Source organism: Lutra lutra, chromosome 3, assembly GCF_902655055.1.
Source record: "Lutra lutra chromosome 3, mLutLut1.2, whole genome shotgun sequence".
NCBI classification, from domain to species: domain Eukaryota; kingdom Metazoa; phylum Chordata; class Mammalia; order Carnivora; family Mustelidae; genus Lutra; species Lutra lutra.
Genome location: NC_062280.1, coordinates 170,898,252 through 171,042,430, shown reverse-complemented (window position 1 = coordinate 171,042,430; position 144,179 = coordinate 170,898,252). Strand labels below are relative to the sequence as shown.

Genomic DNA, 144,179 nt, shown 5'->3' with positions numbered 1-144,179 from the left:
TTCTTGTATAATCAATCCACTGTTGAAAATTACTTGCTTGGGTGTGGAAATCTCATTAGAGCTATTTAATATTTTGAGCCATCCAGGTGATTCGATCAACTTCGCCAAAATTAAATCACTGTTTACATGAGATTAGATGAAGTGTCAGTTCAGGCTCACAGTTAAAGGTTCCACTTTCCCTAAACTAGGGCAGGAATAAGCAACCATTCGTAAGTGGAATACCAAGTGGTTGCCCCCAATGGCTCAGATCTGCCAGGAGGTGGTAGAAAAGAGTGTAACACAGACATTTGTTATAATATAGTCTCCATTGCACAAGCAAATAATGCATTAACATTAATAACTCTTCAAATTAAAATACAATTCCCAAGATTCCCTACCCCAGATACAATGATCTATGCCAGGGCTACTAGCCTTTTCTGAGTTTCATAAACAGTCAAACTTTATGATTACACACATAACCAGTATCAGAGTTAGAGTCTTTGCACTCCTGATAGTTGCCAGAAGTTGTGTGTGTGTGTGTGTGTGTGTGTGTTCCATCCTCCTTCCATCAAATGCTGATCAGCCTGGTTAGAAAACAGTATTAATGACTTGACATAAACCTGATACTTCCAACATGGCCCAAAGCATATCCTTTGTTTTAAGCCATCCAGCACTGAGCTGGACACCCCAACAACATTATTTTGGGGGTCCCTATAGAATTGCTTTTAGGGTCCTGAAAGGATTATTTTCTTTCCTCAGTTAGGCTTTGAAAATTTTGGTTATATCTACCATATGGATGCTGTAAGAATATCATTCCTTACATAACACAATGTCTTCATTATGAGAAAAACCAAGGACACTTCTCTGGGGTCTCAAAATTCTTCTGCTTTTGAATCACCCATTAATTTTTGCTTACAAGAACACTGAAGAATGTAGTTGTTCTTTCTCCTCTGGACAATGTAAAGCCAAAGTTGTGAATGACCCTTTCAACATGCACCCGATTCTGATGAGCATTTTAGGTACTGATCTCATTCCTGGCTTCACCCTACATTTTTAATCTCCTCTACTTTAGGGATGTTTTTCCTCTTTCACTTATCTGACCATGGATAGTATCTTGCTTCAGGGCATGTGTTTCTGAGCCACCTGAAATTTTACTGGAGCATATCAGAGCATAAATGAATAAATGAATAAATATACTAGGGGGAAGCACATCAGTTATTCACTCTCTAAGGTGATTCTTGTGATGCTATGACAAGGGCAAAGATGAGAAGAAGGATACCTTTTTTGATGCTGATGAAAATCTGAAAAATTCAGTGACATAGAAAATTCCATTTGTTGGCTCTGCATCATCAAGGAAATTACTTAACTTCTCTGACTCCCAGTTTCTTTATTTTTTCAATGAGATAATATTTCATATAATTGTTATAAATATTTGATGAGATCATTCATTTATTCAACCAACAGAGCAGCTGCTATACCATATTTGGTATATAGAAACAGTACCGCACAGACTACAAACTGTTCTGCATGTTGAGGATGGAGGAGAAAACAAGTTAGGCAAGTTTCCTTCTCTTTGGAAGTGTATAGTTTCAGGAGAAGCAGAAAATCAGTATGTAAGCCGATAAACAAGATCATTTCAGATGATGATGCATACTATAAATGTCACAGAGAAGTTCATCATCCAAGTCTTCTTGAGAAGGTAACAGTGAACTGAAACCTGAGTGATGGGTAGCATCAGGTACATGAAGCAGAGGGAAGAGCATCTCAAAAGTGTCCAGGCAAAGTCATGGACAAATTCAAAGACTGTGAGATGGAAACCCACCTGTTGCCAGCAAAAAACAGAAAGGTCACAAGGCTGAGCACAGAGCATGAGGACAGAGGGGTCAATAAGGAAATAGGATACATATGGCACTCGCTCTGTGCTTGGTATATAGTCAGCTTTCTTCCAAGGCAGCTCTTACTTACTATGCTACAATATTTGTAAGCAAATGCTAGAAAACAGTGATTCCTTCAGGTTATTTTTGCCACTCTTGAAAGAAAAAATAAATCCTCCATTTATTCCCACGTGAGCCAAGACATGAAACAGAAAGGAAGAAAGGTGACAAAGTGTGGCAATGTGAGCTTCCTAAAGAGACAGCCAGGGTTGGTTCTCTGAGTACAAACGTAAAACAGGAGCTGTGCTAAAAAGGCCCAAAAGCATCACCAATACACTCCCAGAGTCCACGCAAAGTCCTGGATCTTGATAAGGGTACAGAACTAGGAGTGAGAGCTAAGGAGGGTTCGTCCTCAGCCCCACAACCTCAGTAGTAACCAAATCCCCCGTATGGAGCCAACCGAGCTCTGTTTCCCCTTCTGAAAGAGGTAATAAAAAAGAACCATAATACAGCTTCTGCTTTTCCTGATAACTACTGAGACAAGATAAAGGCACAGAAAAAAATGAGAAATTACTACAGTGCAATAGGCATGCTTACTATTCTGCAAAAGCTGAATAATATGCAGCATATGCCATGTTTTACTAAAACCCTAACTTGGGGGGATATACAGGGAAAATGTCTGGAAAATTCTATGTAAAATAATCCTTTAGGATAGTAATAGCTATTTATTCCATCAATTAACAATTATAAAGGAGCTTTGGGAGAACAGGAAGCCTTTTGATCATTTTAATCTATTTCAACTACAGCCAGCATCCTGAATAGCCTCAAATTCTCCAGAGGCTTCTCATTGTTAAGTGAGAGAAGTCCAGCATCCAAACCTGTGTGACTAAACTTTCAGAGGCATTTAGAATTATGTTGGATTCTTTCTTTCTGCCAGCAACAGGGTGGGCTTACCCAATGATGAATATGCTCTGTGTCAGAACATTTCTGACCTCAACCCAGAAAATTGAAGCAACAATTAAAATGTTGCTCCTCACATATGGTTCTACTTCAGGTCACAGAAGCTTGTATCTCCCTGAGATCCCAGAGAAGTTCATCATAGAGAACACTCTGAACACTGCTTCCTCAACAGTGTCTCAGGGGCCAAAATCAGCATTTGCTGCTGGTGTTTAGTAGAATTTGATGCCCTGAAATGGAGTGTTTTCATCAGCCTTCACATTTCATAGTCGCAGGGGGAAAAAATGGCAGAATTCCTCTCAATTCCTAGAGTAGATACAAATGTGGAAGGAAGGATCCTATTTATTTCCCACTCTACAGAAAATTTATAGTTAAGATAACAAGTGATAGAAACAGGACAAAGAACAAAAACCAACAGGCCTGTCTACTGAGGTGACTTCTTGAGATCTCTGTGAGTTTTTATGAGATAAGAACCATCTGGCAGTTGTTAGACAGTTGGGTTTGAGATTTTGGTCTTATTTCTCTGTTGTTGTTACTGAAGTTCATTTTATGTAGAAAAGTAGCAGCCAAAGTGACCCTTAAAATCTTGCTTTTAACATTCTCCTTTAAAATTTTAGGACTTTTCAGGAAATGACAGATGCTGGCGAGGATGCGGAGAAAGGGGAACCCTCCTACACTGTTGGTGGGAATGCAAGCTGGTGCAACCACTCTGGAAAACAGCATGGAGGTTCCTCAAAATGTTGAAAATAGAACTACCCTATGTCCCAGCAATTGCACTGCTGGGTATTTACCCTAAAGATACAAACGTAGTGATCCGAAGGGGCACGTGCACCCGAATGTTTATAGCAGCAATGTCTACAATAGCCAAACTATGGAAAGAACCTAGATGTCCATCAACAGACGAATGGATAAAGAAGATGTGGTATATATACACAATGGAATACTATGCAGCCATCAAAAGAAATGAAATTTTGCCATTTGCGACGACGTGGATGGAACTAGAGGGTATCATGCTTAGCGAAATAAGTCAATCGGAGAAAGACAACTATCATATGATCTCCCTGATATGAGGGAGAGGAGATGCAACATGGGGGGTTAAGGGGGTAGGAGAAGAATAAATGTAACAAGATGGGATTGGGAGGGAGACAAACCATAAATGACTCTTAATCTCACAAAACAAACTGAGGGTTGATGGGGGGAGGGGGGTTGGGAGAGGGGGGTGGGGTTATGGATATTGGGGAGGGTATGTGCTATGGTGAGTGCTGTGAAGTGTGTAAACCTGGCGATTCGCAGACCTGTACCCCTGGGGATAAAAATATATGTTTATAAAAAATAAAATTTAAAAAAAAGATTGATATGAAAGAAAAAAAATAATAAAAAAAATAAAATTTTAGGACTTTTGTATGGAGGACACGAAGTTGATTTATCATGGAGTTCTGAAAACAGGCAAGCCTTTGTTGATTAGCATACCATAAAGAGTTGGGTAGATTTGCTTTGGATCCTTAAAATTATTGGTATTACCTTAAAAACACCAAACCTAGTTTTCAAGTACTTCATCTGACCCAGTGATACACCTAGGAAAATAAATACATTTGTTTGTCTCTGCTACAAAATATTAAGAGGCTGATACCATCAGGGTCATGTTTGTCAAAGGATGTAACTTTTTAAAAAATTCAAAATATTTCCTAATTTGTTGTGGTAATAAAAAAAATAAAGTTATTTCCTCCAAAAAATATAACTCATCTTGCAGAAATGGGGCTTTCTGATAAAACTTGGTGGAAATCATGAAGTCAAGCGTTTGCCACTTGGATTTCCCTCACCATTCAATCTGATGAGAGCTCCAGGATCTAGTAATGTGGATGGGTTTCCATGGCTGATACCACAGATACTTCATTTTGAAGCTTAAATGAATAATGACATGAAGATTTTTCAGAGTTCACAAGTTTCTCCCAGCCAAATCTGCTCCATACCCAAGAATTTCAACACTGAGTATCTGTTTCTAGAACTTCATATTTCCTTCATTTAAAAACAACTCAGAGCAATTACACATCATCCTACATCGTGTGGTTTTCAAGCGGTCTTCTGATAGGTAAACTCACAATTTCTCCCATAGACTAAACCAAAAGTGTGCTGCACAAACTTGGGCAAGATTCAAAATACAAATCACAGGTGCCTGTCAAGTTTATATAAGCACTGAAAAGCTCCCTGGGAACAAATGCACGGAAAACCTGTTTGGCTCCAAAAAGCAGTCCAGCTCTAGTCAATGTGCAGGTCCCTTTTCCTCCTGTACCTCTGAATCAGTCCTGAGCAAAGTCAGTCTCCTTCCTCTTTACAGAGCGGCAGCTGAGTGGGACAAACACAACTTCAGCAAAAACAGGGGCTTGTAAACTTGTTCAAGGGACATCTAGTAACACATTTTGTCTCTCAGATTCATTTACCTCCATGAAACAATAAACAAAAGAGGCAGGCCAACCCACAACTCTCTTAGGAGAGGAATTGCTTCCCCAAGTGCTCCAGGACTCAGCTTCCTGAAAACTGAGTCATTTGTCATCATTCTCCACCAGGCACAGAAGTCTTCTTTCTGCCTCCTGGGCAATGACTCTGAAGGAGCCGTACTGGGCAGAAGGGTTGGCTCCTGGGAAGCGTCTGGGAGCTGGGTATGGAGGACTAACACAGCTGAATGACCCCCCCTGGTCAATCAGGCAAGAGGGGTAGGACTCCATAAGCAGTTTATGACTCCAATTCCCTAATTACATAGACACCATGCAAAAAGAAAAATGTGCTAGGGGAAAGGGATGTGTCTGAAGTATATCATGAAGTTAAGATCCATAGACGTTTCCATGGGCGTCCTTTATCATGCTTAGTCACTCTCTGCCACATGAGAACAAGAATGAGTTCCCCTTGCCCTCAACATCATGAAAGCGGAGCAGCCAGAGGAGAGTCAAGAAGTCGCCTGTTGGGAAATTCCTAGGGAAAGATTACCTGGCACTGCCATCACTGGTTAAAACCATCTCCTTAAGAATTAAAAAGTATCTCCTTTTCCCCCAAAATAAATAAGTGTTATTTGTAAAATCAGAAAATAAAACAAAATAGAATACAGGAAGAAGAAAATAGAAAGGTACAGAAGGACCAAGAGAAGGATGAGAGAAAGAGAGAGGAAGGGAAGGAGAGAGGCAGAGGTTGCTTCTCTTCAAAAAGGAAACAGAATAGCTCCCTCCAGGAAAGAGTTTGAGCACAGTAACGATCAGCTTTACCCACACTTGGATGAAGCTGGAGCTGTCTTTTTTTAAATTGAGCTATTCTTATTTCTCTTTTTTAAAATTGAACTATTTTTATTTCTCTAAGATAAAAGAAATCCAAGGAAATAGAGGCCCTTTGGTGTGAACTTCAGCATTCAATGACATAGAATGTTCATGAGACTTTTCAGCAAGTCCTTAGAGAAGGAAACTAAGTAACTGTGCTACTAATCCCATTGCATATGTTATTCCAGTTAATTCTTACAGCCATTTCTTGATGTAGTTAATATCATTCCTACTTTGTATAAAGAACCCAAAACTCAAGAGGTCCATTGAGGGAAGGTTGTGCAGCTGGAAGAGCTAGGATTTGAATTCAGATCATGAGGTTCTGCGAACTGCGTACAATCTCTTTATCCCACCCTGTCTGTGCACCTGAGCACCCATATCTCAAGAACCCTTCTCCTGTGTTCATTAACTTTATGAACTCAAGTTTCACTCACCCTATCAAAGACCTTGAACTCTGACAACCTTGGCTATTCAAGTGTTTACATCAGAATATTGCTAAATGTAAGAAGACTATTGGGTTTCGTGGAGGCTTTTTCACTCAATGTATTTCTTAGTCAGCTCTAACTTGCTAAATAATATCAACTGGCTCAGTTTAACCCCAACACTACACCTAGGTTACTCTTGTCAAGGTAAATACTCAGTGGTTCCATCTTACCAACACCAGTTGTCAGGACACTCTTCTCACTTGATATGGTCCACAGCATTTGGCACTACTGATTATTTCTTCCATTCTGGAAGTGTTTATTCAGTTGGTTTCTAGCGCATTACACAGTCCAGTTTTCCTTCTGCCTCAGCTGATAGTCTTCTACAGTCTCCCATGCAGACTGTTTCTCTTCTTCTGCCCTCTTCTTTAGCCACATCAGCTCTCTAGTGGATTTTATCCACTGCCTCAGCTCAAATACCATCCAGATACCCCACTTGAAAAGTTTCCCATAAGCTCCAGATTTACATTTTGAATTGCCAAGTCATTTCCAATGGACATCTTTATCTAAAAGGCAGTTCAAACCCCACGTATCCAAAACAAAACTCTGCCATCTCTTCAAATCATGACCCTCCCTCAGTCTTCCCAATTTTAGTAAATGGAACTTTCATTTACACAGTCGCCTGGCTAAAAATTCAGAAGTCATCCTTAAGATCTTGTTCCTTTTACACTATCAAATCCAATAGTAATACTTTTCACTCAACCTTTAAATTTTATTTCCAGAATTCAAATAATTTTCCAGAATCTATAGTTTTTTTTTTCTAATCCAAGATCCTGTTATCCCTCACCCATACAACTGCAACAATACCCACATGTATCTCCTCCCATTGGCTTCCTTTCTTACAATTTTAGAGTCTATTCCAAATCAAGACTACAAGTTCTTACATGATCTTGCCCTACCTGTCTTTATGATCTCATCCCCTGTGATCCCCTCCCTCATTCCTCTCCACTAACATTCCTCTTCCTGTTGTCCATCAAACTCACACACTAATTTCTACCTCAGGACGTTTGCATTTGCTATTTCCTCGGCCCAGAATGCTTTTCTACCAAATCTCATGACTCATTCTCTCATTTCATTGATGTTTTTCCAAGATGTTATCTCCTTAAAGAGGTCTCCCTTAACCAGCAAGACAAAGATATCTTCTTCCATCTTTGCCCTGCAGTACCTATTGTATTTGGTTTCACTGGATGTATCTCTGATATATTGCATATTATTTTGTGTATTATCTCTCCTCCACTGAAGTACTGATCCCATATGGGCAATACCTTTTCTCAGTGGTATTTACAGTGTATAGAACAATGCCTAACACAGATTAGGTCCTCCAAAAATAATTGCCCAAGTGAATAAATAAATCAACGAGTCAATGTAAAAGAATGTAGTAAGCAAAGAGAAATCAGTGAAAGATAACATTGCAGAGGTGATCTAGAGTCAGATGATACTGGGTTTTAAAGGCCAAAAGAGCAGTTTAGATTCTCTTTTAAATACAATAGAAAACATACATAAGATTTTAAAGGGAGGGGCGCCTGGGTGGCTCAGTGGGTTAAGCCGCTGCCTTCGGCTCAGGTCATGATCTCAGGGTCCTGGGATCGAGTCCCGCATCGGGCTCTCTGCTCGGCAGGGAGCCTGCTTCCCTCTCTCTCTCTCTCTGCCTGCCTCTCTGTCTACTTGTGATCTCTCTCTGTCAAATAAATAAATAAATAAATCTTAAAAAAAAAAAAAGATTTTAAAGGGAGACAAGAATCATCTAATGTTTTAAAAGATGACCACTTTGTGGAGAATGATATGCATGATTTCACACCATTTCTTAAAACGCTGTGTACAAATAAGATTTTGGTAAATCAAGTAATATTCTTAAGGCATTATAGTAATCATCAGTTGTATAAAAAGTCTTGAGGGCAGTGGAACTGCTACCTGATTTATGGGCATAGATTTTCCCTTGAGGTGGGATAAGAGCAGAAACAATTCCAGGTATGAACGAAGTAGCTTTAAAAAAAAAAAAAAATTCTTGGGCACCTGGGTGGCTCAGTAAGTGAAGTGTCTGCCTTCAGCTCAGGATGTGATCCCAGAGTCCCAGGATCTAGCCCTGTATTAAGCCCTGCATCGAGCTCCCTGCTCAGCAAAGAGCCTGCTTCTCCCTCTGCCCTTCATGCTGCTTGTGCTCTCTCTCTCTTTCAAATCAATAAATAAAATCTTTAAAAATAATAAATAAATAAATAAATAAATAAATAAATAAATAAATGAAAAAGTCTTAATATAGAAAGAGTTACCCCTCATTTTTATCCCTTGAAATTTAGGGATCTAAGTATTTTTTATTATTTGTTGGAACAAGGAGAAAAACTTCACTGTCAACTTTGGAAAGTTACTTTCCCTGTGAGCAGGTAGAAGGAATATTTATATATCCATATATATAGATATATGGATACAGAAACAAAGCCCTGATGTAAAAGGAACAAGAGAAGAAATCATAAGGCATGGGAAGTTATCTCCACAAGTTGGACTTGTTTAAGTTTATTTTATCTCATCAGAGTAATATAACCTCCCTCCAGAATGAGAATGGAGGCACAAAGCTGATAAATGAATTCAAAACAAACACTGAACTACACTGAGCATGAAACATTGCATCTTCCTGCTCTGTAACATGGCAGCAGGGAACCATATTTCATGACATTGCACAGCCTCAAAAGCAGATGAAACCTAGATGGCAACTTTGCATGCCTAGATGTGTAGTCTTTTCTTCTCTCCAACGTCCATGAAATAAACAGAGCCATTACTTGACCCAATTTGGGAAACTGAGGCAAAAGCATGCCTGAGTACCTGGGATACCCAGCCAATTAAAAGTAAAATGAGAGGGGCGCCTGGATGGCTCAGTGGGTTAAGCGTCTGCTTTCGGCTCTGGTCATGATCTCAGGGTCCTGGGATTGAGGCCCAAATCGGGCTCTCTGCTCAGCAGGGAGCCTGCTTTCCTCTCTCTCTCTCTGCCTGCCTCTCTGCCTATTTGAGATCTCTGTCTGTCAAATAAATAAAATCTTTTTTAAAAATTTTTTAAAAAATAAATAAAAGTAAAATGAGGCCTGGGGTGCCTGAGTGGATCAGTCAGTTAAGCATTAGATCTCGGTCTTTGGCTCAGGTGGTGATCTCGGGGTCATGGGATCCAGCTCCCCCTTGGGAATCCATGCCCAGTGGGGAGCCTGTTCAAGATTCTTTCTCCATCTCCCTTTTCTTCTGCCCCTCCCACCCTCAAATAAAAAAATATATATATCTTTTAAAAATAATAAAAATAAACAGTCTTCACACTCAAAGTCCTTCCTTACCTTCCCTTGCACAATCCACATTTTCCTTCAAAACGTTTACGTGCAGAAGATGGATTCAATGAAGGTAATGGATGAAACCAACTCTACCCCCTGGAGTGGTGCACACAGAAATATAAAACAGATGAGACGTTCACTTGCAGTCAGCTGTATTCCAGGCGAAAGGAAAAGGAATGTTCTCCACAAAAAAAGAATGGGTGGGTTTGAAGCAGACTTCCAAATTAAGGACGAAGAAACTCAACCCAAGGATGACACATCCCTCTGTGAACAATTAAAGGGGGATTGGACAAATGTGGGTGGCATGTGAGATGTAAAAAATAAATTTGGAGGACTTGTGTATGATGACGACAATGTTTTTTTTTTTAAGATTTTTAAAATTTATTTGTTTGAGAGAGAAAGAACATCAGGGGAAGGGGTCGAGGGAGAGAGAGAGGGAGAAGCGAACTCCCCACTGAGTTGGACCCACTGAGCAAGGGAGCTGGACGTGGGGCTTGATCCCAGAACCCTGGGATCATGACCTGAGCCAAAGGTAGACACATAAACTTAACCATCTGAGCCACCCAGCTGCCCCGATGACAATATTTTTGCCCAGAGACAAAGTGGAAAAGAGCACAGAGGGTACAATTCTAAATGCAGAGGAAGGTGAAAAGTGAAAGTCTGGGCCTTTTTGAAACATTTTCTCCTCTCACCTAAATAACAGCCTCTGAGTAAATGTTATTGTATTGACTATAAGCTCCTTGAAGAGAGGAACTATGTCTTATCACTTTTTTAAAAAATATCAAATATCAAGGACTCAATGTATGAACATTAATAGTTGAAGAGGATGGGGAGCCTGGGTGGCTCAGTGAGTTAAAGCCTCTGCCTTCAGCTCGGGTCATGATCTCAGGGTCCTGGAATCAACCCCCACATCAGGCTCCCTGCTCATCGGGGAGCCTGCTTCCTCCTCTCTCTCTGCCTACTTGTGATCTCTGTCTGTCAAATAAATAAATAAAATCTTTTAAAAAAAATAGTTGAAGAGGAGAAGCAGGAAGAAACAAAAAAAGTGAAGGAAGAGAGGGAGGTATTATTATTATAAGTTTATCCCTATCTTGCAATAAGAAGTAAACCCACAAAGACAGGAATCCACAGAATTTGGGGCATTTCTTCATTTAAGTATTTGCCTGAATTGCTCAATCTAAACCACTCTCTTTATAGTGAAGACAACAGTCTAAACCAAAGCAGAGATGTTAAAGTGTATATTCAAAGTGTATATTGGCACAGGATCACAATTCCTTTCGGATGTCAACAGAATTGGGATTGGGTTTGCAGCTTGCAGACCTAAGCAAAGGTAGGAGACAGGAGACTTGCTCTGCTCTCTTGGGCCCTGCAAGACTTCCCAGGGTCCTTACTGGTGCCCTGGATGCATCTTTTCCTGGCCTTCCCTCTCCACCAAACCCCTGCAAGGTGATAGAGGGGAGCTGTCCCCTTCACCTCTGATGACCGTCTTCACATCTTCACTGCCTTCACCAAAGATGCTTTACACACCCCTAAGAAAACAACCAGAAGGAATTTTTGATCCCTGTGAGCCAAAGACGGTCCCCTTTCGCCGAACTGCAAACATACATGAGAGCAAACAGTGTAACTGCCTGTTTTGTTTAAGCGGGATTTGGCAGTGTAACCTTCCAGAAGGTCGAATTAGTCTGGCTTCTGCGTTTAAACGCAGATAAGTGTAGTCTTCTGTAGTGCATGTTGATGCTTTGATGGTAATAATCACTCAGAGGGTTTGGTTAGGCTGGAATAATAATTCTATCCAATGAAGCATTACTCGTGTCAGGAGAGACAGGACTGATCAAAAGATTCTGAAAGTAGGAATCCAGTTCAACGGGTGAGCCTGGCAGATACCACAAGTCCAGCCCACCATGGCTCATGATACGCAGCCAGCTCATTTATGTGAGGGAGGAAGGTTGATCCGTGTAAGACGGCTGAAATGAGTTCTGTGAAAACAAGGAATACGGCGATCTGGGCTAACATCCTCAGGCAGAGATTTCCAGCTGAAGGGACAGGGTTAAACAAGTGCATTTATCTCTAGCACCCACTAAGCCCTAAAATTTAGAATGAAGGATAAAAATGTTATCAATTAATTACAACAAAAAGAATCGTAAATGAAATGATAGGAAACAACATATGTTAATAACATTTTGGAAGGTGGCAATCCCAAGGACTAATTACAATGGACCCGGCAGAGCCCAGATAACACTTCTCTCTGACTGAAAACAATCCCCACCAGACTGGTGGGGATACCGGAGGGGGCTGGTCAAACAGGATCCATTGAAATCCAGGTAAGAAAAGGTCAGACTTCCAAATCTACTTCCCAGCTCTTACAGCTGGCTGAGGTTTCCCTCCAAAACAATGTGAAACAGGCTTATTCTCTGGTAGTGTTGGACTAGAAAGTCTCTGCCAGGGGCAAAAGTGAAGCACCTCACTGAAAACAAGTGGATTGTATTAATTTTGTATATTGAATGTTTTCATCTTTTTCCCTGTGAGTGAACAAAGGTTCCCAGGCCTGAGCTTGCAACCTGGGGCCTGGGAGAAGAATAATTTATGGAGACCAGTAGATATAAATTATCATATAGGCAGAGGGCTCTGTTCTCCTGGAGATCATACAATGAAGCAATTATACCTCATTTTTCATAGTCAATTATAAAATAAAATAAGGAAAACCAAAATGTAACATCCAAAACTGTTTAGCAGGCAATTTTGCAATAAACATTTTATTATGGAGAATTTCAAACACGGAGAAAAGTAGAGAAAATAATATAATAAACCCATTACGCACATTTAAGAATAACAAACTTCATCTTTTATTAACTATGGTCTATTGTTTCATGTTTTCTCCCTTCTTTTTTTTTTTTAAAGATTTTATTTATTTATTTGACAGAGAGAGATCACAAGTAGACGGAGAGGCAGGCAGAGAGAGAGAGAGAGGGAAGCAGGCTTCCTGCTGAGCAGAGAGCCCGACATGGGACTCGATCCCAGGACCCTGAGATCATGACCTGAGCCGAAGGCAGCGGCCTAACCCACTGAGCCACCCAGGCGCCCCTGTTTTCTCCCTTCTTTTCCTGGAGCTTCCTTCTCTCCCTTATTATTTTGAAGCAAATCCCACATATCATGGCATTTGATCCTCAAAGAGTTCAGTGCATGTCTCTAAAAAGTAAGATGTATTTTAAAACTTCACAGATTAAGAGCCAGCATATAAATAGTCACACTTATCAAAGACAGTGTTTGGTTGCATTTTCTATGCTCTCCTCTCTTAAATTAAAAAAAAAATAAGAAAAAGGTAAATCTTAGAGTCGGGACATCATGGTGTTGGAAAGCCACTTAGAGATACGAGCTCAATGCCCTTAATTAGCCAATGTAGTATCTTAAGGTCAAGGTGGTTGAGTGACCTCCAAAAGAGAAAGTGGGGTCAAAGGTGAAGCCCTGAATAGTACCCAGCTCTTATCTGGAATCAATGAGCTTCAAAGAAATACATATTTTTGTCTGTGTGGATTATATATAGAGCTTAGTAAAATCTACGGCCTAGAGTGGTGACTTAGTATTGCATATAATCAGCTAAGCCAGAACTGTTTTCCAGCATGGTTTGAGTTAGGCCTGGCCAAAAGAAATTTACTCAAGACTTAGAAGGTGGAAGAGAGGCACCAGCCATGTTTACAGGAAGGGTTGGTTGAGGATAAGGCATTGTCTCGGCTCACATCATACACATCGTCACGGGTCTTCTGGGTCACCTCCTTGGCATGGAGCAATATCTAGGCTTTAATTCTTCCAGCCCCTTCTAGATTTCTCCATGGCCAAGCACACCAGCTCTTTTCCAGTCACCTACAGCATCAAAGTCGGAAGTTTGGAAGCAGTCAGGGACCACCCTGAGTTCCAGTGAGAGATGACACAAGTTCCAGCTCATCCTCCTGGTTTCCCTCCGTCTGTGGCCTTCCGTGTCCCTTGCTCTTCTTCCCATTCTGACTTCCCAGCCAACTTGGCCCCAGCACTCAGCTGCAAGGACAGCATCCTCACGGAGCAGCTTCCCCAGCTCCCATTGCCACACAACCTTAAATCCCTACAAGAAATCCTTTTTAATCATTCAGTGGGGTTCTCCACTGATCACACCCTTCCTGACACACCTGCACAACTAATTACACTGAAATCAATTAAAAATGTATGATTTACATACATTTGAAAAATTGTTATTGACTACCATTTTGTATCTTCCTAACCTCTTTTAAAGTAGCACAATTCTCAAAATCAATAAAAAAAGATGTCTCTCAAACCCACATGTGATCTTAACTTGCCCAGTACTTTAAACTTTTCATGGGCTGCTCGCTTCCATTTTTCAATTTGATGCATCTGCAAGGATATGCAAGCATTTAGCAAAGAAAATTTTGGAGGCTCCTCATTAGTAATTGTGGAAACCTTAATGGTATGGAAGTTTCTGTTAGCACTTTAGAATAATAGGACTATTGAGTTGAGTTTTCTGTTTGTAGAGATGTGGTAGATCTTGACGCCAAAGTCAATTTAGGGGGTTTTCTGGAACGTGTAATGTGAAATCTGAGGCTGGACTGCAAGGATGAATTCAGGAGCACATGGAGATAAAAAACGGATGGAAGAAGTAGGGAGAAAACTAGCCGTTGCCTCATTATTCAATCAATACTTTACCCAGAAGTATTTATTGAAAACATATCTCTATTGTCTGAACATGAAGCAGTGAAGACAAATGTTAAGTTCGCTTCCATGGAACTTCCTCTCATTGGAAAGTGGATGTGAATAAATACATGAGTAAATTATAAGTAAATAAACAAATAAAATGGCATAAATGGTATAAATCACATACATTCAAAGAGTAGTAAGTGCTATGGAGACAATAAAATAGGGAAATTGGGGAAAGAGAATGAGCAGTCCTTGGGGATATCTATTTCAGCTAGGGTGGTCAAGGAAGACTTCTCTGAGGAGGCCTCATTTGTGCTAAGACATGGCTGATGAAATCGAGGCAGCCGCACAAATATCTTGAGGAAGAGCTTTCCAAGGATGAGCAACTGCCAAGATCCTGAAGTAGAAATGAACGTAGAAGTCCAATGGGGCTAAAACACGGGGAGCGCAGAGTGTGCAGAAGGAGGCGGAAGTCAGATTTCACAGGGTCTCATGAACTCTAGTTATTGCTATAGGGAAGTAGGAGAGATTTTAGTGAGGGAGGAAATACAATCTGAGTTATACATTGAGGGACCTGTCTGGCCGGAGCGACAAGAGTGGAAAAAGTGAGACCAAGGACAAAAATGGAGCATCTTCTGGGAGACATTCTTCATGGTGTGGTGAATCTTTACAAGAATGATAGGGAACGAGGGTAGTTTTTCCTCAAGGTTGTTCAAACCAAAAGCGTGGTAACAATCTGCGGGCATCCTTAACGTCTTAGGAGCAGCTGCTGGGTCAGCCCCACCTCCATGTAACACCGTAGAAGAATCGCGCAGCGCCGCCGCGTTTCTCGGAACTGATTGGACAGTGCAAGCGGGCGTTCCCCCATTTGAGGATCTTGACAAGAGCCGGTCAGGTCTGAGTTTCGACACAAGCCACGTTCTCCACCGAGTAGAGGAGTCACTGTTGTGGGGAATGATTAATCTCTGATCACTGTACACTAAGAGCGTTCACAGCTCTTAGCATGTCCTCTGTGCTGTTAGGAACTCCAGGAGGAACTGGGATAACAGCAGCAAGATGCTTCATTCTTTGAGAAATGTTGTATCTGTGACTGATTTATCTCATAAAGTGGTGTGTTCTGTTACCCTGCTTATTTCAGATATTTGAAGCTCATATTTTACTGCTCAGGAAGACTGCAGGCAAAACGTTTCTGCTTTGGGGGAGCCTGGGTGGCTCAGTGGGTTAAGGCCTCTGCCTTCGGCTCAGGTCATAATCCCAGGGTTCTGGGATCGAGCCCCGCATCAGGCTCTCTGCTCAGCAGGGAACCTGCTTCCCCCCACCCCTGCCTGCCGCTCTGCCTATTGGGGTCTCTGTCTTTAAATAAATTTAAAAAACAAAAACAAACGAACAAACAAAAACCCAAAAAAACCCCTTCTGCTCTTATTTGCAAGGCAAGCTAGGGACCCAAAATGGACGGTCAGAGGAATGGAATTGAGCGTGGATCTGAAAAGAATGTGCTAGAGGCTAAACTAGCTATGAGGTTAAGTCTTGCTGGAATGTTTCTGTGTGCAGAATGGCTGGGGGAGAGACACCATACAATTAGAACAGGATATTTGCACGTATAAGGTCATGCCTCCCAGTTACAAAGTAGCCTCAACCCTAGCTTAGTAGATTGTGGTTGAAGCTTTATCCCAAAGGGGCAGCAGAGAACAAATCTGGACCCCAGGCAGACCAGATCCTAAAATTACTCCAGAAACTTCCTGTTGGTGGGGTTGAGGCCACATTGGTCAGGACTGACTAAGGGCAACTAGCAAGCCTGAGCTCACAGCTGAAATTCAGAACGTCCTGCTGCTCAGTAGATTGGAAGGGGTGTGCAAGAGAGCCGCATCTCAGGCAGGTAGAAGCAGGCTGGCTTTTACAGAAAGTATCCTTTTTTGTTCATTATTGTACATTTCCCTTTAGTTTCTCTGAGCTGATTCTTCAGCCAGTTCATCATGACCTATTTTACAAAAATAGGTTGCTAAGGTGCAGGATTTCAGGCAATGGCATATCAAGCACTAACTAAAAAGTTGATTCATGATCATTGAGATGAGACAGTGGGTTCTATCCACTTCTAGGCAGTGCAGTGATCGAATACCAATTTATTTTTTTATTTTTTTATTTTTATTTTTTTTAAGATTTTATTTATTTATTTGACAGATAGAGATCACAAGCAGGCAGAGAGGTAGGCAGGGAGAGGGGGGGAAGCAGGCTCCCTGCTGAGCAGAGAACCTGATGAGGGGTTCAATCCCAGAACCCTGGGATCATGACCTGAGCTGAAGGCAGAGGCTTTAACCCACTGAGCCACCCAGGCGCCCCCGAATACCAATTTATATTTAAGGTCAAAGTTTTGTTTCAAAACTTAATCGTCTACTTCTGCTTCGTGGTAAATCTGAGGTTGGCAAACTTTTTCTGTACAAATGACATGGAAAACATTTTAGGTTTTGTGTGCCGTATGGCCTGTGATGCAACTACTCAGCTCAGCTGTAGACAATGTGAAAGCAAATGAGCATGGCTGTGTTTCATTAAAATTTACACAATCACATGATGGGTCAGATTTGATCCACAGGCTGTAACTCCCAAACTCTGGCTTGTATCAGCACTCTCCAAACATTTTAAGCATGTATCTCATACATGCACAAACACACAAGCACACACATCATATATCTATACATGTATTATATATGATATAAATAATGTATGTAATATAGTAAATGTACTACAATATATATCCAAAGTGGTAATTTTAAAAAGCTGAGATAAAAGTACAAATGGAGGTTCTCATGTTTTCTTCCCATACTCTCAATTGATCAGCCTGTGTACCCCTTAGGGAACATGCAGCCCATTTGGGAAATCTCTTGTGTAAACAAAAATGAAAACACGTAAGTGAATGTTGTTTGTGCACGTGGATGCTCTCATCTGTGTTATAATCCACTTTATGGTCCAAACGTTCGATAGTAGAATAAACATAGCTTGGAACTCAAGTACAAACCTAGATTTAAATTCTACCTCCCCCATTCACTAAATATATGACTTTAGGGAAGGAAATCTCTCCAAGTCTGGTTTTCTCCTCTAAAAAAATTACCGTAATAATATACAATCACATGTCTGACAAGTACATTTAAAAAAAAATTTTTTTAAAGGATTTGTTTACTTTAGAGAGAGAAAGAGAGCCAGGGGTGGGGTAGGGGCAGAAGGAGAAGGAGTCAAAGAAGCTCAAGCAGACTCCACATTGAGCACAGAGCCCGATATGTGATTCAATCCCACAACCTGAGGTCAGGACCCCTGACGAAGTCAAGAGTAGGATTCTCGGGGCACCTGGGTAGCTCAGTGGGTTAAGCCTCTGCCTTCAGCTCAGGTCATGATCCCAGGTTCCTGGGATCGAGCCCCAAGTCAGGCTCTCTGCTCAGCAGGAAGCCTGCTTCCCTCTCTCTCTCTGCCTGCCTCTCTGTCTACTTGTGATCTCTGTCAAATAAATAAAAATCTTTTAAAAAAAAAAAAAAGTAGGATTCTCAGCTGACTGAGCCGCTCCGGCACCCTAAAACTTTTTTTTTTTTAATATTTTGTTTATTTGACAGAGATCGCAAGTAGGCAGAGAGGCAGGCAGAGAGAGAGGAGGAAGTAGGCTTGCCACTGAGCAGAGAGCCCGGTGCGTGATCCCAGGACCCTGGGATCATGGCCTGAGCCAAAGGCAGAGGCTTAACCCACTGAGCCACCCAGGCACCCCAGCCCTAAAACTTATTTTTAAATAGTCAAGTGCCAAGAGATCATGAGAGCTCACAAACAAAGTCACTTTCTCTTTCCTCTCAATGAATATCAGAAGTCAAGTCTGACGAATGTCACATCTGGAGGCATGAGTGACAGTGGACATCTCCCATTTTCTTCCCTCCTGGTCCCTGCCCACCAGGCCACCTGGCAACCCCATCCCTTAGCTCAGAAACCTCACATGGTCCTGCCACTACAAGGGCTCTGGGGTTCCACTCTTCATTTCTTCCTCCTTTGCCCCCACTCTGTCCCCACAGAGATAATTTCCCACCACCCACAAAGAGATGGATGAATTTAATTTCTCTGCATTCTTTAGAATCATTATTTTCTTAATGAGGTAGCAGGGCCTACAGTGTAACCCACATCTGCCTGACCACCATCACCAGCCTCAACAAGCTTGACAACTTGCATTATAATACCCAGGGTGTTTTTCTTTATCCTTTGGGAAAAAATCAAGCCATGCACTATGAATCAAAAGATAGTTATCAGAAATGAGGCAGAGAATGCAGAGTACACAGACAGCACGGGGGTCCTCTCTGGCTCTCTCATTTAATAGCTAATCTGGGCTATAAGTACTTAACTCTAAGGAGGCAGTGCTGAACTGGATGGAGCCTTGCTTCCCCTGCCCGGAAAGAATGAGTACCATGGGCCTGATGAGCCCAGCTTTCTAGTTTCCCTGAATCAGCCTGAGGCCACTCTTCTTCCATCTTTCACGCAGAGAACCCTCAAAACCCCGGCTTACGGACAGCAACGATGAAAACCCTCAGAAACCTGACGGCAGGCCCGGAGAGAAAACGTGCTAAGCTCTGTCACAGTCAGAAGTAGCCAGTGCCAGTTTTATTCCGATAAAATTCAACCGAGAAACACACAGTCATTGTTCCCGGACGTTCATCTGTCCAGTAAGGGGATAAACCCAATGCAATCCAGAGTAACGGATCTTGGCAGGGCTTTCCAGGTCATCTTTCTTGGTCCAAAACCCTTCTGCTTCCACACTGAATAGGAGAAGACCACGGTGACTCCACAGAGTGGTGCGGGTCCTAGGATCGGAAACCGACTCCCAGGACCCTATGGAAGCGACGTGAGGAAGTGCATCCAGTCGGTATGAACCTGCTTCAGAGCCCCGCGGAGGAACCATATAACTGATTTTTTAGTGGCCTTTTTGTCCCTGGCGCTCGGCTGGATGTGCCCCGATTGGTACAGGAAGATCGAAGGCTGTCCTTCCGTTGGAGAGTTCCCATCTGGGGGGAAATAGAACACCTGCTGGTGGCCAGACTCGCATTGCCTAGGTCCTGCAGCCTCTCCTTTGCTCTGATTCTCCCCCCAGTAGAGGAGGCGCGGCCTCAGTCAGGCACAATTTAACACAATTTCTACCTGAAAGAGCTAAGAACTGGCAAACTGAGTATCTGGACAACAGTTATTATTCGAGACAGTTTTTAGATCTTTACTTTTGCATGTGTCCTTAATGTTATTTTTATATTTCAAAACCTCCCGAAAGAACAAAATACACTACAATAAATCTTTATGTGCCTATCATAAAACTTCAAGGAATTTTAATGTTTTGCTGGATTAGCTTCAGAACTCTATTTTTTTAAATATGACATTAGAGTTCCAGCTACACTACCTTCCCCTCCCACCCCCCAGAAAATTAATATCCTGATTTGGGGATTTATCCTTCCTTGTATTTTCAAGTTGTGTGATTAAATATATATAATTTATAATTTTTTAATATTACCCTTTATATAAATGTTCTCATTTTGTATATGTCCTTTGCCACTTGCTTTCTTCATTCAATATTATTTCCACTTTATGTTAATTATTTCTCGATAAACCTGAAAAGATATTATGTTTTCCAGACTTTTCCATGTTATCTCATATAATTTAGCTTATTCAGTTTAACCACCATATAATCTTCCACCGTGTCCCATGGTTTTTTTACCCAAATTCCACATGATGCTCATCTAGGTTATTTCCTGTTTCTTACTTTTATAAAAATACTTCAGTGAGTGTTCTTATATTTGGATCTTTTCACCCATCATACATATTCCTTGCTTTTTAGGTATTTATTTTATCATTCTCCTCCTTCCAGGTATAGGAAAATAAAATATAAAAGAAACTCACAGGAAAGAGGTTCTGGGCTTCTGGATGGCTCAGTGGGTTGGGCAGCTCACTCCTGATTCCCCTCAGGTCATGACCTCAGGGTCCTAGTGTGGAGTCCTGCATCAGTGGGTGCCTGCTTCTCTCCCTCTCCCTCCCTTCTCCCATTCCCTCCTCCACCTATGCATTCAGACTCTCTCTCTCTCTCTCAAATAAATAAATCTTTAAAAAATAAACAAGAAGAAATGTTCAACTCATCCTTCATCCCAGTGGTTCCTTCTAACTCTAGAAATATATGCTGTTTTCTGTTCCTGTAGCAGTCCTGAACCACTCTCCTCCAAACGTCAGCTACTTCCATTTCAAGCACTCAAGTAACAGTCTCAACACACGGGTTGCTCAGACACTCAGGTTCAACAACCCTTGTCGCCAGGTCACCTCCGAGAAAGACTGAGGGATGGGCTGGGTCTGGCTGGGCTGTTCATGGAAACCAGCCTCTGCATGACTGGGTGGGATGAGAGTCTGGGGTTGCCTTTTCAGGTTTCCCGGACCTGGGAGAGTGTGTGTAAAGGGAGGGATGTGAGACTGAAGAGTTACAATAACTTTATTATTTATTTGTTATTTGAAGAATGTGGAGTTTTATAATGATATTTTTTAAAAGAAGAGAAAAGAAAAAGGAGCATGCATTTCGGAGTACAATTGAAACCAGTACACCGAGCTCTAACATAACTGGTAGTTTTGGGTTTTTTCCACCAGGCAGAGTTTTACTCCCCATCTCTTTCAAAATATGAGGCTCCCCTCTCCAGATTCTGCTCAGGGTCCAGGTCATGCGCCGCTGGTGCAGTGTGAGCCCTGTGTGTTCTTCCAGTGCTCATACTACCACACTGTAAATAATTCACTTAAAATTCACACTGAGAACAGCACGGCTAAGTCTAAAATATACCTAGAACACATGCTGCCCTCCTGTGGACAGTACTGGTATTGCCATTTGTTTCGGGATTATCAGCAAACTTGAAGATTATACATTTGCTTACCCATCCGCACGTATTAATTTATTCAGAAATAATTATTTTTGCACAAATATACTTGAGCGTATCTTACTACAAAGAAGACTTTGAAGATTACTAATTAAAATAAAATATGTCGATTAAGACCATGTTTTTCAAATCATGGATCATGAAATCTTTTTGTGAAATCCATTTTTTGAGTTATGATCAGCTTTTGCTAAAAAAGTTATAAAATAGAACAAAAAGAATAAGAAAATATTAGGGAGGACTGCACGGATCCTTAGCAAGACCCGTGCACACTAAGAAACGGTCAATTGTGAGGTGCAAGTGATGTAAGTTTCAACTGACAGAATAATGTGGTAAAGCCATGTCTTATCCAGGGACGGTCATTTGATCTTTTCTTCACTAGTTTCTCACTGGATTTTCCGGGCATGTAATAGTTAATTTGAGCGTCAACATAATAAACCAAGGTGGTAAGCAGCATTCCACGGTGGCCCTCCAGAACTCGGCTGCCCCCTAATGTACAGGCTTGGACTAATTCCCTCTTGCTTGCATTCGAAACACTTGAGAATCGCTCTGGTAATTTGACTTGCTAACAAGTTGACTTTTGAGCTAATCAACAGGGAGATTATTCAGGTGGCTCAGATCTAATCCAGTTAGCCCTTAAATGAACCTGAGCCTATCTAGAAAGATCTAAGGCATAATGACGGAGCCACACGACCAGGTAGGACCTTCTAGCTAACCCTAGGCTGACAGCCCACACGCAGAACAGGGGCCTCAGTCCTATCAGTGTAAGAAAGTGAATTCAGCCAACAACGTGCATGAAGGTGCGAGACACCCTGAGCTTCAGAAAGGAAAACAAACCATCAAACACCGTGATTTCAGCTTCGAGAAACTCTGAGAGAAAAACCCACTTCCTCCCAACCTGGACTTCTGCCCCGGACAAGCGGTAAGGTAATAAACTTGTGTTGTTCTAAGGTCCTAAGTTTATGGCAATTTGTCATGCCTGCAGCAGTAGAAAACTAATGCAGTTAATGTCCCATGACTTAATTATATATTTTATAACTAATTGTGAAGGGAAATGCAGCATAACTTTATCTTGCCTGAAAAATGTCTGGACTTGCTGCTGAGTTAGGGTTATTTCAGAATTATTTTGGGCTGCTCACCCCATGTTCTAAGTTCTTGACAGTTGTATCTTTGTCGTGAAGTAGTCTAATTGTCCTTTAAGATGATTATTTGGTTTTAGAAGGTAAAAAGAAACATGCCGTGTAATATACAGAGGTCTGATCAAGGTCAAACATCATTGCTGGATCTGAAAGTATAAACAAGGTATTATGAGAAAAATGTTGACTCTAATCAGCAAATTATTTCATGTGTGTCCTAAAAAGATAAAAAGTGGAATATTTTATAACATTATCCTGTTTTTTTACTGAAGTATAATTAACATACAACGTTATATTAGTTTCAGGTGTAGAACATAGTAATTCACCAATTCTATACATTGTTCAGCACTCAACACAAGGGCAGTCACCATCTGTCACCATTTAACGTTATTACAATATTACTGACTATATTCCCTGTGCTGTGCTTTTCACTTTTGTGATTTATTTTATAGCTGGAAGTTTTACCTCTTAATCTCCTTGATGTCCCCCATCCTCCTACCACCTCTGGCAACCGCCAGCTTGTTCCCCGTTTTTAGGAGTCTGTTTCTTTCTTTCTTTGTTCATATCTCCTATTGCTTCATTGTGCAATGAAAAGAACAAATCGGGGTGTGTAAGCTTTAAAATAGTCTTAAAACTGAAAGCTTACCCACTTCAAAATTAACGAGACACCTGGAAACACAAAATGTGAATTTATTAAGTCTCTAAAATGTTGCTTAAGAAAATAAAAATAAAAAAAATAAAAAATAAAAATAAAAAAAGAAAAAGAAAAGAAAAATAATGAAGCTCCTGGAACTATTTCCTAGTTACAGATATCAGAAAGCCTCCGATTTACCACGTAGCAAAGGAAGACATAGCAGCTAGCAAAATAAAATTATTTTGACACATATGGATGTATTTTCTATGACTTTCCGTGCGAATATGTGAAAATCTGTACCTCCTATTAGTAACAAATGTAGTTGGTTTGTACTATTGAGTAATAATCATCAAAACCTATTATGCTGTTGCAGTCTGCTCTAGATTTTTGGGATTCAACTTGACGCTTTCACTGAAAACTGCAAAACTTTGAGTTTATGTCAGATAAGTGTGGCAAGATTATTTTGTTAAGAATTTGTTGTGTTATTTAAATTTTACAGTTAACAGAATTTTAATGTATTTATAGAGTTGGAAGCGAGCATTGTTGGTCAATTTAAATAAATTTTAAAGGAATTGCAACTGATAGAGTAGTAGATACTTCTGTACTAATTGATGATTTCAGTAAAATTGCTCTAATAAGAGTGCCATTTGGAATCACTGTCTTATACAGAGTTACCATTCCTTTAGCATCTAAAGGAATTCTGATTGTCAAGGTCTTTTGAAAGCCAACGAAATTTGTTGATTTTATTAAAAGAGAGCCACTGAATAGCTCTCCTTCCCTTTTTCTTCAGAGATTAGCACTAACCATAACCATTTGCTGGTTATGGACCTACCAGGTTTTGGTCATCACAAGGGACAGTCGAGCATATGATCTCAATTTATGATGCATTTTTTTTATGGAAAAACAAAATATTTGGGTGACAAAATGGACATATTTGATGTCCTTAATGAATTTAGGAATAATGTCCTTAATGAATAAGAAATGATGTCCTTGATGAATTTGATGTTCTTAATGAATAAAATTTGAGTGCTCGCTTCGGCAGCACATATACTAAAAATGAATAAAATTTGAAACTGCAAGAGAGAAACGTCTAACATGTTCAGTGGTTCCAAAAAAGTTTGTGGTTATGTCAACCAAGACTTAGAAAGTCCTTGCCCTACATACTCCCATTTCTCAACACTATTGCAACATATCATGAGAACATTAGGAATGAGGAGAAGTTAAGCAGAACGACACAGTGTCCAATCTCACTTCTCAGTCTTAAATTTTCAATCCTTACTTTTCAGGACAGAAATCTAATACTAAGCTAAAAATCCATTTTCCTTTTCAAAATCTAAAATCAATTATTGACTTAAACTTAAGTTTTTTCAAGGAAGAAAATAAACCATGGCAGCTTATTTATTCATTTTCGTGGCATCACTAGGTTATTCATTTATACTGAATAAATGTACCTTGTAATTATTATAACGGTAAGTAATTCAAAAGACTATAGTTACCTGATTAATAAAGAAATCAGTATGAATGGATTGGAATAAAGTTTTGAACAGTCCTATTTCCCTATTACATCAAATATCTCCTAATTTTTATTCTTATATTGGATATTTTATATTATTGAAGTATAATTGACATAAAACATATTAGCTGCAGGTGTTCAATATGATTTAATATTTTATATATTGTGAAATAATCACCACAAGAAGTTTAGTTAGCATTCCTCACCACACAGTCACATTTTCTTTTGTTGTGATGAGAACTTTTAAAGTCACTCAGCAACTTTCCTTTAAAAAGAAAAAAAAGATTTATTTATTTGTGAGAGAGAGAGAGAGAGAGAGAGCATGCGTGTAAGCAAGCACCAGGCAGGGAGGGAGAGAGGAAGAGAGACTCTTGAGCAGACCCCTGCTGAGTGTGGAGCCCAAGGCAGGATTCGGTCCCACCACCCTGAGAAGAAAACGCAAGCAACTGTGTTTATAATCTGGAGTCGGGAGGAACTTTTTTTTTAATTCAGGTCATGTTGTTGTAGAACAGTATACTAGTTTCAGTTATACCACATAATAATCTGATACCTATACTACAAAGTGATCACCACAATAAGTCTAGTTACCATCCGTCACCACGCAATTGATCCCTTTCACTCTTCTCATAACCCAGCCTTCCCCTCTGATAAACACCAGTCTGTTGTCTATATCTACGGGTTTGATTTTATTGTTGTTATTTGTTTTGTCACATTGCACATATAAGTAGGATTGTGCCTTTCTCTGGTTGACTTATTTAACTTAGCTTAATACCCTCAAGGTTCCTCCATTTGCTGCAAGCTTTCCTTTTTTATGGCTAAGTAGTATTCCATTGTGTATATATACCACATCTTCCTTATCCTTTCACCCATCCATCAGTGGACAGTTAGGTTGTTTCCATATTTGGGCTATTGTAAGTAATGCTGCAATGAATACAGGGATGCATGTATCTTTTCAAATTAGTGTTCTCATTTCTTTGAGTAAATACCCAAAATGGAAGAGCTGAATCATACAGTAGTTCTATTTTTAATTTTTTGAGGAACCTACATACTGCTTTCCATAGTGATTGTACTAATTTGCATTCCCACCAACAGTGCATGAGGCTTCCCTTTTCTCCACATTCTCACCAACACGTATTTCCTGTCTTTTAAGGACAGCAATTCTAACAGGTATGAGGTGTCTCATTTTGGTTTTCATTTGCATTTCCCTGATGGCTAGTAATGGCAAGCATCTTTTCTTGTACCTGTGACCATCTGTATATCTTCTTTAGAAAAAAGTCTGTTCAGATCCTCTGCCACTTTTTTTTTTTTTAAGATTTTATTTATTTATTTGACAGACAGAGATCACAAGTAGGCAAAAAGGCAGGCAAAGAGAGAGAGGAGGAAGCAGGCTCCTTGCTGAGCAGAGAGCCCAAAAGATACAGGGCTTGATCCCAGGACCCTGGGATCATAACCTGAGCTGAAGGCAGAGGCTTTAACCCACTGAGCCACCCAGGCGCCCCCTTCTGCCACTTTCTAATCAGATTGGTTTTTTGCTATTCGTTGTATGATTTCTCTCTATATTTTGGATAGTAATCCCTTCTCAAATATATGACTGTAAACATTTTCTCCCATTCTCTATGTTGCTTGTAATTTTGCTGATGGTTTCTTTTGCTGTGCAGAACATTTTAAGTTTGCCATACTTCCAATTTTTTTTTCTATTTTTTGTTTTTGTTACCTTTGTTTTTGGTGTCTAACCGCCCCCCCCCCCCCCAAAAATCAAGGATGATGTCAGTTTAGTGCCTAGGTTTTCTTCTAGGAGTTTTATGGTTTCTGGTCTTATATTCAAATCTTTGTTTTTGTGGATAGTGTAAGATAATGATCCCAGTTACACTCTTTTGCATGTGGCCACTCAGTCACATGTATTTCTGGGTTCTATTCTGTTACATTGTTATCCCTGTTTTTATACCAATACCATATAATTTTGATTGCCATAGTTTTGTAATGTAGTTTGAAATCAAGGAGCGTGATGCCTTTGTTTTGTGATGCTTTGTTTTTTTTTTTCTCAATATTGCTTTGGTTATTTGGGGTCTTTTGTGGTTCTGTATACTTTTAGAATTATTTGTTCTAAGTTCATGACAAGTACTATTGTATTTTGATGGAGAATGCATTGAATCTGTAGATTGCTTTGGGTAATATGGCCATTTTAACAATATTAGTTCTTCTAATCCATGAGCATGGAATATCTTTCCATTTATTTGTGTCTTTTTCTTTATTGTTGTTTTTCACATACAATCCTTTCACTTCCTAGGTTCAACTTATTCTTAGATATTTTTTTTTATGCTATTGTAAATGAGATTGCTTTCTTAATTTCTCTTTCTGGTAGTTATTAGTGTGTAAAAATGCAACAGATTTTTATGTATTGATTATGTGTCCTGCAACTTTATTTTTTCTGACCATTTTTTGAGGTAGTCTTCAGAGTTTTCTATATATAATGTCATCTGCAATTAGTTTCACTTCTTTCCCATTTGAATGCCTCTATTTCTTTTTCTTGCCTAATTGTTCTAGCTAGAATATGCATTATTACGCTGAAATCAAAGTTGTGGGAGTAGGCATCCTGCCTTGTTCCTAATCTTGGAGGAAACACGTTCAGCTTTTCACTACTGAGTAAGATCTTGGCTATGGGTTTATCATATATGGCCTTTATTACTTTGAGATAAGTTCCCACTATACCCACTTTGAGCGTCTTTATCATTAACAAATGTTGAATTTTACTACATGCTTTTTTTGCATCTATTGTAATGATCATAGGATTTCATCATTTTATGAATTTGGTGTATCACATTGATTTATGAAGGTTGACTATTTTTGTATCTCCAGAATAAATTCCACTTGACAATGTAACATGATCCTTTAAAGTATTGTTGAATTCAATTTGGTAACATTTTATTGAGAATTTTTGCATCTTTGTTCATCAGGGATATTGACCTATAATATTCTTTCCTGTATCTTTTGTCTATTTTTGATGCCAAGGTAATGCTGATATCAAAAGAATGAATTTAAAAGTCTTTCCTCCACTGCTATTTTTTGGAATATTTGAGAAGGATTGGTATTAATTCTTTAGTTTTTTGGTAGAATTCACAGTGAGGCCAACTCTGGACTTTTTGGGGGGGGTTAATTGCACATTCAATCTCCTTTCTAGTATTTGATCTATTCAAAGTTTCTTTTATGTTTTAGTCTTGGTAGGTTTATATAGCTAGGAATTTATCCATTTCTTCCAAGTTGTCCAGTTTGCAGTGATAATTATTCATAATAGTCTCTCTCTCTTTTTTTTTAAAGATTTTATTTTTTTATTTATTTGACAGAGATCACAAGTAGGCAGAGAGGCAGGCAGAGAGAGAGAGAAGAGGAAGCAGGCTCCCCGCTGAGCAGAGACCCCGATGCGGGGCTTGATCCCAGGACCCTAAGATCATGACCTGAGCTAAAGGCAGAGGCTTTAACCCACTGAGCCACACAGGTGCCCCTCATAATAGTCTCTTATGATTCTTTGCATTTCTGAGGTATCAGTGTAATGCATCCTTTTTTATTAATGATTTTATTTTAATCCTCTCTTTTTTCTTGGTGAGTATAACTAAGGCTTTCTCAATATTTTTTTTATTTTTTCAGTGACCCAGCTTTTAGCTGCACTGATTTGTTTCATTGTCTTTTAGTCTCTATTTAATTTATTTCTGCTTTAATGTTTATTTCCTTCCTTTTACTAACTGGGATTCATTTGTTCTTTTTCTTTTCTAGTCCTTGAGACATAATATTAGATTGTTTATTTGAGATTCTTCTTTTTTTTTTTTTTAAGAGTTTGGTAAGCTTTGGTTTAGTTGTGTTTTTTTTTTAATCATTGAAGAATAGGTGAAATACAATGTTATATTACTTTTAGTTGTACAACATAGTGATTTAACAATTCCACATGACTCAGTGCTCACACAGAAAGTATAGTCAACATCTGTCACCACACAATATTATATTATTGATTATACTGCCTAAAATATGAAAATTTGCATGATTTAGTTTAGAACTGGAAATTTGTACCCTTTAATGCCTTCACCTTTTTTGCTGATTCTCCCACCCACCTCCCCTCTGTTAACCACTAGTTTTTCTCTGTATTTATGAGACTTTGTTTTCTGTATATTGTGTTTTTTGATTCTACATCTAAGCAAAATCCTATCATATTTGTTTTTCTCTGATTTATTTCATTAAGCATAATATCTTCTAAGTCTATCCATATTGTCGTAAATCACAAGATTTCATTCTTTTTCATGGCTGAGTAATATTCCATTGTATGTTTATACTACATCTTGCTTATCCATTCATCTATTGATGGATGTGGGTTGCTTCCATATCTTGGTTAGCATAAACAGTGCTTCAATAAACATAGGGTTCAGGTGCCTCGTTAGCGCAGTAGGTAGCGCGTCAGTCTCATAATAAACATAGGGTGCATGTATCTCTGAAATAGTGCTCTTGTTTTCTTTTCATAAATACCAATAGTAGAATTACTGAATCATATGATATTTCTATTTTTAATTTTTTGAGGAAACTCCAACCTGTTTTTCACAGTGGTTGTGAAATTTATATAACCACCAACAGTTTGCATGATGGTTCCTTTTTCTCTCAAACCTTGCCAACACTTGTTATTTCTTACCTTTTCAATACTAGCCATTCTCACTCGTGTGAAGTAGTCTTGATCTGAAAATCCCTGATGAGTAGTGATGTTAACTCTTCTCATGTGGCTATTGGCCATCTGTACGTCTTCTTTGGAGAAATGTCCATTTAGGTTCTCTGCCCGTTTTTAAGTCAGATTGTTGGTTTCTATGTGTGTGGGTTGAGTTGTATACATTCTTTATGTATTTTGGATATTAACCCCTTATCAGAAATATCATTTATCTGGTTATCAAATATCTTTCCCCATTCAGTAGATTGCCTTTTCATTTTGCCAATGGTTTCCTTTGCTATGCAAAACTGTTTTTATTTATTTATTTTTTTTTTGGTGTAATTCCATATTTTTTGTTTGTTGTCTCTGCCTAAGGAGACATATCCAAAAATACGCTGCTAAGATCGATGTCCAAATAATTACTGCCCATGTTTTCTTGTAGGAGTTTTATGGTTTCAGGTTCCAGGCCCCACATTTAAGTCTTCAGTCCATTTTGAGTTTAATTTTGTGTGGGGGGTAAAAGTGATCCAGTTTCATTCTTTTGCATGTAGCAGTCCAGGCTTCCCAACACAATTTATTGAAAAGATGGTTTCTCCCGATGGTATATTCTTACCTCCTTTGTTGAAGACTCATTGACCATGTAACTGTGGGTTTGTTTCTGGGATTTTTATTCTGTTCCACATTGATTATATGTCTGTTTTTGTGCCCGTACATTAGTGTTTTGATTACTACAGCTTTGTGGTATATCTTGAGATCTGGAACTATGAGTCCTCCAGCTTTGTTCTTCTCTCTCAAGATTGCTTTGGCTATTCAGGGTCTTTTGTGGTTCCATGACAATTTTAGGATTGTTTTTTCCCATTCTTTGAAAACTACTAGTGGTGTTTTGATAAGGGATGCATCAAAGCTATAGATTGCATTGGGTTATATGGTCATTTTAACAATATTAATTTTCCAATCCATCAGCATGGGATAGCTTTCTGTTTGTTCCTGTTTTCAAATTCTTTCACTGATGTTTTAATTTTCAGAGTTATAGGTATTTCACCTCTTTATTCCTAGGTATTTTATTATTTTTGGTACAATTGTAAATGGAATTATGTTCTTAATTTCTCTTTCTGTTACTTCATTATTAATATATAGAATTACTATATAGAAATGCAATCATCCTCTGTATATTTTGTATCCTGCAACTTTTCTGAATTTATTTATTCTAATATTTTTTGGGTGGAGTCTTTAGGGTTTCCTATATGTGCTATTGTGTCATCTGCAAATAGTAACTGTTCTACATCTTCCTTATCAATTTGAATGCCTTTTATTTTTTTTCTGTTTGATGGCTGTGGCTGGACTTCAGTACTAAGTTGACTGTAAGTGGCAAGAGTGGACATCCTTGCCTTGTTCCTCTCTTACAGAAAAGCTTTCAGGATTAACCCAGTGGGTATGATGTTACTATAGATTTATCATATATAGCCTTTTTATGTTGAGATATAATGTAATCCCACCTCACAGAGAGTTGTTTTTTGGTTTTTGTTTTTTTTTTTTAATCATGGACCGGTGTTGAATTTTGTCAAATGCTTTTTCTGCATCTATTAAGGTAATAATATTGTTTATATTTTTCATTTTGTTAATGTGATATATCATGTTGTTTGATTTGCAATTTTGGGCTATCCTTACACCCATGGAATAAATCCCACTTGATCATGGTGAACAGTTCTTTTACTATATGGTTGAATTGGATTTGCTAATATTTTCTTGAGGATTTTTGCATCTATGTTCATTAGGAATATTCGCCTTTATTTTCCCTTTTTTGTAGTGTCTTTGTTTTTGTTATCCAGGTACTGTTGGCCTCATAGAATGAATTTGGAAGTTTTTCTTCTTCTCCTATTACTGGAATAGCTTCATACAGATAGGTATTTTTATTTAAATTTTTTGTAGAATTCACTTGTAAGCCATCAGCAGTTAGATTTTGTTTGTATATTTTTTGACTACTCTTTCATTTTTGTTACTATTAACCAGTCTGTTCAAATTTTCTGTTTTTTCCTGATTCAGTTTTGGAAGATAGTATGTTTCTAGGAATTTTTCCATTTTTTTTCCTAGGTTGCCTGATTTGTTGGCATATAGTTTTTAATAATATTCTCATAATCTTTTGCATTTCTGTCATGTCAATTCCCCTCTTTAATTCTTTAATTTCTAATTTTGTTTGAGTCCTCTCTCTTGTTTTTGTTGTAGTTGTTGTTGTTTTAATGAGTCTGGGTAAATGTTTATGAATTTTATTGATTTTTCTCAGAGAACCAGCTCCTTGTTTCATTGATCTGTTCTATTGGTTTTTTTGTTTTTGTTTTTGTTTTTGTTTCATTTATTTCTGCTCTAATCTTTATTTCCTTCCTTCTGCGGGTTTGTTTTGCTTATTCTTCTAGCTCCTTTAAGTGTAAGGTCAGGTTGTTTATTTGAGATTTTTCTTTCTTCTTGTGATGGGCCTATATTATTATAAACTTTCCTCTTAGAATAGCTTTTGCTGCATCCTTAAGATTTTGGACCATTGTGTTTTCATTTTCATTTGTCTCCATGTATTTTTTTATTTCCTCTTTGATTTCTTGGTCAACCTGTTTATTGTTCAGTAACATAGTATTTGACCTCCATGTATTTGTGCTGTTTCCAGAATTTTTTCTTGTGGCTGATTTCTAATTTCATAGTATTGTGGTCAGAAAAGATACATGGTATAACTTTGATCTTTTTGAATTTGTTGAGCCTTGTTTTGTGGCCTAATATGTGATGTATTCTGGGGAATGTTCCATGGGCACTTGAATAGAATGCATCTTCTGCTTTGTGATGGAATGTCTTCAATGTATCTGTTAGATCCATCTGGCCTATTGTGTGATTCAAAGCCATTATTTCCTTGTTTATTTTCTGTTTGGATAATCTGTCCATTGATTTAAGTATGGCATTGAGTCCCCTACTATTATCATATTACTGTTAATTATTTTCTCTATATTTGTTAGTAGTTGCTTGGGTATTTGGGTACTCCCACATTGGATGCATATATATTTATAATTGTCATATATTCTTGGTGATTGTTCCCTTTATGATTATATAGTATCCTTCTTTGTCTCTTCTTACAGTCTTTGTCTTAAAGTCTGTTTTTTCCCTTACAAGTATTGCTATCCTGGCTTTCTTTTCACTTCCATTTATATGATAAATGCTCTCACAGCCCTTCACTTATAATCTGCATGTGCCTTGAGGTCTGAAATGAGTCTCTTGAAGGCATCATATTATTAGATAGGTCTTGCTTTTTTATCCATTTCATCAACCTTTGTCTCTTAATTGGAGCACTTGATCTATTGACATTCAAAATAGCTTGTGATAGGTATATACTTATTGCCATTTTGTTACTTATTTTGCGGTTCTTTTTTTTTTTCTTCTGTTTCTCTCTCAATTAGTTGGCTTTCTTTAGTGATATACATGGATTCCTTTCTCTATTTTTAGAATATCTATTACTTTTTTTAAAATCTGTGATTATCATTAGGTTTGTATATAACATCTTCTGCATACAGCAATCTATATTAAGTTGATGGTCACTTTAATTTTGAACCCATTCTTTCCTCCTCTCCCACCTATGTTTTAAGTCTATCGTGTCATACTTTACATCCTTGTATTTTGTGAGTCCCTTGACTGATTTTTACAGATATACTTATTTTTACAGCTTTTGTGCTTCCTACTTTTCTTATTCTTATTATGGTTTTTCCACTCATAGAGCCCCACTTAACTTTTCTAGTAGGGCTGGTTTCATGGTCATGAATTCCTTTAACTTCCATCTTTTCTGGGACACTCTTTATCTCTTCTTCTGTTCTGAATGATAAACTTGCTGGATAGAGTATTCTTGGTTGCAGGTTTTTTTTTTCCTTTCAGCCTTTGAATATATTATGCCACATTCTTCTGACCTGCAAAGTTTCTGCTGGGATTTTCCTCATATGTAACTGTTGTCTCTCATTGCTTTTCAAATTCTCTATCATTACATTTGACATTTTAATTATTACATATCTTTGTGTGGACCTCCTTGGGTTAATCTATTTAGGGTTCTGTACTTCTTAGACCTGGATATTTGTTTCCTTACCCAGATTAGGTAAATTTTCAGTTATTCTTTCAAATAAATTTTCTGCCCCTTCCCTCTCTTCTTCAATCCCCATAATGCAATTATACACATAATGTTATGTTTGATGTTACAGTTTCCTTAACATATTCTTATTTTTTAGTGTTCTTTTTTCTCTTTTTGATGTTCAGTTTAGTTGCTTTCCATTCCTGCCTTCCAGATTACTGGTTCATTCTTCTGCATCCTCTAATCTGCTGTTGATTCCCTCTAGTATATATATTTCTTTAAATTTCAGTTACTGAATTTTTTTATCTCTCATTTTTTTATATTTTCTATCTTTATTGAAGTTCTCACTGAGTCCATCCACTCCTTTCTCGAGTTCAGTACCATTTATGACCATTAATTTGAGTTCTTTATTAGAAATATTGCTTATTTCCATTTCATTTAACTCTTCTGCTATGATTTTTATCTTCTTCTTTCATTTGGAACATATTCCTCTGTCTCCTCATTTTGTCTAACTTTGTGTTAAGGATGTCAGCTCTTTCCTGGTCTTGAAAATAGTGCCCTTGGGTAGAAAACATTCTTGGTGCCCTCTAATTCAATCCTCCCTGGTCACCAGAACCAGGCATTCCACAGGTGTCTCTTATGGGCCTGCATGTGCCCTGTTGTAGCTGAGACATGACTGCTATGGGCATGCTGGTGAGTTGGGCTGGTTGAAATGACCTGCCTTGCCTATGCTGGGGCAATAGGCAGGGTTTTCTCCCTCTGGTGTTGAAAGGTCTGGCTGTAGAGGATTTTGGTTTGCTTGTGGGTGGGGCTGGCATTCAGCCTGTCTCTTCGCAATTAGCCTCTGCCACAACTGCATACACACCACAGGACAGGGCTTGCTCTCTGTGCAAATAGCTAAGAGGCCTGGTTGCAAGAACTGCATGTGTCAGTTATCTCCCCCATTCCATAAGGTAGGAGTACTTTGGAGTGGCACTGGTCCAGCCAGTGCTGCTTTACATGTGTGGCAGGGCAGGAGACACTTTGGAAGGATGCCTGCTATAATGGGCAAGTTTGTTGGGACAGATCCACAGGGGAATGCTGGGGTAGGGCAGAGAGAAGTAACAAGGTAGATGTAGAGTGTTGGAAATGGCTCTGCAAGCGTCTGGTTATCTAGGCAAAGGGAGGGCACCCACAAGCACTTTTGTGCTTAGAGTAATCTGCAGATCCCTCGCCCCTCTAGTGCATGTTCTAAGATTAGTTAATAAATCTCCTTCACATATACCCAGGCATTTTTCAAACTGCTGCTTCTGGGCTGTGTCAGGCCATTATTTGGAGTGCTGGCTTTTTAAGGCTGGTTACTCAGTTTCCTATATCCCTCCAGCTCTCCCAGAGTTAAACCCTACTTATTTAAAGCCCCAGGGCCAAGGATACCTGCTGTAGGGTCTGATCTCCCTTGCTCATCCATGCTTATGATGTCCTCCTCTCTGTGGTTAGTCATGCCAGGGACCTGTTTCCTAACTGCATTTCTGCCACTCTTATCCTTTAAGATGTGATCTTCTTTCTATAGGTAGCTGTGGAAGATGTGTACTGTTGGTCTTTAGGTCATTTTCAGAGTTACTTGCATAGATGTAGTTGTTGCTTTGATGTATCCATGGGTCAAGGTGCGCTTAAAATCCTCCTACCCTGCCATCATATCTATTTGAGATTTTTCTTGAATCTTGATAAAGACTTTTATTGCTATGAACTTTCCTCTTAAACTTGCTTTTGTTTTATCCCATAAATTTTTGTATGTGGTGTCCATTTTCATTTGTATCAAAGTTTTTTTTTTAATTTCCTCTTTTATTTCTTCTCTGACCTATTGGTTGTTGGTAGCATGTTCTTTGATGTCTGCATATTTGTAAATTTACCAAGTTTCTTCTTGTAACTGATTTCTATTTTTACACCATTGAGGTTCAGAAATATAGTTGATATAATTTTACTCTTTTTAAATTTATTGAGATTTGTCTTGTGTCCTAACATGATCTAAAGTGAAAAATGTTCCACATGCACTTGAAGAATGTGTATCCTGTTCCTTTGGATTGAATATCTCTATGTAACTGTTAAACCCATCTGGTCTGATGTGTCATTTAAGGTTGGATGTTTCCTTATTGATTTTTTCTGTCTGGATAATCTGGTCTATGATGTCAATGGAATATTAAAGTCCCCTACTATTACTATGATATTATATTATTATTTTATTATATAATTATATATTACATATATATGTAATTATATATATAATATTATATATTATATATATATTATATAATATACATATATTATATAATATACATATTATATATATTATAATATATATTATAATAATATACATATTATATATGTAAAATATATAATTATATAAATAATATATATATAATTAAATAACCATAGAGATAAAATGCATAGAATAACAATCAAACTTTCTTAGAGACTAAAACTTAATTATCTCAACCACTAAAAGAAATGGATAATTACGTAATATGATAGAAAGGCTAAATATTATTACAGTAGCAATCATATTGCAATATGTAACTGTATCAAATTAACATGTCATATACCTTAAATTTACATAACAGTATATGTCAAATATATTCAATAAAAATAAGTTTAAAAAAAGGACAGTAAAAAGAGAGAAAGACAGCATTATATAATAAGGAGATCTATTTGTAAATATTTATGCACACTTGTAAATATTTATACACCCAACATAGAAATACCTAAGTACTTGCATTAACAAATGTAAAGGAAGAGAAAGAGAGCAATCAAACCATGCATCCCAGGGGTAATTCCCACTTGGTCATGATGTATAATCTCTTTAATGTGTTCTTGCAGTGACTTGCTAATATTTTGCTGGGAATTCTTACATCTATATTTATTGTGGATATTGATTTATAATTTGGGGGGGATCTACTTATCTGGTTTGGGTATCAGAGTAATACCAGCCTTTCAGAATGAGGTTGGAAGTGTTCCATTTTCCTCAATATTTTGAAAGCATTTTAAAAGGACTAGTATTAATTCTTCTATAAATATTTGGTATGATTTACCAGTAAAGACATCTGGTCTTGGGGTTTTCTGTGTTGGGAGATTTTTGATTACTGATTCAATCATTTTGGTTGTTATTGGTTTGTTCATATTTTCCATTTCTTCCTGATTCAGTTTGGTAGGTTGTGTGTTCCTAGAATTGTATTCATTTCTGCTAGATTTTATAATTTGTTGGCATATAATTATTTAAAGTAGTCTCTCATGATCTTATGCATTTCTGCAGTCTTTGTTGTCATTTCTCTTCTTTCATTTATAATTTTGTTAATTTAAATGCTCTCTTTCTTTTTAGCCTAAAGGCCCCTTTGTCAATTTTGTTTATCTTTTTGAGGAATAAGGTCTTAGCTTCTTTGACTCCTTCTATATTTTTCTGATCTTTTTAATTTATTTCTACTCTGATCTTTATTATTTCTCATCTGTTAACTTTGGACATAACTTGTTTTTTTGTTAGTTCCTTTAGGTATAGAGTTAGGTTGTTTACTTAAAGTTTTTTGATATCTGAATATATATGTTTAATAGTATATACTTTCCTCTAGAACAGCTATAGCTGCATCCCATAAGATTTGATATGCTATATTTCCATTTTGTTTTGAAATTCTTAGTTTCTAAATATTTGTAAATCTTCTCACTTTTTTTTAGATTTTATTTATTTATTTGACAGAGAGAGAGAGATCACAAGTAGACAGAGAGGCTGGGAGAGGAAGAGGGGAAAGCAGGCTCCCTGCTGAACAGAGAGCCTAATGAGGGGCTCAATCCCAGAACCCTGAGATCATGACCTGAGCCAAAGGCTGAGGCTCAACCCACTGAGCCACCCAGGCACCCCGTAAATCTTCTTACTTCTCACAAGCAGGTTGAGGGGCAGGGGGAGAGGGAGGAGCAGACTCCCTGCCGACCAGAGAGCCCAACATGGGGCTCGATCCTGGGACTCCAGGATCATGACCTGAGCTGAAGTCCAATGAAGCCACACAAGTGCCCCCAGAAAAGATTATTTACTTTGATTCTAAAAAGTTCAACAGGTTAGTAATTAGAAAAATTTTGTTTGTTTTCCAGAAGGTGATACTATAGAACAAGTTTTGGTTTGTCTTACCAGACTTGACTTACTGCTAAAGTTGGGAACATGTGTGTTGGTGTATTTAAAAAAAAAATCAACACACAAACACAGAAATTGGTTACATTTCTATACAATAATAAAGAAGTAGCAAAAAAGGAAATTAAGAAAACAAACCCATTTACAATTGTACTAAATAGAATAAAATACCTAGGAATAAACTTAGCCAACAAGATGATGTACGCTGAATATAATAAAACATTGTGTCATCTTCACTTTTTTTTTTAAAGATTTTATTTATTTATTTATTAGAGAGAGAGAGAGAGCATGAGCACAGGCAGACAGAGTGGTAGGCAGAGGCAGAGGGAGAAGCAGGCTCCCCGCTGAGCAAGGAGCCCGATGTGGGACTCGATCCCAGGACGCTGGGATCATGACCTGAGCCGAAGGCAGTTGCTTAACCAACTGAGCCACCCAGGCGTCCCACTTTTTTTTTTTTTTAAGATTTTATTTATTTATTTGACAGAGATCACAAGTAGGCAGAGAGGCAGGCAGAGAGAGAGGGAGAAGCAAGCTCCCTGCTGAGCAGAGAGCCTGATGTGGGGCTCCATCCCAGGACCCTGAGACCATGACCTGGGCTGAAGGCAGAGGCTTAACCCACTGAGCCACCCAGGCGCCCCTTCACTTTTTTTTAATCAAACAAATGGGAAACTATACCATGCTCAAGGATTGAATTTAATATTGTTAAAATGTCTACACTACCCAAAACAAACTGTCGATTCAATGCAATCTCTATCAAAATACCAATAGTATTTTTTACTGAACTACTACAAATAATAATAACATTGTATGGAACTACAGTAGACTCCAAATAGCCAAGGCAGTCTTCAGAAAGAACAAGATTGAGGTCTCACAATCCCAGATTTCACGATATACTACAAAACTGTAGTAATCAAAATACATGGTAGTGATACAAAAATAGACCTATAGATCAGTGTAACATAATAGAGTACCCAGAAATAAACCTATGCTTATCTGGCCCATTAATCTACTGCAAAGGAAGCAAGAATATACAGTAGGGAAAAGACCATCTCTTCAATACATGGTGGTGGGAAAACTAGACATCTACATGCAAAAGAATGGGACTAGACCACATTCTTATACCATGCACAAAAATAAACTCAAAGTGGATTAAAAACCTAAATGTGAGATCTGAAACCATAAATCTTCTAGAAGAAAACATAATAAAAAAATCTCTTTAAGTTTGGCCCTTAAAACATTTTGCTAGATAGGTCTCCTTATGTAGGGGAAAAAAAAGAAAAAATAAACTGTTGGGACTACACCGAAATAAAAAGATTTTGCACAGCGAAGATCATCAACCAAATGAGAAGGCAACCTACTGAATGAGAGAAGATATTTTCAAATGATAAATCCAATAAGGGGTCAATATCAAATATATATAAATAACGTAAACCTCAACACCAAAAAAACACAAAAAATCTGATTTTAAAATTGGCAGAGAACGTAAATAGACATTTTGCCAAAGAAGACATGTAGATGACCAAAAGACACATGAAAACATGATTAACATTACTAATCATGAGGCAAATGCAAATCAAAACTGTAAGGAGATATCACTGTACACCTGTCAGAATAGTTAGAATCAAGACAAGAAATAAACGTTGGTGAGGATGTGGGAAGAAAGCAACCCTTGTGCACTTTTGTGTGGGGGTAAATTGGTGCAGCCACTGTGGAAAACAGTATGGAGGTTCCTTAAAAAGTAAAAATAGGAATGCCATATGATCCAGTACTTCCATTGCTGGGTATTTAACCAAAGGAAATTAAAACACTAATCCAAAAATATAAATACATTCTTATGTTTATTTCAGTATTGTGGACAGTAACTGAGATATGGAAGTGACCTAAGTGCCCATCAACTGATGAACTGATAATGTAGAATATGTACTAATATCATACACAGAGGAACATTACTTGGCCATGGAAAAGAATGAGCTCCTGCCATTTATGACAATGAGATGGACCTAGAAGGAATTATGCTAAGTGAAATGAATCAGACAGAGAAAAATTAATACCATATGATATCACTTATATTTGAAATTAGAAAAACAAATGAATAAACAAAAAGCAAAAACAGTTCCATAAATACAGAGAACAACCTGATGATTGCCATGGGAAATGAGGCAATATGGGTAGAGGGGAATGGAAAATACAAGCTTGCAGCTATGAAATGAATGTCACAGGGTACAGCATAGAAAATATAGTCGACGGCATTGCAATAGCATATGGTGGAGATGGTAGCTACACCTGTGATGAGAGTAGTCTACTGTATAGACTTGTCAAATTCCTCTGTTGTACAGTTGAAACTAACGTAGTATTGTGTGTCAATTATACTTCTATTAAAAGAAATCTGGATAAAAAGAAATCCTACTGGCTCAGTAGCTCTCAGTAGATAGCAATGTTTCAACATGTGAACTACAAACAGAAGTGAGAAATAAAAGAACTTTCATGAGGGAGAAAATTCTGTCACACAGTGAAAGGGAGGCATGGGCTTGGCACCTGGGACTTTGAGTGTGCCCACGGCCTGGTAGGAGGATCTTTGAATTGGCACCAGAGGTTAGTTGGCAGACTTCCTATTGAAATCCTGGGGCAGATGGCAGAAGACCCATTCCTTCAGTTCCCTTTTTTGCCTTTTTCTCTCTCTTCCCCTCCCTCAAAATCTAGAGGTTTCTCCTCAGAAAGAGCAGTGGTTCCCCTAAAACTGCAGCCCCTGTGGCCCAGTAGACTTTCACTCCCCACTTTCACTCTCCACTTCCTTGTTAAAGCTGTTGCCACCACTCTGGTTTCTTTGGTTCTGTAGCCTCTTCAGAGGTCCATCCAATCCATGTGGTTTCTGCACACAGACAGAGGGTCTGGTGTCCTGATGTGCCAGGCAGGAGCACTTCTGCTCAATTATGGAGGTCCAATTTATTGTAGATCAAAAGGAAAGAAATAAGGAACCTCTCAGGCTACCATGAGGCGGACATTACCAACAGTCTTTGTTTTAAAGTATATTTTTCTGAAGTCTAGCAACCCTAGCTTTCTCTTAGTTTCCATTTACATGGAATATGTTTTTCTAGCTCTTCACTTTCTGTGTGTATTCTTAAATCTGAAATGAGTCTCTAGTAAGCAGCATATAAATGTTTTAAAAATTTCTTCAGCCACACTGTGTCTTTTGATTGGAGAATGTAGGTCCTTTCCATTTATTTTTTCCTATTCAAGCATAGTGGACATGCTAATATTTCAGTTGTATAACATACTGTTTCAGCATTTTTATATATTAGAGTTACAAATCTAGATACCATCTCTCACCATACAAAGTTGTTATACATTGTCATCCCTATACTCCATTATATTCCTGAGTCTTGCTGGAAGTTTGTACCTTTTAATCTAATTTACACTTCCCCTCCACCTTCCCTCTGGTAACCACCGGATTATTCTCTGTGTCTATAAGTCTGTTTCTGCTGTGTTTCATTTTTTAATTTCTACATATGAGTGAAATTATGTGGTATTTTTGTCTTTTTCTGATTTATTTCACTTAACATAATACCCTCTCGTTCCATCCATGGTGTTACAAATGGCAAGATCTCATCTTTTATATGATTGAGTAATATTCCATTGTATATATGTCTGCTACTTTTTTTTTTTTTAAGATTTTATTTATTTGACAGAGATCACAAGTAGGGAGAGAGGCAGGCAGAGAGAGAGAGGGAAGCAGGTTCCCCACTGAGCAGAGAGCCTGATGAGGGGCTCGATCCCAGGACCCTGATATCATGACCTGAGCTGGAAGCCGAGGCCCAACCCACTGAGCCACCCAGGCGCTCATGCTAACGTTTTTTATCCATGCATCTATTGATGGGCACCTAGGTTGCTTATATATCTTGGCTTTGTAAATAATGCTTCAGTGAATATAGTTGTACATACATATTTTTTGTGTTTTTGTTTTACGTATGTATTTTTGAACTAATGCTTTTATTTTCTTTGTGTAGATACCAAGAAGTGGATTTACTAGATTGTATGATAGTTTTGTTTTTTAATTTTTTTTCAGTGTGGAGCTTGAACTCATGACCCTGAGATGAAGATCTGAGCTGAGACCAATTGTCGGATGTTTAACTGACTATTTTTAATTTTTTGAGGAATCTCTCTATTGTTTTCCATAGTGATTGCTCCAGTTTACATTTTCATCAGGAGTGCATGAAGGTTCCCTTTTCTCCCCATCCTCACCAATACTTGTTACCTCCTGTATTTATAACTGATCATTCTAATAGATATGAGGTGGTATCTCATTTTGGTTTTCATTTGCATTGCCCTAATGGTTAGTGATGTTAGCCTCTTTTCACATATGTGTTGGCCATCCATAGGTCTTCTTTGGATAAGTGTCTATTCAGGATAACTGCTCATTTTTTAAATCAGTTGTTTGTTTTTTGACATTAAATTGTGTGAGTTCTAGATATATTTTAGATAATAATCCCTTATTGGTTATATAATTTGCAAATATTTTCTCCCATTCAGTAGGCTAATTCTTTATTCTGTTTTCTTCACTGTGCAAAAGGTTTTCAGTTTGATGTAGCCTCATTTATTTATTTCTGCCTTTGTTACCCTTTCCTGAGGAAACAGATCCAAGAAAAAATTGCTCAGACCAATGTCTGGGAGCTTACTGTCTGTTACTTTTCAGAGTTTTATGGTTTCTGTCCTTACATTTAAGTCTTTAGCCCATTTTGAGCTTATTTTTGTGTATGATGTAAGAACATGGTCTTTCATTCTTTTGCATGCAGCTGTCCAGTTTTCCCAACACCATATATTGAAAAGACTGTCTTTTTTCCCATTGTGTATTTTTCGTTACATTGTTGTAAGTTAATTGAATATATATGCAGCTTTATTTCTGAACTATATTCTGTTCCATTATCATGTGCCTGTTTTTATGCCAATAATATATGATTTTGATTACTAATCCTCCAATTTTGTTCTTTCTCAAGATTGCTTTAGCTATTTGGTATGCTTTGTGTTGCCATACACATTTTAGAATTATTCTAATTCTGTAAAAAAAAATCCATTGGAATTTGATAGAGACTATGCTGAATCTGTAGACTGCTTTGGATAGTATGGATATTTTAATAATTTTCTTTTACTCCATGAACATGGTATTATCTTTCCATTTGTGTTGTCCTGAATTTCTTTTATCAATGTCATAGTTTTCAGAGCACAGGTATTTTCATGTATCAGGTATTCTTAGGTACTTTATTCTTTTTGGTGCAACTGTAAGTGTGATGGTTTTCTTAATTTCTTTCTCTGATACTTCATTATTAGTGTATATCAATGCAACAGGTATATTTATGTTGATCTTGTATCCTGCAAATTTGCTGAATGCATTATCATATATATATAAGTAGAGTTTTACTAATTCTTTGGTTTGGTGTTTGTTGTTGTTGTTATTTTTAATTTAAATCTTAGTGAACATACAGCATATTTGTTTCTGGAGTAGAATTCAGTGATTCATCACCTACATACAACACCCAGTGCTCATCACAAGTGGCCACTTTAATACCCATCACCCACTTAGCCTATCCCCCATGCTCCTCCCTCCATCAACCCTCAGTTTGTTCTCTGTTATTAAGAGCCTCTCATGACTTGTTACCCCTCTCCATTTTTCTTTCCCCCCTTCCCACATGTTTATCTCTTTTCTTTCTTAAATTCCTCATATAAGTGAGAGATCATATTATATTTGTCTTTCTCTGACTTATTTCACTTAGCATATTACACTAATTCTTTTCAAATTTAGATGCCTTTATTTCTTTTTCTTGTCTGATTACCATGGTTAGGATTTCCAATACTATATTTGGAAAAAAGTAATAAGAATGGGCCTCCTTGTTGTGTTCCTGATAATAAAGGAAAAACTTTCAGCTTTCTTTTTGTTTGTTTTTATTTTTTTTAAGATTTTATTTGTTTATTTGACAGAGAGAGAGATCACAAGTAGGCAGAGAGGCAGGCAGAGAGAGGGGAGAAGCAGGCTCCCTGTTGAGCAGATGCAAGCCCGATGCAGGGCTCAATCCCAGGACCCCGAGATCATGACCTGAGCTGAAGGTAGAGGCTTACACCACTGAGCCACCCAGGTGCCCCTTTGTTTGTTTGTTTGTTTTTAAAGATTTTATTTAATATTTGTAAGAGAGAGAGAGAACACAAGCAGGCAGAGTGGAAGGCAGAGGCAGAGAGAGAATTTTGCATCAGTGTTTAACAGGGTTATTGGCCTGTAATTCTCCTTTTTGTAGTGTTATGGTTTGGTTTTTATTAATTAGAGTACTTCTGGTCTCATGTAACTTGGAAGTTTTCCTCCTCTTCAATTCTATGTAATAGTTTGATAAGGATAAGCTAACTCTTCTTTAAATATTTTATAGAAGTCATCTATGAAGTTATTTGGCACTGGACTTTTGGGGGGAGTTGGTTGATTACTGATTCAATTTCATTATTAGTAATTGGTCTGTTCAGATTTTCTATTTCTTCTTGATTCGGTCTTGGGAGATTCTATGTTTTAGGAATTTATCCATTTCTTCTAAGTTTTCCCATTTGTTGGCATTTAATTATTCATACTAGTCTCTTAATGTACTTTGATTTCTGCAACGTCAGTTGTTACTTCTTCTCCTTTATTTCTGATTTTATTATTTGAATCCTGTTTCATTTTTCTGATGAATCTGACGAAAGGTTTGTCGGTTTTGTCTTTTCAAAGAACCAGTTCATAGTTTTGTGGATTTTTTCTTCTTTTTGTGTTTTAGTCTTTAGTGTTTATTTATCCATTCTACTCTTTATTATTTCCCTTCTAGTAACTTCAGGTTGTATGTGTTCTTCTTTTTTCTAGCTCCCTGATGTTTTTTCCCTGGTTTCTTCAGGTGGACCTGTGTCACTATAGATTTCCTTCTTAAAATTGTTTTTGCTACATTCCTTAGATTTTGGAATTTAAAGTTGTGTTTTCATTTTCATTTTTCTCCAGGTATTTTCTTTATGCCATTTTAAATTTAATTTTAAATTCTTGACGCATTGATTGTTTAGTAGCATGTTGTTAAGCCTGCATGTGTTTGTGTTTTTTCCAGTTTCTTTTTCCCAGTAATTGGTTTCTAGTTTCATACCTTTTGTAATCAGGAAAGATGCCTGGTATGATTTCAAAATTCCAAGTTTATTGTGATTTACCTGTGATCTATCCTGAAGAATGTTCCATATGCACTTGAAAAAGAATGTACATTTTGCTGTTTTGATGGAATATATTCTATTTTTGATGGAATATGTATCTATTAAGTTTATCTGGTCTAATGTATCATTTAAGTTTTATTGTTGATTTTCTGTCAGGATGATCTATCGTTGATGTCAGTGGGGTGTGAAAACCTTCTACTATTGTATTACTGTCAATTTTTCCCTTTATGTCTGTTAATATTTACTTTATGCATTTAGCTACCCCATGATAGTTAAATAGATGTTTATAAGTATTATATCCCCTTGTTGGATGGATCTGTTTATCGTTATGCAATGTTATTCTTTGTCTCGTTTCAGTCTTTATTTTAAAATGTGTCTGATTAAGTATTGCTTTCCAGCTTTCCCTTTTTTTCCATTTGCATTGAACACCTTTTTCTGTCATTTTACTTTCAGTTTGTGTGTATTTAGATCTGAAGTGAGGGTCTTAAAGGCAGCATACATACAGGCATTCTGCTGCCCTGTTTCTTTGATTGGAGCAGTTAGTCCATTTACATTTAAAGTAATTATTGTTACCTATGTACTTATTGCCATTTTGTGAATTGTTTTCTGTTTTATAGTTCTCTGTTCCTTTCTTCCTCTCTTGCTCTCTTCTCTTGTGGCTTGATGGCTTTCTTTAATGTTATGCTTGGATTTCTTTCTCTTTATTTTTAGGTATTTGGTTTGTGGTTACCATGAGATTCATACATACCACGTGCACAGCAGTCTACTTTGAATGGATGATTGCTTAAGTTCACATGTGTTCTAAAAGCACTACATTTTTATCTTCCCCCTCAAGTTTTATAGTTTTGGTATATTATCTCTTATTATTTCATGAATCCCTTGACTAATTATTATAGGTTCAGATGATTTTACTAGTTCTGTCTTTTAGCTTTCTTACTAGCTATGTAGGTTGTTGATCCACTGCCTTTATCATGCATTTATTTTTACCACTGTAGTTTTTTAAAATAATTTTCCAATTTCTGGTAATGGCCTTTTCTTTTCCATATAAAGAAGTTCCTTGAACATTTCTCATAATGCTGGTTTTGTATGATGAACTCCTTTAGCTTTTGCTGTCTAGGAAACTCCTTATCTCTCCTTCAATTCTGAGTGATAACTTTGGCTGATAGAATATTATTGTTTGGAAGGTTTTTGTTTGTTTGTTTGTTTGTTTTCTTTTCAGCACAGTGAGTATATTGTGCCACTTTCTTCTGGCCTATAACATTTCTGTTGAAAATGAGCTGATAGTCTCTTGGTTGTTCCCTTGTACATATTCTTATTTTTCTCCTGCTGCTATTAGGATTCTCTATTTAACTGTTGGCACTTTGATTATAGTGTGTCTTGATCTCTTTGCATTCCTGTTTCTTGGAATTCTCTGTATTTTCTGGACTTAGATGTCTGTTTTCTTGACCAGGTTAGGAAAATTGGCTTTTCTGTCTTTCTCTCTTTTCCTTCTGGGATACCTAAAATGTGAATGTGTTAGTAAACTTGATATTGTCCTATAGGTGCCTTATTTTCTTTTTTGTTTTTTGTCCTTTTTTCTTTTGGCTGTTCTGATTGGATGATTTCCACTATGCTGTCTTGCTAATCACTGATTCAGTATTTTGCATCATCTAATCTGCTGTTGATCCCTTCTAGTGTATTTTTCATTTCAGTTATCATATGCTTCAGCTATTTGTTGAAGTTCTTACTGTGTTTACCCATTCTTCTCCTGAGTTTGGTAAACATAATTATGACTATTACTTTGAATTCTTTAGCAGGTAGATTGCTTATCTCCATTTCATTTACTTTTATTTCTTTTTTTTTTTTAAGATTATATTTATTTATTTATTTATTTGACACAGAGAGAGAGATCACAAGCAGACAGAGAGGCAGACAGAGGTTGGGGTTGGGGGGAAGCAGGCTCCCTGCTGAGCAGAGAGCCTGATGGGGGGCTTGATCCCAGGACCCTGAGGTCATGACCTGAGCCAAAGGCAGAGGCTTAACCCACTGAGCCACCCAGGCACCCCTCATTTAGTTTTATTTCTGAGATTTTTGTCTTGTTCTTCTGTTTGGAACATATTATTCTGTCTTCTCTTTTTCCTTAGTGCCTTTTTTTCCCTATGATCATTTACATCATTTTTTTCTCTAGATCATTTACATCTCCTAGTCTCAAGGAGTGGCTTTATGCCAAAGATATTTCGTGAGGCCCAGTAGTGCAAACATCTTTGGTCATCTGAGCTCAGTGACTCCTATGTTGGTTGTGTGCACCGTCCTGTTGTGGCTGGCTCACGATTAGTGCAGAATAACTAGTGTGTGGGTTTGTCTGAGTTCTGGCTGTGACTTATATGACTGTTCTGGTGAACATATGTGGCCCCTGCCTCGCTAAGAGGCATATGAGCGACCTGCCTCACTAAGAGGCCCAGCCATGACTTTGTAGGCATGCTAGTATATCAAATTGGCTCCCCGTTTAGCTGACTGTGAGGCCCAGCTGTGATAGCTGCAGTTATGCTCGTGGGCAGGACAGACCTGTGGTGTGGCTTGCTGCAAGATCCCATTGTACTTTTGTAGGTATTTTAGAGTTATGTGGCTGGTCCCTCAAGACAGGAGAGCTTGGGAGGAGCTCTAGTTCCAACTGAGGCTGCCTGCCAGGAGTGGTGGAGTGGAGGGCTAGTTAGGGTGGGCACCAGCACCAGCAAGGCAGGGGCCCACTTGGGATGGTCTTTGGGCTGGGTGGACCATTTGTCAGGGTCAGTTTGCAGGAGAATGCCAAGTGGGGTGAGTGGTGCTGGCATACTAGATGGTAAGTGTCTGAAATGGCCTCCACCAATATCAGGGCAGCTAGGTAGAAATGGTAGAAATGGGAAAGAATAAAACAGATGTTCACCAATGCTTCCATCCCCAGAGAACATTCCAACAGATATCTCCCCCACAGACACACACCCAAAAACTGGTCAGTGATCTTCTTGTGTAACCCACAGTCTTTCAAACTGTTGTCTCTGCTAGGACTTGCAGCCAGTGAGGTAGTGTGTGTACTCTGTAAGAACAGAGTCTTGGTATGCCATGGCCCTACAGCTCTCCTAAACATAAGCCCTATTTGTTTTCAAAACCAGAGGTTATGAGTGCTCCTCTTCCTGGTGCCGGTCTCCCGAGCCTTGGAGCCCAGTGTGGGGCTCGGACCCTTGTTACTCATGGAAGGAACTGATACTCCTTCCACTTGTGTTTTGTTGTGCCGGAATATGGGTCCTGAATAACCCATGTCTCTGTCCCTCATGCCCACCTCAATGTGCATTTTTCTTTATATTCTTAGTTGTATATGATCTGTTAGGATACTTTTTGATTCATTATCAGAGATAGTTGTTGTAGGTGTAATGGTGTCCATGATAGGAGAGGAGCTCAGGATCTTCCTACTCTGCCATCTTGATCCTGCCTCCTAAAATAATTATTTAAAAGTATGTGCTTATTGTCATTTTGTTAATTGTTTTCTGGCTATTTTATAGTTCCTCTTTTCTTGCCCTCTCACTTCATGATTCAATTATTCTTCCTGGTGGCATATTTAGATTCTAATGTTTTTATCTTCTGTGCATCTACTATAGGTTTTTGTTTTGTGGCTACCATGAGGATTACATGTAAAAACGTAAAACAGTCTTTTTAAAATTGATAACAGTTTAGGTTTGAATGCATTCTAAAACTCTACATTTTTATTCTCTCATGTTTATCTTATAATTATTAGAGGTTTTAAAGTTATAAATTTAAAAAATTAGTTTGTTAATAATTATTTTGTGTTTTAACCTTCATATTAGCTTTGTAATGATTAATTTACCACCTTTACAACATTAGATTATTCTAAATTTTACTATGTATTTGCCTTTACCACTGCGATTTATATTTTCATACATTTTCCTGTTACTAATTGGCACCTTTCTTTTATTTTCTACCTAAAGAAATCTCTTTAACAATTCTTATAAGGATTGTTTAGTGTTGATGAATTCTTTTACCTTCTGTTTGTCCAAAAACATTTTTGATCTCTCCTTCAATTTTGAATTATAGTCTTGCTGGGTAGAATATTCTTTTTTTTTTTTTCCAGAATTTTGATTAAGGACTACTTTTTTTTTTTTTTTAATTTTTTAACATATAATATATTATTAGCCCCAGGGGTACAGGTCTCTGAATTGCCAGGTTTACATACTTCACAGCACTCACCATAGCACATACCTTCCCCAAAGTCCATAACCCAACACTGCTCCCTCTCCCCACCCCCCAGCAACCCTCAGTTTGTTTTGTGAGATTAAGAGTCTTTTATGGTTTGTCTCCCTCCTGATCCCATCTTGTTTTATTTATTCCTTTCCTACCCCCTAAGCCCCCCCCACGTTGCCTCTCTGATTGACTTATTTCGCTAAGCATAATACCCTCTAGTTCCATCCACGTCATCACAAATGGCAAGATTTCATTTCTTTTGATGGCTACATAGTATTCCATTGTGTATGTATATACCACTTCTTCTTTATCCATTCATCTGTTGATGGACATCTAGGTTCTTTCCATAGTCATAGGGTAGGTTATTTTCAACTTTCTGAGGAACCTCCATGCTGTTTTCCGGAGTGGCTGCACCATCTTGCATTCCCACCAACAGTGTAGGAGGGTTCCCCTTTCTCCACATCCTCACCAGCATCTGTAATTTTCTGACTTGTTAATTTTAGCCATTCTGACTGGTGTACTGTTGTATCTCATTGTGGTTTTGATTTGTATTTCCTGATGCTGAATGATGTGGAGCACTTTTTCATGTGTCTTTTGGCCATCTGGATGTTTTCTTTGCAGAAATGTTGGTTCATGTCCTCTGCGCATTTCTTGATTGGATTATTTGTTCTTTGGGTGTTGAGTTTAATAAGCTCTTTATAGATTTTGGGTACTAGCCCTTTATCTTATATGTCATTTGTGAATATCTTCTCCCATTCTGTCAGTTGTCTTTTGGTTTCGTTGACTGTTTCCTTTGCTGTGCAAAAGCTTTTGATCTTGATGAAGTCCCAATAGTTCATTTTTGACCTTGCTTCCATTGCCTTTGGCAATGTTCCTAGAAAGAAGTTGCTGCGGCTGAGGTCCAAGAGGTTGCTGCCTATGTTCTCCTCAAGGATTTTGATGGATTCCTTTCTCACATTAAGGTCCTTCATCCATTTAGAGTCTATTTTCGTGTTTGGTGTAAGGAAATGCTCCAGTTTCATTTTTCTGCATGTGATTGTCCAATTTTCCCAACACCATTTGTTGAAGAGACTGTCTTCCATTGGACATTCTTTCCTGCTTTGTCAAAGATTAGTTGACCATAGAGTTGAGGGTCTATTTCTGGGCTCTTTATTCTGTTCCATTGATCTATGTGTCTGTTTTTGTGCCAATACCATACTGTCTTGATGATGACAGCTTTGTAATAGAACTTGAAGTCTGGAATTGTGATGCCACCAACTTTGGCTTTCTTTTTCGACATTCCTACTTGAGGTCTTTACTGGTTCCATGTAAATTTTAGGACTGTTTGTTCCATTTCTTTGGAAAAAAAAATGGATGGGATTTTGATAGGGATTGCATTAAACATGTAGATTGCTATAGGTAGCGTAGACATTTTCACAATATTTGTTCTTCCAATCCATGAGCATGGAACATTTTTCCATTTCTTTGTGTCTTCCTCAGTTTCTTTCATGAGTACTTTATAATTTTCTGAGTACAGATTTTTTGCCTCTTTGATTAGGTGTATTCCTAAGTATATTATAGTTTTGGGTGCAATTTAAATGGGATTGACTCCTTAATTTGTCTTTCTTCTGTCTTGTTGGTGTATAAAAATGCAACTGATTTCTGTACATTGATTTTATGTCCTAGCACTTTACTGAATTCCTGTACAAGTTCTAGCAGTTTTGGAGTGGAGTCTTTTGGGTTTTCACAGAAAGTATCATATCATCTGCAAAGAGTGATAGTTTGACTTTTTCTTTGCCAATTTGGATGCCTTTAATTTCTTTTTGTTGGCTGATTGCTGAGGCTAGGACTTCTAGTACTATGTTGAATAACAGTGGTGTTAATGGACATCCCTGCCGTGTTCCTGACCTTAGCAGAAAAGCTCTCAGTTTTTCTTCATTGAGAATGATATTCGTGGTAGGTTTTTCATAGATGGCTTTGATGATATTGAAGTATATACCCTCTCACCCTACACTTTGAAGAGTTGTGATCCAGAAAGGATGTTGTACTTTGTCAAATGCTTTTTTAGCATCTATTGAGAGTATATGTGGTTCTTGTTCTTTCTTTTGTTAATGAATTGTATCACATTAGTTGATTTGTGGATGTTGAACCAACCTTGCAGCCCTGGAATAAATCCCACTTGGTTGTGGTGAATAATCCTTTTAATGTACTGTCGGATCCTATTGGCTAGTATTTTGGTGAGAATTTTTGCATCTGTGTTCATAAGGATATTGGTCTGTAATTCTCTTTTTTGATGGGATCATTGTTTGGTTTTGGGATCAAGGTAATGCTAGCCTCATAAAATGAGTTTGGAAGTTTTCCTTCCATTTCCATTTTTTTTTTTTAAACAGTTTCAGGAGAAACTGGTAGAATTCCCCTGGGAAGCCATCTGGCCCTGGGCTCTTGTTTGTTGGGAGATTTTGGACGACTGCTTCAATCTCCTTATTGGTTATGGGTCTGTTCAGGTTTTCTATTTCTTCCTGGTTCAGTTGTGGTAGTCTATATGTCTCTAGGAATGCATGTTTCTTTGAGATTGTCAAAGTCACTGGTGTATAGTTGCTCATAATATGTCCTTATAATTGTTTGTATTTCTTTGGTGTTCATTGTGATCTCTCCTCTTTCATTCATGATTTTATTTATTTGGGTCATTTCTCTTTTCTTTTTCATAAGTCTGGCCAGGGGTTTATCAATCTTTTTCTTTTCTTTTTTAAAAGATTTTATTTATTTATTTGACAGACAGAAATCACAAGTGGGCAGAGAGGCAGGCAGAGAGAGAAGGGGAAGCAGGCTCCCTGCTGAGCAGAGAGCCTGATACGGGGCTCGATCCCAGGACCCTGGGATCATGACCTGAGCCAAAGGCAGAGACTTTAACCCACTGAGCCACCCAGGCACCCCGGGGTTTATCAATCTTATTCTTTCAAAGAACCAGCTCCTAGTTTCGTTGATTTGTTCTACTGTTTTTTGGCTTCTATTTCATTGGTTTCTGCTCGATCTTTATTATTTCTCTTCTCCTGTTGGGTTTAGGCATTCCTTGTTATTCTTTCTCCAGCTCCTTCAGGTGTAGGGTTAGGTTGTGTATTTGAGACCTTTCTTGTTTCTTGAAAAAGTCTTGTATCGCTATATATTTTCCTCTCAGGACTGCCTTTGCTGTGTCCCATAGATTTTGAACCATTGTGTTTTCATTATCATTTGCTTCCATGAATTTTTTTCATTTCTTCTTTAATTTCCTGGTTGACCCATTCACTCTTTAGAACGATGCTCTTTAGTCTCCATGTACTTGGGTTCCTTCCAAATTTCCTCTTGTGATTGAGTTCTAGCTTCAGAATACTATGGTCTGAAAATATGCAGGGAATGATCCTAGTCTTTTGATACCAGTTGAGACCTGATTTGTGACCCAGGATGTGATCTATTCTGGAGAATGTTCCATGTGCACTGAAGAAGAATGTGTATTCTGCTGCTTAGGGATGGAATGTTCTGAATATATTTGTGATGTCCATCTGGTCCAGTGTGTCATTTAAGGCCTTTATTTCTTTGTTGATCTGTTCCTTGGATGATCTGTCCATTTCTGTGAGAGGGGTGTTAAAGTCCCCTACTACTATTGTATTACTGTCAATGTGTTTCTTTGATTTTGTTATTAATTGGTTTATATAGTTGGCTGCTCCCACATTAGGGGCATAGATATTTAAAATTGTTAGATCTTCTTGTTGGACCGACCCTTTAAGCATGATATAGTGTCCTTCCTCATCTCTTATTGTAGTCTTTGGCTTAAAATCTAATTGATCTGATATGAGGATTGCCACCCCAGCTTTCGTTTGATGTCCATTAGCATGGCAAATTGTTTTCCACCCCCACTTTAAATCTGGAAGTGTCTTTGGGTCTAAAATGAGTTTTTTGTAGATAGCATATCAATGGGTCTTATTTTTTTAATCCATTCTGATATGCTGTGTCTTTTGATTGGGGCATGTAGGCCATTTACATTCAGGGTAACTATTGAGAGATATGAATTTAGTGCCATTGTATTGCCTGTAAGGTGACTGTTACTGTACAATGTCTCTGTTCTTTTCTGGTTTACTACTTTTATGCTCTCTCTTTGCTTAGAGGACCCCTTTCAGTATTTCATGTAGTATTCCTTTCAGTATTTCCAGTATGCCAGTTCTTTCTGGCCATCCAGATCACTGTGGATAAGTCTGCTGCCAATCTAATATTTTTACCATTGTATATTACAGACTTATTGTCCTGGGCTGCTTTCAGGATTTTCTCTTTGTCACTAAGACTTTTAAGTTTTACTATTAGATGACAGGGTGTGGACCTATTCTTAATGATTTTGAGGGGGGTTCTCTGTGCCTCTGGGATTTTGATGGTTGTTCCCTTTGCCAGATTAGGGAAATTCTCTACAATAATTCCAATATACCTTCTGCTCCCCTCTCTCTTTCTTCTTCTTCTGGAATCCCAATTATTCTAATGTTGTTTCATCTCATGGTATCACTTATCTCTAGAATTCTCCCCTCATGGTCCCATAGTTGTTTGTCTCTCTTTTGTTCAGCATCTTTATTCTCCATCATTTGGTCTTCTATATCACTAATTCTCTCTTCTGCCTCATTTATCCTAGCAGTAAGAGCTTCCATTTTTTACTGCACCTCATTAATAGCTTTTTTGATTTCAGCTTGGTTAGATTTTTGTTCTTCTATTTCTGCAGAAAGGGTTTTTATTTATCCAGACAGGGTTTCTCTAATATCTTCCATGCCTTTTTCAAGCCCAGCTAGCACCTTGAGAATCATTATTTTGAACTCCAGATCTGACATATTACTAATGTCCATACTGATTAGGTCCCTAGCCTTCTGTACTGCCTCTCCTTTTTTTTGTGGTGAGTTTTTCCGCCTTGTCATTTTATCCAGATAATATATGAAGGAGCAAATAAAATACTAAAAGGATGGCGAAGACCCCGAAAAATGTGCATTGACCAAATCAGAAGAGACCCCAAATCGTGGGGCAAAGAAAGAGGGTAAAAAGAAGTTCAAAAAATTTTAAAAAGAAAAAATATATATTAGATTGGTGACTAGAACAGAGCCACTCACTTAATTTTGTGAGTATTTGGTCTCTTAGAAGAAACTACCTCCCAAAATTTTAAAGAAAGAAAAACATACATATACATATACATACATATATATATATACACATATACATACATATATATATATGGGTAAACATGATGAAGGTATGGCATATGACTGTAAAGAGAATCTTTAAAAAATTTTAAAAATTCTAAAAAAGGAGTTGATAAAATAATTTGGTTGGGAAAAGAAAGAAAAAGAAAGTGGAGAGTATTTGCTCAGGCTGGAGCTAGAACAAAGCCCTGTGCTAGTTTTAGGGTATATTTTGTTCTGTTAGAAGTTGTATCCCAAAAATTTTAAGAAAAAACCCTGTGTGTATACAAAAATAAATAAATAAAAAATAAATAAATAAATAAAGTTAGATACAATGAAGGATAAAATATGACTCTAATGAAGATTCAAAAAGATTTTTTTATTGAAAGGTATTGTTAAGATAAACTGGTTAAAATACGTTAAAAGAGGAAAGAGTAAAAGTTCTAAAAAATTAGAATAAGAAATTTTTTTTTAAATTAATTAACTTTACAAGACTAAATAATGGAGAGAAAGCCATGAATTCCATGCTTTGCTTTCCCCTCCTCTGGAATTCTGCTGTTCTCCTTGGTAAGTGAACTTGGTCTGGGCGGGATGTCTTGCTGATCTGGGGGAGGGGCCTGTTGTAGTGATTCTCAAGTGTCTTTGCCTGAGGCGGAATTGCATCGCCCTTACCAGAGGCCGGGCTAAGTAATCCACTGGGGTTTGCTTTCGGGAGCTCTTGTTCCCTGACCGCTTTCCATAGAGTTCCAGCTGATGGGAGTGAAAATGGCGACCTCCCAATCTCCATCCTGGAGGAACTGAGAGTTCAGGGTCCTGCTCCTCAGTACGCCCTTGGAGAAAAGCGCTCAATCACTTCTGTCTCCCTGGCCTCTGGCCAGGCGCCAAGCTCATCCAGCCTGTGACAAAGCATCTCTGTCTCTGGCACACAGCCCCATCTGGAGTCTCCAAACCCAGCGGATCCTGCTGCTCTTCCAGGGGGGTCTCCCCAGATCTGCCACTTTTGGGGTCCCTGTTCAAAGAGCAGTGGTTTGACTGTGCCACGGATCACAGTTTAAGGTAACCCCAAGTTGGGAGCTCACTCCTCAGCTCTTATCTCTGTAGCCGGCTTCCCTGCTCTAATACCTGTGAGTTCTGTGATACTCAGACACCCCTGATCCCTCTGTGACCCTGCGGGACCGGAGACCACACTGTCCCTGCAAGGCCTCCACACCCAGTTAGCCTCTGGAGCAATATCCCTCAGTGGAGCAGACTTTTAAAAGTTCTGATTTTGTGCTCCATTGCTCTGCCGCTTGCTGGGAGCCAGCCCCTCCCCCTGCGGTCTATCTTCCCGTCACCTTGGATTCACTTCTCCGCAGGTCCTACCTTTCAGAAAGTGGCCAATTTTGTTTCTAGAATTTCTGCTCCTCTTCTCTGCAATCTCCTGTTGGATTTGTAGGTGTTCAAAATGCTTTGATAAACTATCTAGCTGATCTCCAGCTACTTGATGTCATCTCAGATCTCCTCTACCATCTTGACTCCTCCCCCTGAGTAGAATATTCTTGGTTGTAAGGTTGCTTTTTTTTTTTTCTTTCAGCACTTTGAATATGTCATGCAACTTTCTCCTACCTGAAAATTTTCTGCTGAAAAATCTGATGGTTTTATGGAGATTCTCTTATATGTAGTAAGTTGTTTTTCCCTTGCTTATTTTATGATTCTCTCCTCATCTTTGATTTTAGACATGTTAATTATAATGTGTCTTGGTGTGGGTCTCTTTGGGTTTATCTTATTTGAAACTCTCTAAGCCTTCTGGACATGGATATCTATTTCCTTCCCCAGTTTAGGGAATTTTTCAGAAATTACTGCTACAAATAAGATTTCTGCCTCTTTTTTTCCCTCCTCCTTTTGAGATCCCCATAATGTAAACGTTATTCTGTTTTAAGTTTGTCTTAGAAGTCTTTTAAGCTAGTTTCACTTCTCTTTTTTTTCTTTTTTCTTTTTGCTGCTCTGATTGGGCGAATTCAATTGCCCTGTTTTCAAATTTACTGATACTTCCTTCTGCTTCATCTAGTCTGCTGTTGAACAACTCTAGCATTTTTTTTTCCAGATTAGCTATTAGATTTTTGTGGGGAGTGCATTTATAGAATGTAGTTTTATCTTATATTATTATAAATCTATCTGCTGTCACATAGGGCATAATATTTTCACACAGCTTTTTGGGACTACAGTCAGTGATCAGCAACATATAATAGTGCTCCAACTCTACATGGAGTAGACACCCTGGACACCCTCTCACATGTGCACAAATCTGCAAGGAAAAGTACTGATATTTTACACTTGGAGTGGTGTACTTTATTTCCCCTTTCTAGTGTAGTAAGAAATAACATGCACTTTAATTTGCCAAAAACAATGGTTGCATTCTGGCAGCAACATGCTATTTCTATTACATAATAAAGTGAATACTGGAACTACAAAGGCAGGAGGTGTAAGTGAACTTTTATTGGGAAGAGACATTATCAACCTAAATAGCAGCAAATAAAGAATGAATAAAGAAACTTCCTGTTGTCACAAATACACAAGACCTCCGTCATATATGATATGGGGAGGCATTTCATTTTGGGAGCCCCAGTGCAGAAACGCCAAATGCTTTGCCATTCAATCTAATATTTCTGGATTCCTACCAGAAAGGAATACATTAAGAGCATGGAAAAGTTGCATATTGAAAGGAAACTCCCAAAGAAGAGTGAGGGAATTTAGAAATTAAAAAGTTACATAGAACACTTTAAATTATAATGAACTAAATTTCATAATTTCACAGTAATACAAAACAGTCCCTTGCAGAACTGGTTCAAATTACTTAAATACAAGATACATTTTTAGTCCTCTATATAAGTGTTTGGAAGTTACTTATGTTTATAGAAAATGAAGCTATTAATACTTTTCTACAGCAGTAACTGCACACCCGGAAGGCCAAAACAAACACAAATCAAGGAATGGAGTTTTCCCAAAGCTGCAGTGTGAAAAGACTATAAACAGTTGATTCCATACACATGAATAGGTTTCTTTGCTATAGGAAATCCAAATGGAATAAGTAATGGAGATGAGTAAAAAGGTTTCTTGAAGGGGCAAGTGGGTGGCTCAGTGGGTTAAGCCTCTGCTTTCAGCTCAGGTCATGATCTCAGGGTCCTGGGATCGAGCCCCACATAGGGTTCTCTGCTCAGCAGGAAGCCTGCTCCGCCCCCCCCCCCGCCCCCCCCCACCGCCTGCCTCTCTGCCTACTTGAGATCTCTGTCAAATAAATAAACAAAATATTTAAAAAAAAAAAAAAAAAAGGTTTCTTGAAGGGAAGAAGGATGACACCCTGTATGCATTTAGTTTTCTGTCCCTTCTGACACATCACATTCTTCTCCTGCACTGAGGTCCATAAGTTAGGTTGTCTCTAAGCAAGTGCATGATGAGGGTGCTGTCTTTGTAGGAGCCTTCCTTCAGTGTATCATGTTCTACAGTGTATCAGGTGTGCAACAAGCTCTGGGTTAGTAAGGCTCTCATAGTTAAATACAGAAGAGTTAAGAGTTAGCCCCAGGCAAGTTGGGTGTGTGGGTTGCATCTCTTTCTTGCTTTTATCAAAAGCCTCTTGGCAAGCTTCCTGGGAACTGTCTATCATTTGTTTTCGATCATCACCACATGCACCTACAGCAGGGTACCAGAAGTAATTTCCCTTCAATTTCGTATAGAAGACCTTACTCTCTGGATTAGTTGCATTGGCTCTTAAACACTTATCCAACAATTCCAACACCATAGTACAAATGGACCTCAGCTCAGACCCCACTTTTTCCCAATAGTCCTTAATCAGCTGCAACTTCTTGTTGGAGGTGTTGGTTTTCTGTTCCATGTTCAAGATGACCCTCCAGGCTAAACTGTGGCCCCTGACCATGTTCTTGTAGGCCACTGAGAGCAGGTTGTGCTCCTCATTGGACAGCTTAATGCCTGCCCAGTCACAGCCTTCATGCAGGTGGCCATGTCTCATAGCGCTTGGCCCGATCTGCCAGCTTCACCTCTGGACCAGCTCCATCTTCTCCATGGGGATGGGGAGAGGAGAGTAAGCGTGAGCAATGACCTGGATAGGGAGGAGGCATGGGGAGGACCACATATCCATGGCCACAGTGCAAGTCCCACCACTTTGATCTGCTTTTCAGATTAGCTTTACACTCTTCAAGTCTGTGAACCTCTATTAAGTACTTTCTTGTATTTTCTCTTTGTTGAAGTTTTCACTATGTTTATCCATTCTCCTGAGTTTGATGAGTATCTTTATGACCATTACTTTGAAGTCTTTACCAGGTAAATGGCTTATCTCCATTTCACTAAGGATCTTTTCTGAGGTTTTATCTTGTCGTTGATTTAAAACATACTGTTTCTCTAGTTTGCTTGATTGCCTCTGTTGGGTTGTGTGCATTGGATAAAATAGCCACCTCTCCCAGTCTTGAAGTAGTGGCCTTATGCAGGAGATGGAACTTACTGTATACCCCTGCCCTAGCTCTTTGTTGTCTCTCAAACCTCTGTGAGTGCCCAAGTAGAGTGTTATTTTTAGTGGTTCCCCATGTTTGAGGCTTTGCCAAGACCTGATCCTCAGGAAGCAGTTTTTAAAGTATGCACATATAAACAGTCTGTGGGATCAGAGGCATGAATCTCCCTGGCCACCAAAACCAGGTGGTATACAGATGTTCCCTAGATGGCAGCCAGCAAATCAGGATGACAGAAAGTATACAAATTCCTTTCTGGGAGATACTGGTAACCTGGAGTAAGGCAGAGGGAGAGCACAAAGATGGCACCCACCAGCCTTTGTCCCCAGGGAACACCTCAGTATGTTCCTAGATGTGTGCCAAACCAGATCTGCCCCTCATGCCCTGTCTAGAAAGACTGGGGTGCTTCAGTCTGAGGTGTGTGCAGTGCCCCGTGTGTGGCATCCTGCTGAAGGACTATTTCTCTACTTGTTACAGTCCCATTGGATCCAGGAATCCATGGCCCCTGGCCAGCAGAGCTAGGCAGTCAGGGTTTTCCCCTGGGCAACAGCCATAAAATCTGTGGTTCCAGACATGAAAATCAGAGCACAGATGCATGTAAAAGCTCCCCCCTGGGAAAAATTGGCACTCAGGAGCATGGCAGAGGGAGAATGGGAAGATGACCCTCCCCAGAGGGTACCCCAGCAGACTCCTACATGGGCAGTAAATTAGATGCCTTGTCCTCAGATCAAAGCTTTAAGATAAAATAAGACTGGGTGCCTTTCAGTCAGCTGCTTCTGCACTGATCCCTGGGGTAGGTGAGGCCAAGGAGTGAAAGTTCTATAACAGCCATTTCTCAGAGTTGGTCCCGTGGATATACACACTGTTGATTTCCAAAAACAAGATTTTTGGTGGCTTGTGTCTGTGATGCACGTCTTAAAAGTTGAGGTACCCAATGTGGTGCTCAATCCCTTTACCCTCTAGTGAAAAGCTCTCTAGCCACTGGCAACCACTTTATATTTGATTAATCTAAGTACATCATTTAAGTAGAATCATACATTTGTCTTTCCGTGACTGGTTTATTTCACTTAGCAAAATGTACTCAAGTCATATCCATGTTGAAGCATGTGTCAGAATTTTTGTTCTTTCTAAGGCTGAGTAGTATTCCATTATATGTATATACCACATTTAATTTACCCCTTTACCTGCAGATGAACACTTGGGTTACTTCGATTTTTGGCTCCTATGACTAATGATGCCACAAACCTGGGTGTACAACTATCTGGTTGATCTGATTTTAGTCTTCTCTCTCAGTATGTCATTGGCTTAGCAGTTAGCAGTGAGATAAGGAAAATGGCATCTGAGCTAGAAAAATGGAGACACCTGTTATGCCGTGGCAAAAGATCTGGTCCAGCTGTAGCCTTCAATAATTTTTCTTGCTGGAAGACTGGAGGAGAGCACCTCACAGCCCTCACTCCTCTCCAGTTAGTCAGTGGACGTGGTGTTCACTAAATGAATCTTTCCAACCCGACCTGATAAATTGGCTTAGCTCTGCTTAATCCAAAGTCTATGTAAGTCACTAAATCCTGTCTATTTTACTTTCTCTGTGTCTCTCCAATCTTTTCCTTCCAGTCTATCTACTGTCCAGTAGATGAATACAGTCATCTCCATGGTGAACATGGGACTTCCTTTGGGTAGACTTCCTTGCTGAGTAGATTCTGGAAGCAACCAAGAGTCCATGAATCAGATGTACTTGTAGTGAAAGGTGAGCATTCACGGAAGTCTCATGTTTTTGTTAACAAGTACATCCAGAGAGGCACTGGCTTTATTCATGGCAGCATGAGCTGAGATTCCCCCATCTGGTCACTGTTTGCACAGGTGAGACACACGAGACCTATGGCCAAACTGTTTCTTTGTTAGTGCAGATCTGGAAGGTGTGATGACATCCTGCATGCAGTCTGATCCATGGACCAAACTACAGAGTGTGTTAGTGAAGGCAGTGGTTCCAGTTCCCTATATCCCAGTCCCTTACCACCTCCCTGTCTCCTGGTTGGCAGTGCTAGGAAAGCCTTTCTGAGAGGCCCAGCCTGGCCCAACCAAACCATCCTTCCAATAATTTTGTAGGTACTAATTTCTACTATCAAAGACTTTTTGCTTCAGAACAACTGGAATAGTTTGTGTGATCTGGATGAAACCCTGGCTAACAGAGCATTAGATGATATTCTCCATTTATGCATTGGATAGGATAAAAGGACATCCCAAAACTACATCCTGCCCATTCCTGAGCTTCTTTCTTCTAACACTCTCTGGCACCCTGCAGTGTAGTTAATGTGACAATCCTGGATTCGCCAAGCACTGCCACTTCTATAGTTTGTACATACTGTTTCTATGTACATACAGCTCCTTTTACAAGATACGAACCTGTGCTCGCTTCCAATATTGCACTCTTTAACCCAATATAAAATGACTTTCTAAATGGAATTATGGACATGTTCTATTGGTGTCAAGTGTACACATAAAGATGTAAAAATTGTGAACATTAGTAACCGCTGATCATAAGTGTAGTTGCCAGCTGTTACAAAACATTGTTATTACTAGATTATTGCCTATATTTCCTATGCAATAATTTCCACATACCTAGTGTTTGTTTCTTCACTGGAAGCTTGCAACCCTTGATACCATTTATGCATTTTACCCCAAACCATGTCCACCATCCCACTAGCGACCACCACTTTGTTCTCTGTATTTAGTAGTCTACTTTTGTTTGCTTCTTAGATTCTTCTTGGCCGGTTGATTTGTTTTGTTTTTGAAGTTCCAAACATGAGCATAAGCCTATGGTATCTGGCCGTGGAAATAATGGATCACGTTATTTCTCTGTAATTTTGAAAGAATATTCAGACTCTTTTCCCCATAGGGTGCCCCAAATTATGTTCTGCCCAGCAGCGCATGAGGGTTCCTGTTTTCTTTATACCCTTGGCAATTTTTGATATATCTACCATTTGGGTCTTACCCATTCAGACAGTTGTCAGCTGATACCACACTGTGGATTTGTGTGCCTTTCCTGGATGACTAGTGATGTTGAGCACTTTTCTGTGTGTCTGTTGGCCATCTGTATGTCTTCTCTGAAAATGTCTATTTAGGGCCTCTGCCCATGTTTTCATCCAATGATTTGGTGGTGTTCTGTGTTGACTTGTCAAAGTTCTTCCAATACTTTTGATATTCAACCCTTGTTTAATGTAGCATTTACAGAAGTCTTCTCCCATTCAGTAAGTTGTCTCTGCATTCAGTTGAGGGTCTTCTCCTTTGCTGTATGAGAGCATTGCATTTTGGTGTGGTCCCAGTATTTGATTTCTGCCCTTGGTTCCCTTGCCTATGGAGACCTACCCAGAAAAAGAGTTGCAAAGGCCGATGTCCAAGTAGTTACTGCCAACTGTCTCCTTGCAGTTTTATGGTTCCAGGTCTCACATATGGGTCTCTAATGCATTTTAAGTTTATTTTTGTGTAAGGGGTCAGAAAGTGGTCCAGTTTTCCAAACACCAAGTGTTGAAGAGACCGTCTTTCCCCATACTATCCTTGCCCCCTATGTTGCAGATTCATTGACCATTTAAGCTTAAGTTTGTTCTGTGGCTATGTCCCTCCATTGGTCTGTGTTTATTTTTGGCACCGGTAACATTACACACATGCACACACACACAGGAAAATTATAGCTTTGGAGTATTTCTTGAAATCTGAAACTTTGATACCTCCAGCTTTACATTTTATTCTCAAGATTTCTTTGGCTGTGTGAGGATTTTTGTGGTTTGGTACCAGATTTAGGATTATTTTTTAGTTCTCTGAAAAAATGCTATATTTTGATAGGGATTGCTTCAGATGTGTAGCTTGCTTTGGGTAGTATGACCATTTTCACAGTATTCATTCTTGCAATTCTTTAACATGTTATATCATTCCATCAATATGTGTAGTTCTCAATTCCCTTCCTCCATGTTTTTTCATTTTCAGAGCATGAGTCTTCCCCTGCTGGTTAGTATTTAATCACAGGCGTTTTATTATGTTTGTGTAATTGATAATGGGATATTTTCAAAAATTCTGTTTCTGTTATTAGTGTATAAAAATTACATGTTTCTGTATATTCTATATCCTCTGGCTTTCCTGAATTTATCCATTCTAATAGTTGGGTTTTTTTGGTTTTTTTTTTTTAAGATTTTATTTGACAGAGACACAGCAAGAGAGGGAACACAAGCAAGGGGAGTGGGAGAGGGAGAAGCCGGCTTCCCTCTGAGCAGGGAGCCCAATGCAGGGCTGGATTCCAGGATCCTGGGATCATGACCTGAGCCGAAGGCAACCGCTTAATCACTGAGCCAGCCAGGTGCCCCAGTTCTAATAGTTTTTGAAGCCGTTTGAATTTTGTTTATAAAAACATGCACCATGTCATCTGCTTAATGACAGTTTTACCTTTTTTTTTTTTTTTTTTCCAATTTTGAGGACTTTTTTTTCATCTGACTGGTACATTTAGGACTTTCAGTACTGTGTTGAATTAAACTGGTGATAATGGATTTTCTTGTCTTGTTCTTCGTCTTTGAGGGAAAAGCTGTTTTTCTCTACTAAATATGATTTAGCTTTGTGTTCATCCTATATGGTCTTTATTATGTGGAGGTATGTCTCCTCTCAACCTACTTCATGGATCTTGTTATGACTGCATGTATTATTGTGTTAAGTGGTTTTTCTGCATCAATTCAGGTGGTTTTTACCCTTTGTCTTGTTAATGTGATGTGTATGTAGCACATTGATTGACTTGCAAATAGCAAACCACACTTGCATCCCTGTAATAAATCCTACTTGATGGTGGTAAATGAATTTTTAAATTTTTTAATTGTTTTTGCCAACTTGTTGATAATTTTTGCATCTGTGTTCCTCTGATTTATTAATATTGAACCATTCTTGCATTCCTAGAATTGATCTTACTTGATCATGGTGTTTATTTTTATATATGTTTTTAAAAATATTTATTTGACAGAGATCACAAGTAGACAGAGAGACAGGCAGAGAGGAAGTGGGGGCGGGAAGAAGGCTTCCCGCTGAGCAGAGAGCCCGTTGTGGGTCTTGATCCCAGGACCCCGGGAACATGACCTGAGCCGAAGGCAGAGGCTTTAATCCACTGAGCCACCCAGGTGCCTCTGGTAAGTACTTTTTAAATATATCTTTGGATTCTGTTTGATGAGGTTTTGTTAAGAAGTTCTGCATCTCTGGGCATCTGGGTGGCTCAGTGCTTTTCGGCTCAGGTCATGATCTCTGGGGTGGGAGATGGAGCCCTGCATCACACTCCATGCCCAGTGCAGAGACTGCAGCAATATTTACAATTGTTCTTTTATCATTGCATAGTGCACTTAACTTTGTCTGTTGTTGTAGCTTTTGTTTTAAAGTACATTTTTTTCCAACATAAATATTGCTACCCCAATTTGTTTTTTGTTATTACTTTCATTTGTATGGTAGATGTTTTTCCAGCCGCTCATTCAGTCTACATGGATCTTCAGATCTAAGTTGTGAGTCTCTTGTGGGCAATGTATAGACGGGTTGTGGGTTTTTTTATCCACTCTGTCATCCACTCTGTGTCTTTTGATTGGAGCATGTAGTCCGTTTACATTTAAAGCAATTATTGATAGGTATGTATTTGTTGCAATTTTGTTAATTGTTCTGATTATTTTTGTAGTTCTTCTCAGTTCATTTCTTTTCCTTTCTTTTCTTGTGGTTTGATTGCTTTCTTTAGTGTTATGCTTGGATCCATTAGAGATTTTTTGATTTAAGGATACCATTAAGTTCATATATAGTGTCTTATGTGTATAGCAGGCTTGTGTTCAAGTTCAGTAACTATTAAATTGATGGTTAAAGTTTGAACACATTCTAACAGCACTGAACTTTTGCTCCCTTCTCCATATTTTATGTATGTATTTTACATCTTTTTGTGTACCCCTTGACTGATTTTATAGATATAATTGACTTTACTATTTGTGTTTTAACCTCCATACTGGCTTTATGACTGATTAATCTACTTTTATTAATGTCTGCTTTTACCTGTGAAATTTTTTCCTTTCATACTCTAGTTATGTTCTTCCCATTCCACTCAAAGAATTTTAATATTTCATGTAAGGCTGAGTCTGTGGGGATGAACTCCTTTAACTTTTGTCTGGGAAACTATCTTTCCTTTGCTTTCTTTTTTTTTTTTAAGATTTTATTTGACAGAGAGAGAGATCACAAGTAGGCAGAGAGGCAGGCAGAGAGAGGAGAAGCAGACTCCCTGCTGAGCAGAGAGCCAAGTGCAGGGCTCAAGCCCAGGACCCTAAGATCATGACCCGAGCCAAAGGCAGAGGCTTAACCCACTGAGCCACCAGGCGCCCCTGTCCTTTTATTCTTTTTTTTTTTTTTTTTTTTTTTATTTATTTGACAGAGAGAGATCACAAGTAGACGGAGAGGCAGGCAGAGAGAGAGAGAGAGGGAAGCAGGCTTCCTGCTGAGCAGAGAGCCAGATGTGGGACTCGATCCCAGGACCCTGAGATCATGACCTGAGCCGAAGGCAGCGGCTTAACCCACTGAGCCACCCAGGCGCCCCTGTCCTTTTATTCTTAATGATGGCCTTGTTGGATAGAGTACTCATCCTAGTGGCTGCAGGTTTTTTTCCTCAGCACTTCAAATGTATCTTGACACAGATTTCTGGCCTGGAAAGTTTCTCCTGAAAAATCAGGTGATAGCCTTATGGGGTTTCCCTTGTATGAAACTCTTTCTTTTCTCTTTCTGCTTTAAATTCTCTTTATCACTCCTTTTTGCCATTTTAATTATGTGTCTTGGTGTGGACCTTCTTGGGTTAATGTTTTAGAGGTTCTCTGTGCTTCTGAGGCCTAGATGTGTTTTTTTTCTTCCCTAGAGTAGGGACCTTTTTAGTTATTATGCCCCCAAACAAGTTTTCTGCCCCCTCTTCTCCTTCTAAGATCCCTAAATTGCAAATGTCGTGATACCTGGTGACGTCACTGAGTCCCCTTAACCTATTTGCGTATTTTATATTAATTATTTATTGAGCTGCTCATCTTGGTTGCTTTCTATTTTTCTGATCACTGATCCTTTCTTCTGCATCTTCTAACCCACTGCTGATTCCATCTAATGTAATTTTAGTTATTGAATTCTTCACTTTTTATAATGTTTTTTGTCTCTTTGCTGAAGTTTTCAGTGAGGTTATGCACTCTTCCTTCAAGTTCAGTGAGTATCTTTATGTCCATTGCTTTAAGTCCTTTATCAGACACAGTGCTTATATCTATTTCAGGTAGCTCTTCTGCTATGATTTTTGTCTTGTTCTTTCATTTAGAACATTTTCCTTTGTCTCTTTATTTTATCTGACTCTGTTTCCATGTATTAGGGAGGTCAGCTACACCTGGTCTTGACAGTAGTGGCCTTGTGTAGAAGAGGTCCTGGGGTGCCCTGTAGTAAATTCCCCAAGTCACCAGGACTACGCACTCCACAAGCATCTCCTATTTTGGTTGCATTGTTTACATGGCTAACTCTGTTTTCTCAGCGTTTCAGAGAGCCCCCAAATCTACATATGATCTTTCTTTCCCAGTCTCTGGCTGAGACTTGAATTGCCTATACAGAGATTAGGTGTCAGGAGGCTAATGTGTAGGATGATACCAGATTATATGTAACGATGTCCTTGTGTTGCCTACGAGGATGGTAAAAGTTAAGATTAATATTCTTTGATAGGTGAAGGATGAAAATTTTAATTCCTAATAGACAGCAAAAGAGCATTAGGGTATAATTCTCAAACCACTAGGAGAGAAAGCTAAGAGATATAACAAACGCTCATAAAATTTTTAAATATGTCAGTTATTTTATATACTATTGGCTTAAATGTTCAAGCAGAGGGACAAAGATTGTCATACTAGGTTAAGAAGTGAACTATATGCTGTTTTAATATAACAATGATAAAAAAGTCTGACAGCAAAGGTTTAAAAAATATATATCCTACAAATATTAAAAAAAAACTATTGTAGCTACTTAGTATCAGAAAAATAGATTCCTAGTCATTTAAAAAAAAAAAAAAGTATTTCCAATAACATGTTCACTCTGTGAGGAAGATAAAGCATATCCACATAAATACACCAAATCCTACATCCTCAAAAAACCTGAGGCAAAATCTGGCAGTGGTGTAGATGTCCACCACTGAGGTACGTTTTCTTATAATGCTTGTGGAAGTACAATAAGTAGACACAACACAAGATTTTTAAAACATGACCTGGGTTCTAGGCCTCAATGGTTTCACCACTGAGATTTATCACTGGTTTTTAAAGGAGAAATAATTCCAATATTATATAAATTTGTCCAGATAGAACACAAAGTACTTCTCAAGTCATCTTATGAGTCTAACATGATCTTAAATTATCTCTATCAGGTTTTAGAATTAAGAAAAATTACATCAGGGCTCCTGGGTGGCTCAGTTGGTTAAGTAACTCCCTTCAGCTCAGGGCATGAGCCTGGAGTCCCAGGATCGAGTCCCGCATCGGGCTCCCTGCTCAGCAGAGATTCTGATTCTCCCTCTGACTTCTCCCCTCTCATGCTCTCTGTCAAATAAATAAAATCTTTAAAAAAAAAAAAAAAAAGAAAAATTATAGATCAATTTTATTCAAAAAATTGGACAAAAATCCTGAACATTAATAAATCAAATCCATGTATCTTTAAAAGGGAATAAAATGTCCAGGCCAATTTGGATTCATATCTAAATCATGGTTGATTCAATATTAAAAAAAAAAAAAATCAATCATCAAGTTGGCATATTATAGAAGAGATATTTTAATAGATGCAGAAAATGGCTAAAATTCACTTTTGTAATTAAAAATGCTCTTAACAAATTTGAAAGTTAATGGTAAAAAAAGCGCTTTCTTTTTGAAATTAGCAAAAAGAAAAATATCATTTGTATTTAATATTACATTGACGACTACAGTCAAGATAAAGCAAAGATAGGACAGGAAAGGAAGAAATAAAACTCACTCTCATATGTTTGACTATGTAAGTAAAGGCTAACAATAATTATATATAGCTGACATAAATTTAAGGTTGAATAAAACATTCAAGAAAATGCTGGAAATGAAATTTTTAAAAATATCCCTCACAATAGCATAAAAATATCAAATACCTAGAAATTAATCTGGCAAAGAGTACAAAAGTGCTCCATGAAGCACTTGGCACAACTGAGAGATGAAAGAATTCTTCAATCAATAAAAGACCTAGATCAAGTTCATGGATTATAAGACTCAATATTGTAAATCCATTTCCCCCAAACTGATTAAGTTCTATGCGATTCCAATGAAAATTCCAACAGGTTGTTTTTCTGAAATGTCACTGACTGCAAGTCCATGTGTATTTTTGAACAAGCTAAAGGGACAGGAATAACCAAGACACTCCTAAGGGAAAACATGAGAGCAAGATAGCTTTGCTGTTTGGCAAAACTTACTAGAAGGCTACAGTGTTTTAAAAAAGTACAGTTCTGGGATTCTGCAAGGACAGACAGTTGAAATCGACACATACACACAAAGGCCTTTGCTCTATGACAAGGGGCAAGGATGGAGTTTTCAGTGTTATTAGAACAACTAGATCACCACATGAATAATAAAAATACAGGTGGAAGGAAAAAAAAAAAAACCCTCACCCTGAAGGAGGACTGGACCTAGTGACTTGCTTCCCACGAACAGAATATGGCTAAGTGATGGGATATTGCTTCCAAGATTAAGCTGGGAGAGACTACCTTCCGCATTTCTGGTTCACTCTCCTGCAGCCTCTCACTTGGGCATTCTGATGAAGCCAGCCACAGTGCTGGGAGCTGCCCCAGGACAGGGCCCCGAAGAAGAAACAGAGGGTAGCCTCTGCTCAGCGACGCACACAAGGAGATGAATCCTGCCTGTGAGTAAGCGTGGAAGCGGATTCTTTCCCAGGCCAGTCTGGGGCACGACCCTACGCCTGAGGACTCGCCTGGGCTGTGGCCAGACTCCAGCCCCACAGCAACTGTGAGAGCTTGTGTGAGGCTGCCAAGCTTTGTGGTAACTGGTTACATGGTGACAACTAGTACAGATTAAGTTCTGCTCAATTCTATTAACCCAACACCATCTCTGATTCCCCTCCATATACGAAGCTCTCAGAGGTCTTTCCCTGCCTGAGGCCAAGCCACGGGAACCAGGAACTCACGTAAGCTAGAAGTGCCCTCATGCCCAGCTCCCAGTCCTTAGTCCTCTTCTCCATCTAGACTTGCTTTGCTGATGTCAGCCACAGTCCCAGCCCTCCGTCTCCACCCTTCTGCTTGCCAGCCCAAAGGGCTTGTTTCCACTTGTGAACAGAGTAGATCCAGTCCACTCCATCCAAAAGTGGAGTCCTGACGGCTCCACTTTTCACATATACCCAAAGCTGGCCACTTCAACTACCCTCCTTGCGATCCTTCTGGTCCAATTCTGCCTCTCTTGCCTGGATTACTGAAACAGTTTAATCTACATTTGCCATCTTCTAGTCTATTCTCCCCCAAATGCCAGGGTGATCTATTTAAACCTAAGTCAAATCATGAGCTCTGATGCTCAGAACGGCGGGGCTCCCCTTGCAGAGGGCCGTGAAACTCCGCACCGCGGCCCACAGTGCCCTTACCTGCTACTGTCCTCTGCCCGTCTGCGTGCAGCTGCGCCGGCCTTTCTGCTCCTCCTCCAGCTCGCCGGGCCTGCCCCATCCTAAGCCTTTGCAGCGGTGGTTCTGGAGGAAGTTCTTCGGATCAGGAGGGCAGTTCCAGTAAGCCTGGGGGGGTGGGAAATCTCCATTTCTAGTAAGTTCCCACGAGATGCTGATACAAGAGGCTGCTGGTGTTCTGGAGAACTCCAGGGGAAGATTCTGTGAAGTAACTTCAGGACTAACTCTCCATCTCCCAAGTCTGCAAGGGTCAAGTCCTTAATGAGATCTAGGCAGGTGACATTTAATAGTGTGAGCTCTCTGGGTCTCGAGTTTTCTCTTGCTTTAACGACCCCCCCCTTACTTTGAGCACCTTTTGTTCTCTTCCGGAGCAGTAGGGATCTACACTGAGCTTCACTCACTTGATCGTTTACTGTGTCTCCGGCCAACTAGAATGTGAGATCCAAAGCACGGAGCTCTTTATCATCCCAAGAGCTGAACAGACTTTTTTGGATAGAAATGATTTAAATTGAAAATGATATTTAGTCTTTTAATTTCCTTAGCAGTATAGAAACCCATTTTTTTAAAAAATGTACTAACTACATGTGCTCATAGGAGGAGAGCACAGCAGTGGGGAAAACAGATTTCTGAGTTCCGCTAAACCTGGATTCCTAAGTCAGCTTTACGACTAGCAAAACGTCTGTATAAGGTTTACATGCTACCTTGGACTCAGTGTGTTTATTTTGTAAATGGTGAGAGCAGCAGGTGGTTTGGAATAGACAAATGTATGCGAAATCTCTAGAACAGTTCTCACTAAAGTGGTGCTCAAAAAATATTCCTTCCTCTTCAGTATCTCACAACTCCTCTAGCTCAGATTTCATTTCCTCAGCAAGTTAACTAAAGCGTTCTGGATGGGATTACATATAAGTTTCTATTTTAATATTTAACATTAAAACCTTTGCCTAACCTTTCCATAGTACCTTCAGGTGAAAAGTTTTCCTGTAACATACATCAGACATAACAGAGAATAAGTGTGCTGATACTGGGACGATACTTCAAATCGAACCCCCACGAAATGTTCATCACAGACGGTGTTCATCGGCAAGTATTTCTGGGCAAGAGGCTACCTGAGTTGATGGCCTTTCTAAAAGGGACCTACACCTCACTGCAAAACCAAAACCTCCCATTCTTACCAGGAGTATTCTGGAGAAACAGTTTTCACAAACGTGTCAGCTATAGATGGTCCGCCTAAGAACAAAGCAGCAATACCTGCTCTCACAACGATTGTGAAACACAGAGATGGTGTTTTTACTGCTCATGCTGCACAGCCATGCGTGACCTGATATTGCTGAAATAGTCTTTATTTCTGAACATTCCAAAAGAGCAGTGTACACAGTAACAAATATTAAGTCATATACCATAAGAAAGCATTCATTAGTGCAAATGGATTTTGTAAAAGGTCTATCAAAAAGATTTATTTGCTTCAAAATGCATCCATTTCCAGAAGCATTGTTAATAAAACATTACAGTTTCTCATCCTCTGTAATAAAGTAGTGAAAATCAATCGTGGCACAGTAGCAAACACTGCAGGTATTAAGTGCAATGAGCCCGTGATGCCTTTATAAATCGGAAACCCATGTATGACAATAAATTAACAAAGAAAACGACAAGAGCCTCTAACTGGCTACTTCCTTGCGATGCTTCAGCTCAGGTTGTGCTCATTCAACATAAAATTAGGTCTTTCAAATTGTATGGTGGATTTTTGCTGATCTATCCCTAGAGCTAAAAAAATAGTACCTTACCACAAAAATATTTTTATGGCACAAAATTTAAGTTGTTCCATAGTGGTTCACATAGGTGTAAAAAGAAATAGGCACAAAAAATAAAATTCCTGTAAACTATAAAAAAGTAAACTTCGAAGCATAAATTATAGAACCTAGTTGTAAATATGCAATGTATTAAAACACCAAACATGTAATGGGAAGATGTTTAGAACACGTAAGTAAACTGAACAAGTTACTTTAACAAACTCATGACAAAGAAAGTATTATTGATACATCTCAATCCCCTCGAAAAGTGTTCAGGTACATAGCAGTTCTACAAAAACCCCCTAGATCTAAGTGTCACAATACCACGACCACGGCTCCCAGACCGGTGCGGTATTCTCTCAGGCAAATATTTAAGTGCAATCATTAGTCTCTGGCGCTTGGTCCGTTGAAAAACAATGCAGTCAGTCAACATGTTAAAATGCAGAAGGGAAAGAATATCCCGACGTTCACGGTTCCCTAGCCAGCTAGGTAACTCGACCCTCATTTCCACTCCTTTCCCGTGCTCCAGGGGCACGTCGAACCGCCATCAGTAGCAACCGTCTCTCCAGCTCCCGTCCCTCAGAGCGCTGAGCGAAGACAGAGGCTTTGGAGGCTGAAGGAAACTGCAGGGATGGAAAGGGACCCGTGAATACACTCCCAGGAGTCCTGGCACTTGGCCAGCAGCTACTGGCATGTTCCAGAGCGTGCCGGGAGCCGTGCACTGGACCCTCGCCACATGCTCGGCGGCTGGAAACGCCATTCTCAGCACATTCACTGCCGTGGGTGTTGTTACGTGTGAACTGCAACATATCCTTCGTGGACAAAGGGTATTTTCAAACCAGAAAGAGAAACTCTGTCTAAAGACAAATGGGTACTTCCTTGAATGTAAACAGCAAATTCACATGAAGTAATCTGCAGCCTTACAAATAAAGATGTGCCTAGCATACTGGCAAAGAATAATAGCCAGTGTTGGCCTAAATCTGGGAGGACGTCCTCTCCTACAGCCTGGCACTGACCACCATGAGATGAGCTTAGCTTGGAGACCTATTCAAGGACCAATGGAGGGTCACAGCAACCCACACCCATCAAATAATGTGATTCTAGTCTGCCATGAACGTAACACCATCTGCATTTACAGGGGGAGAATAAGCCAGAATGTACTAAACATGCATAAAAATGCTATGTGAGTAACGGGATCAGGCGTTCACTCACTTTTGTTTACTTTTAATAGTTTCTGAATTTTTTATCTGAGCACCTATTCTAATCGGAAAATAATTACACATATTAACACAGAAGTGTTACTCGTGCAACACCCCTTTTCATACCATCACTGTGACCCATCCACCCCCCACCACCACCCCCGCATCCACAGCCTCGTTCCTGGTCGGGAGCGGTCTGCAGTTACTGCCTCCAGGGTCTGCTCTATCCCTGACATGCCATTCTCATTGACGTAAAACACTTCAAGATCTCCAGTTCAAGAAGGGCACATCATGACCATGAGCTTGTCTGATATGTGCCTTACAACTAATCTGAAATTTTAAAGAAGGAAAGTTCCAACTGGACCACACTCACCTTACCAGCATAAGCTAAGAAAGGCCCAGCTCCAGATCACCAAGGCGCCGTCCCCGGCCAGGCTGGGGACAGGGTGTGCGTGCATACGCCTACCTAATGCATTTGCCTATTTTGATGAAAGATTACTATTTTGACAAATATTTATAATTCTATCCTGTGCTAGGCACAGTCCTTAGCCTTGGGGTTTTATATTCATGACCACCCCCTCCTCCATCCCCATGAAGCTTACATTTCTAGAGAGGACAGTCAGACCGTAAAATAGAAAGTCAGGAGAATCTGTAGTCCCTCAGACGGTGATCAATGTTATGGGGAAAAGGGGAAGGAGTAGGGGGTGGACTTGGACTTGTGGACAGAGGGGTCATCTGAGCGAAGTCCTGAAGGAAGAAAAAGGCCCTGTGAATTACTGGGGGGAAGGAAAATCCATGGAAGCCCCAGAGACGGAGCTTACCTGGAGAATTAAAGCGAAGGTGGCGCATCAGGAGTGAAGTGAGGAGGGAGGGAGAGACACCCCCCACCCCAGCACTTTCTAGAGGAAGGGAGGTCAGAGGTCAGGTCATGCAGGGCAGCGTGCCCGAGACCCCAAAAGGGAGGATGCAAAAGCGGCTGTGGAGCGGACAAAGGTTCGTACCTTCTAACGGGCTGTGCAATTTTGCTTCGAGGCAGGTTGCTCCCGTTTATTGCCAGTGAAGGTCTGGGCAGGGCGCTGCGGCCCACGCTCCCGGCTGGGGCAGCTTTGTTTGGTGTGGGGATGCCGGAGTTGGAGTACAGCTGGAGGCCGTTGGACAGAGGCGTGCTGCCACCGCCGCCCTGCACAGTGGGGCTCACGTAGGCCGTGGCTTTCAGCGGCTGCCGCACAGACACTGGGAAATGTCCCACGCTGTGGATTCTGTGCTGGAGCTGTCCTGGGGAGGGAACTAGAAAGGAAGAGGACGGGGCGAGAGAGAAAACTTATACAACTACCCAATTCAGGAAATGTACCCCCCATTCAAGGCCAGTAGAGTCTGAAAGGGAACACACAGAAATGAAATGTGGGTTCCAGACAGTAGTGAGTACTAGAAAATTCTAATTCTGGACACGTCACCTGTCCTATCCATTAGCAACATTTCTGAGCACCTAACTCTATCTAGAAGCCCCATCAAACAACAGTTTTCTTCCCTTTAATGAATGGAACCAGCTCTGAGTTCTCACAGGACAGTTTCTTCCATGCTTGATGGGAAGACATTAGGATGTTAATAGTTGCTCTGGGGATGGTTTCATGAAAATAAAATGAGGGGAAATTAATACTGTGACGATGGGAAGACAGAGGTGACATCAGTAGGTTACGAACAGCTTATTACAGGTTAAATATTTTCCTCATGGCATTGACCAATGTCCTAGGGTTGGTGGGAAGAGTAAATAAGTTAATCCACATGAAGCCTTTGAGTGGTACCTGTCACTTAGTAACCTCCCAGCACTATTATTACCTTGAGAACAACAGCTCTCCAGGTAAGAATGCGTAAAAACTACATCAATATACTTACACACCCAACATTTTCTAAAGTAGTTTAACGGATTTTGAACTTAACCATAAAATAGGAATGGAGAAAGACAAAAAAATATGTCCCTTGTTTTATTTAATGTCTCTTGAATTATTTCCTCAAAAAAAGTTTTGCTTAAGTGTCTGTCAGGTGAAGCCCATACACAGGAATGCTGACGCTCCCGTACGGCCGTCAAAACTCAACGCAGACTAAGGTCCACACAAGATTCTGGAGTAGTTTTGATCCCAGCGAGTTTTCGTGACACTGTAAAACTTCTGTCAGTGGACAGATAATCTCTAAGTTCTTTTCCAACCAATTCTACAATTCTTAATTAGGTAGCTTTTAACCATGAATATTTTGATACATTGGCTGGTCAGGTGTAACAAATGTACCAAGTAACTAATGCAACATAACTAACGGGAGAGGTTCACAGGGGAATCCAGGGAAGGAAAGGACAGATAGGGATATATGGGCACTCCATACTTCTTAATTGCTCAGTAAGCCTAAACTGCTCAGGATGAAAAAAAAAAGCCTAGATTTAAAAAACCAATGTGAATTTGGCTTAGTCGCTTTTAAAAAACTTAATATACATAAAGTACATAAATCTTAAGTCTAGCACTCGATTTTCAAAGTGAACACGTTGTGGAACCACCAGTCACACAAAGACCGAGCCTCACCTGCAGCCCAGAAGGCTCTTACCCCTCTCCCACTCACTGTTCCCATAATGGCGACAGTTATTTTCACTCTGTCACCACAGATTGGTTACTCCTACTCTGAACTTCATAGAAATGGAATTACACAGTACGTTCTCTGGCTTCTTTCACTCAGCATCATGTTTCTGAGATTTAGCCATGTTGTCGGCACTGCTCTGCATTATATGACATTATATCGAATGTCACAGTATGCTCGGCTGATGATGAAAGGCTGGGTTATTTCAGTGTGGGGTCTGGGCAACATTCTTGAATAGGTTTCAGTGTTCATATCCACTCATTAGGTAAGGTATATTCCAAATTCTATAACCATCAGGATAAATGAAATTATTAGCGAAGTCTCTAAATACAGTATCAAAATACAAAAAGAAAAAAAAAAAAACTTTCTAAATACCAGCAAAGCAGAAACTAAACTTTAAAAGAACACTGCCTATAAAAATATTTTAAAAATCAGATATCTACGAATAAATTTAACTATGAGGCAGAAAACTTCCACCAAGAAGCTACAAACACTTTGGTGGGAGACACGGAAGAAGATCAAAATGAAAAGGGGTTCCAGGGTAGTGAGTTAGAAGAATATTATGAAGATTCCAATTCTAAAATTTATTTATGGTTTCAGTGACCCCAATCCATATCATTTGAAATGAAATTACACAAGTTACTCAGGAAAAGCATCCTATAAATACTCCTATATACAAAACCAATAACTATTCAAGATAACTAATCGAGTATTTTAAGAGGAAGTGGAAAAAACAATGCGAGTTAAGACAAAATCCCAATTGTACAAATAAGAAAACAAGAATCAGAAGAACATATAACTTATTCAAGAACTTATAATTAAGACCCAAAATCAGATTTTTTTTTTTGCTGCAAATCCAGTGGCCTTCCTTCTGTATCACATTGCCTTTTCAACATTATCTTACCTTTGTGTTTCCCAGAAAGTAAAATGGCCCAGAACTAGGGATCATCAGATATAAACCCAGAATGTATACATAATAATCACTTGGAACACTTACGAATAAAAGTAAATGAGAAGAGAATCCTGAGATTTGACAGAAGTGTATGACTGACCTTCTCTTACACAGCAGTGCTCTGAAGGGTTTTTCTTCTCTCGTTATACTGCTTGATTTTTTTTTTAAGATTTATTTATTTATTTATTTGACAGAGAGATCACAAGCAGGCAGAGAGAGAGGAGGAAGCAGGCTCCCCGCTGAGCAGAGAGCCCGATGCAGGGCTCGATCCCAGGACTCTGAGATCATGACCTGAGCCAAAGGCAGCGGCTTAACCCACTGAGCCACCCAGGCGCCCCTACTGCTTGATTTTCAAACATTGGTTTTTCTTTTTTTTTTACATTGATGAATTGGAATTCTGTAAAGAAAACTTTCCCCTTCTCCATTTATATATTTTGTCCATTAAATATGGACCTGTAATTATTTACTCTACTGGTTAGAATCTTTTTGAATTATTTTTTTCTGTGGCCTTGACTGTCAGAGATTTGGTCCCTGGGCACTTCAAGGCATTTTCTATGTCCTTCTGACAGATCCCCATTAGTTTCTGAGCACGTCAGTCAAAACTGGCCACTTTCTGTTGTGGACATCCATACACATTGTTCTGGCACTCAAATCATACTATATTAACCCACATGGAGTCGGAGTTAACAAAAATTCCTAATCATTACCACATTTGCTATTGTCATGACTGTTTTCCCATTCTACGCTAATCCTATCGACTCCTGCACTCAACTAGAGAGTTGTGTGCTCACCTCAGTTAAATTTCATCAAGCTCTGTCTGGCCGGCTTCCCCAGCTGCCTCACAGTAAAGTCGCAGCTCTCCCTCCACCCCGCCACCCTTAGCAAATTCTGTAAGTTGTCTTCTGTGTCTTGACACAAGTCATTAATTCCAGTATTAACAGATCAAGGCCTAAGACAGCCGTAGGGCATTCACTTACTCATGCATTCAAACCCTCCCGGCAAACTCGTCAAATACCAGGCAGGGCGGCAGGTACAGGGCACAGAAAATCAGCTAAGCTAGGGCCCAAGCCCAGAAGGAGCCAATGAGCTAGTGTGGACAATAAATACAAAGACTGTGAAATATGACACACCGAAAAAAGGGGAGCACCAAAAATCGAATCCATCCTAGATCTGTTTTGGAACTTTATGGGGAAATCTATTGAGGTCATCAATGGAGGCTTTTCAAAGGGTGTGTGGTGTTTGTGCTGCAGGATAAAAGTAAACAGCAAAGACTGCATAAAGAAAGGTTAAGAACAGCACACGGGAGTCAGAATATGTTTGCAGTTTAAGGCATAAACTCCGGGTAATCAGAGCAGTTTCTAGCTCTATTCCTTCACCTGCACAGCTTTTACTGTTGCTTTCTCTTCATGTGCAAAATGGGAGCTAGGACAGAAACCACCTCATAGGGTTACTGGCAGAACTAAGTAAGACAACAGATAAAAACCGGTTAGCACCATTCCTCCCGCTCAGTAAATGTTCCCATTTTGAAATGAAAAACGGTCCCATGGGGCAAAATACCACTTGAGCCCCAAAACTGGACTCAGGGAGGAGGGCTTCAAGTCACTCTGGGTGCAGATTTAGACATTTGGCTGATGACTCTTGGTCGGCCACTCTGAACACACTTCATGCCTCCTGTGTTTGGGCCACATCATTATTGGGACTGTGACCCTCAGTCTGCCTGCCAGGGGTCATTCTCAGACTTAATCCCGACTACCCACATAAACAGCATGAGTCAGAATGGGAGGGGGACACCTGAACCACCACATGCCCACAGAAAATAAAAACACGTGCATCTGAGATTTCACGCTCACTGCACTGCTCACTGCTGGGTATAGCATACAGAGAATGAATGACAGACTGTAGTGAGCTGAAGGGAACAGATAAATACTACTCTACACGCTAAAACAGAGCTTCATTTTGGGTGGAACAAAGCTCTGGACTGGTGAACAACAAGACCAAAGTAACAGCGAGACTGAACAAGTGTGCTTTCTTCAGAGGAAAGGCATCGAGCAGATAGGAGCTAGAAAGAGGCAGACCTGTGAGGAAAACAGAGGCTATCTTTGTTTAGACAATGAGTGAACAAATGAATCATCCTATAGTACTTCTACTGCTATCCTTGGATAGTGAAGATTAAATATAATTTATTAATTTATTAACATATGCACTAACGAAAATACTAAATTGTATGAAGTTAAAAAATAAAAGGAGAAAAATTTCCTGCTATGTCCTCAAAAGAAAAAAATGGAATAGTAAGATATTTTTCTAATTGTGTTACAAATGAAACTTACAAAAAAAAATTACAAATCGTCATACTTACTGCAAGACTGTATTCTCGAAATCCCGTTTCCGGCTCCATGCAAGCTCGAGTCAAAACTCTGACTATTTCTCACGGTGACTGGAGAGATGGCATTGCTGGTGACAGCGGTTGTACTTGGCATCCGAGCTAGATTAGGCATACTTCTCCGGAGCTTGTCTAGAAAAGAATTTTAGTTAAAAATCATAAAGCTTATGCCAATTAAAACAGTAGCTTTCGAAAGTAAACATAAATGATATATGCTCATATTTAACAGATAAAAATTGTCACATGTGTTATGAACTGTAACAAGCTACCATGGAATTAACCTTCTGTAAGAACACACTCAGTAACTCCAGGAAGGTTCTACCAAATATACTGTTTAAAAAAGAAAAAAAAAGTGTTCCATAAAAATAAGTAGGGATTAGCTAATCAATTAGCTATTTGTTTCTATACAGTAAGTGGATAAAATAGTATCAAAGGGAGGTTAGAGAATCCTCTTACAGCCACTTAGTTAGAAATTGTTACATATTAATTAACAACAAAAAAAAAAAAACTGGAAGAATCAAAACCAGCACTTACTTTATCTTTTGCTAGCATATCAAAATGGGAAGAATGATTAAAATTCTACCCTGATGTGTTTTGAGATACCCACTCATCAATCACTATGACCCCATTAAGTTCTGTAAAGTTTTAACTAGGAGTCTGCCTCTAAACCTCCTGAGACCTGAACCAGAGACCGCTTCCAGTCATTCTCCTTGCTGAGTACACGTTCTGCCACAAAGGGGCAGCAGAGAGCCGCCTACAGACCTCAGGGCTGCTGAGCTGGGAATTCAATCCAGGACTGCAACCTGGAAAGACACAGGGACCCCAAACTAAAGTACAGGTACTGGGTCACTCACCCAAGCTCAGAAAACAAAGCATCTATTTGAACACCAAGCCAAGCCCCCCTCCTCCCCGTTCAAGTACGAAACTGGATTCATTCCTTCCTCCCCTTCACACACAGCTCCTTCCACAAGTACTCGGACCTGGGGCTGCCCTGACCAGCAAGCAAGCAAGTCCTCTAATCCAGAAATTGGGGGCATCTCCTCCAAATCGCCCCCCTTCTATATCCTCACCCCCAAGTCCTGTCAGTTCTGCACAACAGTTAATGAATGTTCCACTACATCTGGTTCGGACCTCACTATTTACCAGCCACATTGTCACGAAACCCTCTTGCTTGGTCTCCAAGCACCCTGTCCTGTACCTCCTACCCATTTTCCACACAGCCTGCTCTCTTCCTAGAGCATAAGCACACACCCAGGCACCCACTTAAAACCTTCCGATTACTCTCCCACATTCATCTGAAAGCCCCTAAGCATGGCCAACGTGAGACACTTCAAGGTATGGGCTCCTGTCCTCCTTCCCCAGCCTTATCTCCTGCTACTCCCATCCCTCAGCCTACTTGCCTCCCAGTGGATGAGCCAAGTTCCCAAATGTTCCACACTCTCCAGCACCTGTGACGTGCTGGTCCCTCCACTTGGCCACGCTTCCCACTTTGTGGAGGGAGCGAATGAATATGGGCACCAGAATTCACTGTGTACATACTCTGTGCCAGGCATGGTAGCTGTTGGGGGTATGGGCAGTGTACGACACATACAGTCCCTGACTCTGAGTTTTATAATCTACACCAGAGTTTCATAATCTTTTTTTCCATTATCGATCCCAAGAAGAAAACCTAAAATAAATTTAACGTTAACTTTTTTTTCTCCCAAATGGAACAAATATTGAAAATAATATTCTGAAACTCAAACATTTTGGACTTTGGAGGACCACCAACCACTGTAATATCTCGTGCTTTTCACACATGCCCCACTGGCCTCAGTTTCATTTTTATTGGTATAGGCCCTGAAGCACAAAGAGACACTCAATCAGGACATTCAGGTTTGTGGTCACTTTCTTTCAAGCTAAATCAGAAAACGAATGATGTACTTGAACATTCATCCAAAGCGCGTCTGAGGACAAAACCAAACCCATTTGCACTACTCATTCTACATCACTTATACCCATCCTCTGTAGCCCTATCCAGCAACTTCTGCCTCCTTGGGACAGTCTAGGGAAAAGACAGAAAATTAAGCAAATACAGTAAGGATACTTACATCATAAACATGAAAAAGTATAATAAGAAACTGTAGAGAGGACTAAGATAGGAGACCAGAAAGAATTATATCAACCTCACTAACTTCTATACAGCCCCGAGCAGAGGGATCTACCACCCCCACACCATGTCCTTACTCCCTATGCATACTTCTAGAGTACTTATGCTCAGACACTGCCAGTGACTGTTAGATTTCTCCACCATTTTCCTCATTATCTCCTTGAGGCCTGCTTTTAACAACCACAGGCCTCGTATTCCCAAATTCTTGCTAAAGTTGCTAACCCCGGGCAGGAGGCATTTAATACATTCTGCAAATGTTATTTGTGTGTATGCTGGAGAAAGGAGAGAGAATGGATAAATCTTAGAGTCAACACTTAGATGTTCTGAATGTCACGATAACTGGCATGAAAGGTGGGCCTCTCTCAGTGCAGGACTAAATTACTTTGACTATATATATTTAAGCTGAAGGGAGGCACCGGGAAAGAATTATATGCCATTATTTAGAATATGAATTGTGTTTCTGTAATTCTAAGTTTCCAAACTATTTACCATAAAAGTTTCCATATATCTAGCTGAAAGGTAGTATCATAAATATCTGTCAGTTTTCCACCTAGATATACTAGTTGTTTTCATTCTGCCATAATTAATTCATCTCCATATATAAACACACACTTGTTTGTGGTTGTTAAACCACACAAGAGCTGCAGACATCTTGACATGTGACCCTCTCCCTCAATTTTAATAGGATGCCATGACTTCCATGAACCACACGGGATACATTTTCTTCCTGATATTCTGAACTTTAATAAATTAGTCCCTAACTATGACATTCCTTAACTGCAACTCTTTTCTTTGAAATTTTAAATCTGAAAGTACTCAGGTACTTTGAAATCTTAGGAAGCGCCTAAGAAAATTCTGTAGAATCACAATACTGTCATGAATATAAACAAATTAACAATAGTTTTTAATAATCCATACACAAAATTTTCCAAACATCAAGAAAGTCTTTCTTAAGCTTCTCCCCCTAAACCATGATCAATCAAGGTTCATGCATTAGATGTGGTGGTTAGGTTTCTAATCTGTTCATCCAGATGCATCTGGCTTTCAATACCAATCTTTATTCATGTTAGCATCAACTCAGTTTCACAAAGCTTTAAACGTGAAATACGCTCTTAAAAACAAAGGCTTCCAAGTGTAAATATTTAGAATATGACTCCTCCGGGAGTTTAGCTGTGACCTCCAAGCTGTGTCAGGGACCATCTGGAAATGAAGTACCCTTTCCTGTCAAGCAATTTGGAACATGTTAATGATCATATATACCTTAATATTCAAGGAATCAAAAATAACACTCTATTTCTATCTTCACAAGAACTCCGCAATTTACCCTCAAGTACTGAGACGCAGCAGGAAGCTGGAGGAATAGACCAAGGCAAGAATCTGAATGAGTTTTCTCATATTGAAGTGGCACCAGGACTTACCGCTCTAGGAAAACAGAGACTAAAGAATCTTTGGGAAGGGAGGTCCTCAGTTACCCACCAATCCGATCTGGCCTCCCAATCAATACAAGGGTGCAAGGGAGGGACTCGAGCCAACAGTGCTTACATCACGCCACCGACAATCCCTGCCCAATCAACTCCCTTTACGTTGAGTAAAGATCCTACAAGATTTAGTCATTTTTCACATCTGGCAAATGATTCCAAATATGCTCCTTTTAATTCCTTACCCCTATAAATACTCCAATAACTTTTTAAGAGCCCTCCCTTCTGAATCTAGGTAGTGTAGGAGCTATGGAAGCAATAAATATAAACATGCATTTCTGGTTTCTTTTTATTATTTTTAAATGAATCAATGATTGAACAATCATTCTCTGCTATCCATACTATTGGTGATTTAGAAAAATATTTGATAGTTTCCAAGTTATCATTATTTCATAATTTTGCTCAAATGATATCCTATGGTAACAGATGAAGGCTCAGCTGTCTCTCTCTCTCTCTCTCTCTCTCTCTCTCTCTCTCTCACACACACACACACACGTGTGGGGAGGAAGGACAGAGGGAGAGGAAGAAAATTCCAAGCTGGCTCCACACCCATCACAGAGCACAATGCAGGGCTCAGTCTCATGACCTGAGATATCGACCTGAGCTGAAATCAAAAGTTGGACCCTTAACTGACTGAGCCCCCCAGGCACCCCAGTGAGTCCTATTTTCTTTGAAAAGTGGGTGGGAGGCAACCTTTTTCCCTTTCTTCAGTACTTATACTCCAAAATAAGAGTAATTATTTTGTTTCTTCCTTAGGTTGGGAGAATACGCACCAGGTGGTTTGATGCGAAATTATACCTAAGTTTTCTAAGAAGAGGTATTATTTGGCCACATTTATAGCCAAAGAAATCAAAGTTCACAGACCTGAGAAACCTTTAAAAGGTGTCAGTGGTAGGATGGGACTGGACTCCTGAGCCTGTGCTCTCACCACTAGGCGGCACAAGTCCAGTCCAGACGACTGCCACTGTAGTCCATTTTCCTTTGTTTGTGGAGACCAGAGCTTTAAGGAAAAATAAAACTACCACAGTCAGGACACTAAGCGGTGATAGGTCTCTGCTTTCCTAATAGGAACCATCATAGCACAGTTTCAAGGAAACCTAATCCCTTTCACCATGGTGTTTGGTGTAAGGTAAAGCCACTTTTCTAAGGTAAGACAACGATCCACTGGCAACACTGATCAAGACACCAAGCCGGCATCTGCGGGACGGCTGGGCTGTTCAAGGGTACCTGACAACCTTTAGAGCAACAATTCTTAGGGTGCTTTTCCTCAATTTTAAAATGAGGCTGACTTTCATTAAGCACATGAAACACATTGTTTTTTTCTGATATGAGCTTGACTAAGTTGAGTTACTATGACATGACATGGCTGCCAATGTTTCTTTTAAATCTGGAATCTAAAGGTTCTCAAAGGGAAATTATGACTAAATGTTCAATATTTTCAAATGATCTTTCAGTTAGCATGAAAGGTATAAGTACAGAAGAAGAAAAGGTGAAAACTAAAAAAAATGGTAATGGGTAATCACAAATACGATCTATATTTGGCCTTGCAGTACTTTGAAGTAAGCTATTTAATCACTCCTGGGCCCAGAAATGGTGCTATATAATAATTAGAAGCTATAATTATAATTCTCTATCTGGTTTATTTCTCCATGTTGCATGGGATCTGTGGATGAAGTCTGGCTGGTCATTACTGGAAAAGCATACCAGGCTTAGAAGAGGTCATGACTGTTCTCCCTACAGTTTGTTGAAGGTCAAGAACTGTAAGTCCTGGAAGACAAATGGCGAAGTGGGAGAAAGGAAAAAGTACAGGAGAGGACATGTGCTCTGCCTGCCATGTTGACACTGGGGCAGACCAACTTCTGGTGAACAAGCCAAGTATCAGCCTCCTTACCCCTCCTGCTGCACAGACCCCACTTCTAGACGTCCGAGGGAGAGACACACCCAGACTAGTCCTTGATCTGGATGCACATGAGCATCACCGTGTACAGTTCCCATTCCTCACTCCGTGCTGGGAACACGCCGGAGACTCAGCTGGTGGGACAGATAAGGAGCCACGGCTCGGCGAGGAGGCCTCTACGGGACTCCCCTGTGAACGCCACCAGCAGCCCTGCCCATCTTGCCCTGAAAGAGCCACCGCACAAAGATGCCCCCCACGCATGACCCTTCTGTAGTGGCAACATCACAGGTTTTTTTGAAGCCCTAAGTCTAAATCTGGACACGTATCAGATGCTGGTCAGTTTTAGATTTTAACTTAGACCAAACTGATAAGGTTCCTAGGCTTACTTAGTAAGTTTGGGAAACATTTACTTAATATTACATGACCTAAAAGCCATTTCCTACTACACATAAAGCTCAAAGCACATTAAAGTCCAAAGGGCACATATAACCTACCTCCACTGGTCCGATTTGGTTGCTGATCTGGAGTTTGGGCTTGAGGTGAGTAATACTGTTGCTGCTGGTAATTATTTGAAGGAAAATACTGGGAACTGGGGCTCCTCCTACACTCCCGAATGCTGGAGAAAGTCTGTGAGTGGGGAATGCCTCTTTGGAAAGGTGAACATCTTGGAAGACGAGGCTGCGGTGGTGGCAAATGATCAAATTCTTCCTCGTCCTCCAGGCTGAAGCGGTCATACTCTTGATCGCTACACGTCCCTTTTTTTCCTGAACTCAGTGACACACTAGAGCTATGTCTGGACACAGATGCTGACGTGGAAGCGTAATCTTGCCTGAGACCTGGGACAACAAGAAACAGTATTACCTATGGAGACAATTCAACCTAGCAAAAATTAAGTGGCAATGAAGTATCTGAAGAAAACGTGTGCCAGGTAAACAACTCAAATTAAGAGCCATTATCCTGCTCATGGTTTATTAAATCCCAAGAAAACCGACACATTTACCCACCAAACAGGTGTCCAACATTATACTGTTCTGTTCTGCAAAAACACCGCCCCAATTCCAGAGAAGACTAGATAAACTGCCACAGTTCATCAGTCAGTGTCTGTCAATTTCCCCGAATGATCCCTTCTGAAATCTGGAGAGATACTTAGGAAAAGCTACGCATCATCATTATGAATAGTATGTTATGGGTTAGACAATAAAAATAATCACATCTCCTATCAGGGAGGAACTCCTCCTGTCCCTAGCCCCAGCTTTCCAAAGTCAAAGCAAAGTTCAAAATCCAGGCTACAAAATATTTTCTTACAAGGTCGCTTCTCTGTCCTACTTATTACTATCTTTTTCAAAGCATACTGACACTTCAATAGTTTTGGGTCATCCAAAATGACAACCATCTAAAATTGGTCAAACTGGAAGTTTCTAGTTATTCACCTTATTACCAATACCACAATTTCTTAAAAGCAGGAAGTGACGTTAATCGTTTAGCCATATGTTTTCAGAATAAGTCGCTGTTATCTTACTACCACTGAATGGTAACATAAAACCATCTCTTTGCCCCTCAAAATGTATCTTCTGAAACTCTCCATAATCATTACACTGTATCTCATAATAGCCTTGACTAATTCTGAAAGCAGGAAATGGTCATGCTTCAATGAAAGGATAGTTAGCTGTTTCTACTTTATGCTGACCTGAAAAGATAACTCCAGAACACTCCTAGCCCCATCCAGTGCTCGACAGCTCACTGCCTCTTGATGCCTTTATAATAAATACCCTTGCCGTAGTTCACTACTAGATGACAGGTTAACTTTGCTGCAGAACCAGTGATAAACTGTCCCATTTCTAATTATCTTCTCTTCGATCATTATTTATCCTGAGAAGTTTATTAATGCATTTTAATTGAGCTTATATTAAAATAACTATACCCTTACATGGAGTTCAAAGAACTAACACAGAGACTGCTTGTGCAGTCTGCCCAGCTTCCTCCAACAGTCGATTTCTGCAAAATTACAGAATAATACGACACTTGGGATATTGTGATATAAACCCAACTTTTTTTAGATATTCCCAGTTTTACTCAGTACATGGAAGTATTAAGTCCTCTATATTTTATCACCTGTAGGATCAAATATCTACCACCAGGGTCAAAATATCGAACAGCTCCAAAAACTCGCAAAACACAAATATCCCTCGTGCTGCCCTTTCATCACATCCACCTCCCCCAAGATGCCACATCCTGTCTGTAAATGCCATCAACCACTAATCTGTCCTCCATTTTTAAAATTTTCTCATTCTAAAATGTTATAGAAATGGAATTATGCAGTCTGAAATCATCCTTTTCGCTCAGCACCATTCCTCAGAGCGTCATCCAAGATGCCGCTGGCACCAGCAGCCTGCCCCTTCCTGCTGCAGAGTGCACGGTGCCACTCCATGGTACGGGGCGCCGCAGCTTCATGAATCATGTACTGCCCGGAGGGCATCTGGGGTCACACCAGTTTGGGGCTATGACAAATGAAGCACCACAAACATGGACAGCTATTTGTGCAAACACAAATTTCTGCTGTTCTGGGATACGTGCCCAAGACTACAATTTGCTGGGGCCTATAGAAATTGCGTGTTCAGTTTTTTAAGAAACAGTTTCCATAGCAGCTACACCACAATGTCTTTATATTAATGCGTTCTGATTAATGTCTTTATATATAATACATTTGTACATCCTAATACCTTCCAATGCCCATGAGAGCCTGAGAAGCACTAACTGGCCCACGTCCAAGGTGGGGTGGTATGAGAAAAAGCATCTAATGTTTACCCATTGCCTGGGGAGAAATGCCTGAGCCTGCCTCCCTCCTTACATTCCAAGCAGAAGCCTCTAGTTCAAGAAGTTTTCTAATTTAAAAAGAACGTACTTTCTTCTTGGAGACGAGCCATGATCTGAACGTCCGTGAGATCCTGTAACTTATATCCCATGGAGATAGAATCATCTTCCAATTCCGAAGTACTCAGCTCACTGTCTATAGAGGACTGGGGGCTGAGAGGGGAGCCCCTGGAGCTGTGACCTAAAACCCAAAGCAAACAGGTTTATTATTTAGCCTGGAGAACGGGTGTCTACATCATGCTTGACAATTCCTATATCAAGTCAGCAACTTTTTCTCTAGTTTCGTCTCACCCAAAAATGACCAACCTATCACTATTTAACAGGGAGACAATATGCATACCTTTCACATGTCCATAATTCACATAAACAAAACAATTGTTTTTACAAATTCAATTTTCACAGTTAAAAGAAAAATCACTCTGTACTATACACCAAGAAAAAACTGTTAAGAGGGTAGACTGAGTTAAAATTAGAAAATAAACATCTATCATCAATGCTGAAATCCGCATCCTATTAGATTAGTATAAATCTAAAGGCATTATATAATATATATCCATGTTCGCTTTCAATTAATAATCAGATATGCTTATGTCTAGTAGTAACTGATTTTTAAATTATAATCAAATAAATTTTTCTCAAACAGGTACAAGCCATGCTCTGAATACAAATATCACACAGAAAAGACCCGCATATATACACAGAAGCATACACAAAACCTTAATAAAGGAGGGAGCACAGCAGTCACAGGAGACTTGTAGTCACCCACAAAAGTAAAAAAAGCAACAACTTGGGTAAGAGAACAAAGGAAGAAAGGACCCAAAGGGAGAAAAGCTGTAGGGAATGGAATCACACCAGTGCAGACACAAATAAGGAAAGGAAGAGAACGTCATCTCACAAAAAGGTACTGTGGCTATTTTTTCTGTGTAGCCCTGGCTTCATTAAAAAAAAAAAAAAAGTTATCAGAAAAATAAAATTAAAAAAACCAAAGACACAAAAGCCTTATCTTCCTGAATCCTAACAAAATACCTGACTTGTGTTCAACACTGAATGTTAAAAGCACGTTAGGCATTCAGAAACGTCACCAGACATGTATCTTTGCTAACGAGGGAAAACTGCCTACGGCACACAACGGAGAGCACGTTACTGGTGCTAAAACACGGATTGCTGGGCTCCTCTCTGTACCCAAAGTATGCAGCACACACCGTCCAGCACAATATCGCCCTCCACTGTCCAGGGAAGAGGATATTTATGCTGTTCTTACGGACTGACAAGGCAAGCAGCTGGTCAAGAAGTTGAAAGATTACCTGTTCTTTCAGGTGTTAGTATTGCTTTATTTGAGGTTTTAGAGAAGCTGGGAGTATTAATGCCATTGCTATAAGGGCTGAGTCTTGCAACAGGACTGTAAGGAAAAGCCAGTGAGACCTTTGAAGAGAAGGGATTCCGCCATCGGCTCGCTGTCACAGAAGCAGAAAATAAACAGCAGCAGTTAGCTATCCGGAAGCAGATGTTGATTTGTCAGAGGGAGAAAGGGAAGAGGTTAAAAAAATAATAATAATTAAAAGACAAAGCAACTTTTCATAAAGATATCTTAAATGACTTCCATTTATTAAGGCAGAAATATGTAAGCATAGGCCCTACGGATACCTTCATTTAAGAATTAGTAATCAGCTTGATTAAAGCCAATATACCTGTGTAATAATGAAAACTTGTTGTGAATTTCTACATTAGAAATGTTTTTTTCTACTCTATTTCTGCACAAGGATTTAAGTGTTTTGTAGTATATATAAAAGGTCAGTGTCTTAAAAAGGTCAAAATTAGAAATTGTGGGGAATGTTAATATTAACTATATATATCCTATATTTTTTTTGTTCCTAAGATTAATTCCCAACCCATTTAGTATCAGAAAATGTTGGTCAAAAAATTTTTATAGAAACCTGCTCTTGGCTTACAGGACAAACCTAACAGGACGACTGCCTTTCTGAATGGCTGCCATGAATCCAAAACAAGACTTAGGGAAAAACAATACAAAAATCACAGAAGGATACAAAATTTAATGACAGCTATTTCTGATGGCGGGTGAAGAGATCAGCTGGTGATTTGCTGTTTATTTTTTTTATAAAAAATATTTTCCCAGTTATCTGGAACACGTGTTACTTATGTAACATTAAAGATAGGATGGTACATACTATTACATCAATACTTTAAAATAAGGAACAAAAAGGAATATTACCTATAGTGGGCAAATGATTTAATTCCTACATTATTTCACCTGGCCTATTTAATTTACTTCCCTTTTCCCAGATTGCCAGCCCCTGCTATTCCCAAGTCCTAGTGATCATGAAAAAGACCTCAAATTGTAAAAACCTAAGTAGCAACAAACGTCACATACTCCCCCTTCAAGGGATGCAAATTACTGTGCTAGGAACATCTGTTTTCTGAAAAGCAATCATTTCAACATGTACTAATAGGCAGGACAGGAGGGAACACCTAAGAAATACAGATGAGGTTAAACTTCACTTAAAGCAATAACTGGGTTTGTATTTGCTGGAAATGGGACAAAACCTGAGGAAGCAGGTGTGACTGCTGTGACAGGCATGCCCCAGACCACTTTTAGCAGCACTGCTAATGCACAGACAGCTGAAAAGTGTTCACAGATGGGCAGTGGGGTGAAGAGAGAGAAACTGTGGGATGTGGGGATGGAGAAAATAATTGGCTCCCAAACTGGGATTCTTAACATCCTTGCAAACAATCACCAAGATGATTTAAAAGAGCAAAACGTTTCCTCTTATTTCAGCAAGAGTTCTTGATTTAAGTACCATCCTATTCCAACAACTATGTAAAACAAAATCATTTCCTTCTGTAGGTGAACGAGCTAAGCGAAGAAACTGCATCCACAGTGACCCCACTTTTGGAACTCGCGAGTGTCTGGAAGGGGCCACTGCGGAGAAGACTCATCCCTAACTCACACCAGTCACCTCACTTCCCTGATATGTCACTACGCCAGAGCGGAGACCCGTGGAGCCAGCATTCCCAGTCGCCGAACTTCGAGATACGTGAACCTCATCCCCAAATACCCTGAAAGAAGGGGGTTAATACGAGAGGTAGCCGCTCTCACACCTTCAATCTCTAGGACTCCAAGTTTCTCATTAAAATTCTATATTTAAAAAGAAAATCAATAGCTCTTTGTGACGGATAACTTGCTTAACAGATGATGTTTGATCACTTGCCAGGCAAATTACAGTAACTGCGTGTTCTCACCCACAGATGCGGGCGACAACGCATCCCAAGTAAACAGCATTCACTGCTCGGCACAGTAACTACTGTGCCCCAGCCTCCTGGCACAATGGCACAGTGATTGTGGCTCTGACAGCAAGATCCCCAATAAGAACACAATTAGCATCTATTGCAAGAAAGAATGCTCTACATTGTCCTTGACAGGGAGGGTTTTAAGAAGAGGGAGGAGAATTACCATGGGGGCAAGCTAACAAAACAACAACTTAGAACAGTGCCCGAGGCTGTGGCGGAGTTGGAGAGGGAGGAAAGGAGCGGAAGCCATTACATCCTAGTTATTCTTCACTATGCAGCCGAAGGATTACATGAATTATAACAGGATGCATTTTTATGTTTGCTTGTTTGTTTTTTGAGAAAAACTCTACACCCCAATGTGGCACTTGAACTCAGAGTCACATGCTCTACTGAGGGAGCCAGTGAGGTGCCCCCAGGAAACATTAGAGCATAAAACAAAAGAACCTTCTACAGGGCCATTTTATCTTTTTCAATCAATTTAATGGACTTTTCATATGAGGATGGTAAGTTATTTGAGAGGCTCGTTGATGGTTGCAATGACCCTAAAAATGGAATAAGACAATGCTGTTATAGGAGAAAATCGCTAATAACGTTCTGAACAGCAGTTACGTTTCCTTATGCTCCAACTACAAAGTGCTACCTGTAAGTCAAATGCTTTTCAAACTTGAAGGTGGCATGGACTCCTAATTTTTGGTTCTACTTCAACTCTCGAAGAGCAGAGCTGGGCCCAAACACCAGGACGCACTGAAGGTTTTCATTCCCAAACACCTTAAGTTGGACTGCCTCCTGGGACCCTCTTTTCCGCATGCTCTCCCATCCTACTGCAACTTCTGGATCGAGACGCTCGCCACCCTGCACCAGATGCACGCCCATCTACTTCTCAGCCAACCTGTGGCTGCCACCACTGCCCCCCGCCAGCCTGCCCCCTACCACCACTGCCCCCACCAGCCTACCCCTCGCCACCACTGCCCGCGCCAGCCTGCCCCTCACCACCCCCATCCCCCTGCCACCACTGCCCCCCCCCACCACTGCCTCCACCAGCCTGCCCCCCTGCCAGCATGCTCTGAACTTACAACCACAACTCCGTCTGTCAGATACTACTGAAACTGTATTTCTTTCCTCCATTAAAGTACCGCGGTGGCTCTTCACAGCACACAGGACCTGGAAGGCACACGGGTTCATCTCGCCAGGACCCTTCCCCGCCACTGGGCCCTGCTGCCCACCTCTAGCGTTTCCGGCTTCCTTGCTAACACCCTCGGACAGCAAAACCTTCTACGGCGCCTCCCTCCTCTAAAAAGCATCTTCTACTGAAATAAATCTGATAAAGTACTAATGTACAGACTGGTCCCTCATCTTTCTGCCAAAATAGTGTCTAATGGTCAATTATTTTTGTACATCTCTAAAGTTGCCAGACTTAAAAAATAAATTACGAATCTGTGAAGCTATTTTTGTACATCATTCAGTATAATACACCCCCCAAGAGAAAGTTTAATTTGATAAATGGTCCAGTGATGATACAAAGCAAATTCACAAAGGACAGGATAGGTTTAAAAAAGAATCTAAATTTAAGTCTCTACACTGAAAACTATTAATAAAAAGTACCCAGCAACAATGACATTCCTTCCATATCTTACCTAGATTCATAGCAAACACAGTATTCAAATTTTTGTTGAATATAAAGGTCTCTGCATAGAATCGAAATCAAATTTAAGAAAGAATAGGACTTCATTTATATAAAAGGAAAAGGTGTAACTGATCTAATGAGCTCAGTGACAACCCTCATACTCAAAAGACTGGTGCTCCATGAAGCTACGAGCTCAACAGTAAGGCAGGGCTAGAATACTTTCCAGGAACAATCCTTCTCACACTTTCTTCTCCCTACAGAGAGAGCCGTTCAGTACCTAACACACCATCTGGCATAGAGCAAACAGTCGAAGCCGACTTTCCTAAGATTTCCTTATTTCAAACCATTCTACCATTCCTACCTTAACCTCTAATGATTCTGCTCAACTTTTTAAACTTGTTAACTATAATTCAATATACACAGTATCTTTGAAGATAAAAGTTAGTTTCGACCTTTCAGCCCAGCTAGATAGAGACTCCATGAAGAAATACACCTATAGGGAGCACAATTTTTTAATACTTCCTAATAAGTACTAAGTTGTTGAACTTTGTGTTCACGTTTGTGTCAACTTCTGGTGTCCAGCTAAGTGATTTTATATCACTGATGGCTAGGCGCTATGACTGGGTCACTGACACATCAAGATCAAACAGGGGTCGCGGTCTCACAATGAGCTCATTCCTGCAACGCTGCGTGGCACAGTTAAGGTGAAGGGTTGTGCCGAGCACGAGTTGGCAGGAAACCATGCAAGAAGGCAACACAGCTTCCTCAAATTCTTGAAATGCTACCACTTCCTACAGTCAAAGAAACTGTTCACCAACAGCTAAGAGAGCGTTTCGTGGAATTTCTATCAATCCTACTTCCAACAGTGTAGCCTCTGAGTTAGGTGAAGCAGTCAGTCCTGGAGGGCAGCGCTCTTACTTCTTCTGCTGGCTTCTAACAGTGTAGCAGCATTTCTAATCAGGGCCTGTGGTCTGAACGTCTGTGTCCCCCAAAATGCGTGGTGACGTGCTAACCCCCAAAGAGGAAGGTATTACAGGTGGGGCCTCTGGAAGAAGCTTACGTCCGGAGGATTGAACCCTGGTGAACTGGACAAGTGCCTTACAGAAGGCGTCCCACAGAGCTCCCAAGCCCTCTCCACACGAGAGGGCACAAGGAGAAGTACGCAGCCGGGCAGACGGCCCTCCAAGCCTGAGCCCGGACCCCGCCAGCTCCCAGAACCGCGAGCCATTAAACCACTGCCATTTATAAGCCACCTCCTCTGTGGTATTTTGTTACAGCAGCGGGAACACACTAGGATACGGGAGGAGGTTTTTCTAGGAAACAAGCCCTCACCCTTCCTACTTCTACCCTTTCACCCCTCAGAGGAAGAAGGTAAAGGCAGAATCGCAGCTTGTAGGACAGTGGCTCAGTCTAACCCGCCACATCCTCTTCTCTCTCATGCGAAGCAGGAGATCCAGGGTCATCGCCTAGAAGGCCAGAATGATCCCAGAAAGAGTGAAGAAATCAGTCTAGAGCAGCCCTATATGACATGTTTTACTTCTTCAGTTCTTAGTAAGTCTGATGAAAACTCATTAAAAACACATTTCAGATCTGTTGTATTAAAATTCACAGAACTGCTGTCTAGGTAAGTCATAAGTTTGTATCTCCTTGCTCATGGCTCCTCTCAGCTACCCAATTTGTATTCTCCTTCCTCATTGCCTAACCCACGATCTTCCTTGAGAGACTGGCCAACTCTTACTGGAATCTTCACAGGCAAGACCCTGGGTACTTACCCCTGAGCCAAAAATTTAAAAAAACAAAAAACATGAAGTTCTCCAGAATGCCGCAGACACCCGATATTTACAGAGCACCTCCAGAGTCATTCCTTCATTCAAATTTATCCACAAATATTAAAAGAACCAAAACCCGGGGCGCCTGGGTGGCTCAGTGGGTTAAGCCGCTGCCTTCAGCTCAGGTCATGATCTCAGAGTCCTGGGATCGAGCCCCGCATCGGGCTCTCTGCTCAGCGGGGAGCCTGCTTCCTCCTCTCTCTCTGCCTGCCTCTCTGCCTGCTTGTGAGCTGTCAAATAAATTTAAAAAAAAAAAAAAAAATCTTTAAAATAAATAAATAAAAGAACCAAAACCCAAAAACATGAAAGGTCAGTCTCCAGCAATGATGCAAATATCTTTCAAAGACACACACAGCACACGGTTATCTCCCTGCTCCACAGTTGTTCTGAGAAATCTGGCCCCAATGCTACCACTGGCTTTTTAAAATTCATTTCTCGGGGTGCCTGGGTGGCTCAGTGAGTTAAAGCCTCTGCCTTCAGCTCGGGATTGAGCCCCGCATCGGGCTCTCTGCTCAGCAGGGAGCCTGCTTCCTCCTCTCTCTCTGCCTGCCTCTCTGCCTACTTATGATCTCTGTCTGTCAAATAGATAAATCTTTAAAAAATAATAAAATAAAATTAATTTCTCTATTCATTTGAGCAGGCCCGCACCATGGGGCTCTAACGTACCAGATGCTGCCGATACGGAGATGGATAAAATATGACTGCTCACCTCCCCCCCCACTCCAATTTCTGAAGACCAGCTAGTGCGGAAGGCAGGCTAGTCAGATATGCACGTGACGTGACAGAGTAAGTGGAACAAAGGCACCGTGAGGTATGCTCACACAGCAAAGATGGTGACTCACTTTCTGAGGGAGTCCAAAGACTTCACCAGAAGACATTATGTTCAACATGGCTCTTGAAGATTGAGGGGTTTATCCTGCAGGGTACAATGCCATTCCAGGCAGAAATAACTTATGTGAAGCCAGGGAAGCAAGACAAAAGACAAAGACAAAAAGCACAGCCAAGGAACGGCGAATGTGGTTCGGACTGAGGCACGGGCTCGAGGGAGGAGAGCTGGGGCCAGCAGCTTCTTACTGCCCTTAGGAGGATGCGCTTTAATATTCAATTCATGATCTGACTGAGAAGCAGAGAGGCATGGTCAGATACGCACTTTATGAAGAGGACATAAATCGTCACTTAGAAGATGGACAATACGGGCAGAGAGTGATGACGGGAAGACCAGTTAGGAGGCTTCACAGCAGAGCTGGTGGGACGTCACAAGGTAGCAGGATGGATCAGCAGAACGTTCGAAGAGAACCATGTTAACTAAGCCACAGCTGAGCTGAAGAGAAGTCACTGGTACCCTAATGAACACAGGGAGTGGAGGAAAGGAAGCAGCCACAGCTAACGCCACGGTTTCGAAGACACTGAAGCCATCCGCTAAGACAGGCAATGTGAGATACGCACGCTTCATGAGAGGAGAGATGAGCGTCTGAGACAGTTACAGGGCGTGCCTACGTGCCGGTGATGTAGGAGTTGAGAGTTCGGGAAAGAAGCTAGAGAGGAAGATTTGCGGCACATGAACAAGCAGGTGTTAGATGAAGCCACAGGCAGAGATGAAATCACCCATGGGGAACATACATAAGGAAAGGACTTAGGCACATTTACGAGTGGATAAAGGGAGACTCAGTAACAGAGACCAAGAAAGGTCACTGAGAGAATTCAGGAGTTTCAAGGATCGGTAGAGCCCCAAAACACTAAAGGTAACGAGGGACTGCAACCTGGAAAGAGTAGTTATATGGGAAAACCTGCAGAGAGGTCCCACAGGATAAAGATTAAGAAACAGCAACTCACTAGACACTGGGCCACTGAGGGGAGCAGATTCAACAGAGGAGCTAAAGCCGAAGTCTGTGTTACAAGGTCAAGCAGATATAAGATGAGGAAGAAAAAAATAACTCTTTCTAGAGAGATCTGGCCATAAAAATAGGAAGAAACAGGGTTGTAGTTTGCAGAGCATGAAATTCAAGGGAGGAGAGTTTTAGGATAAGGAAAAAGACCAGCATATTAATAGAATGAGAACAGAACAGAAACAGTGGAGAAAACAAGAGTCTACAGAAAAGGGGATGCACTGAGGTCCTGGACATCAGGAGGAATGGGACAGAGAGCAAAGGTGGAGTGAACAGCCTCAGGGGAAAAAGGAGGGATATTTCCTCCCCCGCAACTGGGAGGGAGAGCTAGTGAGAACACAGAGAACGCAATAACGGCCTCCTTGATCTGTAAATTAGAAGGCAATAAACGTGCTCACAGGCAGAGGCTGGAATACAGAAGCAGCATAGTAGAAATGGCCTGGCCCCCACTGAAGAAGTCCAAGAGATGGCCCAGGGGGGTCTATAACAAGGGGTGAGTCTAAAACGTCACTTAAAGGTGTTTCTGTTTAGATGGTTGACTACTGTACCCTACTGACTGCAAGGTCATCTGCCACTGGGAAATTTTAGGTCTTTGGTAAGATCTTGGTAAAGGAGTTAAATGAAGGGCTAGATGGCTGTATTCAAATCCGGTGAAAATCAGAGATCACAGCAACAGGCTAACACAAGGGTGGGCCGACGCTTCCTGTAAAGAGCCAGCTAGTCATCATTTTAGGCTCTGCTAGCCATTCAGTCTCCCTTGCAACTACTTCATTCTGCAGCACGGCGATATGGCAGCCAGAGGCTACACATAAAGGAATGTGACCATGCTCCAATATAACTTTATTTGTATACACTGAGAGTTGAATTTCATAAAAATTATGGGTCATAAATTTTATTTTTTCCAAGTACTTGAAAAACATGAGCAGCACTCCTATCTCACAGGCCATACGAGAACAGGCTGAAGGCCAGATATGGCCACAGTTGGTCAACCCTGGGCTAACACACATATCAGTTCTATAATACTCACTCTGGAAACACACAGGATTAGAACTGCATTATAAAGGTATTTCAGGTGTGTTGGGATATTGCAATGACAGCCAACGGTGTATTTCTTTACTGCAATTTTTCATAACTTGTTAAAGACCAACAAAAGATTATAAGGAGATTGGCCCAAGAATCCAGATACCAGAATTCCAGTCCCACCCTGCCACATACTGGCTCTCCTACGGAGCAAGTCATGTAATATCTTGGTGTTTGCAGAATTCCCATGTGACAAGGCATGTTTGTGGGACATTTAATAGTAAGTTGGGCTGTGGCAAGCACAGGAAAAAAGTTTGCAGTGGTGTGCATGCATTCACAAACTATAATGCATTTTTTAAAGAGCCTACGGAAAAGTTACAGCTAGCTGGAGGAAAACCATACTCCAAATCCAGAGGGGGAATGTTCTAGAAGCTAACTAGGAGAAAGGAGAGTTTAAAAATATTCTGCTCCTTAACTCCGAATTCTCAGGCATTTTAACCTGTCTTCTCAAAACGAAGGGCATACTTTCTACATCATACCTTCTTATCTAGACAATTTCACAGACTCAGTCTTTCCCCAGTTCAGTCCGAGGCAAAGTACTAAACCTTGAACATTCCACAGTTTGATCAGGGTAGGTCAACAGTGCTCGCTTATGTATCCAAAGTCTCATCTCAGAGGAAACATATGTCCCAAATGCCACATTTTAAGAAATATGGTTTCTTCAAAACCATAGGCTCCTAAAGTCATGTCTCGGACACTTAAATAATGGTGTTCTTTACCACCGAGTCCTGGAAAATAAGGCCCAAGGAAGAAAGGGGAGATAAATGTTCAATCCTCGGCTTGCATTCCTTCTTCACACAACAGGTGGGCAGGCCTCAGTACTAAGCCAAACAACTGGAGGGATTCCATACGTGGTCTTCCACTCACACTAGCAACAGAGTGGTCTCAGATCAGGCAAGGGATGGGGGATACCACATCTTTTAGTACCTGTTATTCTCTTAGGTTGGCAGTAAGTTTTATCTAGACCACAGCATTTTGACCTAAATCCACATAACACCAGGACAAGACTGTACTTTCACGAACCAGCCTCTCGGTTATAAACTTCCCAGGTGATCACATTATGTTTGTCCCATACCTAGAGGCCAGAGCTACAGAAATGCTTGCATATTGATGTGCTCGAATATTTGTGCTAACTTAAAGGAATTAGGGAACGTAGGTAAAGATAGCATTTTACTGGCTCACTCTTATAAACTGACTGCCCAGACTGAAATACAAGTCTTTTTTTTTTTTTTTTTAAAAGATTTTATTTTATTTATTTGAGAGACAGAGATCACAAGTAGGCAGAGAGGCAGGCAGAGAGAGAGGGGGAAAGCAGGCTCCCTGATGAGGAGAGAGCACGATGCGGGGCTCGATCCCAGATCATGACCTGAGCTGAAGGCAGAGGCTTTAACCCACTGAGCCACCAAGGTGCCCCAAAATACAAGTCTCTTAAGGGGCTCTACATTCCCATAAGCAAACATCGAGACTTGGCCCCAGCTTGAGCAAAACCCCCTGGGGCAGGAACATATGGCTTGCAGCTTATCTGATCCCTTACTTTATGGGTAAACTTGAGGCAGCATTAATCTCTCCACCACTCTCCATGACCTAATGAATATCCACACGGGGACTGGGAAGGCCTACTACTTCTCCGGACCAGGTGTTCTCAGCACTCTTCTCCCAGACAGTCACAAAGTAAAGGAGATTCAACTGTTATGCATTTGCCAGTAATTCACACAAGGAGAAAGGCTACACAACTAGTAAACCTCCCTCCCTAATTGCTATCCTTAGTGAACATTTATTCAGGATAAGTTAGTTGTACCCATTAGTATACTTGTTACATGTCCATATATGTGCCTGTGTTTGTTACATGTTAACACATACTTATGTTCATAAATGTGTGTTACATGCTAATATACATTTTATGTGTTTAAATATATATTTATATAAACACATAGCCCCAGAACACTGTAATACTCAATATTCAAACTTGCAGTTGTATTCAAAATGTAACAAGTTACAAAAACATGACTTACACACCATCTTTAAGAAACATCAATAAAAGAGGTCATTTACCCCTACAAATAATACCTAGAGTTAATTAATTAGGATTAAGTTTTAAAAGAACTAAGGGATTGTATACTTGCAATGACTGGCAGATAAACATTTATAAATGTTTACTACTTGAATGAGTTATAAAATTTCACCATGAAGGAGTATTATTTAACCGCATTTATTCCATAGGGATTTGACTTTTACAATTATTCTTGATCTTGAATTTAATGGGTCAAACGTTTTCTAGGTTTTAGTAGTAAAGTAAGACATGCTGGTTCAAGTGTCCAGTCGCCACCATGTAACCATTGGACTTTTTCTACTTCTCAGACCTTAACCAGTCTTGGGACTGCCAAACGCTCTTCCCACTGCTCTGCTCTGTGGGTCTTTTCTAACCAGGACAATGGTCTAAGAACTGAAAAATGAGGGTTGGAAAGGGGATATTCTCTGAACTGTCAGCTAACATGTTTTTACTTCATCACTGGTCAAAACAAAAGAAAAGCTGCCAGCTCCAAGCACACACGGACCAAATTCAGTGTTGCCCATCCCCGGGGGCGAGCTCTGTCGCAACTGCACAAATGATCACACTTCCCATCTCCAATTAACGGGGAGATTAAAAACACATCCGACTTCAGCAGTAATTACTCTTCAAAGGCATGTTCTTTTATAGACTCCATTTTTCCTTAGACTGGATGACTATGGCTTTAATCTAACATAAAGACAGTGAAAATAGTCACAAAATGTGAGAAGTCAGCCTTTGTGAAAGTCCTAATTTAACCTGAAAAGAACAAGGGAAAAGAGTGACCTAATCATCTGCCAATGACGAGATGTTGTCATGCAGATTCTAGACAGCTGCTCCTAATTTGGATGACAGCCACCGTCAAGCCATGACTGCAGCCAGAGGTGACTTCCAAGCTCCACATGGCTGTAACAAGGCAAGTCGAGGAAGACGCTACAGTCCAGTTCTACAAGAAACAAGCTTGATTATCTCATGTCTGAAAACAGTGTGTTTCCTCTTCTGAAAGGATAGACTAGATCACCGGTTAGAACCTCCCTGCCCTTGACCATGTCCAGTGTGTTAGGAAATGCGAGCCCCACAAGCTACTAGAAAGCCCTGTACGCTCCTGAATACGAAGAGTAATGGAAACAGAATTTGGATATTCCTTCCTCTTCAGTATCTCCTGGGCTAAAATACTCCTCTTTCAATAAGAGACACAACACATGTGCTTATAGTCCCATGGGAGAAAAGGCCTCTGACCCATTAGTCTTGAAAAGCAGTAGAAAGTAAGCATATGTAATTAAGAACTTAGATAAGGAAAAAACTATTTTCTTGACCCTAAAAGTAATGGTTGCATGATTTTATTAAAATGCCTGCATAGCAGGGTGCCTAGATGGCTCAGTTAAACACCCAACTCTTAATTTCGGCTCAGGTCATGATCCCAGGTTCATGAGATCGAGCCCTGTGTCAGGCTCTACATGGAGCCTGCCTAAGATTCTCTCCCTCTCCCTCACCACCAACCCCCCAAAATTAGTTAATTTAATGCCTGCACATGGAAGAATATTAAAATATATACGAAGGTCTAAAACAGGAATCTCTTTCCCTTTCCCACCCAGATCCACTTTTCCGGAGTTTTGTTTGGGAACTTGGGGACAATTCTGTAACTACTATGTGACTCTCAGCAGATAAACCAATATCACTTTGTTGCCCCCTGATTCGTGACAGCGAGAAAGTCAGATATTGAGCCCATGCTAAATCCCTCTTCTCTTTCACTCCCAACTCCAGATCTCACGGTTCTGTTGTTACACTGTCAAGGACTACTAGTTGCCCATTCTGTTGGACAACTGTGAACAGGACAACTTTAAGGTGATCATTAAGCAACACAGAGGTGGCATTTCAGTGTTCTGACGGAAGCTTCGCTCACTAGGGAGCTGAATATGGTCAGAGGGGCCAGGGAAAGGAAAGGACTTTTCTGGCACCAGACCCCAACCACTGAGCGAAGAACGTCACAAGCCTTGAGAGCCTACCCATTTCCTCATCTCCTTGCTCCTGGCCTCTCCTGGGGCACCTCCAGAGCCACTCCGTTCCAGACTCATGGATCTCATGTCCTTGTACTTCCTCCGCCACTGAAACAGGGTACAGATGGTACATTTTCTAAATCTTTGCAAACCCAAATCCCCTTCCATTTGTCTCCACAATCTATGATATATCTGGGCACAACATCATAGTTTAAAAATACCTTTCCTCAAAACTATAGAGACTGTATTCATTTCCCAGCTAAGCAGTGAGAATTCCTCATGAAATGCCTGAGGTCTGTTACATTGCAGATAATGTCTCTTCTTTTTGAACATCTGTAGGGTTTTAACCCTGGAAATTCAACCAGGATGTCTGGGTTTAGGTCTTTTCTCATCTGCCTTAGTTCATACCAGGGAGCTGTCTTTGAACTCGAAGAAATTTTCTTCTATTATTTATTCTTCCTTCCTCTTCACTGTCTGCTGTTCCTGCTTACAGGAAGATTAAAGGTTTGGAATCTGCCCTCCATGTCCCCTAATTTCTCTCATATTTCTCTTTTTGAGGGGGATCTCTTTTGACAAATATGGATAAGCAGCTCGGTTCTTAGCCCTGTCCATTCCAATTCCATACTGCCAAGAAGTTAAAAATGACTACAAATAATGATTTGCTGCTTTTTTCCAGTAATCTATTCTTATTTAAAGGTGTAGTATTCACTTAAATCTAAGCACACGGAGCTCTCTATTCCCTTAGCTTCTTGTTTCCTACGAAGTCAGCTGATCTGTTTATTTTGTTCATACTACTAACTTCCCCAAAAAACAAATGAGACTCGGTCCACTGGTCTCTATTTTTGAATACAGACCATGCTTATCTGTATATATAAGTAACTGGCGTGAACAACTTCTGCACCAGTATAGGTATTACCCTGATAGGCCTCCAGCTTAAAAGATGGACAACAGGGGCGCCTGGGTGGCTCAGTGGGTTAAGCCGCTGCCTTCGGCTCAGGTCATGATCCCCGGTCCTGGGTTCAAGCCCCACATCGGGCTTTCTGCTCAGCAGGGAGCCTGCTTCCTCCTCTCTCTCTGCCTGCCTCTCTGCCTACTTGTGATTTCTCTCTGTCAAATAAATAAATAAAATCTTAAAAAAAAAAAAAGATGGACAACAGACACTACATAAATGCCTGGATTATTCCGTAAACAAACTTCCCACGAGATGCCTCGACATGCAGCAGCAGAGCGGCTGAGGGTCCCAACGGTGCAAAGGAGGGCGGTCTTTATGCAGGAGTGGAATGCTTTATGAGTTCATCTACTAGTCCCCCCAGCTCAGTCTACCGTTGGACATCAAAATAAGTTCCCTCAAGCTCTGCTTCTCACTCAGGGGTAGGGATCTCATGCTTAGATGTCTCAGTCTTCTTGAAGAATAGGTATCTATCTGGTTTCTCCGGAAGACTAAACATCCAACTACTTGCAGTCACCACTTTTAGCACACGCCAGCAACTCCTAGAGCTGAGTATCCTCTTACTGATCTAACTTAGCTTATCTAAAACTGCCATAAAAATGGGACACTCAGACTGAGCATGCGCGAGCACGTGCACAAAAACGCACGTGTGTAATATGAATACGGACACGTGTATGTTGAGGACGTATCTGAATTTCACTCACACACACACACACCCACACATACCCTGTTCCTCGAAATAAAATTTTACAGCTACAATATAAAAAAAATTAAATTCACAAATAAAAGCTGACAAGAGCTCCAAAACTCAAATGTATGAAACCTGTTACTATATAAAAGTTTAAAGTTCCATGTATTTTAAGTAATCAAGAAGATCAAAGTTTTTTTTTTTTTTTAAGATTTTATTTATTTATTTGACAGAGAGAAATCACAAGTAGGCAGAGAGGCAGGCAGAGAGAGAGGAGGAAGCAGGCTCCCTGCTGAGCAGAAAGCCCGACGTGGGGCTCGAACCCAGGACCTGGGATCATGACCTGAGCCGAAGGCAGCGGCTTAACCCACTGAGCCACCCAGGCGCCCCGAAGATCAAAGTTTTATTTATATATATATATATATATATATATATATATATATATATATATATATATATATATATATTTTTTTTTTTTTTTTTTTTTTAGAGAGATTTTATATATTTATTTGACAGAGAGAAACACAGCAAGAAAGGGAACACAAGCAAGGGGAGTGGAAAGGGGGAAGCAAGTTCCCCACTGTGCAAGGAGCCCGACTGGGGATTGAGTTTGATCCCAGGTTCCTGGGATCATGACCTGATCCAAAGGCACAGGCTTAACCGCTGAGCCACCCAGGCGCCCTCAAAGCTTTGTATTTTCAAAGTCAATTAAGTATCATGAAGAGCGTGGCCATATTTTAAATGACCATTGCTCACAAGAAGTCACAAAAGAAATACAGGGTATTAATGGAAGAAAACATCTCCAAGTGTATCTAAGTTAAGAATTCCCTCAAAACAAAAAAACAAACAAAATACAAAAAAAAAAAAAACCAACCATGCTCAAAAGCCCAACTTCACTCACATGGCTAAGAATTTCTAAAATCGCCATTTCATTCTCCACATCTTGCCAGACTTAAGAAAGGCTAGTAAAATCAACAGTTCACTTAACACTCTGACACTTTCCGTTCAGGGTCATGTCACTCTGCTGAAAACTACGCAAAGGCTTCAGAGCCATCTTAAAGCCTGAAATCCTTAAGCGCCCTGCACATGCCGCATACCTCCCCCGTTACATGCAGAATCCCTGGACTCCCTTCTCCCTTCACCTCTCTCTACTACACTCCCACAACGGCCTACCATCTCCTCCCGGATCAGGAGTCTCACCCCTGTGCCAGACCTTTGCGCTGCCAGCCTGCGGTCTGGATCTCCCTCCCGCACCCCCACCACCCGCATTAACTCTCCGTACAGCCTAACCCCTGCTGACGTCACGCACATCCCTGGGAACGCATCTCCCGGCCATCATACCCCTCAGACTCAGGTCAGCCAGCACCATAACGCCTGTTTGAAAGGAAAGGAAGAAAAAAAGAACAAGAGCGGCTACCTGCGCAGTCAGTGATACCAGACTGCTGGTTCCGAAGGAAAGATCCTGAGCTCGCCTCGCCGCGGAGCACCTCGTCCCTAGCAAGGCCCCGCGCCTTACTTCACGACGAAGAACCGGAATCATCTCTCCGATCGAGGCCCAGTGTTGCAGAAAAGTAGAGGCTACGAATTCTTGCCTAAATGGATAATTTATGTAAAGGTCCCAAGACACAGGCATGAACATCTACCAGAATAAAATTTCACTGCCCTAGAAGCAAATTCAGTCAATCGCTAGAGCACTGTGAAAGCAGCAATCGACTACCGTGGGAGAGTGTCTATTGCTTTATCTGTTCTTCACTGGGGTAAGAAAACAGCGTGTCAATGATAGAGAGTCACTGTAACAAACATTATATGCACGGTCATAAGCTACTGCTTATTTTAATAACTTCCGTGTGCTAGAAATGCAAAATAAAAACAGAACAAAAAAACACAGAGAAATACATGTAATCAGCAAAAGAAAGGAAAGGAAGAGGGCTGTTCAGGAGTGTCTGGCAAACACATGCCCATGTTGCTGGATATAATGGGACAGAAACTGCAGATTTCATAGGACCACAATCCTTATTGATTTGCTACTTATTGTACTAAGCATCATTCCCAATACTGAAGCACACGCTTTGGGACTATTCTGAACATATGAGAAAGCAAAGATGCCATCAAAGGCCACAGCCATGACAATGTGTCTTCCATTTCTAGCACACAAGAATAATAAATAGTGGGGCATCTGGGTGGCTCATGTGGTTAAGCATCTGCCTTCAGCTCAGGTCATGATCCCAGGGTCCTGGAATCGAGCCACGCATCGGGCTCCCTGCTCAGTGGAGAGTCTGCTTCTCCCTTCCCCTCTCTGCCTGCTGCTTTGCCTACTTGTGCTCCTCTCTGTCAAATAATAAAATCTTTAAAAAAATGATAATAAAAAAAATAGCAAATGTCAAGAGACCCCCATCTCTGCAGATGTTGGTATGATTCCAGAGTATTTTTCCAATTAGGAAGGCACTCCCTTACAGAGTTTACCTAAAATGAACTGAGCAGAGTAAGTTTTAATTTTGTGTTCCCAATTTGACAGAGCACCTCGAGATTGGAAACATGAGCTGATGAAGATAGCATCTCGGGCCAGGCAAGGAGAGGCTGGATGGGGTCCAGGAGACAGACACTCAATAACTTCCTAATGTTTCAGTTCAATCTGTGCGGCTTTTAACAAATGAAAAGACCACCTTGAGAGCACTGGATTAGTTGGCAACTTTCTCTTCCATTGGCTAAGTTTAGAGAGGAATGCTCCATCATAACAACCAAGGCAAGCACAGGAACCGGTATCATAGGAAGATACAAGAAAAACTCAGTTAAGAAGCAATATCTATTTCCATGTGCTTAGCATATAATCCCGGAGGAAATGAAAGATGCTCATAAGGAAACATGACCCAAGGCAGTGATTGTGTAGGGCTACGCTCTTTGTGAAAACTATACCCACACTCCTCAAATGTGACCTGTCCTGATTCAATAGTTTTGGATATTCAAAGATCTTCAGGCAAGATAAGCTTTTATTAACTGGCCCCAAATTAACTAAGCCACATACTGGGTGCTTCAAATTACTCAGATAAGTTGTTTTTTTTTTTTTTTTTAATCATTATATGGCTATTTAACATCCCAGCCTCATGACATGGACTCACCAAAGGCTCTCAATTAGTCTTACTTCAATTTAGGGTGTCATGTGAGTTAAGGCTCATGAAATTTCTATAGGTGTTTGTTATTTACAGTCTACAGGGTGGGGGAAAGGGCGCCTGGGTGGCTCAGTCAGTTAAGCATCTGCTTCCAGCTTAGGCTGTGATCCTGAGGTCCTGGGATAGAGCCCCCAGACAGGCCCCCTGGCTCAGTGAAGAGTCTGGAGTCTGCTTCTCTCTCTGCTGTCCAATCCCCCCCACACCCATGCCATGTTCTCTCTCGCTCTCTAATAAATCTTTAAAAAATAAAAAAGTGGGGGAAGTGATGAAGACCAGAGAAAAGCATGTCAGAGATGGAATACATATCGTCTAAGCAGCAGCAGAAGAAAAAGGAATAGTTAATGAAGTTGCTTTAAAGTTTTCTACTGTTCTTAAATGATACTCAAAACTTTCCAATCTGGGATCCCAACTCTAACAGATATGTTGATTTACAGGTAGAGAAAACAAACCCCCCCCACCCTCCCAAAGAAAAAAATGCTATTAGTTTCCTATAAAGTATAAACAGCCAAACTAAGAGGATTCCCTTTATGTTCTGGTTCACATTCTGAATAAAGAACTCCACAGTAGGACTGTGTCCACATAATCACATGGCATTTCACATTTATCGAAGTAATGTGACATTCAACACTGCCTGAAATCTTTCTAATAGCCCCATGAAATCTGTTAAATGTCCCCACTAACTAGGCAACGGGCTAGAAACAAGTGGCCTGCTTTCCTTCTTTCCTTAACTAAAATGTAACAACGAGCTAATACTTCACACCTGTCAGATTGGCTGGCATCGAAAAAACAAAAAACAACAAGTGTTGGCGAGGACGTGGAGAAAGGGAACTCTTATGCACTATTGGTGGAAATGAAATTGTTGTAGCCTCTGTGGAAAATATCACAGAGATTCCTCAAAAAATTAAAAATAGAAGCACCATACAATCCAGCAATTCCACTTCTACGTTACCCAAAGAAAAAAACACTAATTCAACAAGATACATGGACCCCTATGTTCCCGGCAGCACGATCTGCAATCGGCGGGACATGGAAGCAATCTAAGCGTCCACGGACAGATGAATGGATACAGGAGACGTGGTGTGTATACACACACACACACACACACACAGATACTACTCAGCAATAAAAAAGAATTAAATCTTGTCATCTGAAACAACATGGGGGGACCTGGAGGGTATTACGTTAAGTGAAATAAGACAAAGACAAATACTGCATGATTTCACTTATTATGTGGCATCTAGAAAGCAAAACAAATGAACAAAGAAACAGACTCAAATAGAACAGGCTGCTGGTTGCCAGGAGGAAAAGGGGGGTGGGGTGAAACAGATAAGGGGATTAAAGAGGCACAAATGTTCAGTTATAAAATAAGTCATGGGACCGTGACATGCTCTTAATCAGAGTTAAGGAACACGGAGGCCTAGTGAGCCCGATGTCTAACTACTAAATCAAAATGCCTCCCCCCATAGTCATTCTTCATTCAACAATTATCACTCTATACGGACCACAGGGCAGAAACTGTTCTAGGCCCTAGGTGGGTCAACAGCAGCGAACAAAACAGACTCAAATATCCACCCCCAACACTAATTTTTTTTTTTTTTTTAAGATTCTGTTTATTTATTTGACAGAGATCACAAGTAGGCAGAGAGGCAGGGAGAGAGAGGAGGAAGCAGGCTCCCTGCTGAGCAGAGATCCCCATGCAGGGCTCAATCCCAGGACCCTGGGATCATGACCTGAGCTGAAGGCAGAGGCTTTAACCCACTGAGCCACCCAGGTGCCAACACTAACATTTTAATGAGCACCATCAGGTAATTCTTTCTAGCTTGGCTAGTTGGATGTCGTTTACAACATCAATTTTCAATTGGTTTCTTTGCTCATGTAAGAAATTTAAATGTACTCAAATTAATAAATCATAAAAAAAAAAACATTCAGAACTTAAATCATGTTTGAGAATTTATTAAGCATTGGTAATCCAAAAGGAAACAAGGGCAGGCCCCTATCATCAGATGCTTCTTCATCAAGTTGGAAAGAAGGCATAGATACATTAAAAATTAAGTAAAAAGATGCTCACAAAACAAGATGCTTCCAAATGGAAAGTAACATTGTTAGGACCATTTTCAAAGAGAAAAACCAACCAAGATACTGAATATGTCTAAGACTGTATATTCTAATCAGGGTCCAATGCAGATTAAGAAGTACTGAAAGGTGGTGCCTGGGTGGCTCAGTGGGTTAAGTGTCTGCGTTCAGCTCAGGTCATGATCCCAGGGTCCGGGGATTGCTTCTCGCAACCGGCTTCTTCCTCTGACCCTCCCCTCTCTCATGCTTTCTCTCTCTCACTCACTCAAGTAAATAAAATCTTGGAAAAAAAAAAAAAAGTACTGAAATATTTAACTTTCAATGATGAATTATTTTAACGTTACTTTCTGTACATTATCCAAAAAAGCCATTTCCATTTTCAAATGTATTAGGAAACATATCTGATATTTAAGCCTTTATTATGTCTGCTTTATAAACATCCTTATTTATTGCCTGACAACAACCATAGAAAACAAACATAAAAGTAGAAGAGGGTGAGAAAGCTTAAGTAAGTGGACAGTGTTGACCACTTGATATAGAAGACCTTATAAAGTATGAAATTTGGTATGAAAAGACCAGTCTGGAACAGCAGAAAATAAGTTTTGGGATCTCATTCTTCCAATAAACTTCCAGTTTAATTAATTTTCAATTAAAATATTAATTGACCTAGTCAATTGAGAATTTGGGGGCATCAGATACATATTAGTCATGTGTGTGTGTGTATACACCTTATACGAAAGGTAATCTTTCAGCAATATCTTTAAAAAGCTCTTAAATGCAGGTGCTGTCTTCCAATAAAATTAAATAACGAAACATTCCTTTCTGTGCCTCGTTTTCTCCAGAAAAACAAACTTTCTTCAGAAGGGTAGGATTTTAATAAATGCCCGTTCTCACAATCTCAACAAAACATGAACACTTCCCATACATACTCCCATAATTTGCCAAGTTTTGTTACCTTACCTAGATCCAGGGTCACGAGGCTATCAGAGCGTAGAGGCTATGTGAAGACCCTCCCCGAGAAGGCTGACAGCAAGAAGAGAGACAGGGGCCCTTCCCAAAGTCACAATCCACATGAACTCATTAGCAGCTGCACAATTAGGGACAACCTTGGAAGAAACGCTATCCAAAGTACCCACAGAAACCGAGGCTGACAAGCCCGACCCTCATATGCGTTCCCAGGGAAATTTACTTCTTAAGCAGGGAGACCGCTAACTTGCTCTCTAATTAAGGCACCATCTATTTTGAACGCCCAGTGGAGAAACTCTCCCTACCCCTTGGTTACGAAGTGCGAGAGACCGGAAAAGAAAGACAAAGGGGAGAAAACTATCCTTTCAAAAAAATCTAATCTCTCATCTGTCCTGGTCACAGTGGTGGAAGGTCTTACCGAAGGTCTTTAAATTCCAGGAGGAGGAAGGGGGTGGGGAGCATATAGGCCCTTATCATTTTGCAACAAAATATAGTAAGATAAGCAAAAACTATTTTAAGGTAAACAAGCCTGTGAAGGTAAAACACACTGCAAACTAATGCTTCACAGGACACTGGTAAGCGAGAGATGGACGGTGAGGAAAGAGTGCAAAGACTCCACCTCACCTTAAAATGTTGGAAACCAAAACTAAAAATGTAACAGCAGTAACTGTGACGTTTAATTCAAAAAGAATTAAACAAAAATTTATTTATTTTAGCAACAGCAACCGTTAAGGTGTCTGGTTCCCTTCTAGCCAGTGTGACAAAACAAAGTCACTATCCTGGGGCAACTGATATTCAAATGAAGGGCAACAAACTTGATCTCAAAGAAAATGCTCAATATTTGTTACTTGGAAATGCTGATTAAGAGAGACATGAGGGGCACCTGGGTGGCTCAGTGGGTTAAAGCCTCTGCCTTCGGCTCAGGTCATGATCTCAGGGTCCTGGGATCGAGCCCCGCATGGGGCTCTCTGCTCAGTGGAGAGCCTGCTTCCTCCTCTCTCTCTCTCTCTCTCTGCCTGCCTCTCTGCCTACATGTGATCTCTGTCTGAAAAATAAATAAATAAAATCTTTAAAACAAAAAAAAAAAAAAAGAGAGAGACATGAGATCCAAATAAGTGTTTTATTAGAATTATTTGAAAGTTCTAAAATATGGAATGCTCATATTATCCCAATTAAATATTTATGCTATAATAGGAATAAAGTTAAAACCACAATTTCTGGTATCAGTTAATTAGCTGTCAGGGACGACGGACTCCCTTAATTGGAAGCCAGTAAGAATTGGTATTGAAAACTAAATATTAATTCCTCCCTATTCTCTTACAAAACCACACAAGACTTTTTTGAGGACTCTATACGCTTTCCCCCAGTGGCTTCACCAGTTTGCATTCCCACTAACAGCACACAAGGGTTCCTTTTTCTCCATTTCCTTGCCAACACTTGTTTCTTGTGTTTTTGATTTTAGCCATTCTGATGGGTATGAGGAGTTTTAGGTTTAGTTTGCATTTCCCTGATGTTGAAGGATGCTGAGCACCTTTCCATGTGTCTGCAGGCCAGCCATCTGTCCATCTTCGGCAAAACGTTTATTGGGGTCAGTCCTCTCCCCATTTTAATTGCATTATTTCGTTTCCTTGGTGTTCAGTTGCAAAAGTTCTTTATATTTTGGATATTCACCCCTTACTGGATAGATCATTTGCAAGTATCTGCTCTCATTCAGTAGGCTGCCTTTCTGTTTGGTTGATGGTTTCCTTCACTGTGAGAAAGCTTTTCATTTCAGTGTAGTCCACTTTGGTTTTTGTTTCTCTTGCCTGAGGAGACATATCTAGAAATATGTTTCTATAGCTGATGTCAAAGAGATTACTGCCTTTGTTTTCTTCTAGGAATTTTATGGCTTCAGGTCTCACAGTTAGGTCTTTAATCATTTTGAGTTTATGTCCATGTTGGTTTAAGGAAGTGGCCCAGTTTCGTTCTTTTGCATGTAGCTGTCCAGCTTTCCCTGCAGCATTTGTTGGAGACTGTCTTTCCCCCATTGTATATTTTTGCCTCTTTGTCGTAGATTAATTGACCATAAAGCATGGCTTTATTTCTGGGTTCTCTCTTCTGTTCCATTGATCTACACACCCATTTTTATGCCAGTACCATACTGTTTCAATTCATACAGTTTTGTAGTATATCTTGAATCTAGTATTGTGATAACACAAGCTTTGTTCCTCTTTTTCAAGACTGCTTTGGCTATTCAGGGCCCTCTGCGGTTCCACACAAATTTCAGAATTATTTGTTCTAGTTCTGTGAAAAATACTATTAGTATTTTGATGGGAGACTGCAGTACATCTGCAGATTGCCTTGGGTGATATGGACAGTTTAATTAAAAACATTGGTTCTGTATCCATGAGCATGGACCATCTTTCCACTTCTTTGTCTCATCCTCAGTTTCTTTCATCAATGTTCTATAGTTTTCGGGTATACAGATCTTTCACTTCCTTGGTTAAGTGTAGTCCTAGGTATTTTATTATTTTTGGGGCCAATTAAAACTGGGATTGTTTTCTTCTCTTTCTGCTACTTCATTATTAGTGTATAGAAATGCAAAAGATTTCTGCATATTAATTTTGTGTCCTCCGACTTTACTGAATTTATCAGTTCTAGTAGTTTTTGGTAGAGTCTTCAGGGTTTTCTATATATACTATCATGTCATCTGGAAATAGTGAAAGTTTTGCTTCTTCCTTACAAATTTGGATGCCTTTTATTTCTTTTTCTTATCTGACTGCTATAGCTAGGACTTTAAAAATAGAATTACCTGATGATCCAATAATTCTAGTAAATACTGGGTATTTACCCAAAGAATATGAAACCACTAATTTGAAAACATATACACACTCCTATGTTTAATGCAGCATTATTTACTAAAGTCAACATATGAAGCAACCCAAGTGTCCACTGATAGATGAAGGGATAAAGAAGATATGGTATATATACAATGTAATATTACTCAACCATAAAAAGAATGAAATGTTACCATTTGCAACAACATGGATAGAGCTAGAGAGTCTTATAAGTGAAGAAACTCAGAGAAAGACACATACCAAATGCTTTCACTCACATAGAATTTAAGAAACAAAACAAATGAATACAGAAAAAAGAGACCATGAAACAGGCTCTTAAATACAGAGAACTGGTGATGATCAGAAGGGTGGGGGGATGTGCAAAGCAGAAAAAGGGAATTACGAATACACATATCTTGATGAATCCTGAGAAAAGTACAGAATTGCTGAATCACTATATTGTATACCTGAAACTGTCAGTTATACTTAAACAAACAGTACAATTAAACGTAAAAACACACTAGAATGACAGCTAAACTCCAAGTCTTCTAAACCTGCAAATGAGACGGAACAGGAGAGGAGTCACTATCAGTCTGAGAAGGTCACTTCGTTTCGAAATGGAAAATGGATAAACATTAGGTAACAGACTTGGGTTCTGACATTCACTGCTCTAGGGGCCCACAGTGGGGACAAGCCAACAAGAGCCTGGAATGTTCTGGAATTGGATGTACAGCCTACCACTGAGGGCAGAGAGCTTTTTAGTGAGGCAAAAACAAGAGGACTGTTTAGGAAAATACTGGGACCCTCAGCTCCCTCCCCTCTCCAAACAGCTGTTCCTCTCTCGCTTTTATTGCTTAAATAAGCCAAAATGTAAAGCTACTACATTTAAAATACCTTACACAGATGAGGGTCCCTTACAATCACGGGAGGATTAAGTGAAGGTCTGGGTACAAGAAGGCGGACTCAATGAGGGCATGGACTTGTCATCTGTTTGGCCACTGCTGCGTCCCCATTCCCTATAAAGTGTCTAGCACACAGCGTGTACTTAATAGACATGCAGCAGAGGAGTTCAAAGAGGAGTTGTTGTTGTTTTTTTAAAAGGTTTTATTTATTTATTTGAGAAAGAGAGAATGAGAGAAAGAGCATTAGAGGGGAGAGGGTCAGAGGGAGAAGTAGACTCCCTGCTGGGTAGGGAGCCCGATGCACGACTCAGTCCCAGGACTCCGGGATCATGACCTGAGCTGGAGGCAGTTGCTTAACCAATTGAGCCACCCTGGTGTCCCTCAAAGAGGAGTTTTTAAAACCTCCAAGAAAAGAGAACATCAGTAGCATGGATAGGAAACAGGACAGAATATAAAAATCTGAACATCAATCCAGGAGATTCAATATCTGACTAAAAGGAGTATCTAGAATGAAAAAAAGGACTAAACTGGAGGACAGGAGGGATTTACAGAGAAAGAAATCAGGACATTTTACAGAACTCAAGCTTTCTGCTTAAAATGCCCACCAGCACAAAAAAAATGAAAAAGTCATGTACTAGAAATTAAAAGATTGAGATTCTATCTAAAAGGTATTTTATTCTTGAATAAATCCTTTTAAAAAATCTATTAATCAATGTATTGATTTATTTTGAGAGAGAAAGAGATAGCAAGAGAGCACAAGTAAAGAGAAGAGAGAGAGGCAGGCTCTACACGAACAGGGAGCCTCAGATGCAGGGCTCAATCCCAGAACCCCAGGATCATGACCTAACCTGAAAGCAGATCCTTAACCAAATGAGCCACCCAGGAGCTCCTAAAAGTTATTTTAAAGAAAGCTCACAGGAATCAAAAATGAGAATGGTACAGGACCTTCCACAGCAATCCCAAAGCTGAAATATAATGAAATAACATCTTCTACACTCTGTTGGACATGGTTTCCAACCTAGAATTCTACACCCAGCTCAAAGAACAATCAAGACTGAAGATATAATGAAGACATTTTCAGACACAGGAGGTTCTCAAATTTTCCCTCCCCCATTTCCTCTTTCCTCTCCTGCTCCCCTGAAAAGGCAACAGGATTATGAATTCTACACAGAGAGGAAACATAAGGAAAAGGGAGACCTGGCATCTGGGACACGGGCAGGGCTACACTAAGGAGTGGACAGAATTCCCAGGATGAGGGCAGGGGGAAGTCCTCCCAGGACAGCTCGGGGGTGGGGTTGGGGGATCCTGTAGAGAAGCAGTTCAGAGCTCCGCAGGGGATCAGAGGGAGACACCAGCAGGAACAGTTTAAAAAAAAAAAAAAGGAAATAAAACCATTAACACCCTTGGTGGATTTGTATGCCTCACTGTACCAGTGGTCAGTTCATTTGGAGAGTCTGGGGGTAAATTAATGACAAAAACCAAACACAGTAAGTAATTAACTTTTAATTAACGATTAACTCTAGGAAAAATAAAAGGTTAGACCAAAAAAGAGAAACATAACAATAAAAATACAGCATGGCTGAGATATGATTATTTGTATTGTGATCAATATTAATGTATCCCCAAATTGGTAGAAAGCTACATGGGAAGGAAGATGTGCAGAGAGAAAGTATAAGGGGAAAAGAGTGTTTGAAGAATTAAACCTTCAACATCCAAAGTAATGAACTGACAACTCAAGCCACAGCCACATGGGCATGGGAATCATGAGATAAATAGCAAAACCACAGCAAATCGCTCTTGTTAAGTAAGCACATCTGGGTAATCACACGGGCATGAGAGCCGGGGTAGGAATCTGCTATTTCGTTACAATAACCGTAAGATTAATACTTCTAAACTATAGACAAACTACCCTATAAAATAGAAGTTAAATTTCAAAAAAAAAATTTCATCCAAAGAACAACCTATTGTAGACAGTGACTTCTTATCTCATGAATGGATTACTGATTTTCAGAACAAAAGCATTTAGTCTCACAGCAAGAGAGGATTTAGATGTAGATACAAATTTTGGAAAACACTAAGGTAGGTTTTGAAAAGCTAGTTCTCTGCTTAAACTCTTACATGAAATTGAAATACATTACATTATGAATAAAACTACAGCACATTAATGCACATCCTCATGACCTCACCATTCTGCTTCAGCCCCTCATCAATGAAGGGAAAATTAACTAATCAGGTACTTAGTCTCAAATCTCAAAAAGCAGCCACCAATAAGAATTAACTACATTAAATTGAACAAAGCCTCTATTTTTATTTTTTATTTTTTTTTTTGATGTTTCTAGAAGCTATCTTTATTTGAACACAGGACAGTGCCTAGCACAGAGTAGGCACTCAGATAAATATTTAATAAACTAAGGAATTACACACATGTTCAGTTTCAACCTATTAGACAACTGTTAGTAATCTCTTCAGGAGACTAGATTGTTGATAGCTATTTGCACACTTGTCTACACCTGTAAATATTTATGGTTGGTTGCTCATTTAATTCAGTGAGTCTTTTTAACACTTCTTGTTGAGACATATGTCACACAAGATAAAATCCACCATTCTCAAATGTACTCTTGAATGTTATTTTAGTACAGTCATTGTGCTGTGCAATCATTACTACTAACGAAATCTAGAACATTTTCATCACACTCCCTGAAAACCATAGCAGTTAGGCCAAATGCCTCCCTTCCTCTAGCACCTGGCAACTATCATCAGTCTATGTAGACATTTCACATCAATGGGATAATATACTATGTTGCCTTTTGTGCCTGATTCCTTTTATTTAGCATGTTTTCAACATTCATATTGTGACATTTAACAGTGTTTTGCATCTTTTTATTACCGAATAATAGTCCATCATAAGAGCATTCATCAACAGGTAGATATTCATCAACTGGTAGATTGTTTATTTTTTCTACCTTTTGACATTATTATGGGTATACTGCTATGAAAACTCATGCACATGTCTGTATTTGAACCTGTTCTCAGTTCTCTCAGACATGCGTGTAGGACTGGAATTGCTGGTTTGCATGTTCAAACTGTGTTTAACTTTTGAGGAAGTCTCAAGCTGTTTGCCATAGTTATTGTACCATGTGGCATTCTCACTCACAATGTGGGAGGGTTCCAGTTACTCCACACCTTCACCAATCATTGCTATGTTTCTTAGATTATAACCATCCCAGTAGATCTGAGGTGGTTTGTCACTGTCATTTTAATTTGCATTCTTTAACTAATTTGCAATGACTAATGATGTTGAGTACCTTTTCATATACTTGTGGCCATTTGTATTTCTTCCTTGGAGATTTGTTTATTTATCTGAGAGAGAGAGAAGGAAGGAGGTTGCATGAGCAAAGGGAAGGGCAGATGGAAAGAACCTCAAGCAGATTCCCCGCTGAGTGCAGAGGGAGACATAGGGCTTGGTCTCATAAATCTGAGATCATGATCCGAGCCGACATCAGCAGCTAGACACAAGCAAATGAAACACCTAGGTGCCCCTGTATCATCTTTGGAGAAAAGTCTATCCAAATACTTTGCCCAGGTTTTAATTGGGTTATCTCTTTCTTGCTGAGTTCTGAGGGTTCTTTGTATATTCTGGATACTAAATCCTTATCAAATACATTTTTTCAAATATTTTCTCCCATTTGTTGCCTTCCACTTTCTTAGTGTTGTTTGATGCATAAAAGTGTTTGTTTGTTTTTTAATTCTGATAAAAACTCATTTATCTAGGTGTGCTTGGGCAGCTCAGTCAGTTGAACATCTGACTCTTGCTTTTAGCTCAGGTAATGATCCCCAGGTCACGAGATCCAGTCCCGCACCCGGCTCTGCATTCAGCAGGGAGTCCGCTTCTCCTCTCCCTCTGCCCTCCCACCCCATTCACTTTATCTCAAACAATAATCTTTTTAAAAACTTCATTTACCTAGTTTTCTTTTGTTGCTTGTGCTTTTGGTGTCATCTCTAAGAAACCACTGCCTAATCCAAAGACACAGATTTTCACCTATGTTTTCTTCCAAGGGTTTTATATTTTTCTTTCTTCCCTTCAGGTCTTTGATCCAATTTGAGTTAGTTTCTGCATATAGTATGAAGTGAGATAGGGGTCCAGATTTATTATTTTATAGGTGTAGATCCAGTTTCCCTAGCAAGTGTTATAATTTTAATGTTTAATCACTATAGTCTCTTGTTATGGGATGAATGGCTTCAGAAAATTCTTCTGTGGTAGCTATTTTGTCTGCTAGGCGCATTTCCCTTTTTTCTTTTCTCTCTGATAGACTCTGTCCCTCTTTCCCAATCTGTCACCCAGGAGACTCTGTTGGGCTCCTATGGTTGGGATTCTAAGAGGAGAACCTGATACAAGTTAAAGGTAGAGAAAAACTCAAATCCTGCTTGTAATCGCTTCTTCTATTCATCTTGTCTTGTCAACAATATTCAAAACTCAAAATCTCCTTGGGAATATGGACTTACGCAAGAGCATGCTGCAGGTACAATCCTGTGAGAATCATGGATATGCTAGAAATTTACTTGTTGAGAGAGTTCAGGTGAGGATTCTCAATTCGGTATTAGAACGGGGAAGCCGGCTGCAGAGACAGAGCCGAGGAGTGACTCTCAGCTCGGGGTTGCCTTGAACCGGTCGCAGGCTCGGTCAGCTCAGCTCGGAGCACGGCCGGAGGCCAGGGTGTCGGGAGTCACTGGGCGCTGTTCTCTGAGGGCGCACTGAGGAGTGGGGCCCCGGGCTCTCGGCTCCTCCGGGCCGGAGACCGGGAGGCCGCCATCTTCATTCCCGTCCTCCGGAACTCTCCAAAGCCTCTATTTTTTAAATCAACTTTGTATATAACTCTTCCTTGTGTGCAAATGAAGCAGAGGTCACAAACTGTGGCCTGGGAGGCCCCAACCCAACCTCCCCCCAGCTCTGTAACACCTACCAGCTAAAAATGGTTTTTATGGGTTTGTTCTTTTTTTAATGGTTAAAAATAGTTTGTGACACATGGAAAAAAAAAACATGAGAACTCAAATCTCAGTATCCACAGATAAAGGTTTATTGGAACACAGCCTTATTTACTAATGTTTGCCTCTATGGCTGCTTTTTACTGATGGTAGAGAAAGTGTGGCCTGCAAAGCCTAAAATACTTGCTATCAGGTCCCTTTCAGAAAAAATTTGTTGACCGCTGAACTAAAGGATTCTAGTTCTGAATTTCATTTGAATTTTATATATTCAAATAAAATTGAGCAAATTCATATATGAAAATGTCCATATAGGGCGCCTGGGTGGCTCAGTGGTTTAAGCCGCTGCCTTCGGCTCAGGTCATGATCTCAGGGTCCTGGGATCGAGTCCCGCATCGGGCTCTCTGCTCAGCAGGGAGCCTGCTTCTCTCTCTCTCTCTCTCTCTCTCTCTGCCTGCCTCTCCATCTACTTGTGATCTCTGTCAAATAAATAAATCTTTAAAAAAAAAAAAAAAAAAATGTCCATATAAACAGTCCTTGAATCAAGAGATGTTAGAAACAGTCTACACAGCCCTTAAAGTCCAGAGGGATTTAATGGTTCGCTCAGGGTCAGCCGGGTAAACGGGAACAGAGTGAAGGTTGGAGTTTGCTGCCTCACAGGGCTGCTCTCTTAGATAAGCGTGCGTCTCCAACATTTTTGCACTAATGCTACTCTTTTGTTCCTACCCCACCCTTCAACTTCTTACTAAATCCCTCACTTTGCTTTAGTTAAAATGTTAATAAAATGTGCCTTTTAATTTGACGCTTTCCAAATATTTAAAATAAATTTCTGCTGATATTTACTTATGACTGTGCCAAAAAAGCAGCAGAGACCACTAACGAAGGACAGTCTTTAGGGTCGGGGAGACCCAGCTTCCAGTTATGTCCCTGGGGTATCACTCTGGTCCCAATAATCTTCTGACCTTCTCTCAGCTTCACCTGTCCCTTCCCTAAAAGTGAGTGTGTCCCTGGCTCACAGGCGTGTGGCTGACTGAATAAGAGGAGGACGGCAAGAAATGAATGTACTGGCGGCCGCAGAATCCAGAGTTCAAGAAGTGTTACCTATTATACTCTGTCTCGCGTCCAGATTTTGATACCCATCATTACCCCTGAAGGGCTTCACAGGTGGTGTTCACAAAATTCACTGTGGGCCACAATCACAGTGGTGATCTTGTCAGTGCAGGTTCCCTCAGCCCTACCCCCAGGGACTCTGATTATTTAATCTGGAAAAGGCAGAATCTGCATTTCCAAGCTCAATTGTGATTTGGATACAGGGAGCCCATGGAATGGAAACAGTGCCCCTAGGTAATGAAAAAGATACCAAGAGGTTAAGAGATGAGCAAAAGCCTCAGTGATCATAGTCTTAATTAAATACAAAATGACAAAAAGCTAAGGACTATAATTCCTTTGTTATTTTTCCTTCCACGACAGTACTCTCTCTTTTTTTTTTTTTGGCCTTAAACTTATGTTCAGCCCTATAAGTTAACTAATGTTATATACAATATGAAGATTATTTCCCAGTTTATAAAGGTTAGGACTTCCAGTTATACAACCAGTTAAATATGTATGGAACTCAAAAAGGTCAGTACTCAGGTCCCAGTGAAACTTCCCGTTTTCTATCTTGGATTTCAGCCACACCAACTGTTGCTGTCCCCAGAAAATTTAAGGCTAAACCATTTTACTTATTGGTATATTTGCATACAGAAAGAAAAAAAAAAACACAGAAAAATAATATGCATTCCTACCTTTCACTACAAACTGAAACAAGCTAAGAATGTGGCTAAAAACAAGCATGAAACTATATTCTACCTTGAGAAAGTCTGATGTGGGATGAGTGTGGAGCAAATCGCATGCAACAGCTGCTCCTCTGGGTAAGGCTTTTCCTTTGAAGTGTCAATTCCAAAACCAGCAACTAACAGAGCTGACAGTGGCAAGAGTCTGAGAACGTAGATGTACAGGTTCGAAATTACCTTGCTCCAGTCTAAAGCACAGGGAACGCCTTGCTGCTTCCATCTCCGGAGTCGGGTTATCTAGGACGTGTCTACACCACTGCAAAGGGCTCAGGGATTTCTCTGATGATGTGAATGTCTTTGAAGAGCCAACGTATAACCTTAAAAAAAGAAATCTACATTATAGGTATTATATAGGTATATGGACATGACCTCCCTTCTAGGGAAAACATGTATTTCACAGTTTCTACTAACACAAAACTCACATTGGATTACTTCAAATACAAAAATCATTTTTTAACAGGCAAATACCCCAAATAAAATATAATGCTTTCTGTAGCTTGGTGGGAAGGAGGACTTCAAAACACTATGAGAAACTATGTCTCAGAGTCTGAGATCAGAGGCTTTTGCTACTGAACTAGCCTGGAACGGACACCATGATGTCCTGAACGGACACCATGATGACCTGACTACTTCACTTGTGTTTGTAGAAATGAACACTTTCATCTCTTTCTCTGGTAGCAGAATGTTACGTGAACTGGGCTAATTAATATATGTAAACATGACATGACAAGCTAGACAAATTTTATATACTTTAAAAAAAAGTCTAAAAATTAGTGAAAGTCCATTGATTCTCTCAACCCTTAAATAATCAGGTATCTGCCCCCACCCTGTCTCAAATCTGTACTAAACGTGGTATGTGCTTCTTTCTCACAAAAGCCAAACAGCTTCCAAAGATATGTTTTTGGAAAAATTTGCTTTCATCATCTATAACATTACACAGAATTCAAAATAACCACCATGAGGCACTTTAAGTTAAAGATTTTCTCTCTGACATATGGTGCTGAGGTAAACTATAGCATATTTTCAGTCACAGGGTTATACAAAAAAATTTCATCTTTTTAGCTGACTTAAAAAAGGAAGAGAAAGAATTATAATCACTGCTTCTAGTAATTAACTTATTTATGAAGCTGGATTGTAATTATAAATCATACTAAAGTAACACTCCTTTAAACAAAGTTACCATAATTCTAACGAGTACATGTTCTTGAAATACCATACTTCACTATTCATGCTCATGCCATCATAGTCAGGACCCCCACCTGTCAAAATAATTTCTCAGTTACCCAAGACGGTTGGGGAATGGTACTATTCAGTAAATTATCCTTACAGATCAGAGTTTGGCAAACTTTTTCTGTAAAGGGGCAGCTAGTATGTACTTGGGCTTCATAGGACACAATCTCCGTCACAACCACTGAATTCCACTATGGTAGCCCCAAAGCACCACAGAGGGTACGCAAGGTGAATAGTAGGCTGTGTTCCTATAAACCATTTATAGACACTGAAACTTGAACTTCCCATAATTTTCAATATCATAAAATAGTAGTCTTTCGCCTTTTTTCAGTCATTTAAAAATGTCTAGCTGACCAACCATACAAACCATGCAGCAGGGCCAACTTGCCCCAAGACACCGTCTGCTAACTCCTGTTATAGGTGCAGATTCTAAAACACCATTTCATCCATTCAGAAGTTCCTCGGTGGACCACGGTGGTCCTCCTTTCATCAGGAGTATACGGATTAGTTGAAAATTCTTATTCCTGGGCACACCTCAGTCTACTATGACAAGATTAACATCCACCTATGTAAATCCATCCTTTCCACCACCACCACCCCCCCTTGCTAAAAGACCCCTGAAGAGTCCAGTGACACGTAGCTCACTCTAATTCCCCAAGTTCAGGCTAGCCTAAGTCAGCTGTTCTCAACCTCTGGTGCATCGAAATGTCTTATTGGGCTGTTAAAACACAAATTGCTAACACTCGACTGCAGGCAGGTCTAATCTACCTGATTCAGAAGGTTTGGACTGTGGTCAAAGAACGCGACTGTCTGAAAAGTTTCCAGGTGATGCTCGTACTGCTGTCTGGAGACCTCACCTGGAGATGGACGCACCGGGCTAAGCCAATCTGAGGCATTGCGGCATTCCTGTTTGCCCCATCACTGGCTTAGGCACAAGCTCTGGATACAATTCTAGCCACTAAAAACTAATGGGAAATATTCTGATGGGCACATTGGCAAGTTTCTCATGTTTAAAGTTGTCAAAAAAGACCCATTTATATGCTTGCCTACAACACATGCACATATGTTGTAATACCCACAATGAAAAGCCTAGGCCCAGAAGGTTTCACTGCTGAATTCTACCAAATACCACAGAGAAAAGAAATTGAAGACCAATATCCCTCATGAGCACAGAAGCAAAAATCTGGATATTTTAGCAAATTGAGTCCAACCACATATAAAAGGGATACTTCATTGTTACAAAGTGGGGTTTATCCCAGGAATGAAAGGTTGGTTTAACATTCAGTCAGTATAGCTTACCATAGAAAAGGCACGATAATCTCAAAAACAAAAAAGCATCTGACATCCATCCCTGATTCAAACAAACAAAACAAAACAAAACAAAAAAACTCTCAGCAAATTAAGAAGGAAACACTTTCTGATTAAAGGTATGTACAAAAGCAGCATTCTCAACAGTGAAAGGCTGAATGCTCTTCCCCTAACATCAGGAACAAAACAAGGACTAGAGGTTCTAGCTAGTGCAATCACACAATAAATTAAAACATTTAGACTGGAAATAAGTAGTCTATCTTTATTCAGAGATCACATGATCATCTCTGTAAAAAATCTGAGGAACCTACAAAAAAGGTACTTGAACTAACGATGGAGTTTAGGAAAAAAGACTCTAGCATACCAGATGAACACACTACAGTTAACTGCAAGTCTATGCTAGGGACAATCAGTATTGTTGAAATTTCACTTCCCATTTACACCAAAACCATAAGATGCCTAAGGATAAATCTGATAAAGGATGTCAAGCCCCATATGCTAAAAACTACAAAACACTCTGAGAGAAATTAAAGCTATAAATGGGAAGACAGACCATGTTCACAGATCAGAAGACTAAATATTAAGATGTCAATTATCCTTAAATGTATCCATTTAATAAAATCCCAAAAGTTCAGTAAGCTTCTTGAAGAAATTTGAAAGCTGATTCTGAGATTCATATGGAAATGCAAAGATCCTAGAACAGTCAAAATAACCTTGAAAAAAACAATGAAGTTGGAGAGCTACCAGTGAGTGGGACACATGACAAACCTACAGCAGTGAAGACAGTTGAGGAGGACATGAAGACAGACAGATCAATGGGGAAACAAGATGGTCCAGAACTGCACACGTATGGAAAACTGATTCTTGGCAAAGTCTAAAGACAATTCAATGAAGAAAAGATAGCCTTTTGAGCAAATCATGCTGAAACAAATGTCACAACCACTCAATTCCACTATGGCACCCCCAAAGCACCCCATGGGAGTGCTCAATGACTTGACCTCCCATGCTAGCACTGGGAGGACAGGAATTAATATACAGAATTAAATGACTGCATTTAATTCTATATACAAAAAATAAATTTTGAGCCATACATTACACAGTACCCAAAGTTAACTCAAAACAGAGATATAAAAACGTCAAACCTGGAGCTATAAAATTTTTAAAAGAAACCATAAGAAAAGTCTTTGTGTCCTTGGGTTGGCAAATATTTCTTACATAGAATTTCTTATATGGAAAAATATGATCCATAAAAGAAAAAAATTTTTTATCAATTCGACTTCACTAAAATTACAACTTTACTCGTTGAAAGACACTAATAGAAGACTAAATGATAAACCAGAGTGGGTAAAAATATTTGCAAATCACATATGATAAAAAAAAAAAACCTTGTATGTAGACAGATGTAAAAACTCTGTATACTCAATAATAACCCAATTTTTAAAAATGGACAAAAGATTAACAGACATTTCAACAAAGAAAATCTATGAATGAACAGCATATAGAAAATATGCTCATCATTTGTCATGAGGTAAATGCAAAGTAGAACCACTCTGAAGTACTACTATGCACCTATTAGAATGGCTAAAATTAAAAAGCCTGACCACGGCAAGCACGACGAGCACAAAGGAAATTCCCATTCGGTGCTGGCACAAATAGGAAACAGCCTAAGCACTTTGGCAAAGATTCTGGCAGCTTCCTAAAGAGTTAACGTACACCTATTCCTGTTCCAGTCTCTCAAGAGCCATTGAGTATTTATCCAAAAGATATGAATGCACGTGTCCACACAAAGACTTATTTGTAATAGCCAAAACTTGAAAACGGCCCAAACGTTCATTAAGAGATGAATGGATAGGGCGCCTGGGTGGCTCAGTGGTTTAAGCCGCTGCCTTCAGCTCAGGTCATGATCTCAGGGTCCTGGGATCGAGTCCCGCATCGGGCTCTCTGCTCAGCAGGGAGCCTGCTTCCCTCTCTCTCTCTCTCTGCCTGCCTCTCCGTCTACTTGTGATCTCTCTCTGTCAAATAAATAAATAAAATCTTTAAAAAAAAAAAAAAAAAAGAGATGAATGGATAAAAAAAACATTGTTACATGCATACAATCTAATAGTTTTCCCAATAAAAAGGAATGAACTATTGTTTCATGGAACACAGAAGAATTTTAAAATAACTCTTGATCCTAAGCAGCCAGACCAAAAAACAAATGAAGAAATGGCACATACTGTATAATTTCATAGATATGAAAGTATAGAAAGCGCAAACTAATCTAGACTGGCGGGGAGAGCAGACCAGTGGTTGGGTGCCTTGATGGGAAGTGGGAGCAGGAGAGAGGAAATGCAAAGGGCCACAAGAAAACCTGGGGCATTAAGATAGGGTTCATTCTCTTGACTCTAGTGATGGTTATATATATATACATACATACACATATATATATATATGCACATATATATATATGTCAAAACCTATCAAATAGTACATTTTAATATATGCAGCTTATACTTCACTTATACCTCAATAAAGCTTTAAAAAAAGATTTCACGAAAGCAATTATTTTCTGTCCTTCAGTGTCCTTGAGACCTGAGTAGCTTTTCCAGGTGAATGAATTCAGGTGAAACGAGAAGCAGGTGCCACAGCCCTGCCATAAACGGGCCACTAAACTAGTCAACTATGGTACTTTTTTTTTTTTTTTTTTTTTAAGAGGTTGGGGAGAGAGAGATTGCAGGGAGAGATCTCGAGAATCTTAAGCAGGCTCCATGCCCAGTGAGGAGCCCAACACAGGGCTCGATCTCAGATCCTGAGATCACGACCTGAGCCAAAATCAAGAGTTGGATGCTTAACTGACTGAGCCCCCAGGTGCCCCTTTTTTCTTATTTAGCTTTTTTTTTTTTTAAAGATTTTATTTGTTTTTTGGACAGAGAGAGATCACAAGTAGGCAGAGAGGCAGGCAGAGAGAGAGAGGAGGAAGCAGGCTCCCCACCACGGAAAGAGCCCGATGTGGGGCTCGATCCCAGGACCCTGGGATCATGACCTGAGCCGAAGGCAGAGGCTTTAACCCTCTGAGCCACCCAGGTGCCCCTAGCTTTTTTTTTTTAAGAGAGAGAATGGAACTTATCCTTAGACTTCTTTAATAAGTTATCCCTACTGTTTTATACACACACAAATTCATGCCACTGCGAGAGTCTCTGCTCGTTCTCAAACCCCTCTCACTGCCACAAGAAGCCACTGCTTGAAGCACTGTTCTGCTCATTACCTCTAGCATCATAAGAACTGCTCTTATCTTCTATTACAAAGTTTCCACCAACCAGGCTGCCTCAGGATTTTAGGTACTCCCACGAGTTGGATTTTTTTCTGGTAGTTTTTTGTGGGGTTTTGTTTCATTGATTTTGCTTATAGGGGAACTCTGAAGATTTCCTTTATCCATTAGGGTCTATGTACTATAGTTCCTTCATTGGACCACACAGACTCATAGCATATTCAAAAGCAGCACTCGCCCCCACCACCTCTTCCCCACCACGACCCAAGACCAGAGGATGACCCAGAAGCTCTGACTTCAGGCACAAACTCAGCTGAAGGAGGGATAAAGTACTTTACTGAACCAGAGAGGTGAAATGAACGCCTCCATGTTGACTGGCTCAAACTTTAGTCCCATTTTCCCTTTACTATTCCTAGAACTGACTGTGTTACTCTTATTTCCCAGGAGTACAGAAACTTGTGTCCAGAGACAGATGAACCCAAGAGAAGACGGAGACATCCTGAAAGCTGAACTGGCTACCCACCTAATCACTTGGTGAAGAGCTCTACCCACTCAGAGCTTTAGATCAACTTCAATGTCCCCCTCTTTGGTGCAAACAGAAATCAGTGATACCAGAAACTTAGAATATTCCTTTTAAATTGAAAGCTGAGACCAAAAGTAGAGGGAAAGGAGAACTGAGAAAACAACAGAGAGAACTGATGAAAAATCTAAGATAACCATAACTGGTATCATCTGAGAGAAGTTACATTCACAAAATAATAAGAAGATATCAAAAAAGAAAGATTCTTCATTCTTGGAAAATGAAACTTTTAGCATATACAAAAAATTCAGTGAGTTTGAAAGATCAAGTTGAAGCAGTCTCTCAGATGCAAAACAAAGACAGATTTACAATGAAAGACAAACAAAACAAATTAAATGACTGCATCAGGTGGGCCTACATCTGATAATTACAAGTTCTAAAACACAAACATATATATATATATATATATATATATATATATATATATGCCCACACACATGGAGAGAAGATTATTTTAAAGGGGGGGGGGGGGCAGAAAATTTTGAGAATTGAAGGCAGGCCATTGAATTCTAAAGTGAGAACACCCATAAATGTCCAGTAGCACAAATAAGAGAGGCCCATACCAAGATACAACATGGCATTTTAGAAAACTAGGGATAAAAAACACTAAAAAAGAAGTCAAGGATTAGATATCCAAACCACAGTGCACTTCAATATCTAAAACCTAAAAAAATTAGAACAAAATGAAACAATGCCTTCAAACATAAGAGAAAGGGACTTAGGCTTTTTATACCCAGCCCAACTATGAATCTTTCATGAGGCTAGAATAAACACATTTTTAAATAAGCAGAATTTCACAGTGTACTTCTCATAATAATGCCCTTTCTCAGAAAACTACTGGAGGCTGTGCCCTCCCCAGTAGATTAAACAAAATATATGAAGACAAAGAATTTTAAAAATGGGAGGTCCTGCATAAGCAAGAAACCTAAGAAATTCCCATTAACGCAGCACTGTGCATGCAGCCTAAGAAGCAAATAGTAAAGACCGGAGCAATGGGCTTAAAAGTTCCAGAAGGGATGGCATTACAAAGTAAATTGTTAAAAACAGATTTAAAAGACTGTCAAGTATGTATGACCTTATCAAGGAATTTATGGCTCCAGGAGAGTATTTGAAAAAGTAATTAATAATAGGGATTAAAGAAATTGAAGGGGGAAAAGAGAGGTCATTAGTAACTCTTGGAGGAAAAAAGGGATGAGAGGAAAATAACATACAATTAACAGGGCTCAGTTAATAACCACTATAGTCATAATACAAGTGTTACATAGCATTTAACACAAAAATAATGAAAACCATTATGAGAAGGGAAAGATGATATGGTGGTGTGGGGGTGAGGAGAAGAGAGCTTAGTCTTCATATTCCAAAACAGGTCTACAGACGTCTAAGATCATATAGTACAAATGACTGCTCAGAAATAAAGAGCAAAAGCAACAACCACATGAGAATCAAGTGAAGCCTGTGCAGAGGACTCAGAGGTCCGAGAGATAGAGGGCTCCTGCTTTCTGTAAAAAGCCTCACTGTTTACATCCTGTTTATTGCATTACTTTGATAAACTTTAGAAGCACTGTGCAAAGCGTGAAGACAAATGGATCATTTTCAGAGTCAGTCTCCAAACAACGTACCCAGGATAGCTCTGAGCCTACTATTTCTATGGGGAGGCCTAGAGCTGGACCTAAGCAACAGGAAGATGGAGATCACAGAGCTACAAACTCCTTGAGTGTGACATAACACCAAAATTAGATAAGCAGGGTAAAACCTGTATTCGCCCCAAAGGGCTCCAATCTTCCAAAAAGTCATAAAAATCACCTTATTTATTGTCATTACAATATTCCATTTTGCCATCATTAATACCACATACCTCCTCGTGACTTACAAACTGCTCTTTCAATTTCTCTAGTTCCACTGATGAAACTATATTAGAATCTAGCAAGATACAAGAAAAATCCTCACCTAAAACTTGAGAATTCTTCAAATATTAGGAAAGCTATCTTTGAAAACGTCACACTCTAATTTTCTTTCACTTTGTATCAAGACCTTCCAAAGGCACGTGACTAGAAAAAATTAGCTTTCTCATAGCATCTCTTCTCCATACATTTCACATTCTGGATGTCCTCACTTAACTTACCTCCCATGCTAACACTGGGAGGACAGGAACAACATCAAACCTGCCATCAGAATAATCACTTGAGTGCTTCAAAGGACTATTACAACTATCTAGGAAAAAAAAAATCTGTTATTCTCAAGTAAATGTTTGATTCTAAAGTCATCCTTCTGATAACACAAAAACAAATGATACGGCAAAACATATGCATATGTTCTACATGCCTGTCACTGAGAAGGAATTATGTGGCAATTTTCAGACGTGTAATTTAAGAGCTTTCAAGCATCACAAGTTCCATTTTTTTTTAAAGATTTTTTTATTATTTATTTGACAGAGAGAGAGATCACAAGTAGGCAGAGAGGCACGCAGAGAAAGAGGGGGAAGCAGACTCCCCACCAAGCAGAGAGCCGGATGTGGGGCTCGATCCCAGGACCCCGGGATCATGACCCAAGCCGAAGGCAGAGGATTTAACCCACTGAGCCACCCAGACGCCCCCACAAGTTCCATTTTAAGGAAAGCTGAAGCATCAGCACTGATAGGCAATCAATCAATCTTCAGGGGAACTGAAGCGTCTGATTCACCAGCGCCCACTAGAGCCACACTCAGCAGCCACCGCAAAGCAAATTCACCACCACTAAGCTATTAAAAGGACACACGAAGCCCAATGGGAGTTACGGAATTGTCCTACAGCAGACTCTACCCGTCCCTCCACAGTTAGAGCTGGATTCTATTTTGGTGTCTCACTGCAGGGTTTCAAAGACCTCAGCACATACTTCACTCGACTCCGTTTGCCTCTAGAAAACACTGCGGTTTTCAATTAGCATTGTCAGAAAGTGAAGCACCCTCTGGTCTTTTCACTGAAAATCAATTATGGGGGGGGAAAAAAAGACCAGTTCAGGTGGTCTAATTTAGCTGTGCCATATGGACAGTACAAGGTGTTCAGCAGCTTTGATGGAGAATTGGCAAGGATTTTAGCCAGCTGTCTAGGGTCGTGGTGTTATACTCGAAAGATGAATAGCTCATTCATTAAATTTTCCATGATTTGTACATAGCCCTCTTTCCCCCTTTTATAATTATGACTTTTCTCCTGTCCTTTCCATTGGGTAAGTTTAAAATCTCTGCCACGTCCCTTTTACATAAGTTTCAATATTCTTCTAATTGCCACTCCACTAAAATAAAGGCCCTACAGGACTGTATTTTCTGTTAGCTGGCATATCATTATCTTGACATTTTCTGAATATAGACTTCTCTCCCTGACTGAGGTGCGCAAGACCTGACTTTCCCCGGTGCTACCCTCTCCAGAGAGCTGGGCTTTTCTACCTGCGTTCTTCAACACCATTTTGCTTTCAAATGGTGTAAAATGGAGTTTTTCTAACTGTGACCTTAATGCACAAATATATTTACTATTTCGGCCCAGGGCGCACACATGTAAAACTGAAACAAGTTCAATCAATACAAATTTGTATCACAAGATATGCTGCCTTCTGATTTTATATTCTACTGCTCATTTTTTTTTAAAGATTTTATTTATTTGTCAGAGAGAGAGAGAGAGAGAGAGAGCGCACAGGCAGACAGAGTGGCAGGCAGAGGGAGAAACAGGCTCCCCACAGAACAAGGAGCCCGATGTGGGACTCGATCCCAGGACGCTGGGATCATGACCTGAGCCGAAGGCAGCGGCTTAACCAACTGAGCCACCCAGGCATCCCTGCTCTTCATTTTTTACAGAAGAAATGCCGGTCAAGCCACTAAGCTGACCTTATGACACGCTGATGGTCATAACCAAGCTCGGGAAAAACAGCCATGCTGTACACACTTCGTAATCGGTCTCAACCACTTGAACTATGGTTTTAACCTTTCAGTAAATAACTGGAGGAGCTTTTTAAGTCATTTCACCACACACTTCAATCCCTCAGTCAGGAAATAGGGGAGCTGAAATAGGTCATGGAAAGGTCTAGAGCGAAGTTAACAACTTACTGCTCCTCTGGCCACTTCACACCAATCCGCTCTCTTTTCCTGATACCCTGCTGCTTCTCAGCTTGAGGACATGGGACAGTGATTTTGAAAACGTCCTTCCATACACACTGGCAAATCATCCAGGCACATGTTCCAAGTATGCATCAAAGTCACCATCCTTGGAGCTTAATTTGCTCCTGAAATTCAGAGCCCCCTCCCCCTTCTAGCCTATGGTTTTCTGGAGAGCTAAGCCTGTCCAATTAGTAGCGATCCCTGAAGAACCCATGTAGCAGGACATGAAGTTTACTATGGGATTATAACAATTGGATTTAAGAATTAAGGTTCTAGGGGGCACCTGGGTGGCTCAGTCAGTCAAGCGTCTCTTGATTTTGGCTCAGGTCATGACCTCAGGGTTGTGGGATCAAGCCGAGTGGGGCTCTGTGCTCAGCAGGGGGTCTGCTTGAAATTCTCCCTCTGCCCTTCTCCCTGCTCATGTGCTTTCACTCTCTCTAAAATAAATAAGTCTTTTAAAAAAAAAAAAAAATTAAGGTCCTGGAACCACAATCTAATTTCCTGAGACATTTACTTCTGGGCAGCCCTATGCTAAGATTAAAGAAAAAATAATTTAAATTCAACTGAGATAAGTATTTGAAGAAATGAGACAACTGTTTTATTTCAAAGATTTTCATCAAAATGAAAAGGAGAACACACTATGCTTCTCACAAAGTTTTGGTTTTTTATAAACAGAAGATACTTGTAGGTTAAATAATTGGAAAAAAGACCTAAGAGACCTGATTGACCATTCATTAACTAATGAACTATCATCAAGCAAATACTGATTCTACAATTAACGGTGTTCCTTCTACACATAATTCTTGAGCCAAGCATTGTCGGGATTGTTAATAAAAGGTGAAGAGTTACAGTATAAGGTTTTATTAGAAAAAAAATGGGACTTACATGAAAGAACTTCTAAAACATTCAAAGATTCATCTGTATCTGTGAACTTTCTTTCCTAAAGACAAGACATCTTGCGGGAAATACTGTTCTAAATAATCAAATATCAATTTTAAGTCATTAGGATGAAATCATGATAAAAATGCATGAAAAATTATAGGGGAGACAGTCAACAGTACATTGGTCCTTAATAAATATGGTTACTTTTACAATGATGTAACTGTTATAGGGAAACAAATGTGTCCAAGATAGGTTCAATGAAAGGCAGTTTTAAAAAAACTGATGTGCATTTAAGGATTTGGATAATTATGTTTGTATCTTGAAGGATCTGCAGAATGTTAACAGTTAAACTCTGAATCATGGTAATGAATTCAGGACAAGAGGAAAGACTCCTGTGACTTCATACTCACATCTGTGAGGGCTTTTTTCTTCCACGGTGAAAATGTAAAACTATTTTTAAGTATTTTTAGAATAATCAGGTACTTATTATCCACTACAGTTGTTTCCTAACAGGGGAAATAAAGGTAAGTTGTTTCCCAACAAACATATGAGGCAATCCAAATGAAAAACACCCTGTTTGTGAGATGACAGGACAGGGACGTACACAGTTTACAGCGATAAAGGAACATCAGCATTAACAAGTAGGTTCAACTTGGAGAATCAGGCCTATTTGTTCATCAACAGGCCAAGATAATGTAATACAAAAATATTTTAATGTATAAGGTGTCAGGACAGAAAGTTTTCTGTAAATCAGGTGACCTTAAAAATGTTTTAATTACATTCCACCAAAGAGTAATTATCCCTCCATTTTTCCACATGGGATTCTAGTCCTAAATTTCTTCTGAGAAAGACATGCTGTAAAACAGTGTGCCGCTTGTCTGTGGAAACATCCATAAAGTGTCGGAGCATTGATTTATGTACTCCCCTGAATATTTGATGAGTGAAATTAGTAGAACCTGCTATCCTTTACATCCACTTCAAACCATCTCAAGTGCTAATAGAGTAATTCCATTAAGCAGGTCATTTTTCCCCCAAAGTTATTCCAATACTATTTTGACAAAAATTAAACTATGAAAAGCCTGCATATCAAAATCCTAGCAGTAGCTGGATGATAACTAAATAGGTAGAAGTCCATTCAATGGAAAAAATATTACAATTCTATTAGCTATGTATATACCACCCCAATTGAGTACACTTATAAAATCCTAAGTATATCACAGGTTTAAAAATGCTAACATTTTTAATGGATAGGATTGATGCCCATCAAAAATACAAATAAGTTGCCTTCTACCATCCACGTATCTCCAGAAAAGGCCAAGTGGGCCCTAAATCAAGGTAACATAATTTGAAAGTAGCATAAGGGCTTATAGTGATTACAACCTAAAAACCGCCATGAGAGCACTTTCTAGTACCATGCTCAGGTTGAAACTCAGTTTACAATACAGCTTGGGCTCCACAAACACAAAGGTGTCATTTCTAAAGAATGGCTCAAAGCTACCCAGAGTGGTGAGTTGTGCTGATCTTTACAACTTAAGCAACCAGCACAGTTGCCCACAGGTGGAGCACTAAGGAGGAGGAAGAGAAGGATGCTTTATTGTAGCTCCATCCATTTTGATTCTCCGGATCAGGCCAACTAGTTAATGCACATTACCAAGGAGAGTTCTGAGAGTATAAGGGAACACCGCAGGTCTCAACGGGAAAACCGGTAGGGTTCTCCATTCTCATTCCCTCTGTGGGATCATGCAACAGGACCACAGAGAAAGTAAGGAAAACCCAGCTTGCAAAAAACAGGAAGGGTCAGAAGTAGAAGGACCCAAGGTAAAAGGACAACTGTCCTTCATGCCACAGCTACGGAAAGGTGAAGGCTGTTCATTTTCCCTGCAGGAACTTAAGTCTGACCTCCTCTGAGGCTTCAACTCATCTTACCATGTCCCACTACTTCTCCTGATGGAGGAAAGCAAACGAACCACAACCAGAAGTCAGTCATGAAAGGACTTACTCCATGAGAAAGCAGCATGAAAAATAAGGGATTCAGACCCCCCCACCCCCCGCCAAAGTTACTTATTGGTGGAAAACAGAGCTAGCCAGATTTCAAGCGAAAAGATGCTGCCAACCACAAGTCTTCTGATAACCAACTCACGGTTTCTAAAAAAATAAAATAAAAAGTTGCTTCTCACTTTTCTTCAATCAACGGTTCATTTTTAAAAATTAAAGAAAGATCCTTGATTTCTAAGTAACAGTACTTTCATGCTGCCCACTCCATTCCCTGAAAAAGCCCTCGTTTTTGACACCATTAATGACAGGAAAGCCCGTGAGGGCAGCATTTCAAAAAGCAAGTCAGTCTTTGAAACGAGACGCTATCAGCGAAAATGCAGCGCATGAGGACACGCGACTGCACAAGTCCAACTGCAAGCACGAATCTCTAAGGAGAGACCCATCACTGGGCGGCTCGGGACGCCACGGGACGAGACCGCAGAGCACGCAAATCCTGCCCAGCGTTCGTTTGGGAGGAAAGACCAGGAACAGTCGCAGACTGAGGCCAACCCTACCCATCCCCCGCTACTCCCAAAAATGACGGGGGGAAGGCAGGACTGAGTAACAAAAAGATGGCACGGATTTTTCAGTTAATGCTAACAGGCAGCTGGGGACCGAGTCATCAGCGCAGAGCAGAAGACAGGGAGATGGAGGGGACCCATTCATCCCCAGCTGGCTCAGCCTGAGCTATGAGAAACAGGTTTCCGCCCCCGTGAAAAGCCTCCGCTCCTCGCCCAGTTGGGCACCTGCCAGGCCACCACGTCCGGGGGCAAGGACGAGGTCCCCCTCTCCTCCCCGGCCCACGCCCTCCCCGCCGTCCCGGGGCCTCCGAGGCCGGGGTTCCGGGGGAAGGAGCGGAGCCCGGCAATACCAGGTGTAGTCGTCCTCGTCCCGCCAGGCGGCTACGCTCTCCAGGTCCAGCGGCTCCACCTCGTCCAGCAGCGTGGGGGGCGGCGAGGGCGGCGCGGCGGCTCCCCCCGGCGGCGTCCCCGCGCCCCCCGGCTCCGGCCCGCCGCCGCCCGCGCCGAAGAAGCCCGCCGCCGGCTTGAAGTAGACGAAGGGCGCCTCGGGGGGCTGCGCCAGGCTGCAGAGCAGGGAGGGCGCCGGGCTGGGCAGGCAGTACGTCCCCGAGAACGCGGGGCTGGAGCTGCCGCTGCCGCTGCCGCCGCCGCCGCCCAACGCCAGCCCGAGCCCCAGACCCCCCGAGGCGGCGGCGGCGACGGCCGGGGGGCTCCGCGGACCCAATGGGCTGCAGGCCCCGGCGGGGGGCGGCGCGGCGGGCGGCGGCGGCGGCAGCAGCAGCAGGTGCGGGGCGGCGGCCGCGCTGGCCGCCCGGCTCCGCAGCTGCTCGTTCTGCTTCTCCAGCTTGCGCACTAGCTCCTGCAGCTTCTTCACCTCCAGCTCCGCGTTCACCACCGGCCCGGGGCCCGCTCCGGAGCCGCCCCCTGCCGAGGCGCATTTCACCTGCTCCGCCATCATCGTGGGCCCCGAAGGCGCCGCGGCCGCCGGGGTGGTGCGCGCCGCCGCGCCCGCTCCTCCAGCCGCGGAGAGACTATGGCTCCTTCCCTGCCACCCGGGCCCGGGGCGTCGACCACGCTGGGACAGAGGCCGAGCCGGCTGTTCGCATCAGCACCGGGCCCCAGCCTCTGGCCCAGGCAGCCGCCGCCAAACAGCTCTGCACATGCTCAGAGCGTCCCTCCAGTCCCCTGGGCTCCGCGGCGGCTCCGGGTTTTAGCCGCGGCCCCGGGGCGGGGCGGGGCGATGCCGGGTGGGCGGGGCCGGTGGAGGACCTGCGGCGGGGAAAAAGGATCTCGAGAGGGCGGGGCAGGCAGCGGAGGCTGGGGTCCTGGGGCCGCCGCCCGCGCTACCTAGCCCTAGGTGCCTGATTGGACCTGGCCTGAACTTTCCCGCCACAGGCGCTTCCGCAGCTGTGGGGAGAGCAAACTGTGCGGATCTCAGAGCCTGTTCCAAAAAAGCCGCTGCAGGTGTCTGCCCTGGAGGAGTGCACGCCGCGCCCTCTCGTTTGCTACGGTCCAGGAGCTTGTGCTCAATGACCTTAGCCACTAGCCACTGGCTGAGGAACCAGAGGGCCAGGGAACGTTATCCTAAGGGCTGGAAAATGAGAAAGTGGAACAGAAAGACTTGGAGACCATGCTATTAATCCACTAATTGGTAACACAGAGACAAAATGGTGGGAGAGGAGGGCAAGGAGAAAGAAGAAATCCTGAGAGTGGCCCGCTGCTGAAGAGCCAAGTGTTTATTCTAAAAGAGTCGAATTCAAATTATTCTGTTACCACCAGTGTTTGTCATAATAATGCAAGAGCATTTTCCATACTATGTATATTCTTACGTTTGTCAAAACAAAAGATATTTGAGCACTTAACTGTTTCGGACACGATTCTAAGAGCTGGCCATCGAGCATTGAACAAAACAAGCAAAAATCATTATAGGCGAAACCTGAGTAAAATTGTATAGCGCTCCATCTCTTTAATAATTGACAAGCTGTTAGGTCACACTTACGGGGTGGAAGGGGACAGAGAAAAAAAGAAATGAGAAAAAGAAAACCTTCGAACTCTATTCCAATATCCCTAAACTCACCTGCAAGGCTGCTCTTTTTATATCTTTTGGAAACCACTGGCAAATCTGCCGGGGAGAGGGGAGCGGGGAAGCTTTTAGGCAGAAGAATGGGATTCAGTTTCCATCAATCAGTATTGACCTAGCATTCCAAGTATTTAACACAATCGGGAAAAAGTCTGAGATTTTATTATGAGAAAGGTCCACACAACTGGTTCTCATCCTCAGATGATAGGCTATCTGGTGAGAGTTCCTGCTCCAGGACTTTGCACACTGATCGTTGTGACAATGTTCCACATCCCTCTGTAACTGCATGCACATTGTATCATTGGTTTTAAATTTGGCTCTGTGCCCTCCTGCTCTGAAACACTTGTGTCTTCTCAGTTATCAATCAATATCTGTGGCTTCTGCCTGTAGGGTGGGTGATCTGCATTTAACTTGCGTGGTGAGGGCTTCCATAAATTGGAGAAGTATGTGTGATAACTACTCAGACCCTTCCTATCTGGAGTTCCGCTTGCTAGACCACCACTGAACCACCTGTATCACCTTTCCAAGTTTCGGTCTATCTTCTGGATATCCTGGTGACTACTAAAACCTGGAGAAGTGGAATAATACTCCTGAAAGTCCTAAGTAAAGAATCTATTGAAGGATTTTTCCGCATGCTCAGTGGCAGATGCGGTAGCAGGAACCCTGCAACACAAAGAAAGGGAGACAACAGACACAATGAGAACAAAGAGCTGCTGGCTTCCCCATTAGCAAAAGAAATTGGGAAGAGACACAGAATAGTGAAGACTGAAGAATTCAGATGTAAAGAAAAGCAGTCATTTCACTACAACATTTATATACTCTAGAGAAGCAGTGAAATAAACAGCCCGCTCCTCCCCCATTTACTCACTACGGTCTACCGAATACAGCCAAGCAACCAGTAGTCAAGTCTTAGAACTGTGTCTTCTAAGTCACAATTATTAAATAAAACATAAGTGTTTAAAAAGTAAGTGTTCATTGAAATTTAGACATAGAATAAAGATGACACATTCTGCCCTAAATTTCTTTTCTTCATTCTTCTTCTGAAAAGACAAATTGGCCCTCTTCACAACTGTTTTTAAAAGTATGAAATGACTCATGTCCAGAGAAATTTTAAATAATTTCTTTTCCTTTCTATTAAAGCATCTCTTTTTTTCTCCCCTTCTGTGAGCTACTCATGTACACACACCAGAGGGGACCGGAATGTACATAGATTTTAACTTGGTATCCCCAGGATGCCTGTCTCCTTAACACATAATTAAAGAGGTTGATGGTGTCAAGGTTTTAATTAAGCAGTCTTGATTTTTTATTTTGATGCAAATTTGCAAAGCTTTATGCCTTGAAGGAAATTGCTCCACTTTAAATTATTTTTATTTTAAATAAAATATATGATTTCAGAGGCTTATGAAATATGAAAAGTGCACATCTCATTAAGAACTTTGCTTTAACAATGCATTTCAAATACCATAAAGTGATGAGAAACATCCATATATCACACAATCAAACCAGATAAATAAATGCATATTTCTCTATTGCTTCCCATTGCTTACGCTTCAGAACTATGGTCACTAAGTCATTTTACTGAACTTTAAGAGAAAAAAAATAACTTTTTTTGATTTGTATGTTTGCATATATCTTTAACAGTGTCTATGGACATCAAATTGACCTCGCCACAGAACTGAAAAGGCAGCAGTTTCTTCTTGAGTTTGTAAATCTAATTCTCTGAGGGAATCTAGGAACAGCTTGTTATTATCCTAGTTTTACAGATGGGACCTAACAAGGTTAGGCAACTCGCCCAAATTCAGGCATGAAAACAATGACGGCTCTCAGCATAGTTTTTAGTGGTGCAACCACTCTTTTTCTTATATCCTTGTCTTAGGGTAAAAGTCCTCTAAGGGGGAGCCCCATGCATTTTAAATATAGATTTTCCATCAGTGCAATGGACATACCCCAAGATGGGCACCACATTTATCATGCTCATAGATCCAATTACTCAAAGAAGAGGAAATCACTTTAAGTGTTTAAACTAAGATCAAAGATCCCCAGCTGTGTTTTCAAGTTCAATCAGACTATGGTGTTTGATTTTGTTTGCCTCTTAATGAAGATTCCTGTTTGTCCATACAGAATAGACTCAAATACTGTGGGTCCCCACTGCCCTGATACAGTTCCCCACAGTGTCTAGCACGTAACAAAGACACATTGAATTTTTTAAAGAATAAATGAATAAATAAATAAATCCCCAAGTTTTAGCTGGAATTTAGACAAAAACGTAAGTAGATATTTCCATAAGCCTCGTTTATCATGTGGTAACAACATGGAAGGATTAGAAGTCTTTTTGCAACCCCATAATTGATTATTTCACATCTGGCCCAATTAAAAGCTAGAATCATACTTGCTGTATCTAATGTGTTCATTTTAACATGCAGGGATAACGCAGAGAGAAAACAAAAATACGCAAACCACATATTATATAAATAATCCCTGTGTGGGTTGCTGCGTTCAAACCCCACCCAACTCTACCTCTCGAATTCGGGCCAATAACCCATTTAATTATACCCTGTAAAGTTACATATAGTAGTAGTTATAATAGTAATAATGATAGTAATTCTGTTTATATGGCAAGCTATATTTGTCAGAGACCTCTTTAATAAACATTTAGTACACGTCTATTATGTTCAAGTCACAATGCTAAATGATTTTTAGATGTGAGTAAGACAGTGTCTCCACCACCAAGACCTTTATCTGGTTGGAGAAAGAAGCACATCCATAATTAACTGTAGTACAAGACTTAGTGTGTTAAGTGTCATGGCAAAAATACAAGTCAACAGCATAGGCAGTGTCCAAGAAGGGGCAATTAATTTTGGCTAAAAAATGTAGGAAGAAGCTATGGGGCATTGGGACAAATATTGTGACATTCATTTATCAGACAGGATATCAAAGCAATAATAGAACTAGGGTTAGGGCGCCCATCTCTAATTTCTGATCAGTATTATTTCCTTTGTGGTCACTTTGTTTTGTTTTTGTAAATAGCTCACATATCTACCACTCCCTTTAAAATGAAACTTTTTACAATTTACCTTAATAGTAGCAATTGGTGTTTACTAACTGCTAGTACCTGTTCCAAACCCTTTACTGCCATTAACGCATTTAATCACCCAATAGCCCTTTGAGGTAGTTTCTGTTATTATCCCTGTTTTATAAATGAGGAAACTGAGGCCCAGAGAGGTCCAACACTCTTACCTAGCCGGTAAGCAGGAGAACCAGGATTTGAAGAGAGGCGGTCTGGCTGCAAGGTCCAGGCTTGTAAAATGGAGTATTTCCCTGTCAGTCTTAGGCAGCACCGACCAGAATACCCTGCTAGGGTCACAGTGGCTTATCAATAAAAACTATTGACTAATGCAAAATCAATAGCAAGGAACATCTTGAATAAAGTCTGACACATTAATCAGCAAATATTACTGGAACTTACAAAGTTACCCAGCACAGATTAGAAAACAGTAGGTTTCCAAGATCAACAAAGTTGCCAGTGCTGGTACAACCTTTCCAACAGTACATGGGCACTCATTTTTTTTTTCTGCACAAATGGCATAACAGCATTCATTGTCACTGCTTTGTCCTGCGTTTCTAGCCATTTAGCTTCTTCTTATGTCAATTCCACTCTGAAGAATACTCAAAATGAACAATGTCGGACTATGTCCCCCTGAACAGATCCCGTCATGATTATTGAAAAACAAAAACAAAAATTCAGAAACTTTTTTCAAATTTAGAAACTTTTTTTTTTAACCACAAGATGGTTTGCATTTCTTGAAAACGAGTGTGTGAGATAACTTCAACCCTGAAGGATAACATCAAGGCTGAAAAGCATCTTGAATTTTTTGCATATTGTGTTAACTTCATAAGAGAAAAACGAATCTATAGGGCTTGAGTCTCACTGGCAAAAATCAGTTTGTACGCTACCCACCGTCACACTGGTATCTGCCCTAGAGGTTTTGAAAGTATTTTGATATAGAACAATCTATTTTCTTGTTTTCCTCAAATGTTCCTGCCATCATAAAAGTCAACGTGGTAGAGAGTATTCTTTTTTTTAATTCAAAAGAGTTATTCTTCTTTGATAATTTCCAGGGTGTTTGTAAAACTCCCTTGCAAAAAAGTCGCAATCATACCAGAGTGTTGCAAACCAAAGTCAGAAATTATTTAAAAGACTGTGCGACAGTCAGGGCAACAAGCCCTCCTACGATAGTGGATTCTTCCGTCCTCCTTCAAGGGACTAGCCTGGTTTCAAGGACATGACCATCCAAATCTAAGTAAATGGCAGTGAAATGCAGCATACAGAAAATACCTCAACATTCCCTCCAGCAGATATCTGTTCACATTCTAGAGATTGGAAACCAGTCTGAAAAAAAGTAGTTACAAGTTTATCCAAAATAAATAATCAGCGAGTGTCTAACGATGATCTGACAATTAATTTTCCGAAAAGAATAGTAATTATACCAGAAAGGGCTGGTCTGTGTTTCAGCTCTAAAATCTCATCCTAAATGTTTCCCAGTGACAGTGGTTCTAATCGTGCCCCAGAGGATTGTGCCATTATGATTATAGATATGTTCTTATTTCTGATCCCTAGAAATATGATTTGTTTGTTTTCAGAAAGGCAGATACGTCAATTAGCAGAAAATACTTTATTAAAGGTATGATTGCCTTCACCAAAACAGAATGCAAAAAAGCTCAAAGATGAATGCGTTCTTGGCAACTGAAGAAGAGCCAAATGGTTGGGACAGGGACGAATTAGCCACCAAGCAGTTTTGCAAAATCTATAACCAGCTTAAAGCCTCTGTTTTCAGACTCTGGGCTTTATTCGGTGATATTTTAAGTACTTTTTTTTAAGGGGGTTGGAGTTTGGGGAGGGCTGAGAGAGTGGGAGAATCTTAGGCAGGCTCCACACTGGACTTCCAGCACGGAGCCCAGTACAGGCTGATCTCAGATCTCATGACCCTGAAATCATGACCTGAGCCAAAATCAGGAGTCCAAAGCTTAGTGGACTGAGCCACCCAGGTGCCCCAGCACTTTTTCTTAGTCTGTGGAATACAGTATTTGAAAGTTCCCAGATGCTACTAAAAAATTGGAGACAGAGCAAACAAGAAATAATAAAACAGGCTGATGAGGTGATTAGGCCAACAGATTGCAAATGCAGCGCCAAAGAAGAAAATTGAAAATAATTCAGCTTGTAGAAGACAGAAACCCAGAGAGTAACTGGAACCCTAACTTGGATATCAGATGGTGTCAATCTGTCCCTTTGATGCCTTACACATGTGGACAGACAGGAAGAGAGTCAGAGGAGGCCTCAGAAGAGTGTCAACCTCACTCAGGTACCTGGGCTCAGGGAGGCTCCATCTCCATGCTTTCTAACAGCCAGCGCAAGAACAAAGGGTCTGGCCAACTGTACCCTAATTCAAAAATGTGGTGAAAACGCCTTCTACTTACGTTTCATTGACCTAAGCAAGTCATATGACTGCACATAACTTCACAGCACCACGGGGATGCAATCATACCACATGACTAAAAGAACTGGAAATATTTAGTGTACCACACCGAATTATAATTCACTCTTATGTAAATGTTTCCTGCTACTAAAAATACTTAAAGTTAAGATTTACCTCAAATATTTTGGCAGAGTCCCATAAATCTTGCTATCTCCTGTTTTTGTGGTTGTTTGCAATCGTGTCTTAGGTTTGTTTGTAATTTTAAAGAAAATTTTTGTTTGTATATATATATGATTTTTAAATCACCTTTTACAATATCGAGTCCTAATTTAATGGCATGGTGACTAGAGGTTATGATCTATATTAATCTGATTCTCTGGAAAAAATTCTTGAGGTATAATTGACATACAGCATTATATTAGTTTCAGGTATAAAACATAATGATTTGATATTTGTGTATATTGCAAAATGGTTTGTATATATTGAAAAATAAGTCAGGTTGACACCCATCACCACACACAGTTACAAACATTTTTTTCTTGTGATGAGGGCTTTCAAGTGCTACTTTCTTAGAGTTTTCAAATATATGATACAGTATTATCGATCATGTACCTCCTGCTGCCTGTTATACCCCCATGACTTATTGGGCCTGTTATACCCCCACGACTTATTGGTTTTATAACTAGAAATTTGTACCACCTTCATTCATTTTGACCTCCTTCATCCATTTTGCCTTCTCCCATGTCCCCTCTGGCAACCACCAATCTGTTCTATCTATGGGTTTATTTTATTTTTTTTCATACTATTTTTTTAAAATTTTTATTAATTTTATTTTTTATAAACATATAATATATTTTTATCCCCAGGGGTACAGGTCTGTGAATCACCAGGTTTACACACTTCACAGCACTCACCATAGCACATACCCTCCCCAGTGTCCATAACCCCACCCCCCTCCCAACCCCCCTCCCCCCATCAACCCTCAGTTTGTTCTGTGAGATTAAGAGTCACTTATGGTTTGTCTCCCTCCCAATTCCATCTTGTTTCATTACTCTTCTCCTACCCCCTTAACCCCCCATGTTGCATCTCCTATCCCTCATATCAGGGAGATAATATGATAGTTGTCTTTCTCCGATTGACTTATTTCGCTAAGCATGATACCCTCTACTTCCATCCACGTCGTCGCAATTGGCAAGATTTCATTTCTTTTGATGGCTGCATAGTATTCCATTGTGTATATATACCACATCTTCTTTATCCATTCGTCTGTTGATGGACATCTAGGTTCTTTCCATAGTTTGGCTATTGTAGACATTGCTGCTATAAACATTCGAGTGCACGTGCCCCTTCGGATCACTATGTTTGTATCTTTAGGGTAAATACCCAGCAGTGCAATTGCTGGGTCATAGGGTAGTTCTATTTTCAACATTTTGAGGAACCTCCATGCTGTTTTCCAGAGTGGTTGCACCAGCTTGCATTCCCACCAACAGTGTAGGAGGGTTCCCCTTTCTCCGCATCCTCGCCAGCATCTGTGTAGGGATAGAGGGCACATACCTCAATATTATCAAAGCCATCTATGAAAAACCCACCGCAAATATCATTCTCAATGGAGAAAAACTGAAAGCTTTTCCGCTAAGGTCAGGAAGACGGCAGGGATGTCCGTTATCACCACTGCTATTCAACATAGTACTAGAAGTCCTAGCCTCAGCAATCAGACAACAAAAGGAAATTAAAGGCATCCAAATCGGCAAAGAAGAAGTCAAACTATCACTCTTTGCAGATGATATGATACTATATGTGGAAAACCCAAAAGACTCCACTCCAAAACTGCTAGAACTTGTACAGGAATTCAGTAAAGTGTCAGGATATAAAATCAATGCACAGAAATCAGTTGCATTTCTCTACACCAACAACAAGACAGAAGAAAGAGAAATCAAGGAGTCAATCCCATTTACAATTGCACCCAAAACTATAAGATACCTAGGAATAAACCTAACCAAAGAGACTAAGAATCTATACACAGAAAAACTATAAAGTACTCATGAAAGAAATTGAGGAAGACACAAAGAAATGGAAAAATGTTCCATGCTCCTGGATTGGAAGAATAAATATTGTGAAAATGTCTATGCTATCTATGGGTTTATTTTTTAATTTTATTTTGTTTTTAGATTCCCAGTATCAAGGAGATCCTATGGTATTTGTTTTTCTCTGTCTGATTTATTTCACTCCGGTTCATTGAAATTTGATGAGACTTCCTTTGCACCCTGTACACTGTCAATATTTGGAAATATTCTATGAGTATCTGAATAGTATGTATACGTTTAATTTGTTGGATACATACCCACATATATAATTTATATACATATAAATATTATATTTATTTAAACTTATAATTATAAAAATATATAATTTGTGTGTATTTCTTTGAAATAATGTTGCTTATATTATTCAGATTTTCTACCGGTCTAAGTCATCTATCAATTACTGACAGAAAAGTGTTTAGATGTCCTATTGTAATAATGTATATATAAATACATATATATTTATTGTATTATATATTTTATGTATCCATGGTCATCATTTATATATTTGTGGATAATTCCATTTATTATTATGTGATGTCTCCTTCATCCTTTTCAATGTTTTTTTGCCCTAAAATATAATTCGCTTAACATTGATAATATTAATATTGCTATTCCAGCTTTCTTTCAGTTAGTACTTTTAATCTTCTCATCCTACTATGTTGCTTTGTTTCAGAAGAGATTTGCATAAGGTACATATAGTTAAATTCTGTTTTATCATCCAGTCTGTTGGTCTGTTATTTATTAAGTGAATTCATTTATTGTGATTATTGGCATTTCTGGACTTATTTCTATCATAATATTTTGTGGGTTTTGTCTACCATATTTTTTCCTTTTCTGCTTTTTCTTAGATTTATACATTTTTTGTAGTTCACTTTTTCCATTCTGTTGATTTAGAAATTATGCATTTTACCAATTAAAAAATTGGCAGGAAGGTGCCTCAGTGGCTTAATTGTGTTGTTTCTTGATCTCAGTTCAGGTATTAATGTCAGGGTTGTGAGTTCAACCCCCATGCTGGGCTCCAAGCTGGGTGTGGAGACTTCTTAAAAAAAATAAAATAAAATAAAACGGGGGCGCCTGGGTGGCTCAGTGGGTTAAGCCGCTGCCTTCGGCTCAGGTCATGATCCCAGGTCCTGGGTTCGAGCCCCACGTCGGGCTTTCTGCTCAGCAGGGAGCCTGCTTCCTCCTCTCTCTCTGCCTGCCTCTCTGCTTACTTGTGATTTCTCTCTGTCAAATAAATAAATAAAATCTTAAAAAAAAAATGAGCAAAAGACATGAACAGACATGTCTCCAAAGAAGACATCTAGATGACCATAAGACACATGAAAAGGTGGTTAACATTACTCACCATCAGGGAAATGCAAATCAAAACCACAGTGAGATAATCTCCTCATACCTGTCAGAATGGCTAAAATAAAAAACACAAGAAACAACAAGTGTTGGTGAGGATGTGGAGAGAAAGCAACCCTCATGCACTGTGGTTGGAATGCAAACTGGTGCAACCACTGTGGAAAACACTATGGAGTTTCCTCAAAAAATTAAAAATAGAACTACACTGTGATCCAGTAATGACACTACTGGGTATTTACCCAAAAATATAAAAACACTATTTCAAAAGGATATATGTACCCATATGTTTAGTGCAACATCATTTACATTTGCCAAATTATGGAAGTAACCCTTGTGTCCATCAACAGATGAATGGATAGGAATAGCCTG

General features: G+C 40.1%; 1 protein-coding gene and 1 pseudogene across 2 annotated transcripts; both read right to left on the bottom strand.

Annotated features, from left to right (window-relative positions):
* Positions 1 to 57,529: 57,529 nt before the first annotated feature.
* LOC125094724 (14-3-3 protein theta-like) lies at positions 57,530 to 58,307 on the bottom strand (annotated as a pseudogene).
* Positions 58,308 to 69,789: 11,482 nt separating this feature from the next.
* SLAIN1 (SLAIN motif family member 1) lies at positions 69,790 to 134,007 on the bottom strand. 2 transcript variants are annotated; one of them, XM_047720192.1, is made up of 8 exons: positions 133,176 to 134,007; positions 119,078 to 119,217; positions 88,063 to 88,212; positions 86,790 to 86,939; positions 84,382 to 84,723; positions 78,340 to 78,495; positions 73,414 to 73,699; positions 69,790 to 71,836 (listed from the first exon to the last, which is right to left on the bottom strand). In XM_047720192.1, exons 1-8 carry the CDS (start codon positions 133,781 to 133,783, stop codon positions 71,761 to 71,763), a joined length of 1,908 nt encoding a protein of 635 aa, XP_047576148.1. In that variant the 5' UTR covers positions 133,784 to 134,007; the 3' UTR covers positions 69,790 to 71,760. The 2 variants fall into 2 exon arrangements, with proteins under 2 accessions (XP_047576148.1, XP_047576149.1); XM_047720193.1 differs by lacking the exon at positions 88,063 to 88,212.
* Positions 134,008 to 144,179: the final 10,172 nt, after the last annotated feature.

What these genes read in the sequence shown, in the direction of transcription:
- SLAIN1 (XM_047720192.1), bottom strand. Translation starts at nt 133,783, where the DNA reads ATGATGGCGGAGCAGGTGAAATGCGCCTCGGCAGGGGGCGGCTCCGGA. An exon ending in GGCTCGTCTCCAAGAAGAAA is followed by an intron (nt 84,724 to 86,789) that starts GTACGTTCTTTT and finishes TTGTTGTCCCAG; the next exon opens with GTCTCAGGCAAGATTACGCT. An exon ending in TTCGAGAATACAGTCTTGCA is followed by an intron (nt 73,700 to 78,339) that starts GTAAGTATGACG and finishes CTTCCTTTCTAG; the next exon opens with TTCCCTCCCCAGGACAGCTC.